Raw genomic sequence first — 122,194 nt, forward strand, 5'->3', positions numbered from 1 at the left:
CCCGTACATCACACCAGAAGCAATTCACTTCCCATTAATCCTAGCGAGTCTGACTGCTCAGCATCTGAGCAGTGTGGGTTTGAAAAGAATCTCAGGAACCAAGTAGTCCAGTTGTTCCTACCTGGAAGAGGGCATATTAGAACCATTCATGGAGTTTTTCCAGATACCCCGATTCACGCCCCAACATCCCACCAAATTATGTCCCTTGGGGGTGCAGTAGAGCAGCGCTTCGCAAACTTTACACCTGGGGGTCCTGTTAACATGCAGATTCCCATTCAGTAGGTTTGAGGTGGGGCCAGAGATTCTGCATTTTTAACAAGCTCCCAGATAATGCTGATGCTGGCAATCCTCGGACACTCTGAGAAGCAGAGTATTAAAGTATTGTCCTATGCAATGGGAGTTGTGTGGTTGAAATATAATCCCTCCTCACCCCATCCATGATTCAGAACCACTGATCTAGTCCAACGCCTTCATTCGTTACTGGAGACGCTGAGGCCCTTGCAGGTGAAGTGACCTGCCTGAAGAGGCCTGCGGCGCTATGTTATAGCAGGAAAAAGGAGCAGGATGAGATGCTGGTCTGCACAGTTCCAGGTAATGCTCTTTTCCCTCCAGCCCAGCTTCTAGGTCAACCTTCTGTTCAAGTGGCAGTCCCTTTTCTGAAAGTGACACCCATTTCCCTGGAAATAGCACCCTCTTGGGAACCAACTATGTTTATCTGGAGGCAATCAGAAGATGTCTCAGGACTTTGCAGTGGTTAAGAATCCACCTGCCAATTCAGGGGACACAGTTCGATCCCTGGTCCGGGAAGACTCCACATGCCTCCGGGCAACTAAGTGGGTGTGCCACAACTACTGAGCCCACCTGAACTCTAGAGCCGCACCACGCATAAGAGGAACCACCACAATGAGAAGACCAGGCACCCCAACTAGAGAGCAGCCCCCTCTCGCGGCAACTAGAGAAAGCCCACGCACAGAAACGAAGATCCAGAACAACAAAATATAAATAAATAATCTTTTTAAAAAGAAAATGTCTCAGATTTCAGGTGTCCCAGCAGCCTTATCTTGTAGGTTTTCCCCAGCCGTCACTCCCACAGCTGCCCACCACCTTCATTCCCATCCCAGGAATGACAACAGGCTGGGATGCTGTGGCCAGATCTCTGAGCAGCAGCCCTGATTGGTTGGCAGGGTGGACGTGGGCAAAGTATATAACCTGCAGTGTCTCCTCTCTCCACATTCCAGAGGGCTCCATAAAGCAAATGGGAGTGAGATCCATTCACTTAAATGCTGGTTATGGAGATGATTTATACAGGAAAATGACCTGTCAAGCAGAATATTTGAGATCAGAGTCCACCTCCATATGGATATATGCCCCCTTGGCCAAGATTTCTCCTTTGCTGTTTTGGTTACAAATCTTTGGACTAGAAATTTCCAAATTTTCTTTCAAAGCTAACTTCCAATGAGTTTGAGCACTGTGGGGGCAGAATTGGCCTTTGGGGACTCAGAATGGATTTTGTGTATATGAGTTAGTTGCTCAGCTGTGTCTGACTCGTTGTGGCCCCGTGGACTGCAGCCCCCCAGGCTTCTCTGTCCACGGAATTCTCCAGGCAAGAACATTGGTCACTGTCAGGACAGGGAGCAGAATTCTCCAGGCAAGAATATTCCCTTCTGCAGGGGATCTTCCCCACCCAGGGACTGAACCCGAGTCTCCCGCATTATTGGCAGATTCTTTACCATTTGAGCCACCAGGTATATATGCCTTAAAAATTTTTTAAGGAATTCACTTCAATTATTCCCAGGCCTCCTGGCCTGTGACCATTCCTGTCGATCTTTCTTTCTTTTTGATCTTATTTCTGAGGGGTTGGGGAGGGGGAGGTGGGAGATGGGGAGGAGCCGGGGGAACAGGGTATGACGGGGATGCGGAGGAGGGTGCACCAGCCAGGAATTGTGCCTTTGGAATTCAAATTAGGTGACAAGTAGCTGAGGTTCTTCCTTAATCTCCAGATGCCCTAGCTGTCCACATTCTCTAACGAATCAGCCAAGTTTTCCTTTCTTCCCTTTTCACGTAGGCTCCTTTCCACCTCCGGCTCCCTGTCCCGACAGTGACCCCACTGGAGAAACTAGCGGATTCGTCGCAGCCTTTATCGGGCCTAAAAGCTGCACCCGGGTAGGGCAGGCAGCAAGCAGGACTCCGAAGGCCGCTTCGCTCCAAAAAGTGGTGCTGGCGCGCACTCTGCTGGAAAACGGAAGAACTGCAGGCGCTCGATTTCGACTCCGCCCCCGAGGCCAAAGTCTTCCAGGTCACTTCCAGGAGCCTCCGCCCCTGGGACAGACCTTACCTGAAGCGGAGGCTGTAGGACTCCGGACTAAGCTGGGGATTTGCACGGAGAGAGGGTGAGGAGCATAAAGTGTTGGGGGAGCGAGAAACGGGCCGACAGAAGAGGGGCTTGGGACTCTTGGAGAGAGGTTGGGTAGCGAGGGAGCCGCTCCTGCGACTGCCCTGAAGTGTCACGTTCCCGAGTAGAGCAGGGCCCTCGGAGCGTGCGGTCTGCGCCCGTCTGCCGATTCCCAAACCTGGAGCCCGTGGAGAGAGTGGGCGTTTCCTTCGCTCACGCCGAGCAACGAGCACGCGTGCGGTGCTGTGCGTGGCAAACCCGTCGCAGTGTCTTCCTGTAGTGTCTGCACGTGTTGGGAGGGGTGCTCCCTAGGACCGCTCCCCGGTCAGGATGGTGGAGAGGTGGCTTGAGAGGGACACACGCATCCCCATCTCTCCCCAGATGGCATCGTGGAGCCCTGACACCCCATGTTCCTGCGACTGCTTTGTCTCGGTGCCCCCGGCCTCGGCTCTCCCAGCCGTGATCTTTGCCAAGAACTCTGACCGGCCCCGGGATGAGGTGCAGGAGGTGGTGTTTGTACCGGCAGGCACGCACGCCCCTGGGAGCCGCCTCCAGGTGGGTTAGGCCTTCCAGAGTGCTGGGAGGTGTGGCAGTAATAGGTATTCTTCTAAAACCTTCCTCCTCTGTTCCCCCGACCTGAGAAGCTACCAGATGTGGTGAAAAGAACATGAGCTTTGAGTCTACTGACTGGGACCTAACCTGTTATTTAGCCGCTGTTGACCTCAGTTTTCTCATCTGTATAATAGGGATAATAAGACCTTCCTCAAAGGGTTGTGTTGGGTGATGGGTTCAGTGCCACCACTTTAGAGGTACCTTCCCCCTTTCTAAGTGGACCTCCCTTTTCTCCTCCCTCATCTCCAGTGCACCTACATTGAGGTGGAACAGGTGTCCAAGACCCATGCTGTGATCCTGAGCCGCCCTTCTTGGCTGTGGGGGGCTGAGATGGGTGCCAACGAGCATGGTGTCTGCATTGGCAATGAGGCAGTGTGGACCAAGGAGCCAGTCGGGGAAGGGGAAGCCCTGCTGGGAATGGACTTACTCAGGTGCGGACCTGCCCTCCTTCATCCCCCCTTGATACACCAGAAATCTGGGGCTGAATACTGACCCAGGCCACCCTCCCTGCCCCCAAGCACCTCCCCTTTTTCTGCCCACTTTGTCGTCCTCCCCAGGTAGGCTGCCCCCTCCCCTCCCCTCTCCTGGCCCCATCTCCACAGTCTGGTGAGGAGCTCCCAAATGTAGCCAGCTCTGGGTGTCTCCTGGCCCAGAAATAGGGCAATGGTTTAACTTTTTTTTCAATAGAAGGAAATTTTTTTTGAGTGAAATCTCATGAAGAATTTTGGTTTGTAAAACCAGTTAATGATAACAGATAAACCGATCACACAAATAAACGAGAGCCGGCAGCTGGAGCAGCTGCTCTGATAGAGATTGGAGGGCACAGGGCATGTCTTCCTCCAGGAATGTGCTTCAGTCCATTTCATGAACCCCTCAGAGCACAGCTTGAAAACCACAAGCCTATAGATGGTGGCGATTTTCTCTGTGACTTGGGCTCATCACCAAACCTCTCTGGGACTCTTCTGTCCACTGAAGCTCTGCCATCAGCACTGATACCCCATCTCCCTTCTGTCCCCTGGACTCTTTGTGCCAGGCTGGCTTTGGAACGGGGCAGCTCTGCCCGGGAGGCCTTGCACGTGATCACAGGCTTGCTGGAGCGCTACGGGCAGGGGGGCAGCTGCCGGGAGGACCCCACGCCATTCTGCTACCACAACACTTTCCTGCTGGCCGACCGGACTGAGGCCTGGGTGCTGGAGACGGCGGGGAGGCTGTGGGCTGCACGGAGGATCCAGGGTGAGGGGCCTGGCGCTGGGGCCTGCCTCCCAGAAGCGTTCTCCTTTTGGGGTGGGAATGGTGGTGGGGGCAAGGAAGGCCCGATCCAGGTGCAAATGTCTCGGATGGTGGGGACGTCCAGGGACACGGGAGATGAGCCCTCTCGAGTACCTCACCTCACCCTTCACTTGCTTGAGTCCTTTTGTGCTTCAGCCTGCATCTTCCTCTGGGGAGCCTTCCTGGACTTCCTGGTGGCCAGGCTTCTCCCTTATACACAAGCCGGGGTCCCTTCATGATGATGCTCCCTGCAGTTGCCGGCTCTCGTTTATTCGTGTGATCGGTTTAACTGTCCCCTCCACGAGGGTTGTCTTGTTCTCTTCACCACTGTGTTCTCAGCACCTAGCTGAGTGCCTGGCACAGGACAGGGGCTCAACAATATATGAGCGACCCCTCATCTCCTCTGTAGAGGGGGTCCACAACATCTCCAACCAGCTGAGCATCGGCTCGGACATCTCGGCAGAACACCCTGAGCTCCGGCCCCACGCCCAGGTCCAGGGCTGGTGGGACGGGCAGGGCACCTTTGACTTTGCCCAGGTCTTCTCCCTGAGCCAGCAGCCTGTGCGCATGGAGGCTGCCAAGGCCCGCTTCCGGGCCGGGCAGGAGCTGCTGCAGCAACAACAAGGTCAGTGAGTAGACAGCGTGGGGCCCAGCTCTCTTCCCTCCCACAGCCTCGGGGGCTTACTCTGAGGCCGGAGGGCCCCCTTCTGCCCTCGGGGCCCTCACTGTGTCCTCCTTGGCAGGGGGTATCACAGCAGAGGTGATGATGGGCATCCTCAGGGACAAGGAGAGCGGCATCTGTATGGACTCTGGGGGCTTCCGCACCACGGCCAGCATGGTGTCTGTGCTGCCCCGGGACACCACCCAGCCCTGCGTGCACTTCCTCACTGCCACACCAGACCCATCCCGGTGAGAGGGTGGGGAAGCTGGGGGGGAACGCCCCAGGCAGGGGAGACGGAAGGGTACCAGAGCCCTTATCCTTCCATCCTTGTCCCACTAGGTCTGTGTTCAAACCTTTCATCTTTGGGGTGGGGGCAGCCCAGCCCCCCCAGGTGCTGTCTCCCACTTTTGGAGCACAGGACCCTGTTCGGACCCTGCCTCGATTCCAGACTCAGGTGGATCGCCGGCACCCCCTCTACCGTGGACACCAGGTGGCCCTGGGACTGATGGAGAGTGAGCAGGTAACCCCGGGGAAGAGGGGCTACCCTGGGGGATGACGCACTTCCCCCACCCCAAATGGGACTCTGGAAATATGAGGGGAACTGGGAGCGAAGGAGACTCTAGAGCTAAGGAGAGGAGTCTCTCCCTTCAAAGTCAATCCTGGAGAATGTTGGGTGTATATCGTTTCTCCTGCTTATGTGAGATGGCAGCCATCTGCCCCTACTCCGTAATCCAGAGGGAAGCCTGTCCCGGGGATTCATCGCCCCCTTTCCCGGGCAGACTCGGGGGCAGCAGCTTCGGCAGAAGCAGCGGGACCTGGAGCAGGAAGGCCTGGTGGCTGTGCGGCGGCTGCTGACCAGGGAGTGTGCTCCACCCGCCCAGGAGCTGGGCGGCCTCTTCCAGGCCTTTGTGGAGAAGGAGACCCAGGCATATTCCTGAGCCTGACCCCTCCTGACTTGGCCTGGGGTGCAGGGGGCTGCAGTGGGCACAGGACCCCTGGGGTAGAGGCTAGAGAAATCCCCTCACCTCATCCCCCACCCCAGCCTTGTTCTGAGTGGCCAGGTTGGCCTTTGCTCTAATAAATGTGTTTTATTTTCTTGTTCAGTGTCCAGCTCCAGTGGGGGTGGGAGGGCCAAGAGAGGACAAAGGGCAGCCCTGCAGTGGCTGCAGGGCCTCTGGGAGCCTTGCTGGGCAGCACATTCTTCTGTCTTAGGTGGTGGAGGAACCTGGAAAGAGAAGGGGCCCCCAACATGTGGGTGTGGGAACATGGAGGGGCATGGCTGGTACAGCAGGTGGCTGCTCATGGGGAGAATTACAACACGTTTTTGGTTCTTGGCTTGAACCTTGGAAGGGCAGTCCCTGGTGGGGGGCCGGTGGTATGTGATGTGTCTACTGTGAGATGGCATCTCCACCAGGCAGTGCCCACCTCCTGCCAGCTCAGAAGCCAGGTGGGGGCCCTGAGGTGGGGCACCAGTCCCTTGGGCAGTTCCTGAAAGATCCTGTTCTTTAGAATCAGGCTCTGTATTCCTGCTATTGTTTCTGGGTGCTTTTTACTGACAGCTTCCCCTGAGATGCCCCAAGTGATGCAGAAGACACACGCAGGGCCTAGAGATGCTTTATTGGGGACAGGCTCCTGCCACAGGCCAGGGCTCTCAGGCCGAGGGGAGGCCCACTCCTTGTTCCTCCGTGTGCCTGGGGCTTCGCTGATAGCAGTAGGCTGCATTTCACTTCTTGATTTTTTTGGTCACAGTTTTGGTTGTGCTGGGGGCCCCAGCCAGAGAGGCCTTGGGGGCTGTGGCCGCTCTGGCCCCCTTCATTGCCTGCATAGTGCTTTGCTGGCCCCTGGGAGCCAGAGGGCACAGTCTCTTGGTGGTAGAGGAGGCCTCTGGCAAGGAAGCGGGCTCCGGGGTTGTCTCTTTCTCTTGTGTGGGGGTGACGGAAGGGCTGCTGTGCCCAGCCATGGGCGCCCCCGGCAGCGGGGGCAGGTCTGTGAGGGTGGGCTGAGTCTCCACCCTCAGCTGGTGCTCCAGCAGGGCTGTCTGCTGCCTGAGCTCCCGGTGCCTGCTCATTCCCTGCTCCAGCTCCTTGAGGAAGCCTGTGAGGGGTGGGATGGTGGGTGGTGGATAGAGCCCCGGGCTTGGCAGAAGCAAACTCTCCCCTACCATCCCTAGAGGGGAGGAGACAAGGCAGGTTGGGAAGGACTATTCTGGCCCTGGGACCACCTCCCCAGACACCGCCTGTCTTAGCTTCTCCCGGACCCCACAGGGCAGCTGCACACTTTGGAAAGCAGGGTCACCTCGTTCTGAGCAGAATGGGCCTCTGAGCTCTGGGAACTCCTCATCCTCATCACTCAAGGCTGTATCCTCCTCGTCCGAGGTCCAGCGCTCTGCCACAGGCTGCCCGTCCAGGTCTAGGAGCAGTGGCAGGGCTTCTGTCAACAGCTTCCTGCGGGGCGGAAACAGCAGAGGTTACCCAGGAGGGCACCCTGGGTGTGGAGCTGGGAGGATGTGCAGACACAAGCCGCAGCAACCACACCGGGAGAGGTGGTGTTCTTGAGCTAGAAGATGGGCCTGTGGTCAGGTCAACATGGGAACCTTTAGTTCCTCCTCACCTGTAGCCATCCTGGTTGGTGCAGCTGTTTCCAGTCAGGTTGAGGATGAGAAGGCTCTCGGGGAATTCATCTGCACACAGCAAAGAGCGGGGGATGAGGTTCGCACCCCCACCTTCCAGTCCAAAGCCACTGCCCCTTTGCACAGCCCTCCAAGCCCCCTGGAGGATGTGCTGCTGACGTAAGCACAGGGAGGAGGGCAGAGAGGAGGGAGGGCATCCCAGGACCTATTCCATGAGCCAGGGCAAGGGCGTTCCTACCCAGCTTCAGCGTTTCTATCAGGTTCTCAGAAAGGTCCAGAAACTGGAGGTGGGGGAGGTCACGGAGGTTTTCCACTTGCCTAATTTGGTTTCCTGCCAAAGACAGGAAGCTGTAGGGGAAGGGAGGGGGAAAGACAACTGAATCACAGAACAGCTGGAGGAAGGGATGGGAGCCCCAGGTGCCCGGGCCCCCCTGGCTCAGCAGCTGGACGAGTGGGGACACAGGCCCTCCTGGGCTCAGGGAAGCAGAGCTAGGCTTGTGGGGTCCTTGGCTGACCAGCAGCTGGGCTTGCGGACATCTGAGCCAGTTTTCTGGAGTATTACCAGGTTTCCTCCCCTTCATTCTAGCTCTTCTCCCCTCCCCCAACCCTGCCAGAGCCCTGGCACCATGTACCGTAAGGAGGGGACGCAGGCCAGGTTCTCAATTCTCTGAATCTTGTTCTGCAGGAAGAGACCAAGGTGGGGAAACCAAGCTAAGGTCAGTTGAGTGGGGTCCCTTTAAAGGGACAAAGCCCTAAGACCATGTCTACTCTTGAGGCTGGAGACCTGGCCCTTTGGGAATGATCACCCCACTCCTTGAACAAGTCATGAGTGCCTTGGGATGATTTGCTTTCTCCAAGTCGATGGCTGAGGACATAAACTTGGGGCTGGCTAAACTTGATTTAAGTACCCTGATCACCCCACAACCTGGACATCAGAGAAAGGAAACCAAGGGGGGCCAGGAAACGGAAAGGCCTTGGTCGTGGACTGCACACGCACAGGGGAGAGCAAACCTGTGCTACTGTGACCTGGCCAGTGTCCGTGGGGGAAACTGGGAGGGATCTGGGCATATTCAACCTGGGGGAGCCCAGAGATTAACCGCCCCCACTCCCACCCCCACCAAAAAGCCTTTGAGCTTCTGAAGGATGCAGAGGAATCTTATGCTTCTCTCTTCCTGTCCTTCAAAACAGGAAATGGACTTGAGCTGTATAACATGAGACATTTAGGACAGACACCATCTAGGACTTCTAGAACAAGCAAAGTGTCTGATAGAAAAACAGTGATTTAAGAGCAAGGTCAGGATCTCTTTTGGGTGCATTGGTCTTTCAATTCAACAGAATTCCTGATTCATCTGGAAACCGTTTCAATGAAGGTCTGCCTGCCTCAACACCAGTAAATGGACAAGATGACCTGGTTGGCGTCTTTCAGATTAAACAAACATGACTCACAGGGGCTGGAGTCCCCTCCCCAGGGAGAAGGAAGGGCAGGAGGCAGGACATTACCCCTTGCAGATAGAGGCTGTGAAGATTCTGGAGGCCCTCTAAGTTCCTGATAGTGGTAATTCCCTCCCGGTCCAGGCGAACAGTCTGCAGTTCAGCAAGCGTGTGGAACCTGGGCAAACGGGTGCTGTGACAGAGTGCCACTTCTGTGGTCTCTTAGCAGGAAGATGGAGGGGAGGGTGTTTTAAGGAGGGATGGATGGCTCAGTGACTCTGATCAGATGTCAGGGACACCTGCTTGACTCATGAGGTGGGGTCTAGATTGGGAACCTGGGTTGACTTGGAGACCTCAGTATCTATCAGTAGCACTGGGAGGGATAAGGGTGAGAGGGGAGTGAGAATCCTTGGACTGGGAAACTGGGTGATGGCAGCTATGGTTCCTGCAGATGTGGGGGCAGACTTCCTCCAGCCAGCTTGGGTTGGGGAGGCAGGGGCTGGGGCAGAGAGGAGATGCTTCCTTACATCCCTTCTGAGTGGTCCATGGAAGGAAAATCACTTGTTCCACCCATCCATTCATTAATCCTGCAACATTTACTGAATGCCCATTAGAGACAAATGAGAGAGTCCCTGCCCATCACTACTAGGGAAGCTGGCCAAACATCTATGACAAGTGGATGACAGAAGCACGTGCAGAGGACTAAGGGAGTAGACTATACATTGAATCCAGAGGGATTCAGGGAATGGTTCCTGGGGGAGATGACACATTAGTAGGAGTTAGACTGGAAGGAGAGGGGGGATGAGAAGGCATTTCAAGCAGAAGGAATAGTATGTGTGATTCCAGCCTTTCTTCAACTACAATGTGCCCATGAACCCCTTAGGGAGTCTTGTTAAACTGCATATTTTGATTCAGTAAGTGGGCCTGAGATTCTTCATTTCTAACAAGCTCCTAGGTGATGCAGATGCTGCCCACCCACCCCAGCACCACTCTGAGTAGTAAGTGCTAAGCTGTGGGAACATGGGGTCTTAGAGGAATCACACTTACGGAGAGTGGCAAAAAATAAGGTTGAAAAGGCACCAGGCTAAAGTGTTTGGATTTTATTCTGGAGGTGCTAGGAAGTTAAGGAAGGTCCTGTCAGGGAGTGTCTGATCAGATTTGTTATTTAAAAGGATCATTTTGGCAACAGTATGGGGTGCCTGGACTGGAGGCAGACAGACTAATTAGGAGTTTGTTGAGAAGTGATGACTTTAGACCCTTATTTAAAGCAACTGAGTGGGCATGGTGAAAAAGAGAATGATTTTTAAGGAGGAAGAATCAGTTGGACATTGCCACTGACTGAATGTGTAGAGTAAGTAAAGAGAGGGACAAAGTAAGTTGACCAATCAGTAGAGCTCAGGGGACTGGTCATTCTCTGTGTTTCAACGTTCCAGCACCCCTTTCCTCTCCGGTGCACTTACATCTTCTCTGACAGATCCTCATCTTCAGGGAAGGCCAAGTTCCGCCTAGTGATGAGGGCTTCAGTAATGCACACGCCACTGATTTCCTCTGGACTCTGGGCAAGTTTAGCTGTGAAAAGATGAGTCCAGTTGTTACATTTCCTTGTTCTTGGGGGCCTGACTCTACTGTTAACCAACTGTTCTACCCATCCCACCTCCCTACTCACCTCCAGGCATGATCTAAAAGTTGCTGGCTTGCGGAGCGATTGGAACGAAGAGAAGTAGAGCAGCTTGGACAGCCCCTGGGAATGGAAGAACCCAGGATGGTATGAGGAGAGAGAAGCTCAGAGAACTGGGGGATAAAGGAATGGAGTTGGTTCAGAGCTAACTGTTGGAGTGGGGCAGAAGACGAAAGTAAATCGAGGTGGAGGATCTGGAGTTTGAGGGGTGTATAGGGGCTTTCCAGGCCGCCTACAGGGGGATTGTAGGTAGATAACGGTGCGGACGGATGGAAAGAGCGGCTCGAGGTGTCGTTGCTAGGAGACCGGACGCCTGATGACGCACCGGGGAGGGCGGGCTCTCAGGTGCCGGGTTCGGCGCAGGAGGATCGCTGCTCCAGCTGGCGGCTCCTCCCTCCGCTTCCGGTCCTGGGACTACCCACAATCCTTAGCTCTTTCCGTCGCGGTCGTCTCCCGGTCCTTTTTCCGGTGGCGATGGCTGCGGCCGTGGCTGGGATATTGCGAGGGGGTCTCCTACCCCAGGCGGGTAAGGAGGGGCCCACGTCTTCGCGGCGCGTTCTGGCCGATGCTCTCTATTCGTCTCCCTCCTCTGCTGCTGGTCATTTCCCCAAAGTTCTGATCCCAGACAGCTCTCGATGACTGTAGATACTAGTTTAATGAGTGATTTTTGAGTACCTTATATAGACCAGGCACAGTGATAAGTACTTTACATGTATTACTTCGCTTAAACCTTAAAGCATCCTATGAAGATCTCTGGCCTGATCTAATTTCCTGTGATTCCAGATTCTAGTAATAACAGCAACACAGCAGAAGCCTCGGGGACAACCACAGTACTTATTCTCTATCCCCTAGTCCCCCTGCCTTGTTTAGAGTTTAAACCCATTACCCAGTTTTTTCTGCCTCCAGAAATTAAGATCTCAGGCCTTCTGTAGCCACCCTCTGCAAAGGTCTCCCCTGTTAAGTCTATCTGTCACCCTGTTTATTGACCCCTTCGCCTCTTCACACACTGTACTTTTGCATTTGTTTGTCTTCTCTATTAGACTTTAAACTCCATCAAGGCAGAACCGTATTCATTCAGCATAGCCAGCAGGTGGCATGGTGCTTGACATTAGTAAGCATGCTGTAGATATTTGTTTAATGAATGATTTTGAGTACCTTATATAGACCAGGCGCAGTGATAAGTACATGTATTTCATTTAAACCATAAAGCATCCTATGAAGAAGGCATTCTCTTCCCCTCTTTACAGGTGAAGAAACTCCTTGAATGGTCAAGGTCACAGCCAGTAAGTGGCAGAAGAAAGATTGGAAATTGGCTCCATGTGTGTCAATTCTATCTCACTAAAACTGCAAAAATTTGGTTCCATCTGATACAGAGCTTGTGCTCTCAACAGTTAGGATTTGTGGCCACTAGCAAGAAAACCTCTCACTTCAGCAAAATCTCCATGCTCTCTGATTATTAGAGCCACCTTCTGACTGAAACTTTCCCTGAGATCCCATCCTAGGCTTGGGGAGGGCTGAAAATGGGAAGCTGTAACCTGAGTCCTTTTGTTGAGAATGAAGGGGTTTCTTTGGCCTTGGTATCTCGAGTGTCTCCCTTGTCTTCTGAGGGGTGCTCTGCAGCAATGCCTGTAAAAAAGGAAAGTAGAGAGGAGAAAAACTTGTTTGGGGGGAGATGTGAGAACAGTATAACTTTTCCCTCCTGCTTCAAATCCTGGGGGAAGGAGTAGTGCTTAGAGCAGTGATTCTCAAACTTCAGCCCTCATCAGTATCACCTGGAGGGCTTGTTAACACACTGTTCGCTGGGCTCCTCTTCAGAACTACTGACTCCTCATCAGTATCACCTGGAGGGCTTGTTAGCACACTGTTCGCTGGGCTCTTCTTCAGAACTACTGACTCAGGAGATCTAGGACAGGGCCTGAGAAGTTGTATTTCTTACAAGTTCTGGGCGATGCTGATGTTGGGTTGGGAGTTGGTGGTAGTGCATACTTTGAGAGCCACTGGCTTAAAGTTGGCAAATTGTGGCAGGGCTGGTCTTTTCTCCATAGTTAGTTGTATTAGAAACAGGCTGCATCTGTTTGTTTACATGGTGACTGGCTGCTTCCATGATACAGTGGCAGAGATGGCTCTCAAACATAACATTTTTGTTTGGTCACTTAAGAAAAATTTGTTCAACTCTTTCCTTTTAAAAATGTGTTCGAAATACTTTCTCCTTTGCTCCTGTTTTTCCTCATCTCTGTGCATAAAGAAGAGCTGGAGAAGTGGGTTCCTCCAGGATGAAGCACCTGAGCTAAGGTCACCCATTAAAGAAAAGAAAAGGTTTGCGGATTCAGGCTTTCCAGCAGACAGTTCCTTGTTCCACTCAATGCCAAGGCTAGCTTTGTGAGCTCCGTGCATAGAGAGTGGATTCTTTGTCTCTGGAGCAGACTAAGGTTCTTTGTCTCTGGGATAGACTAAGGCTTCCAAGAGGCTACATCTCACCACGTGGCCCTTTTTTTCTCCCAGGCCGGCTGCCCACCCACCAGTTTATCCGCTATGGCTCCAAGGCTGTTACTCGCCACCGTCGTGTGATGCACTTTGAGCGGCAGAAGCTGATGGCTGTGACTGAGTATATTGCCCCCAAACCTGTTGTCAACCCAAGATGCCTGCCACCCCCTCCCAGCCCCCCGCAGGAGGTGAGGAGGCTGGGCATGTCGCCTGGTGGTGGGATGGTGGATTAAAGTGATCTTGTCTCTGTGGCCATAATGAAGTAGCACTCCACGACATTGTCATCTACATTGTTACTTCCCCACTTTGATCCCAGAGTTCAGATCCTTTAAAATGAAATCTGCCCTTGATTCTCTGTTGGCCTCTTGGACTCCGTGGATTGGACAGGTGTGGGTTTCCTTCACTCTTGTCTCCAAAAATGTGTGCTTGAAACTCTCCACATAGGTGAGGGGAAGAGAGAACATCCCACTGATCTTGAAGCTCCCAGGTTTTCTTAGAGGAACAATACAAAGTTTTTGGTCCTTGAAAGAGGGCAGAAAGATCAGTGGAGTATTGTTAACTTGATGGTGGTTTTCAACTCCCCAAGTTCTCAACTTTGAGAAACACTGTCTTGAGAAAATGAAGTCTTGTTCTGTGAAAATACCTCAATTTTGAATCAACACTGTAAAAGAGTAATCTTGTATTTAAATTGATAAAAGAATTCAACATGAGTACAGTCTCAGAGGGCTAATTAAGTAATTTTGACAATATTATTATCAAAATAACATGAGCTGGGTCAGACTGTTGTCCATTTCAAAGGGACTGAGTGTTCTCAGGTGTTAAAAACACTGCTCTAGGCACATGGAACTCTGTTCAATGTTATGTGCCAGCCTGGATGGAAGAGGGGTTTGGGGAAGAGTGGCCACATATATATGTACAGGTGAGTCTCTTGGCTTTTCATCTGAAACTACCTCAGCAGTGTTAATCAGCTGCACTCCAATACAACATAAAAAGTTTAATGTTTGAGGGGAAGAATGCTGTTCCAGGGGATTTCCTGGCAGTCCAGTGGTTAGAACTCTGCTCTTTAACTGCCAAAGGCTTGAGTTCAGTCCTTGGTCGGGGCACTAAGATCCCACAAGCCGCATGGCGCCATAAAAAGATGATAGTATAAAATTTTAAAATAATAAAAATGCTGCTCTGAAGCCTGTAGTTATCAGATGGAAATGAAAGGGTGGAGTGAGAGAACATGTTTCTGAGAGTCAGGGGCCCGGTTCTCCTTCCTGTGCCCTAATCTTCACTTGGGCATCACTGGGAGCTCTGGCACCCATCCCTGAGGGAGTAAGGAGTACTAGAAGGGGCAGCTTATGTCCCCTTGGTCCTCCCTTCTTGACCTCAGGAGACAGGCCTCATCCGGCTCCTCCGTCGGGAGATAGCCGCAGTTTTCCGAGACAACCGAATGATAGCTGTCTGCCAGAACGTGGCTATGAGCGCGGAGGACAAGCTTCTAATGCGGCACCAGCTGCGGAAGCACAAGATCCTGATGAAGGTCTTCCCCAACCAGGTAGGGAGTGGACCCTCATTCCCCGCCTTGTTCCCCACCCGCTCCACCCCCATGTCAGACCGAAGCATCTCTCCCAAGAAGTGGCATTCCCAGCTCCCTTCCATGGCAGCTCTCTAGTCCGGGCCCTGAACTGTGTTAGGGCTTGAGGAGACCTTCATTAGCTTGAGCCCACAGCCTGGTGTGGCCTGTGACCAAGGTGGGTGACTCTTCCTCCTACTCAACCCCAGTAAGCCCTTCTCTCCTGCCGGTCCAGATCCTAAAGCCCTTCCTGGAGGATTCCAAATACCAAAACTTGCTGCCCCTTTTCGTGGGGCACAACTTGCTGCTGGTCAGTGAAGAACCCAAGGTCAAGGAGATGGTGCGAATCTTGAAGAGTGTGCCTTTCCTGCCGCTGCTGGGTGAGCAGCCAGTTGGGGGTGGGGCTGAAGTGGAGTGGGTGCTCCAGCAGCCTGGTGTCACCTTCAAGGCTCGTGTGGGTAAAAGTGTGGCCATGCTTGGAGGGGACCCCTCCTCACAATGGGGCCTGCCTGTGTCACTCTGGGGAGGGGAAGTTCAGACACCTTGAGTCTAGTTAGGGGTGTTTTGTTGTTTATAGTTACTAAGTCGTGTCTGACTATTTTGCGACCTTAAGGAGTATAGCCCACCAGGCTCCTCTGTCTATGGGAATTCCCAGGCAAGAATACTGGAGTGGGTTGCCATTTCCTCCTCCGGGGGATCTTCCAGACCCAGGGGCTGAACCCAGGTCTCCTGCATTAGTAGGTGGATTCTTTACCACTGAGCCACCAGGGAAGTCCAGTAAGGGGGTAGTGGGTGTTGAAACCCACACAGATGAATATGCTTAAACAGGCCAAGGGAAGGGTGCTGAGGGACAGGATTCCTCTGACACTGAGAAACCCTGGAGGTGCTTCTTCTGGAGAATTCTGATTTCACAGTTATCTGTTGGTGGGGCAGGAATCTGTGTATATAATACAGATAATACAAATTCCGCCCCCGCCCTCGCCTCCATCAACATGCACTCCATGGTTCTTCAAGGAAGTTTAGGAGGAAACACTGATGTTGTGGGGGTTACATAATACACGGAAGGGTTTTCCAGGAAGAGTTAGGAAGGAGAGGAGGGGACTGATCTGAAACACTGGGAGTGGGATGGGACACAGGGAGGGACTGGACCTGGGGGAAGGCTGGGAGGTAGAAAAGGGTGGTGAGAGCAAATCCCTAGGGTGGAACCGTTGTCTTTAAAGAGGAAACTCCTGTGTGGGAGCCTCGCTGATCCTGTGTTCCTCTAGGTGGCTGCATTGATGACACCATCCTCAGCAGGCAGGGCTTCATCAACTACTCCAAGCTCCCTAGCCTGGCCCTGGCACAGGGGGAGCTGGTAGGAGGGCTCACCCTCCTCACAGCCCGGACCCACTCCCTGCTGCAGCACCACCCGCTCCAGCTGACTGCCCTCCTGGATCAGTATGCCAGACAGCAGCACGAGGGGGACCCCGTCGTGCCAGCCAGCGCGCAGCCGGATCCTCCCAACCCTGTTCAGGACTCGTAGCCAGCCTCCTGTACCCAGCCTGCCCATAAATACATTCTGCCCTGTTGGCTGTTGGAGACATGGGGAACTTAGGGTGGGGAGTGGTGGTGTTACCTGGCGTTTACTGACAATGATCTCTTCCAGTACATGGCCACCCAGAGATGTAGGGGAATTTCATTTCACAACAGAGGCTTGTAATCACTATCTTTGTTTCTAGTTTTCCTAACTTGGGACCTGATAGGAGCTATCTCTGTCCGTTTTCCAGGTCCAAGGCGGAGAAGCCCTGCCTTCTGTTTTCACTGTGCCTTGCTGCACACGCCTCCCAGCCTAGCCCCTTGTGGCTCCTACGTGCCAGAATAGCTCAGCTGAGTAGGTAATTGTGCTGAGAATGGCATCTGTTGAGAGCCTGCTGTGCCAGGCCCACTGCTAACCACTTTACATGTGCTAGTTCCTTGATTTCTCACGTAATTATCCCGATTTCACAGACAGGAAGACTGTGGGGAAAAGAAGTCAAATGGCCTGTGAAAGGCCATGCTGTTAGTAAGAGGCAGCACAAGGACTGAACCAGGTGCTTTTCAGCTGTGAGGATGCTCCCCTGGTTTTCTACACTGGAGCTTTCTCATTAGGGCCCCAAGAGTGCTTTGAGTGTTCATTCTGTGCCCTCGGGGTGTGTCGTGTCATGGGAAAGTTGGGAGCACTGCTTTATGATAAAGTGAAATACATTTTTCTTAACTGTGCTTTGCTGTTTATAAGCTTATCCTCCCTGTAGACATATTCCCAAGGTCATCTCTGACTCACCTCCCTTCCTAGAACATCTCCCTCGTCCCGTGTCCAAGCCTGCCACTTGCCTGTACCTGCTCCCTCAAATGACACTGCTTACACGCTTGTCTTTTTGAAGGCAGCCGCCCGCTTTACCAAGTAGCTGACGTGTCTCAGGTGGTTCAAAACAAAAGAGCTGATGGGGAGGAAACCAGGATTCTGTTTCAATGATGGGGTCTGAAGGCTCTTAGTAGGAGTCCTCATCCAGGTCTCAGGGAACTGAGAGTTTCTCATGGAGGATGTTTAACTTGGAGCCCGCCCTTGTCCTTGATGGGAGCGCGTTCCGGGTGGACACGGGCGATGCACGGAGGTGGCCGTGGCTCATTTCTGGGACTTGGAGCAGTGCCTCAGCTTCCTCGGTCCTGGGCAGACGCTGCTGTGGCAGTGGCGATCTGCGGCAGCTTTTCCTTCCCTGGTCCAGGACCAGCTTCCCACCGTGCCCAGCTCTGCCCTTCGCCCAGGGATGCTCAATCAACATAAAGTGAATTAAAAGGCCCTTGAGGCTCCTGGGTGCTAGAGCTAGTCTGGCCAGTGCTGCCCAGTGCTCTCCCTGGCTCCAGAGCCCTGCCAGGTGCCAACAGTGCCCTCCTGGGGTGGCAGGAACGGTGCCGAGGTTCTGAATGGAACACACAGTACGCATCTTCTGAGAGATGTAAGACCCTGAAGGGTAAGCCGAGACCCAGGCGGAGACAGCTGGATGGGAAAGCGGCCCACGTCACATTGGAAATCAAAGAACCTCAGACTGCACCCTTCACCCGCTGGCGGTGCCTGAGGCCACACGGTTCAAAACCCACTTCTTTCTAGAAAGGGGCTGTACTGCACTTAGCTGTCAGTCCAGTTCACATCCATTTGAATAAATTCCAGACTTTTCAGCAAGAGCAAGTTTTTAATTAGAATTGAGCAGCTGCACACTACTCTAGCAGAAGGGCAAAGGTGCTCAGAGAGGGAGGCTGAGCTAGCCCTTCACCAGCCAGCCTGTTACTGCCCTGGACCTGCTCCTGATCCAGGTAGGCCGGGGGTGGGTGGGGGTGTCCTACCACCTAGGTGCTTCCAGCCCCCGTATGTCCTGACCTGGCGGCGCATCACCCCAGTGACAGCCTCACTGTGGCCCTCTTAACCTTGACTGCCCTGCTGACTGTGCCCTTGGCACCATCGACTGTGTCCTCTCGGGGCATCCCTCCCTTCCTGTCAACCTGATAGCTCTGCTGGCTCCAAATCTAGCCACCTATTTTCAGTTGTAAAATGAGAAGCGGGGGTTAACAAGGAAACGGCCTTGGGTACTAACGGGTCAAGGCCATGCTGATATGAGTAAATTCTTTACCACCGCTGGCTTGAGGCCAGCAACTCCCCGGTACTCTGTGATCTATCTGGAACTGAGCCCAAAGGGGACTCTGTCCTCACTCCCAAGCCTGGGCACTGGGGAGTCGGCTCAGCCCTGAGTCCTCCCAGGAGCAGGGGGGCAGAGCTGAGCGGCTGCCTGGAGCTCGGCAGGAGGAGGGGCCGAGGAGGGGGAGGTGAGGAGATCCGGCTAGAGGGGAGGCTCCGACGTCTCCTTCCTTCCTGGTTCCTGCTGCAGCTGCCGCCACTGCTCAGCTCTGAGAGCAGGGAGCGGGTGGCTCGGAGACCGTGACTCAGGTGAAGCGGTGCTCGGGCCAAGGAGCACTGGCGTCCATGGACCCTGGGGTAAGGAGGCTGCTCTGGCATCAGCTGACATTCCCTGAGAGGGCTTCCTCCCACCTGAAGCTGGTGGGTCACTGCTCTGGAGATGAGGGCGGGAATGGAGCTGGAAAGAGGGCAGCCACCTGGCTCACCTCGACCTGCGCCCTCTAACAGAGTCTGCCCCTCCACGCACAAGGAGTGAGGGGCCAGGATCCCATGGGGCCAGGAAGAGGGTACAGAGATGTCCCAGTACTGGAAGAGTTTGGTAACTTCCAATGGCTAGATGCAGGAGTTTCCCCCAGATCAGCCTCTCGTAGCGTAGCATGGACCCCTCTGCCCTGACCTTCCCACCACCCGCACCCCCCACATCCCTGTCCCTCCTGACCTCAGCTCCTCAGGTGCTTGCTAGCTCCATCGGAAGATGTGAGCTGTTTCCCCAGCCTCAGGCTAACCTTGCCCCTCCAGTCCCCTCCCCCATCTCTCACACATGGAGTCTCATGCGTTATTGATCTCCCCGTGGAGTCAGGATGGCCAAGACTGGTGCCCAGGGCGCCTGTGGGCACGGCTGAGGGACCAGTGTGGACCTCAGCATGCGTCTCCATCAGCCTGTCCCCAGCTCTCTCCAGGTGGATGGTGTTTCTCAGGAGCCCCAAGGACTGGGATGGAAAAAAGGAGGTTGTGGGGGGGCGGGGCGCGCGGTGGACCGAGGGTTCGAAGTGGGCATCCTAAAAGGATGATTGATGGGGGGCCCAGGGGAAAATGGGAGCTGTCTCAGGGCTCAGTCTCTCCAGGCAGAACAATGGGAGCCCGTGAAGTAGAAGATATGGAGGTCAGTTGGTCAGGCAGCTGGGGAGCTCTGTGTGGAGCTGGGGTCAAGGGTTGGGGGGTGCTCTGTAAAAGGTTGACGGCAGGGGCACCTGCACTTCTGTGGTGGTGGTGGTGGGGTCGGGATCCCGAGGAAGAGGGGCTGGGGTGAGATCTCGCCTGCCCAGTCCCTGAATTCCTTTGCCCTATTTTGGAGGCTCTTCCTTCACTGCCCGGCTCACCTCTGATTACCCCCAGGGAATCCTCCAGAGAAAGCACCCAGTGTGTCCAAGAGCCAGAGAATGTGTGTGCCTAAGGTGGGGCGGGGCGGACTTTTCGAGGTTTTCTCTTGGCACCGGCCTGCCTGCTGCGCACTCTGCCTCTCTGGGTAGTGGCCGCAGCCGGAGGGTGTGGGCAGGGAGACCTGCCCAGAGTGGGGATGGGCTCGGGATGGGCTTGGCAGGTAAGCGGAAGATGTGCTGGGGCTCTCAAGACTCAGAGGGAGCAGGAGGGGGTGGAGGTGGGGAAGGTGACAGCCAAGTCTGTGCTAACAGCATTTCTCTCTGCTTCCAGGGCCCCCTCAGGACAAGGTGACGTCCCTCCCCTTTTGCTCTCCGTCCTCAGCAGGGAGTGGCCACTCCCTTCCCCATGGACTTCCAAGAGTGGGACCCTCCCTCCCTGGCCGAGAGCACTCAGTCTGCAAAGCCCAGCGGTGCCCAGCAGGTCTGAGGGTGGGAAGCGGGTGGGGGCGGAGGCCGGGGGGCTGGCCCTCAGGGGCCAGACAGATGTGGTGGCCTCACCGCTCCCCGCCCCCTCGTCCTTTGTCCTGGACTGCAGGCCAGCGAGCTGTGGGAGGTGGTGGAGGAGCCTCGGGGCCGGCTGGGGGCAGAGGGTATCATGCCCGAGAGGCAGGAAGGCCACCTGCTCAAGAAGAGGAAGTGGCCTCTGAAGGGCTGGCACAAGGTAGGGTGGCAGGGCAGAGGGAGGGGCCAGATGCAGGGGCCGGAAGGGATGTGGGGCCGCTGGGCAGCACAGGCTGTCTGTGTGTGAGGAGAGACTTCCGTGTGGTTGCTCTCCCCACACCCTTTCCTCTCCGTGCCCCCCACCCCGGTCCTGTTCCCTCTGGACATCCTCACAGAGATACTTCGTGCTCGAGGATGGGATTCTTCACTACGCGACAACTCGGCAAGATGTGAGTTGGGGCCTCGGCTGTGGGTGTGAGAGGAGGGGGCCCTGGGCAGGCAGGGGGCTTCTGGAATCCCCTAGAGCAAGGCCCAAATCCCAGGTGTGCCGTTTTCTGGGTGTGGGGTCTTGGGCAGGTTACTTCCCTGGGTCTCAACTCCTCACCCCTAAGGTGGAGAGAGGGTGATCACCCACTTGTAGAGTCTTTGTTGGGTGAGGGCTCTTGGGACAGTGCCAGGCTCAGATTAGTGCCCAAGACCGAGGGGCTTTATCATCCTTGTCCTCGTACCATGCTCAGGCAAGAACGAGAAACTAAAGGCCTAGACACCTGGGCTCTGCAGGAGGTTCATCGTCCTCAGCCCTGCCTGCAGACTCCCGAGGGTGGGAAGTGTTCCTCGCCCTGTGACTCCCTAGAGCTCTGGTTGTGACGTGATGTAGCAGGCTGGCCAGTGCAGGGGAGGACGACTAACATGTCCTGTTGACACTGTCACTTGAGCCTGAGGGTGAACCTGCTGCCTGACCTTCGAACCTAGCATGACCTCAAGGGGATGGTGGCCTTGAGTTGGCCCGGTGGCCTCAACTCACGTCCCTTTCCCTCTTTGGTCTCTCCATCCCAGATCACCAAGGGGAAGCTCCATGGCTCCATTGATGTCCGACTGTCGGTCATGTCCATCAACAAAAAGGCCCAGCGCATTGACCTTGACACTGAAGACAACATCTACCACCTCAAGGTGACGTCCGTGGGAGGCAGGGGGTGGCTTGCCCCCTGGCAGAGGCACTGGGTCACGCAGGAGAGAGGGGCAGGGGCCGAGGGGCCGTCTGAGTTTGACCAGAGGGGAGTTCCCACCATGTACAAGAGCCAACGGCAAACTGGCCCTGTTGGTTCTTATGTGATCAGGCACAGAGAGGGGCCTTTGCACCATCTGTGTGCTGTAGGGAGAGATCCTGCCTGCCTGGGGACCAGAACCCCAACTTCTTGCCCCTAGAAAGCAATCCTTCCCTTCATGCGTCCCTCTCGTTCTCCATCACCTCTGCAGATCAAGTCCCAGGACCTGTTCCAGAGCTGGGTGGCCCAGCTGCGTGCCCACCGCTCAGCCCAGCACCTGGATGTGCCCCGAAGCTTGCTGCCCAGCACCGCCCACTGGAAGGTAAGATGGGCCCCAGGGCAGGACCCGCTCACGTGAGGATTGAGATTCAAAGAGGAGCTGCCTTCTTGACCTTTGACTCGCCCCACAGGTTACCGGTGCCCAGCCTGCGGTATCGGGTAGTGCCTCGGCTCTGCCAGGGGTTGGACCTCGGGAGAAGGTGTCTTCCTGGCTGAGGGACAGTGATGGGCTGGACCGCTGCTCTCACGGTGAGGGACCCCTGGCCTGCATGGGGAGGGCCCATGCTCTTGTGTCTCGGTGGCATCAGCAGTCACAAGGAGGAGAAAGTGTGACCTCTTTTCCTGCTCTGGGAGCTCCCGTCTAGTGGGGGCGACAGCCTCTGCCTCTAGGCTGATCAGGTCTCCTGGGCCCTACCCCCAGAGCCTCAGGCTCACAGAGATGGTGGGGCTCTTGCTCTAAGCACATAGAGCTGGACACAGGGCTGGGACTCCTGACAAAGAAGATCCTGGGTGCCAACACAGGGAGGGGGCCTGAGGAGGAGTGCCAGGGAAGGGGTGTGTTCTGGCATCAGGTTCCTAGAGCTGAGGGCTGTGATGTTGGCCTGGGAGAGGGAAATGCAGACGGAGTCGGGAGAGCGAGGGTGAGGGCCGCCTGGCCTGTGTGGAGGCAGCGGAGGCGAAGTGTGGTCTGGGGACAGAGTGCAGACTGGGGTGCGGGTGCTCCCTGGAGGCCAAACCAGAGAGTGGTAGCCTGGAGCGGCCGTGGGCTCGTGAGTGGGAGAGGGAGGCAGTGTTGGGACTCCCCAGGCTGCTGGTGAAGTCTTTGGAGGAGGGAGGGAAGCTGGCCAGTATTGGGAGAGGGCCTTCCTCATCCATCCTTCCCACAGAACTCTCGGAGTGTCAGGGCAAGCTCCAGGAACTACACAGACTCCTCCAGAGCCTGGAGTCCCTGCACCGGATTCCCTCGGCCCCTGTCATCCCCACGCACCAGGTGAGGTCCAGACGGAGACAGGGGCCCGCCCCGGGCTCTCTCCCCTCTTGCCGCATTCATCTCCATCACCTCCCCAGACAGGTCCCCTGGCCCCCTTACATGCTGCCACTTACTGGAGAGCCACCGTCTCCCAGCTGCCCCTCCCCACTGTGTCCAGACTGCCTCCGGGCTGTCTCTCTGCCCCTTTGGAGCGACCCCTTCCCCCTGTGCCCAGGCAGCTGCCAGGCTGTCGGTCTTCTGCTTCCTCCTCCTTGGCCGTCCACCTCTCTCTTGGCTTCGGGGGTCTTCTCCACCCTGAGACCGAAACTCACCCACCTCAACTTGCCAGGCCTCGGTGACGACGGAGAGACCCAAGAAGGGGAAGCGGACCAGCCGCATGTGGTGCACACAGAGCTTTGCCAAGGACGACACCATCGGGCGGGTGAGGTGGTCCCTGAGACGCTGGGTGGGAGGCACTGAAGGAGGCTGGGCCCTTCCACCCTTCCCCTTCACCCACAGGTGGGTCGTCTCCATGGCTCAGTTCCTAACCTGTCTCGCTACCTGGAGTCCCGAGACCCCTCGGGCCCCCGAGGGCTGCCGCCCCCAGACTATGCCCACCTGCAGCGCAGCTTCTGGGCCCTGGCCCAGAAGGGTGAGTGTGAGCTGGAGCAGGTTGGGGGAGGGGGAGAGAGAGGAAGGGAGTCTGATGGCCGGCCCTGCCCCCACAGTGCACAGCTCGCTCAGCAGCGTCCTGGCCGCCCTCACTGCTGAACGGGACCGACTGAGGGACCTGTACCCGAGTTTGGAGCCATCCAGGCTGGGGGTGAGCCTGGGGATGGGGTGGTCAGTGGGAGGAGCGGCCTGAAGATGGCAGGCCTGGGCAGGCCTAGGGGTGGTCGCAGGGCTGGACCAGGAAGGGGGTTGGTTGAGGCAGGCCCTGCCTGACAGACCTTCAGTGTGTGTGGGGGGGGCTTCCCCTATCCCCATCCTGTACTGGCTCCCTCACTCTCTCCCCGCAGGTCTCTGAGACTTCAGCCGGCCCGAGGCGCCTCCACTCGTTGTCCATCTCCTCCGACACCACTGCAGACTCCTTCAGCTCCCTCAATCCCGAGGAGGTGGGAGCTGGGTGGACGGTGGGGCCCTCCTTTCTCAGCAGGAGTGAAGGCAGGGTTCGCTTTCAGACCTGAAACTCCAGCCCCTTTTGCAGAACACAGGCAGCAGCCGTATCCAGATCATTTCTTAATAATGTGTAGAGCGCTTTTAAGTCAGGACCTCGTGAGGAAGTCGATTCTTACCCTCAAGTTCACAGATAAGGAAACTGAGCCTTAATGGATCTAATGATGGGCCCAGGCTCCTGTACTATATGGGTTTGAATTTGGCTGTACTGCATGCCAGCCTCGTGACCCTGAGTCTTTTAATGTACAGAGTGGGGGTTATAATGGCACCTACCTTGCAGAGTGAGTGTCGGGACTGAGTTGACACATGCCAAGGGCGTAGAGCTGGGCTCAGAGCCAGTGCCGGGAAGTGCAGGCAGTTATTGTGGAACCTGTGTCTCTTTACTCCCAGGCCGGGATCTTTCCCCAGGCCTCGTACCCCATGATGCTCACTCCCCTCCACATCTCCTCCTGCTCTGCACGACTCAGACAGTAAAAGTCCCCAGTTACACTTCCTCTCGAGGGAACTGTCAGGCCAGGGGAGCTTGGCCTGACTCTCCTGGCTGGGCCTCAGGCTGACACCAGTCTTGCTCCCAACAGCAAGAAGCTCTGTACATGAAGGGGCGAGAGCTGACCCCCCAGCTGTCCCAGAGCAGCGTCCTATCCCTTGCTGACTCCCACACAGAGTTCTTTGATGCCTGTGAGGTTCTCCTCTCTGCCAGCTCTTCTGAGAATGAGGTGAGGGAAGGGAGAAGTTGCCTGTGAGAGGGGAGGGACCCTGGGAATAGAGGGCTGGGGTTCCGGGAGACTAGAGTCAGTAGATCCCCAAGTCCTTTCTAATCAGCTCAGCCGCTCTCTCTGGGAACATGGCCAGACCTGCTGGGTTTGTGTGGCCCTGCTTGGAAATCTCTGCTAAGGACCCCTCTTCCAGTTTGATGTGCTCTATCTTCATGGGTTCTCCTGAAACTGCTGCCTCAGCTGTACCCCCAGTCATCTTTCTGTGACCCCATTTCAGCCTCTGCACTCCCTTGACCCTTACCTTCCCAACCCTGGACCCCAGGAATCCCTTACTTCCCTCCCTTCATGTCCACCAGGTCCCTGAGATGGGGGCCCTCTCCCTCCCAAGGTGGCAGGGCACACCATGACACCAGGCCTCCTGGGGCAGTGTCTTAGGGTTCAGACCCCCCAAATATGTTCTCTTCCCCTTCCCACCAAAGGGCTAGCTGGGCAGATTCTCGCCAGGCCCTGGGTACTGCCCAGCTGCCCGGGGAGGCCTAGTCTGCCCGGCCTGTCATCTGTCCCGGCCCAGGGCTCGGAGGAGGAGGAATCGTGCACCAGTGAAGTCACCACCAGCCTGTCCGAGGAGGTGCTGGATCTCCGGGGAGCCGAGCGCTGTCAGAAAGGTACCCACCTGGCGAGCAGGAGGGAGGGCTGGAGGTGGGCCCGGAAAAGGAGCGTGCCGGGCCCAGGCCCCTTGGGAAGTTGTCCCTTGTAGGACTGGTGGGCTGATGGCTTTGGACGTTGACTCCAGGGTGACTCTGGAAGTGAGGAAGGCTCAGCTATGATCTGGGTTCCAGCGGTGGCTCTGCAGGGTGGGGCTGGCTCAGCTTGGGGCCGGCCTCCACACTGGGCTTCTGAGGAGGCTCACGTGGGCCTCCGTGAGGCGGAAGAGCCCACTTTGCCACCTTTTATTATAGCAGCCTGGCTTTGTAGTGTCATTTTACTCCCAGGCGCCTGTTTGCTTGTCTGTACGACGGGCTGGATAACCTGCATCCTGACCTTGGTTTCTGTGTTTATGAAAGGGAGTGGAAGCCAAGGATGGGACTCAGGAAGGGGTTCTGGGGTTCAGGGTTTCCGTTTCCAACAGTGGGAAGCGTCCTCTGGTTCTTAGCCCTGTGCCCACCTAAATCCCCGGGAGCTCCTCAAGAGTTAGCCCCCTGCCACCTGCCCCGGCTCCTTGTAGTGAGTCGAGCCTGAAGCCTGGGAGTGAGCACACCTCGGGGCGCTGCAGGAGCTTAGGAGGGGCCCCGAAGTGGTGTGCAGCAAAGGAGAGGGACAGGCGAGTTGTGTTCCAGGAGCAGCCGTGGGGCCGCCCCGCCGCCGATGCCTGCCAGCTGCCAGCGGGCCCGGCACTGACGTGAGCTTGTGGAACATCCTGCGGAACAACATTGGCAAGGACCTGTCCAAGGTGTCGATGCCAGTGCAGCTCAACGAGCCGCTCAACACCCTGCAGCGGCTCTGCGAGGAGCTGGAGTACAGCAGCCTCCTAGACCGGGCCAGCCGCACCGCCGACCCCTGCGAGCGCATGGTACGCCGGCCCCGGCGGCTGCCACCTCCCACGATGCGTCTCCCAGCCCCATCCTCGCCCGGGTGAGGTGGCCGTGGGGTAGCATCTCCGTTGATCCCCTGGTGCTCCGCCCCCTTTAGGTGTACATTGCAGCCTTCGCGGTGTCTGCCTACTCCTCCACGTACCACCGGGCGGGCTGCAAGCCCTTCAACCCTGTCCTGGGGGAGACCTATGAGTGTGAGCGCCCTGACCGAGGCTTCCGCTTCATCAGTGAGCAGGTGCAGGCCAGGAAGAAGCGGGCTGGCGGGGGAGCCGTGTGGATGAGGCCAGGGAGGATCCAGGCTTCAGGGGGCCAGGGCAGGGGTGAGAACACCCTGCAGATGGGCAGTCAGGAAAGGAGGTCCCCACTCCTTGAAATACCTGCATCGTGTTCTGGGTCAAGGAAGCTCATAGAAGGTTATTCTTGAGCTCAGTCTTGAAGGGTGGATTGGAGGTGGCCAAGTGTGCAAGGAGGTGGGAGACCAGGCTGTTCCAGGCAGTGTAAAGGGATGGATGGAGCACCTTTGGAAAGAGTTAGAGACCAGGCTGGAAGACAAGGCAGGACCAAACCTTGAGAAGCCCTGTGGGTGAATATAAGGAACAGTTCATTGGTTGGCTTTTAAATCCTGAAGGTCACGGGAAGTCATGGGAGGGTTTTAAGCAGTAGAGCGACATTCTTAGAATTGCACTTTGTAGGGAACACTCAGGCAGTGGTGGGCGCCAGGGGATGGGGAGAGGCAAGGAGAGCCCTGGAGGGGAGTGAGCGAGAAGGGAGAAAGTTGGGGCTTGTGGGAAAGGAGAGGATGGTGGAATTTGGGTGGTGGCCAAGGATGACAGGGACAAGAGACCTGGAACTAGCTGGTCTTCTGGTTCACAGGGGAACTGGGGGTGGAAGTGAGGGGTGTTGGGGGCCTGGGGTCAGGAGCAAGACCCCACGGTCCTCAGGAGCAGCCTCCAGATAACTTCTTTGCTCCTCAAGGTCTCCCATCACCCCCCCATCTCAGCGTGCCATGCAGAATCTGAGAACTTCATCTTCTGGCAAGGTGCAAGTTGGAGCCGGGAGTGAAGGGCAGATGGGGAGGGGCTGGAACACCCTCTGGTCTTACCTCCTGCTGTTGCTTTTCCTTCCCCAACCCAACTCTAGACATGAAGTGGAAGAACAAGTTCTGGGGCAAATCCCTGGAGATTGTGCCTGTTGGGACAGTCAACGTGAGCCTGCCCAGGTGAGTGTTCCTAAGTGCTGGGCAGCCGGGCCCAGCCCACAGGCCATGCTCCGGGCTGGGATGGGGAGGTATCCTGAAGCTGCTCGGGCGGGGGGCAGTGTCTGGACACTCTACAGCCATGTTTACAGCAGTTGTCAGTAAAGAAAGGGGAAAGTCTTAGAGCTGGAAGGGCTCATCAAGGCCATCTGACCAAGAGGCTTTCACAATTTTTGACCATGACTCACAGTAAGGAATGCATCTGAGACTTGAAGCCAGGGTACTATAACACACACACACACACACACACACACACATACACACAGAAATCTAAAGTAGTTTTAGGACGAGTCACAAACTGTATTTGAAGCACCCGCACCTAGCTCATCTTACAGATGGGGAACTGTAACCAGAGGCCAGTACAAGGGGTGCAGGAGACCCTGGGCTTCAGGGTCAACAGTCCTGGGTGGGAGTCTTAGTTCTGCCACTTAACAGTTATGCAGTAGCAAAAATACTTGAGTCTGCTCGTCTATAAAATAAGAGTAATAAGCAATAGCCAGCAGAAGTGGATGGTAAACAGGCTGTTGTATATGATCAGCCCACCGTGGTCCCCGGCATCCAAGAGTAGGGACACTGTCTATGTTTTCACTCCCATGACTTAGGCATTTAGGAGCTTTCTCAGCAAATGGAGATGTGTTAGTTGAGTACTCTCTGGGAAGGCTGCTCTACTTAATAAATATGTCATCCTTCATGGAAGGGCCACGAGCTGGAACCAGGACGCCGGGGTTCCTTCCCCAGACCCACGTGACCTGCTCAGATGAGAGAGACACTCCCCGGGTCAGGGTAGCACTTGTTCCCCAGGGCCAGCCAGCTGCCCCTCACCCACCCTGCTCTCTCTCTCTCAGGTTTGGGGACCACTTTGAGTGGAATAAGGTGACGTCCTGCATTCACAACATCCTCAGTGGCCAGCGCTGGATCGAGCACTACGGGGAGGTGCTCATCCGAAACACGCAGGACAGCTCCTGCCACTGCAAGCTCACCTTCTGCAAGGTGGGCAGCCCCCTGCCCCCACTCCCTGCCCCAGCAGCCCCTCCACTAGGAGGGGAGGGGACCGCTTCCTAAGCCCCCTGCCCCACCCCCACGCCAGGCCAAGTACTGGAGCTCCAACGTCCACGAGGTACAGGGGGCTGTGTTCAGCCGGAGTGGCCGTGTCCTCCACCGACTCTTTGGAAAGTGGCATGAGGGGCTGTACCGTGGACCCCCACCGGGCGGTCAGTGCATCTGGAAGCCCAGTAAGTGGGGTGCTCGGGGCGGGCTGGGCAGGGGTGAGGGCAGCTGCGCACAGTCCACCTGCCCCAGCCCCCTGCCTTCCCCCTAGACTCAATGCCCCCAAACTATGAGCGAAACTTCGGCTTCACTCAGTTTGCCTTGGAGCTGAATGAGCTGACTGCAGAGCTGAAACGGTCCCTGCCTTCCACGGATACGCGGCTCCGGCCAGACCAGAGGTCAGTGCCAGGTGGGAGCCACTCTGGAAGCACCGGGCTTCTCCCAGGGACTGTATCCTTCCTTCTTGGTGTTGCCTCAGGGAGATGGGACCTGTCTGAGGGCAGAACTGGGCAGGGACAGAAGCCTTGGATTGATTTGGGGGCCCCTGAGGGTGGGGCGGTTCCACTGACGGCAGTCTGGGTGCCCAGGTACCTGGAGGAGGGGAACATACAGGCGGCCGAGGCCCAGAAGAGAAGGATCGAGCAGCTTCAGCGAGACAGGCGCAAAGTGATGGAGGAGAACAACATTGTCCACCAGGCGCGCTTCTTCAGGTGCCCCCGTGCCCCCTCGACCACCACCCCTTGCTGCTCCGCCTTTCTCTGAACTCAGGGCCGCCCCCTCCCCACTAGTCCCTTGCTGCTTTGAGTGGGGCCCATGGTGTGAGGCAACGTCTCGGGACCGGCCTCAGTGCTGGACGCTCACCCCTCCCCTTCCCCGGCCCCTTCCTCCCAGGCGGCAGACGGACAGCAGCGGGAAGGAGTGGTGGGTGACTAACAACACGTACTGGCGGCTGCGGGCCGAGCCGGGCTACGGGAACCTGGACGGGGCCGTGCTCTGGTAGCCCAGGCCCCGGGGGCAGGAGGCCTCGGTTCCTCCCTCCTGCCCCCACGGACACATGGACGGGGCCAGGCTCTCCCACTCGCTGCCCTGGAGACTGAAGGGGCAGCCCTGGCTCTGGCCCTCTCCCCTCTGCCGGCCAGAGGGGCTTCATCTCAGCCCATCTCCCACCCCTTGTTTGGGGTGGGAAGCAGGATTCCCCAGTCTTGTTGCCCCCAGACAACCGGCATGTAAGACCCTCCTTGCTCTGCCATCCGCCTTCCTTCCCTCCTGGGGTTCCTGGGGGAGTCTCCAGGCCCTCAAGATCTTCCCCATTTCAGTGCCTTCCTAGGACACAGGGGACCCCTTGATGCTCCCCAGGCTTCCTCAGCCCAGGACTCTGGCCCCTGCTGTGAGGCTGTGTGGTTGGAGTGAGTGAAGGAGAGGGGATGGCCTTTTCTCCCACCCCTGTCCCTCCCATGCCCCATCTCTAGCATCTTCTCTCCATGCCCTGGCCCAGGGGGGCTCCCTTTGCTTGGCCCTGGCAGTCTCTCCCATCCTCCCGGATCCCCTTATCCCAAACCACAAAAAGCCTGCAGCCGCCAGCTCCTTCGTCCCTGGTCCTCAAGTGGCTTCCTTCAGTCTCAGCTCAGCGGATCCCCCCAGAGCAGGCAGGGCAGGAAGGGTACCTGGCCTCTGACCCACCAGGAGTGAGCGAGCACGTGTGCGTGTCTGTGTAGAAGTGTGTGTGTCTGTGTGCCTGTGTACTGCTTGCGGGCGAGCAGGATTCCTCATGTAGGCCGGACGTCCTGCTCCCGTTGCTGCTCATCTTACCAGTCTGCCTCTGATAAAGGTGAATTGCTATGACATTCCAAGCTCCAATAAAGACTGTCTCAAACTCTGGCCTGTGACCATTCCTTTAAAAACACGTGTGCTCAAGCTCAGGCTTTTCTCGAGGCTCAGCTGGTAAAAAACCTGCCTGCTAATGCAGGATGCACAAGAGACTCAGGTTCAATCCCTCGGTTGGGAAGATCCTCTGGAGAAGGAAATGGCAACCCACTCCAGTATTCTTGCCTGGAGAATTCCATGGACGGAGGAGCCTGGAGCTATAGTCCATGGGGTCACAAAGAGTCGGACACGACTGAGCGATTTCACTTTCAGAGCCTCCAGTCACTTCCATTTTAATGCTGGCTTTCGGGCGGATATTTTAAAAGAGAAATTTCAAATACATCCATTGCTTCTGAGTTTCTCAGGGAAAACCCAGACTCTTCAACCAGGCAGAAACCTGTGTGGTCCCTGTCCCCCACCCCCAGCATCCTTGGTCAGGTCTGTGCTCACCCTCTCACTCCCTTGGTGACTTTTCAAGGAAAGGAGTGGGGAGGGGAGGGACGGGAGAACAGGGCAAGCTGCATTTCTCCACACCACCCCCCACCACCTCCCAGGTCCAAACCCTAGCCCTGTTACTCCAGAGTTGTTCTGACCTTGACCAAGTGCTTCACCTTTCTGTTCAGAGACTCTGTTCCCTCATTTGGCTTCCTTTATGTCTTAGAGGAGAACGTATGTCCAGGCTCCTGATTTCATTAGTGGTCTCCTAGCCCCTCAGCCCACCCCACTGTCCCCACAGGCTCTGCTCTGGTGTAAGGGGTGTCCCAAGAGGAGGTCATGCTTTCCCAGGAGAACAGCAAGAACAGAGGGGTCCCCTGAGCTAAAACAGCCCCTCCAGGGCTAGTCCCTTTCTTCTTCCCGCGCCTCCAGCCCCACCCCCACCCCGCCCACCGCCACCCCTGGGAGGGGTGTGGTCCACATTTCCACAGTTTATTTACAGAAGGTGCTAAAAGGAACAGGTTTGTCCTGACACCATGCACCAGAAATAACCTCAATCCATTCCAGAAAAAGCCGAAGCCTGCACACATTCAGGATCTTTTTAAAACAAGATGTGCTGTCTTCCTCCCCACCCTTCCTACCCAGAGTCACACACAGCCTGACCGACCAGCCTATGTTCAACTCCCACGTGTTTTAAGAACTAGGGTTTCAAACAGACCAAATTTCAAAGGTATTTTTCTAATGGAGACAGGAGACTAGGTGCAACTCCTCTGCCCACAGGAACCAGGTCATCTGTGGCTTTTGCCATGGAGACCAGTATCCTCTCTCCTCCCCAGTGCCAGCTCAACGGTGGGAGGGAAGGTACTCAGGCTGGTTTTGCTCCTGCTGTGGCATTCCAGCTGGAGGACCCATGTCTCTCAGAAGCCCTCCCCACCCAGCCAGGGTCTGGTACTCGGCTGCTGATGGGGGCGCTTGGGCCGGGCTGAGGGGAGCCCAGATTTCTGACTGCAGGCTGCGCTCAGTGGACAGTGTGAAGGGGAGGAAGTGACTGTGGGTACAGAGGGTGGTGGCCACCTCCCGGGCACCAGGAAGACAGGCCTGGAGGGTGCTCGAGTCTGCTCTGAGGAAGGCAGGCCAGGCCCCCTTCTCAAGCCCTCTCCATCCAGTCTGAGGATGGAGGCACAGGAGGACTGCTCCCTGTGGGCCTCAGGGCAGCCCAGCCCAGACCCCGGGCCTTGTTCAGAGGATGTGGCAGTCCCAGGCAGAGGGGAGGATGTGGGCTCAACGGCCCATATTTTGACTCAGCTTGGGAAAGAGGCAAGGTGGGACACACCAGTTTGTAAAGCCAGGGGCCTGTTTCCCCGGATGAGCAAAGATCAGAGCTTGCACAGCAGAAGAAAACCAGAGCCCAAGGATGGTGGCAGAGGGTGAGGGAGGCAGGCAAGAACCATTGGTCTTCAGCTCACCTGCCGTGGACCCTCCAACCCCAAATCGCTCCACCTAGAGAGATTAAAGTTATCTTTTAAAACTGAACGACTGAAGAAGCCACCCACGCGCCCACCCGGAAGAGTGAATAAGACATGTCCAGTGGAAAGTGTGTTTCGGACCAGAGGACTGATGTGAATTGATTCGCACCCATTCTCTATTTGTTGAAGTTGGTAGCATTTAAGTACAAACTCATGTCCCCAGCATTTTGTTTGTTTTTTTTAGTTGACATTTTGCAGTTTTTTTAATGTGAAACTTTAACTGCTGTCAAAACTTGAGTTGAAATCAAGTTATCAATTATCTTGGTTTTTATAGATATAGATGAAATTTGTTACTAAAAGTTGCAAATCAGTGGTTTAATCTTAAAAAAAAAAAAACCGTAACGACTGAGTTGCTGTTGGGGATACCCAGGTAGCAAGGGGCAAAAAAAGGCCAGAAACACTTAAAACTTGCCGCCTCCCCCATTCCCTGGATCTTCTGAATAAAGGGGGGTTTGGCGTGTGTGTGTGTGTGTGTGTGTATGTGTGTGTTTGTAGTGAACCGCAGAGGGGAGGGAGTGCTGAACCAGGGTTAGGCCGGGAGCCTGTGTCAAAGGTAAACATAATCGAACTTTAAAGTGGTGAAAACAGATTTTCCTCACTGACTACCGACAGGAGGGGAAAGAGCTGAGCCCCATTCTGATCTGTGCAGAGGACCCTGGGCGGTTAAGGGTAGCATGAAGGAGTGGGGAAGGGCAGTGGGGTCTCAAGCAGCTTCGGAGAAGAGAAAACTACAGTGTTAGGAGTGTCAGTGTGATGAGGCCAGGGTGCCCATGAGTGGCAATTATCTCAGGATTCTGTCCTCTGAGAGAGACCAGGAGACATGGCCTCTATCTTTCCTGATGAGTGACTTCAAGAAGTGGCATTCAGGTTTTTGTGAAAAACACTCTTGTTGGAGGAGGAAAGACAAAGGAAGGAATCACAATGACAAGCCCTGTTTAGTAAATACTCTAAGAAAGGGAGGTCAGGGGCTGGGTCAGGGTTGGGTCAGTGAATTCTGCTGGCAGCATTGAGCTTTCCCAGGCAGGCATCCTGAGGGGGACTGGGGTCAGCCTAGGGACGAAGGGCTGGGTTTGATCATCTCCTAGTGCAGGTGTTCGGGTGGAGTCGTTATGTGCTGATCTGTAGCTCTCAGGGGGCACTTCACATTCCCTTCTGGAGAACAGAGTGCGGATCTGATCCCCTCAAGCTGGAGGCACCCCCTCCTTGCTCCCCGACACCATGCGGCCCACGTGGCCATGAGAGGGGCTTTCCCACCCGCTCCACGGCTGGGAGAAGGAGCGCCACGTCGGGCGGTGGTGGGGATGCCCTCAGGGTCTGACCAACGCCCACTCAGGATGCGAAGGTCCTGGTGCCTGACTCTAAGTCCGCTGGTTTCAGTCTGTCCCCAAAAGGGTACACAGCTCTCCTGTCCTCGGTGCTCTCATTCTAGTCTCGTTCTCCACAAGCATCTTAAAGATCCTGGGTCACATTTCCTGGGATCCTTTTTAGGGAACGTTCAGGGGGCCCCATGTGGCTGGTCATTAGTTTAATGATACCCCCTTCCTGGAAAGGACCTGCTGATCAACTGACTTTCCCCTTCAGAGGCCCTCCGGTTCCAGCATGGGCAGAGGAGGAGATGGGGCTTAGCGCTCTCCCCTCTGGGGCTGACTCTGTGCCCCTTAGGTGGTCAGGGAGGGCAGAGGGACTTTACAGGGATCCTCACAGGCTGGCCTGAGCTGAGGCTTGCTTACCTCTTCCTCACTCAGACTCTTCACTTGGCCAATTGACCTAAAAGTTCAGGGACTGATCCACCCTGCTTCTTGCCATCCTCCCCTCACCTGCTCCCTCAGAGCCCATGTAGAGAGGGGTTATTGAGCACTCTCAAGATCCCCATTACAACAGGGTCAGCTTGGCATGGGGCTCTGGGCAGGGTGCCCCTGGGGGCTGAGAGAATCTTGGTGGTGAAATTTGGAGTTAATGAGACTATCCATGCCTCATGAACATATGCCATCATGTAGTACAAAATCCAGGTTGCTGGAAGATGCTTTTGGGACCTAACGTATTTGGAAGGATGCTTTCCTATGGATAAATCTAGATTGTTGGCACTATGCCCCATGATGCCAGGATGCTGGGCCTTGCTGGTTCCTAATAGGAGAGGCCTCTCAGGGTGATGGGTGGGTTGGACTATGGCAGAGGCCGTAGGTGGAAGAAGAAATTGGAAGGATCTGGACAGGAGCCAGAAGGAGAGAGAATGCAAAGAGCTGGCCTCAGAATCCCTGTATCCAGGATGGAGGCAGTGAGATTCTTCAAGCATCCTCTAGAGGGCGTCTGGGTGTCTTGAAAGGACCGATTCAGGCACATCCTGAGTAGCTGGCTGCACCCAGGATGCACGCAGGGTGCTTGAGATTCTTCAAGCATCCTCTAGAGGGCGCCTGGGTGTCTTGAAAGGACCGATCGATTCAGGCACATCCTGAGTAGCTGGCTGCCCCCACTGTTGGCTCAGAGCATCAGACCCCTACGATTTTCAGCAGCTGGTGCCCAGCTCACAGCACAGACACTATTTATCAGCAGTGCCCACAACCCCTGTCCACCTTCACTGTTTTTTCTTTTTTAATATTTATTTGGCTGCGCTGGGTCTTAGTTATTGCATGCGAACTCTTAGTTGTGGCATATGGGATGTAGTTCCCTGACCAGGGATCAAACCCCTGCATTAGGAGCACAGTCTTAGCCACTGGACCACCAGGGAAGTCCCCACCTTTATTTTTCAGAAAACACTCACTGGGCCAGGAAACCCCCTTTCCTGGGAAACCCAAGTGTCCCCAGCCACACCCAGAAACTGCCCTGCAGGTCTGGGGGCATGTGGCCAAACCCCGTCTGCTGGTGCCGCCTCACAGTCAGACAACTGCCCCAGGGGCTGTTTTAAGACACCCCCCACCCCACGCAGAGCCCTCATAAGAGAATTTGCTCCTAAGTTTCCACTAAGTTTCTATTAACACCTTTCCTGCTTCTGTAGCCCTTAGATCCATCTCTCACTGGGGCAGGAAACTCTGAATTAGTCTTGTCCCCTAACTTTGAACTTCCAAAGAGAAAGGCAGGTAGAAGGCAGACTAGGAAGAGGGCCACCATTCAGTCCAGACAAGAGGTGCCCCTGCCAGCGCCCTCAGCTTTGAAAGGTCTGGTCCTGGCTTTCCTCTGACAGTGCCCCTCCCATGCGGAAAGGGATCTGTAAGGTGGACGGAGTTCCTGACCAACTGGCTTCTAAACCACAGTGCAGGGATCTTTCCCAGGCGCACCGTGTCCAGGGTCAACTGCCTGCCAGCATGAGCAGTTCCAACCCATGACAGAAATGGGGTCTGCCACTGGCCTAGTGCCAGGTCTCCCCTCGCTGGTGACGAACTTGGAGGAGTCTGGAAATTCTAAATTGGAACCTGACCTTTCAGGTCATAATGAAGTTACATTTCGTCAAGTTTGGACAATAGAACATATTTTATTTGTTAGCTTGGTTTATAGTATTTAATACATGAGGGGCTTCCCACGTGGTGCTAGTGGTAAAGAACGCACCGGCCAATGCAGGAGATGCGGGTTCGATCCCTGGGTTGGGAAGATCCCCTGGAGGAGGGCATGGCAACACACTCCAGTATTCTTGCCTGGAGAATCCCATGGACAGAGGACCCCTGGTGGGCTACAGCCCATAGGGTCACAGAGTCAGACATGACTGAAGCGACTTAGTACACACGCATATAGGCCCGCGTTTGTACTCCCGTCCTGGGCCTGGGAAGACTCTCTGTGTTGTGCTTCTCAAGGCTGTATGCATCGTGTGTGTCGGGGGGCGGTGTGGGGTGTCAAGGGGTGTCATTGTGCCTCCTGGGAAGGATGAGATTGGGGATGAGCAGGAAGCTAGGCCAGTGCCAGTTAACAGAGAAGTCTTGGCTGCTGTGGGAAGTCCTCTGGCCTAGGACCCTGGAAGGAGCTCGAGAAGTGGGAGGTGGGGACTCTTCCCCACCTCTACCAGCAGTACTAGCAAGAGAGGCCCAGAGCAGCCTCTCTCCTCCAAGCTAGGTCATCAGAAACCAGCACACTCCCCTTCCACCACCTTCAAGGCATAGAGGGCAGGTGAGAACCCTGGACTTAGAACCAGGAGGTCTAAGTTCTGGCTCTGGCTCTACCATTTCTGCCCTTCTCCAATTCTCTTTCTGTAGAGTGGGTATCGGAGATTCCCTGGTGGCTCAGTCGGTAAAGCATCTGCCCACAATGCAGGAAACCTGGGTTTGACCCCTGGCTTGGGAAGATCCCCTGGAGAAGGAAATGGCAACCCACTCCAATATCCTTGCCTGGGAAATCCCATGGACAGAGGAGCCTGGCAAGCTACAGTCAATGGGGCCTCAAGAGTCAGACAGGACTTAACAACTAAACCACCACCAGGGTGGGTATAATGATAATGGGCCAGTTTATCTCCTTTTCAAAAGAGATTGTGGGAACCAGCGTTCTTTAAGCAGTGGGACTCGGGACAAGGGTGGCTTCGGGTGACCTTGACCAGAGTCACCACTAGCTCTGCTGCCTTCCAAGGCAGCACGAGACCTCCTGAGAGAGAAGGAAGCAGAGGTCAAGTGTGGGCACGCAGACACCAGTTGATGCCTTAAGTTTCCCAATACTTTTGCCAAGAAAAGAAGGATACAAAGCATCTTCCCCCAAAGATGTGAGGTTCAAGCATTGGTGGAGGGCAAAGGGCAACACCCCCCACTTTGTGGGCCCCTCACCATCAGTCCCTGAGACAGAACACAGCACCCCTGTGTCTGTTAGCCTGACCCCCTCGCCCATTAAGGAGCCTCAGGCTGTGAGGAGCCCCTGACCCACCTACATCAAACACTCCAGCTAAAGTGGTCAGAAAGTCCTGAAAGGGCAACACGTCCTAGGCTGATGAAGATGAAGGTTAAGGGGGCAGAAATGGGCACCTGCCCCAGGCATCACCTTCACTTTAACCTTCATCTTCACCTGTGGCACCGATACAGGGTGGCCGGGGTGGGAGGTGGACCCGGCCTGTGTGGACACCCAGATTCGCAGTAGCCCTGGGGGCCAGAGCCGTGCAGCCCGGGTGCATTTGGCCCCGTGGCCGCGGGGTGGAGCCCGAGGACCGCAGACGCCCGATCTAGGGCGCCAGCCAGGCGGGAGGGAGCGGCGCGCCGAGTCCTCAGTCGCCTCTGCGTTTCCCCCGGGGCTGCGGGGCTCCCGGTGTGGGGGAGATCCGGGGACCGCAGAAAGGCGGGAGTCTCCGCGCTCTTCCTCCGCGCAGACGATCGCGGGTCCCCTGGTCCAACAGGTTCACCGTGCGCTGCGGGACACGGGACCGCGCCTCCGTCTGCAGCGCTCCGGCTGCAGAGAGGGCAAGGGACCTAGGGACCCAGTTCTGGACAGTCTCCCCGACAGCCTGGACCACTCATCCTCTCCATCTCATAGGTATGAAATGTGTCCCTTGGATGACCATCTGGAAAAGGAAGTCCTGACCGAGGGGAGGACAGAAAAGGAGCTGCGTGGGCTGGAAGAGCCCGCAAGGGGTGAGGACAAGAGGCATGCAGGCGGAGATGCCTGAAGGCAGGATAATTTAGAGACCCCTGTCAGAAGAGGAGGTAGTGACCAAGTTCCCCTTCTAGACTGTTGGGTTTTCCTTGGTTTTTTTGTTGGTTGGTTGGTTTTTTACCCCTATCCGCCCGTTAAAAATCACGCATGTTCATCCTTGGACAGTTAGAAAATACAAAAAAGATATGTCTCCCAAAGCAAAGGAAACAAATCAAAAATAAACAAATGGGACCTAATTAAACCTAAAAGCTTTTGCATAGCAAAGGAACCCATCCGCAAAAGGAAAGACAAATGACTGAATGGAAGAAAATATTTATAAATGAAATGACTGATAAGGAGTTAATATTCAAAATATATAAAACAGCTCATACAGCTCAATTTCAAAACCAAATAAACAGATTTTAAAATAGGTAGAAAAAGATTAAAAAATTGGCAGAAGATGTGAATAGACATTTTTTTCTGAAGAAGACATACAGATGACCAATATACACATGAAAAGATGCTCAGCATGACAACTCAGCAGGGAAATGCAGATCAAAACCACAGTGAGATGTCACTTCACACCTGTCAGAAAGGCTATCACCAAAAAGACCACAAATAAATGTCGGTGAGCATGTTTCCACAGTGGCTGCACCAATTTACACTCTCACAAACAGTGTTCAAGGTTTCCCTCTTCTCCCCAACACTTGCAGTTTTATGATAGCCATTTTAATGGGTGTGAGGTTAGCAAATAGTAATATTTTTGAAGGGGGTTAATTTTGCACACCGTGATTTCACAGGATTTTGAAGAGGTCAGGTTTTGCCTGAAATATGATGTAAACATTACATGGAAGGAAAATGTTTTCAGACACTAGAAAATCATATTGTCAACATCAAAAGGAAAATACTTTCTTGCGTATTTTTACGTATGATAAAAATATCAGGTGGAGGAGAGGTGGAAGCCTTAAGCATCTTATCTCTAAGCCTAGACTCAGTACAAATGCTTTGGCTCCCAACTTGGGCAAAATCCAGAACCAGAAGAGTCAATGGGTTCCTCATTCAGAACACTGATGATTTAGGATAATGTTGCAAAAACCCGAGGGGTGAAACGAGGAGGGAAAAAAAAAATTTTTTTTTCAGGAGAAGGGGAGGCAGCAGAGCACTTGAGATGACTCTGATCTGTCCAGGGTGCTGACAACTCACAAGCCATGCTACCGAACAGGTTGGAAAGATTTGATGCTAATTATGAAATTAGCTCCAGTGGCTTTATGGCTCCCAGTCTCAAGAAGGGTCCAAACTCCTCCCTCACCCTGGTGAAAATAAAGTTGAAGACATAATGTCTTAGACAAAATAGACTAGAATCCCAAGGAACTTCTAAAGGAGAAAGCTCAAAAAGAAGTACAACTACATAATACTTTGTTTAAGAATATATGAACATTGGATTAAAAGTTTTTAAGCAAAAAAGTAAAGTCACAACTCAGGATAATGGTAAACTCTGGGGGAGACTCAGGCATATGGGCAGGGAAGGACACAGATAGATGCAAAGTTATTGGTATTGTTTTGGTTCTTAATTGAGTGTTTGATTCATAGGCATTTATTTTAATATTATACTTTAAGTCCAAGGCATATGCCACATGCATTTTTTTTACATGAACCAAAAATGCAATATAAAAGATATGAAGATTAAGAATATTCCTTAAAAGAATCTTGAAAAACAATTAAGCCTAGGGATGTATTTACCTGGTACTGAAATAAGTGAAAGCTTTTATTTTTTCATCTCTAACACTGTTTTTTACTATCAAAAACATTTCAATTGCTAATTTTACACTTTTATATTGAAAGTGTCATTATATAAAATTATCATAGACTAGAATAGAACTATTTCTTTGTCATTCTCATTTTATGAAACTTTTTGATCCAAATTGCTCCCTTGGTATCATTGTACTTAATTTCACTACTGGGACTGTTTGAGCACTTCTATCCGAGCTACTTGAGGAGAAGCAATGTTTGTATCATGTATGATGTTGCCCCTGGAAATGTTATCCCAAGATACCCACTCACCATTCGTGATCTTTACAATATAACCATGTATTGTATAAATGTTTAATTTTTATTACAAAAGCATTATAAAACAATATAGAAGGAACATACAATGAACCCCCATATTCTCATCCTTCAGAACTAGCAATTATCAAACTTTTCCCACACTTGTGTAATCTATTCTTCCTATTATTGTTTTAAACTCCAGACATCACATCTTTTCAATTCTATAAATTTCAGTCTGTATCTTTAATGTATGGATTGTTGTTTAGTCGCTAAGTCATATCCGACTCTTTGCAACCCCATGGACTGTAGCCCTCCAGATTCCTCTGTCCATGGGATTTCCCAACAAGAATATTGAAGCGGGTTGCCATTTTCTTCTCCAGGAGATCTTTCCAATCCAGGGATCAAACCCGAGTATCCTACATTGGCAAGCAGATTCTTTACCACTGAGCCACCAGGGAAGCCCTTAATGTATGGATGTTTTCTTCAAAACCCCAGTGCCATTATCATGCCTTAAAAAAATAATACTTCTTTGGTGTCATGTAACATCTAGTCCATTTTCAAATTTTCCAAGGGTTCCAAAATTTTTTTTACAGTTGGGTCGTTTGAATCTAGATTCAGTAAGGTCCACACACTGTACTTGATGATGTCTCTTATTATCTTTCCATCTAGAGTAGTACACCCTGTCCTCACCCTTCTACTATTAATACTATGTTGTTGAAGAAAACAGGCCAGTTATTCCAGATTTCTCTGTGCCTTTGGGATGGCATTTAACTTTTCCCTTATCCTCTGTGTTTTCTGTGAACACAAAGTTAGGTCTAAAGGCTTGATTCAATTCAGGTTCAACTTTTACTCTTGGGTAAGAACATTTCCGAGGTGGTGCTACGTCCTGCACATCGCATATCCCCAGAAGGCTCATAATGTCAGGTTGTTCCATTCTTTGTGGTGCCAATATTGACCTGTGGCTTCAGGAGGTAACAGCTTGAAGCCTTCACTGTAAAGCGGCTCATCAGCCTTTCATAGGAAAAGTGCTTTATGTGTCTTATGGGGACATGTCATGTGAACGACTTAGTACCACCTTTGAAATGTTCTTATCCAGGAGAAAAGTTGAACTTGAATCGAATCAAGCCTTTAGACCTAACTTTAAGTTCACAGAAAACAGAGGATAAAGGAAAAGTTAAATGCCATTTCAAAAGCACAGAGAAATCTGGAATATGGGATATTCTACAAGGTAACTGGCCTGGTTTCTTCAACAATAATATTTTAATAGCAGAAGGGTAAGGACAGGGTGGATGGACTACTCTAGATGGAAAGAAACTTCATCAAATTAACCCGATCCTCTTAATATATGGCTTCCCTGGTGGCTCAGACAGTAAAGAATCTGCCTACAATGCAGGACACCTGGCTTCGATCCCTGGATGGGGAAGATCCCCTCGAGAAGGGAATGGCAACCCATTCCAGTATTTTGCCTGGAGAATTCCATAGACAGAGGAGCCTGGCAACCTGCAGATCATAGGGTTCGCAAAGAGTCGAACACAGCTGAGTGACTAACACTTAATATATAGAAAAAATGCAGAAAGGAGAAAATAATCACTCATGTTCCTGCCTTTGAAGGCAGTGATAAATGCTACTTTTTTAGATAATTTCTTTCCATGTTATGCATTCATTTTTCCTTGCTGTGGTCATATTAATGTACATTTTTATAATACCACTAAAGAATTTACGACTCTTTGTGACCCCATGGACTGAAGCCTACTGGGCTCCTCTGTCCATGGGATTTTCCAGGCAAGAGTACTGGAGTGGGTTGCCATTTCCTTCTCCAGAGGATCTTCCCAACCCAGGGCTCGAACCCGGGTTTCCCGCAGTGTAGGCAGACACTTTACCGTCTGAGCCACAAGGGAAGCCCTAAAGAATTTACAGGTGTTATTAAAACTTGATACACATCAATTTAGTTGCAGCAATGGACTAATTGTTTGACCGTTACTAAAACTTCTGAGCCTGTGTAGCATAGGGCTGGCAGTCACTGGGAAAGAGGCTTGATGTCCTCCTAGGCGGGTGGGCTGGGCAGTGACATGTAGAGCTCTGCTATGTCGGGGAGCAGACTCCAGGGCCCTCACTCGGGTTTAGAAGCTTCCCTGTCTGCTTTCACCCACTCAGAGAGAAGTGCCTCTGATTTTGGCATTCTAATTTTAAAGTCATATCTCATATAGTAAAAGCACAAATAAGAAGTGGATATTTGTTACAGATTTGGTTTTGATGGCAAAAACCTTACTATCCCACATGGGCCCAAATGGATTAATCGAGGAAAATAGAAATTGAAAGGCTGCTTTTCATATGTGTATGAAATGGCTTTCAGTAAAGACAACAGATTGTACACGTGCGCATGATGTTTCTCTCTGCCAAATCACCACTAAATAAATCAAATTGAATCATTTGGGCAATATTTATTAATAATTGAAGTATAGTCATACAGTAAAATTCACCCTTTTAGAAGTACAGTTTCATTAAAAAATTTTTTCTATGCATTTTTACTTCCTTTATGCATTTTCAACAAATGCATATTGTTACCCGCACACTGAGTTTCTCTTGTGCCCTTGCGTCGTCAGCTGCTTCCCCTACCCTATTCCGGGCAACCTCAGATCTGTTTCCTGTCATATAGTTTTGCCTGTTCCAACACGTCATATAAACAGAATGATAGTATAATATATATAGCCTTTTGAATTGGCTTCTTCCACTTACCATAATGCATCTGAGATTCATGTGGTTGGGTGTATCAATAGTTCATTTCTTTCTATCGCTGAGTAGTTTTCCATTGTATGGATGTATCATAGTTTATCCATTCACCAGGTGAAGGATATTTGGATTATTTCCAGTTCTTGGCAATTATGAATAAAGTCACTATAAATGTCCCTGTACAGATTTTTGTGTAAACTTAAGTTTTCTCTTCCCTTGGATAGATATGAAGGGGTAGAACTGCTGAGTCATATCTTTAACTTTATTAGAGACTGCAAACTGTTTCCCCAAGTGGCTGTACCATTTTGCATCCCCACTCAGAATGGACGAGATCACTACTTGCTCCACATTCTCAACACCACTTGGATTATTAGGAATTTTAAATTTTGTTTTTAATTTGTTTGTTTTTAGCTATTTTATTTATTTTTGGCCTAGCTGCATGGCTCATAAGGATTTCAGTTTGCCAACCAGGGATTGAACCTGGGTCACAGCAGTGAACGTGCTGAGTCCTAACCACCAGACCTCCAGGGATTTCCCATTTTTGAGCTATTTTAATAGATGTGTAGTGTTATCTCATTGTGGTTTTAATTTGCATTTCTCTAAAGAGTAGTGATCTTAGCATCTTTCATGTGCTTGTCATTAATATATTTCCTTTATTGAAGCATCTCGTTGAATCTTTTGCCCCTTTATCACTGGGCTGTTTTTTTATTATTGCATTCTAAGAGCTCTTTATATATTTAGGGTCAAGTCCTTCATCAGATATTTATCTTGCAGATATTTTCTCTAAGTCTGTAGCTTGTTTTCTTATTCTCTTAATGGTATTATTTGAAGAGCATAAGTTCTTAATTTTATCTATTTTATTTATTTATATATTGACTTTTGACTGTGCTGGGTCTTCCTTGCTTTTTTCTCAGGCTTTCTCTAGTTAAGGGAAGTGGGGGCTGCTCTTTATTGCGGTGCATGGGCTTCTTATTGTGGTGACTTCTCCTGTGTGAAGCATGGGCTCTGGGTGCACGGGCTTCAGTGGTTGCAGCATGCAGGCCTGGGAGTCGCAGCTGGTGGGCCCTAGAGCACTGGCTTAGCTGTGGTGCAGTGCACAGGCTTAGCTGCTCTATGGCACGTGGAATGTTCCCGGACCAGAGATCAAACCTGTGTCCCCTGCAGTGCCAGGCAAATTCTTATCTACTGCGTCACCAGAGAAGTCCAATTTTATCAGTTTTTTTCTTTCTTTTTTTTTTGCTTTTGGTATAGTATTTAGCAGATTTTTGCCTAACTTAATGTTAAAAAATAATTATTCCTACATTTTCTAGAAGTTTTACAGTTTTCTATTGAGGTCTGTGATCTATATTGAGCTATTAAAGTAAATTCTGTTTTAGAGTGATTAAAAATAAGGAAAAATAACCCTATTGTTACTTTAGTTTTTACCATTTTTACCACTCTCCATTTCTTTAGTGGAGCAAAACTTCAGTCTGCTTATCACATTCATGGGTTATTTTTAACAGCTATTTATAGACATTAAAAGAAAAACACAGCAATTGAGATAGGAGACAGTATCAACAAAATTTTGGCAACGGGAAGAAATGGTGAGTGGTAATGACCATACAGCTAGCAGTGGGAAAAGCCCAGTAAGGAATCTGATTTCTATATAATTTCCCAAAGGCTCTGGCATAGAAGGTACCAGACACTTTTGGAAGTGGGGCAGAAGGTGAGATTCAAAAAAGGAAAAGGAAGATTGTTTAAAACCCTGTTTAAGAAACATCTGCATCCTCTGATTTTCTTCATACTCAACACAGCTGAACAACTTCCCCTTCCAATTCCCAAAAGAAAAATGGAGTTTTATTGTGTGGAGAGATTAAAATAAATAGTTTCTGCCCTGTGAGGTCCCAAGATGTAGCTGAGAATGGAATTACTATTCAGGAAACAAGAGGATAAGTGATATGATAAATTTTGAGACCCTGTCCCTGGACCTCTTCTTCTACTCAGCACCCAGACACTGGCCTCAAGGTTTAAACTTTATAGGCAAGGGGTCCAAGGGACCTTCTTAGAGAATCTGACGAGCTTATGAGGAAAGATTCAAAAGGTCCAGCCAGATAACTACATGAGCCCACAGTAGATGAAGCTCAGCTACTCCACTAACTCAGCTGCTCCAATAAGTTCTTTGTGTCCTATTCTCATACATAAGCAGACAAAAGGGTCACTTGCTCTTGGAAAAGTCTGGTGACAAAGCTTTCCCAGGTGTGAATTTCGACCAGAAGAGGTCGAAATGAACCCAGGCCCAGAGGTGCCATGAACCCAGGCCCATGGCAGTGAAAGTGAGGAGTCCTAACCACTGGACCATCAGGGAATTCCCAGAAGAGATTTCTTCAAAGAAGATAAAGTTGGTTAAAAAATCAGGGCTTCCGGGTGGCTCAGTAAAGAATCCACCTGCCAGTGCAGGAGACACGTGTCCGATCTCTCATCTGGAAAGATCCCACATGTCTCGGAACAACTAAGCCTGTGTGTCAGAACTACTGGGCCTGAGTGCCCTAGAGCCTGTTCTCCTCATCAAGAGAAGCCTCCACAATGAGAGCCCACCCACTGTAACTAGAGAATAGCCCCCGCTCACCAAACTAGAGAAAAGTCCATGTAGCAAAAAATATAAACTGACTAAAAAATCTAAAACAGATTCACATGAAACCACATGATCTCAAAATTTCCAAATACCAGGAAAAGATCCTCCAAGTTTCCTGAGAAAGAAAAAAATTTTTTACCATATGAAATGTAAACCAAAAAAGCTTTAAACCCCAAAGATAACACCGGAAGCCAGAAGAAAATGAACCATTACTTCTCTGAGGGTAAGTTAATTCTTAGAATTTTGTACCCACAAAAACTACCAATTTAACATGAATTGAAACCAAGAATTCAAGATGTACAAATTCTGAAAATACAAGCCATGTCCTCCTTCTCAGGAAGTTACTAAAGGATATATTCTACCAAAATGAGAGTGGAAGTCAAGAAAGGGAAAATGGGCATCAGGAACTCAACCCAAGGGAGAAGCAGAAGAATGACTTCGGAGAGTGGCCAGCCCAGACGAGCAGAAGGAAATATTCTGCTCAGGAAAGATTCTTCCATAAGATCAAATTACCCGATACAACTGAAAATACTGAGAAACAATTCAGACAACTGGCAAAAGGTTTGGGGTTGAAGTAGTGATATATTTCTAGAAAATTAAGCAAACAAAAACAATGACTGACTTTGGAGGGCAAAAAAAGTTGCTCAGAAAAGGAAAAGTACTCACAGGACTTCTGTGAGTTTCCGCTGTAAATAGGGCTTTACATGGTCCCGGTGATGTGAACATGGACGACTGATCTAGTCAATCAGGTTTCAGCCACATTATGATATAATTATGTGGAGAAGTGAGGATGTATGAGTAGGGTTGGAGGTGAGGAAGGTAAATCCTTATTTTCCATCCTGGGAAGTAAATAGATAATGTATCAAAATTGAAAAACAAATTAGTAGCTATATGAATATGTTATTTTGAGTTAAGAGAGTTAAGGGAGTTGCCTCCAAGGAAAAAAGAATAGGGAATGTGAGAGGCTAAAGCTTTTCGTAACAAATCTTCCAGAACAATTTAGTTCCTTAAACTACTGTATGATAAAAAGATAGAAAAGCTAGATTATAAAATTAAATGATGAATAAGATTTGTTTGTTGACCAGGAAACACTTCTATTATTTACTCTTGAATAAGATAAGCAAATTTCAGAGTAATGTAAATAATATGATCCATTTTTTTAATGAAAAGAAAAAAATCATCAATGTGTATATATATTTAATTGTTTATATAAGCATAAAATGGCTCAGACGGTAAAGAATCTGCCTGCAATGTAGGAGACCTGGGTTCGATTCTTGGGTCTGGAGGATCCCCTGGAGAAGGGAATGGCTACCCACTCCAGTATTCTTGCCTGGAGAATTCCATGGACAGAGGAGCCTGGTGGGCTACAATCTATGAGGTCCCAGAGAGTAGACTGAAAGTTAGACTGAGTGAACTAACACTTTCATTTTCACATGAGCATAAAGAATGGTGTGTAGGAATACACATTAAACTCTAAACAGTAGTTATGTCAGAGGGATGGAATAGGGTGGGGAGAGAGAGAAATGATATCATGGTCTTTATACCTTTTGCATTGTTTGAATTGTTATTATGAACATAAATTATTTTGTAATAAAACAAGAATGGCCTCTTCTTTGCAACACGACAATGTGATTCTAAATGCTGTTGATTTTCTAGATGTCTGAAAGAATAAACATGAGACCATTTAAGAAAAAAATTTTGAGAAATAGATGTTAAAATTAAGTAATTTTCGTCAGATATTAAAATACTTTCTAAATTAATTAGGTCAAATGTGTTTTTTACTAATCATCAAATGGATTATGAAAAATAACACAGAGCAGAGGAGACAGGAGCACATGTAAGAATTTAGCCTGTACTAAAGGCAGCATCATAAGTCAATGGGAAAGAAAGAAGAGTTTGACAAACAATACTACAATAGTTTATAAAGCATTTTGGTCAAAAATAAAGTCAGATTTTTACCAAACACAATACACTAAGATAAACTGCAAATATGTTGTCAATACAACAAATAAAATTAACATATTTAGGTTTATATATCTGTCTTTAAAGCGATTTAGACAAAGATTTGCTTTTTTTTGTTACAGAAGCGATGCTTTCTTGATGTAGAATATATTGAAACACTACAGGCATACAAAATAAAATGTATAAGTGACTCTTCCTCCTATCCCCACTTTTCAAGGTCATCAGTCTTATCATTTTGTAGTAAACGTGTTCAAGGTTTATTTTTTAAATTTTTGTTGAGATAATCATAGGTTCATTTTACAGTTAAAAGAAATAATGGAGAGATCTGATATTTGGTCCAGTCTCCCCCACTGGTAACATTTTACAAAACTGTACTGTTATAGTATTACAACCAAGATGTTAATATTGATACCATCCATGCAATTTTTTCAGAATCCTTTAGTTTTACTTGTTCTCATCGTGTGTGTGTGTGTGTGTGTGTTTAGTTCTGTACCATTTTACAACCTGTGCAGGATTGTGTATTCAACAGTACAGTCAAGATGCTGAAGAGTCCCAATATTGCAATGATCCTCTCCTGCCACCCTTTTATAACCACATCTCGCTCCCTCCATCCCTTCTCCCCACCATCCCTAACCCCCTGGCAAACAACAATCTGACTGCCATTTCCAAATGTTTGTCATTTTAAAATATTTTATAATTGGAATAATACAATATACAACCACTTGAGAAGAGCTCTTTTTTTTTTTTTAATTCACTGGAGATTCATCCAAGTTGTCCATGGCAATAGTTCATTCCTCTTATTGCTGAGTAGTTTTCTATGGTATGTATGTATCACAATTGTTTAACCATTTATCTGTTGAAGTACATCTGAGCTGATTCCAATATTTGGCTTTAGTCAGTCAGTCAGTTCAGTCACTCAGTCATGTCTGACTCTTTGGGACCCCATGAACTGCAGCATGCCAGGCTTCCCTGTCCATCATCAACTCCTGGAGCTTGCTCAAATTCATGTACCTTGAGTCGGTGATGCCATCCAACCATCTCGTCCTCTGTTGTCCCCTTCTCCTCCTGCCTTCAGTCTTTCCCAGCATCAGGGTCTTTTCCAACAAGTCAGTTCTTCGCATCAGGTAGCCAAAGTATTGGGGCTTCAGCTTCAGCATCAGTCCTTCTAATGAATATTCAGGACTGATTTCCTTTAGAACTGACAAGTTTGATCTCCTTGCAGTCCAAGGGACTCTCAGGAGTCTTCTCCAATACCACAGTTCACAAGCGACCCTATGGACTGCAGCCCAACAGGCTCCTCTGTCCATGGGATCTTCCTGGCAAGAACACTGGAGTGGGTTGCCATGCCCTCCTCCAGCATTTGGCTTATATTCATTTATTTGTATTATAAACAAAGCTGCTATGAACAGTCATGTACATCCCTGTGTTTGTGTAAACATGTTTTTTTTTCCACGGGGATAATTGCCCAGGAGTGCAATTGTTGAGTCCTATGTCAGTTGCATCATCCAGATGTTTTTACACATGCAAACTACATATATGTATGTATTGTGTGTGTGTGTATGTATTTTAAAACAGCAATCATTCTATAAATATCCTTCTATAACTTTTGTTTCTTTTTGAACCTAATAGTATATTTCGGGTATCTTTCCATTTGCACACGAGGAGGACTACATCATCCTTCTTAACAGATACACAATACTTACCTGGGCTAAACAAGACCCCCAGAAGCATCCTGTTCCAAGAGCCCAACCAGTACTGCTGCCAACCCCCACAGTGAGATAGCCTGAGGTGTGCTTCTCAGCTTGCTATTTCTTTCCCTTTTTGTTCATCAACAATTAATTAGACTTAAGGACACTAATTTCTTTGTCTCCTGCCCTTTATTTACCCCACATCTTCCTCTTTTTTGGATTCATTGCCTTTTCTTGGGTGCATCCTCAAACCATTCTTTTAGAGAGTATGTAAGCTTCCCAAGTGACTCAGTGGTAGAGAATCTGCCTGCCAGTGCAGAAGCGGCAGGAGATTCAGGTTCGATCCCTGGTTCGGGAATATCCCCTGGAGGAGGAAATGGCAACCCACTCCAGTATTCTTGCCTGGGAAATCCCACAGACAGAGGAGCCTGGCGGGCTACAGTCCATGGGGTCGCAAAAGAGTCGGGCACGACTGAGCAACTGAGCACTTCATGAGTGTTAAACTTTATTAAGGTTTGCATACCCGAGAACTTCTTTACTTTGCCTCCTCATTTGAAAGTTATTTTGGGTGCATTTAGTATTTCAAGTTTAAAATCTTTTCCCTTAGAACTTTTAGGCTATTTCTCTCTCATCTTCCAGCTTTGTGCTGTGTTCATGACGCAAGTCATTCTGATTCATGATCTATCTACTTAGTCTTTAAAATTTACTTATTAAAAATTTACATATAGTAAAAATCACCCTTTTTGGTATATACGTCTGAGTTTTAACAAATGTATAAGTCATTAATCACTACAGCAGTGAGACATGCAAGATTCATCACTTCAAAAAGTCCCTGGGTTGCCCATCTGAGGCCAACTCTCCTCCCACCTCTGTCAACCCCTGCTCAGTTCTCCGTCACCTATTGCAGTATGCTGGGTATCTGCTTAGCTTTCCCCACTCTTTTGGTTTTAGAATATTCTCAACATCACTGGACTCTAAATGCCAACACAACGTGTATGTGGGTTGATCTTTTAATTCTTCCTCCACTAGACTTGGTGGACTATCTCAAATTGAAGATGTATAAGAAATGCTATTGTATTTCTTTATGGTTCCTCCCACCCTTGACCTTCTTCTTATAGAACTTCTATTAGATGGATGTGGAAATTCTACAAATACCTTAAGCTTCTCACTTACTCTTTCCATCACTTTCATCCTCCTTTGCACTGTATTGTGGGAGATTCTCCAGTTCAATATTTCAGTTAACTAATCAGCTGTTTCCAACTGTTATTCAACCATTTTTTGAAGTTTTTTCCCCCCTGGCAATCAAATATTTAATTTCTAGGATATTTGGCTGAATGTCTGTGTTTGTGTGTGTGTGTGAGATATCTTGCCTTTGATTTTCCGTCATTCACTGCAGTACGACAAACTACTCCAGATTTCAGTGTCTTGAAACAACTATTTGCTCGTGATTCTGTCCTCTTGACAGGGCTATATGGGTGGTTCTTCTATTGGTCTGGCCAGTGGTCCGTACAGCTGCACTAAGCCCGGATGACCAGATCTCACTTGCTGTATGCAATTTAAGTGACTTTTGTTCAGTCTCTTGACTTGATCTCTCCAGCAAGGTAGCTGGACTTCTTAAATGGTGGCTCAGGGCTGCCAAGAACACTAACAGGGAACATGCCAGACCTTCTTAAGGTTAAACCCAGAACTGGCACACTTCTGTCATAGTGCGCTGATTAGAGCAGGTTCCTGGCCAGCCCAGAGCCAATGTGAGAGGGGTCTACCATGGACAGGCTCAGCAGGAGGTGTGGCTCTTTAGAGACTGAGCAAGTGACAGGTTGCCAGCCATCTCTCTGGAGATACTAATTGTACCTCTTCACATGCCTCATTTTTCTCAGTTAACTCTCAGGATATTAGACACAGTGTGCTAATATAACAGAGGGATGAGCTGGGAGTTTGTCTTCTGGATGTGAGGACGCCTCGATCCTGCTTTCCAGTCACTGGGCCCACACTTGTTTTACCGTTTCGGCATCACTCATGCCTGCTGCTCAGCAGTAGTGACTAAAGGGACGCGGTGCTGCCCACTCTTCCAGATGCAGCATTTAATCACTCTGGTTCCAGCTCCAGAGCCATTCCTTATGTAAAGCGTGAAGGTATTAGTCACTCAGTCGTCTTCTTTGTGCCCTATGGACTGGAGCCCACCAAACTCCTCTGTCCATGAAATTCTCCAGACAAGAATATTGGAGTGGGTTGCCATTTCTTTCTCCATCTTCCCCACCCAGGGATCCAACCTGGGTCTCTCACATTGCAGGCAGATTCTTTACCGTCTGAGCCACCAGGGATGTCATGATTTTCTTCCTCTGGAAGACTGATCTGGATTGATCTCCATGTTGAAGAAACTCTTCAGCATTTCCAGTTTGCTCATACTATTTCCCTCTCCCATCTTTTCTGTCCTTTTGTGGGATTTGGGGTGAACTGGGGTGCAGAGGTGTGCTTAATCTACCATGCCAATGCAAAGTCATTGCAAGGATTTGCCATAATTCAGGTAACCATGTTTGGGCAAAGCCAGGATACCAGGTAGCCCTGGGATAACCCATTGCTCAGCCCTGGATATCTGGCCCCTCTTTCTCCCATTCTCCTCTGGGAACTGACAGAGGAGTCAAAGAGGATGGTGGTACTGAATAAACTATTAACTTCAGGCGTCAGGCCGGTGGTAAGTGGGGCTTTGGGAGTCACCAGACTAGTCATCAGCCTGGCCTGTCTTAGGCTGTGCTGCCTGCCACACGTTGGGCTCAAGGTCCCATTCCTTTTGGTGGTCAGGCGGGGGCCCCAAATCCTGGCTCCTGTCGAGTGCACTCCACAGACAAAATACAATATCCTCTGTATTTCTAATCTTTTATATATCTGATCTCCTCAAAATATTACGGAGCCTCAGGCTGTGAGGAGCTCCTGACCCGCCCACCTCAAACAGAGGAGAGACACTCCCAACTAAAGAGTGCCAGAAAATCTGGGGAGGGCAGCGAGTCCCAGGCTGGCCAGGACGAGGGTTAAGGGGGCGGAAATGGGCACCTGCCCCGGGCATCACCTTCACTTTCACCTTCATCTTCACCTGCGGCACCGACACGGGGTGTCCGGCGTGGGAGGTGACCGCGGGCGCGTGTGGACACGCAGCTTCGCGTGTGTGTGGAGACCCGGGGCAGAGCGGCGCTGCAGTGCCCAGTGTCCGCGGGGCGGAGCCCGAAGACCGCAGACGTCCGAGCGCCGGCCCGGGCCGGGCGGGAGGGAGCGTTCGCGCGTCGAGTCCTCGGCCGCTTCTGCTTTTCCCCTGGGGCTGCAGGACTCCGGACGCGAGGGAGACACTGGGTCCCAGGGGGCGGCCGGAGTCTCGGCGCTCTCCCTCGGCATAGACCAAACGATCGCGGATGCCCTGGCCCAACACGCTCGCCAGGCGCTGCGGGACCGGGGACCGCGCCCCCGCCTGCGGCGCTCCCCGCTGCAGAGAGGGCAGGCCGGGGGACGCAGTCCTGGGACCTTCTACCCTCAGAGTTAGTGACCAAGGGGATGCGGAGGCTGCAGGATGACGAAAAGGCACCTCAGGTCCCGTGAAAAGGACTGAGGGTCAAGAGCTGATTGGGTTAGAGGCATGGAGAAAAGGTGTGATGGGGACAGGGGGAACAAACCAACGCGCACATGGTTAGAAGGAGGGGTTAGAAGGTCTATGAACCTTTTCTAGGCTTAAACGCTCTTTGCATTCATTTAATTAAATCATTTGCAGATAAAAGTGATGCAAATCTATTTGAGAAAATTTACAACAAAATTAAGAAAATTATAAATTGTATTTAAATTTGTATCCTGCTTTTAAAATGTAAGGGCATATATCAAGGGCATTTCCCCATACCAAGTAATTTATAAAAGTGGGATTTTTGAAGTTGTATCATATTTTATTGAAAAACTAGATGACAACTTATTTAGCCAGTTCTTTATTGATGGAAGATGAGGTTGTTAGTTTCTAAATATTCTCTAAATCATGCTGCAGCCAACATCCTTACACAGGAATCTGTGCCAACAGAGGCTTATTATTTTAGGATGATTGAGTGAAATATTATGAATACTTTTTCTCAAATTTATTTTAACTCTTAAAGAAGTACTTATAAAATATGTAAGCAATCCTAAAGGATACAAAAGAAGACACTGAAGATCTGCTCTCACTCTAACTCCCCAGACATGACATTGTTCACATTTTAAAAAAAGTATTTATTTATTTGGCTACAGGAGGTCTTAGTTGCAGCATGTGGAGGATCCACTTTCCTGACCAGGGATGGAACCCAGTCCCCCTACATTAGGAGCAGGGAGTCAGCCACTGGACCACCAAGGGAGTCTCAGTTCACATTTTTGTAGTAAAGGTTCAAGATTTTTCCATATGCATTGAAAGGTAAACATATGTAAGGTATATATTTGTATAGTAGGGGCACAGCAGATCACATAACCAAAACATCGTTGAAAAAAATTTAAAGAAAATAAATTATTGTAAGAAAAAAATACATTCATTCATTGTAAAAGCAAGAACAATCAAACAAATTAGGGAAAAGGAACATAATTGTTATGATAATGATGAACACCCCTCAAATCCTTGACTAAAGTCTAACTTCAGGTACATAAGATGGAACTGCTAAGTACTTAATTAGGAACAGTGAGCTGAGATGTGCAGTCATCTGCTTATTTAGCTGCCCATGACTGAGTGGGGGCCTGTCCTGGGGAGGATGTCCACTCCTCCCTCAGATCACAAGAGCAGGAGGGAGCCCGTGTCGTTGGACTTATTACTGTCAGTGTGCAGAGTGAAAAACTCACATCTCTACAAGTACCATCATGCTATGCTGTGCGTAGTTGCTTAGTCGTGTCCCCATGGCCTGTAACCCGCCAGGTTCCTCTATCCATGGGATTCTACAGGCAAGAACACTGGAGTGGGTTGCCATTTCCTCCTCCAGGGGATCTTCCCAACCAGGGATTGAACCCAGGTCTTACTGAAGCTCTCTCCTGAGCCAGGCCAGGCTGGGGCACCTGGAATGTGGTGGATAATAATCCTCGGTGGAGGCTTCCTAAAGGAGTTCTGCCTTGAAGGGCAGGTTAGAGCTTACACAGAGTAGGAGGCCCCAGGGGCTGAAAGTGCTGAGACCTTGCAAGGCCTGTGCTCAACCTTTCCAAAGGCCTGAGGGAGGCTGCTCTCCTGAATGCCACGGGGGAGGGGGAGGATGGGCATTCCTTACACACTCAGCCATACCCAAAGCATGGCAGAAGCCCAGATTTGCCAGTCTGAAAGGGGCCCACCATTCAGGGCCCCAAAACACAGAGGTTTGGGTGACCCTGGCTGACCCACGGGTGTCTGCTCTCATCCCCAGTCCTTGCCACAGACCCTGGAGGATGGTTCAGGCTTGGGTAGCCTAGGGGTCCCCTTCACTGGTGCAGCTTTCCCAGGGGGCCCTCCTAACACGCTCTCTCACTTGAACTATTGAGTCATCTTAAGTGACCTGTGATCTTACTTTGCCCACACTCACCAAGCCCTGTGGTTTCTCTGTTTGCTGGTCAGTTCCTGGAAATTTCCTCAGCTCTGAGGGTTGATGTAGACAGAAGAGTGTCTTACTGCCTGAGGAGGTTGGAGGAAGCCTTTGGGCTCTCAGACTCCTAGGGGAGGGTGTGAGGAGAGCAGTTCAGCCTGACAGAGCGGCTGGGTCAGTGGTGGCCATGTCTGGGCAGGACCCTTCAGCTTGCTTGGCCTGCAAGTTTTTGCTCCAGGCTCCACCAAAGAGTCCAGTCTTTCCCCAGGCCCTCAGGGCCCCTGTCCTCCTGGAATCTCAGATGGTAATGGCACTGGGATGATGGCTTCCGTCTGCACCAGCCTGCTCTGGGGTCTCCCCTCCAGCACCTCAGCTTTAGGGGTCTGAGGGCCTGTCCTCCAAACCCTCATAGGGAATCACCAGGCTTTTACCATGTGACCACAAAGCAGGCCTGGGGACAGAGGGAGCAGGGACAGGCACTCATCTTCCCGGGTTCTACTTTCTTTCCTAACGTTATTTGATTAGTTGTCATATTACAATAAATGTGCCTTTTCCTCGAAATGGTTTATTATATTTTCAAAAGAGGGTGAGAAAATTGTGTGAGCTGCTGGTCCCCCACACTATACAATGTACACCTTTAATTCACAGGACCCAGGTGCCTTTTCGTCATCCTGCAACCTCCGCATCCGCTTGGTAACTCCGAGAGGCCTGCCCTCTCTGCAGGGGGAGCGCCGCCGGCGGAGGCGCGGTCCCGGGTTCCGCAGCGCCCGCTGAGCACGTTGGGCCGGGGGACCCGCGATCCTGTGCGCGGAGGGAGGGCGCGGAGACTCCGGCCGCCCTCGCGGACTCGCGGTCTCCTGCGCGCCCAGAGCCCCGCAGCCCCCGGGAAGCGCCGAGGCGACCGCGGACTCGGAGCTCCGCTCCCTCCTGCCCTGCCAGGGCCATGCGTTCTCCGTCTCCCGTCCTCGGGCTCCGCCCCGCGGCCATGGCCCCAGCTACACCCGAGCGGCCAAGCTGAGCAGCGCAGCCCTGCCACCATTGCTCCTGAGAAGCTGGGTGTCCACAGGCGTCGGGGCCTCCTCCCACCCCGGCCACCCCGGGTCTATGCCACAGGTGAAGAAGAAAGTGAAAGTGAAGGTGATGCCTGGGGCAGGTGCCCATTTCTGCTCCCTTAACCTTCATCTTTATCAGACTAGGATGCGCTGCCCTTCCAGGACTTTCTGGCCCCTTTAAGCCTGGAGTGTCTGACGCAGGTGCGTCAGGGGCTCCTCACAGCCTGAGGCTCCTTAATTGGAGAGGGGATCAGGCTAACAGACACAGGGATGCTGTGTTCCCTCTCGGACTGATGGTGAGGACCCCATTTTTGAGAGAGACCTCAGGTCACCACTTGCTCTGTTTCAGCTGTTAGGGAATTTTAGGAAGTGGTTTTTGTTCCCACCTGCAGTTGTCAGGATCCCTGTTCCTTCCAGCCTTCGAAGATCTAAATACGTCTTCTTCAGGAGCCAGTCTGCCACACCATCGCCTGAGCTGCATGGCATACTTATCCCCACGTTACAGATGAGGAAACGGAGACCGAGAAAGGCGACAGCAGTCGATGACGGTGTCAGGCATAGAACCCAGTTTTCCTGTAAAGCCAGTGTCATTTCCTCTGCCCCTGGCTTCCTTTGTTGTGAAGCAGGGAGGGGCTGGAAGTGATTTTACCCTGACTGGGCACCCGAAGGCTGCATCCCCTCAGAGTTGGCTGCAGGAAAGGTGACCCTGGACCTGAACTGTGCAGAGGAAGAGAGGTGGAGAGGGTGAGTCTGTGGGACTTCCGTTCCCTACAACCCACCTTTTCTACCCTTTACCACAGGGATGCAGGAGCAATGGCGTCCCATTGGGTCCCGACTTCTCTGCTGAATCAGACCCTGGGCCTAAGCTCCCCATCCCAACCCTCACCATCTCAGCCAGCGCCAGGCCAAGGAAAGTCTCTGGTCTCACCACCTCACAATCCCTCCACTTATGCTATCCCTGGAAGACCAGGGACTGCGAGGAGCAGAGCTGGACTCACGTGACCCAGCCCAGACTCCTGCCAGGCTCAGTTAGCTGGGGGAGGTGGTGGGGTGGGTGAGGGGTCTGTGATGGCATAAGGCTACGAACAATTTTGAGGGCCTGGTGGGTGAACTTAGTGGAGGGATCTGACTTCCCGGGAGGGTGGGGTGGGGATGAGACAAGCCATGAATCCAGGCACCTGACACTCCCTTTCCCAAATATACAGACCTCAGGGTAGCAGGTTCAGGGACAGCGCTAAAGGTGGAGGATATCTGGGTCTCTGAGGAGTAAGAGGTGCTGAGTATTGAGATGCACACAGCCTGAGTTTGGAGATGATTCTGTATGAGTCCTTTATCACCACTGGGCTGAACCTTCCTTCCCTACGGCCTGTGAAGGCAGTAAGTCCCAGTCAGGTTCTCCATATGGAGTGGGCTCTTTCAGGAAATTGGGTGCCCTCTTGTGGATACTTGAGGAAATTCACTAGACCTTTTCCATTCTCCAAATATCGAGTAGTTTCATGACCATTTCCACCCTCTAGCCTATGCACTCACAGACCATTTGGGGGATGGGGGGGCGGTCTCTCTATTAAGGACAAAAAGGGTTCTAGGGTCCTATGTTTGGATTTCAAGACATGAAACCCTAATATAGTCTAAACAAGTGTTTACATAGCGCTTACTATATGCTTTACAAATATCAACTCATACATCCCTCCTCACAGCTTACTCATGAAGTAAGTACTACTTCTTCTTTTACAGATGAAGAAATTGCGGCACAGAGAAGTTAAGTAACTTGCCTAAAGTCACACAGCAACGCTGAATTCCAAAGTCCACCATGCTGTCTCTCATCGTTTGGGAAGCCTCACCCAGTGACACAGGCATAGCCAGTGGATGTGTGTGCTGCAAAGTAAAGAATGTCCCCAGGCTCCTTCTCTGATTCCCCCAAAGCTCACCTGACACCTCTCACAGATCGTGTCCTGCTCTGTGAGTGGAGTGCCAGGAGATTCCCAAGAACCTTCCTTCTCTGACCTTGTTGGTTCTGGGAGGAGGCAGGCTACTCAAAGTTCTGCAAAACTCAGGGAGAGTCAGAGTTCTCCAGGGCAACATGGTCCTGAACCAGAAGCCAGTGTAGACACAGGCCAGTCAGATGGCATTCACACTGCCTTCCCACTCCCTACCCTTTTGGCATGGAGAGGGTCCCAGGGAGAGATCAAAAGACCCAGCGCTCTTCTGAAACCTGGAGGTGTATGGGGTCAGAGGAACTCCCTCTCTGTCACTGAACAGAGAAGGAAATGAACCTTCTTCCTAAGAGCTCCACTCACTTACCACGTGTTACTTGACAATGTGCTGTGGGTGATGGGAGATGGGGGCATGGAGGTGGATAAAGAGCAGCTCACTCCCCTTTAGGAACTCTGTCTAGTACAGGAAGGATGGGTGAGTAAACGACAGCTGCAGTTCAGTGTGACAGGTGGACAGTGGAGGCGACTGCTGCAGAAAAGAGGGCTGGACTCTGCTTGGGGGAGGGGCAGGAAGGCTTTGAAGGAGGTGCCACTTGAGACTGGTCTTGGAGGGTGCATTGGGATTCACAGGGAGGGCAGCATTCCAGGCTGAGGCTCAGAGGCTCAGGCAAAGATGCAGCAGTTGAAAGCGGCAGAGCAAGTGTAGGACTGTGAGCATTTGTCTGGCACAGAGCCTGTCTCAGAGGAAGACAGGAGACTGGCCGGGCAGCTGGGGTCAGATCACTCGCCAGGCTGAGGAGTTTAGAATTGGCATCAGAAGTGCAGGCAAGGGGTGGTATCGACCTTGCCAAGGAGCATAGATGAGGAGGCAACTCGCCATGCTCAGAGAGAGCCCGTGGGCGAGAGAGGCACTGGTCCACTGGTTTATTAAAGTTTTCATTAAACTTTTATGAAGTTCTTTATTAGTCAGAACTCTTTTGGCTCAAGTGGTAGAGACCCACTCAAACCACCTTAAACAAAAGGGAGATTTGTTGGTTCACATGACTGGGGATGGCACTGCGAGAGCCTAAAGAAGAGAAGGAAGCGATCAGAGCCCCATCCTGCCTGCCTGTGGTTCGTCTCCATCTCTGCTTGGCTCTGCTCAGCAGAGACCCCTTCTCATGGAGGGAAGGTGGCCACCCAGAGCCCCATGTCTGTGTTATCTCAGGCAGCACTCCCAACGTGGAGAGGACCTCCTTCCTGTGTCTGTATGTCAATCCCAAGGGAGGGTCTCATTGGTCCTGCTCAGTCAGTAACACCCATTGGTCTAATCACTGTTGCTGAGACTGTAATTAACCTGGGCTGGGTCACATGTTCACCTCTCTAGAAGAAGCACCCCCCACTCACAGCTCCTCAGGACCACATGGAGTAAAGGAGGAGGTTTCCTGAAAAAAAGGGGGTTCTGTTATCAGGAGGAGATAATCACCCCCCCCCAAAAAATAAGTCATTTCCATTTTTGTCTGCCAAACACTCTAGCTGCTGGGAATTCAGAGATAAGGTCCTGTCTCTACCATCAGATAACTCCCATCCAGATAAGGGTTCGATGGTTGGAAATTATCACGATAATGAGGAGACGCAGGGACTCTCCAGAGACTTTGGGAATCCAAGAGAGGAGCACCCAACACAGACAGAAATAAACCAGAAAGCACATGCCTCCAAAAGTTGCCCCTCAACTGAATTAGGAAAGATGAACAAGAAATTAGCAAAGGGCAGAAAGGGAAGCGACAATGAAGAGTCTGGTGGCCCGTGAGCCGGTCAGGTGGAGAGACCAGGAGATGAGTGTGTTGTTTTGGATCTAGAGGTTGAGAAAAAGGCTTATGTTGTGGATATAAATTTGGAATTCATCCCAGTGGGTGGTAGCAAAAGCCACGGGAGGATGCTGTCACTCAGGGAGAGCGAGAGGAAAGCTGTGAACACCCACGCTGGCTGAGTGGGTGGACACAGAGGAAGCAAGAAGGAAAATGAGAAAAGGACAAGCAGGTCAGCGGCACGTGGTGAGAACATAGTTTGTGCTCTCAGGTCCCAAGGCCTCTGCAGATGTAATTCTCTCTCACTGGAAACTTTCTAGGGGAAAGAACAGATTACCTGCAAAGGAATGAAAACTAGATTGTTAACAGACATCTCATCAGCAAGCCCCCATGCAAGGAGAAGGTAGGGCAAAGCCTGCAGAGGGCAGGGGCATGACTAGACTGCTAGGTGTCCCCAGCGTCTGCTCCCCCACTCTCCCTTCATGATAGAACCTTGGGTGTTCAGCTGTACATAGAGTCACCCAGAATCAAGTTTATGTTTCCAGGCTCCCTTGATGCTGTTCGGCCATGTGAGTGAATTTCAGCCGTGCCTTCCTTCCTCCTTCTCACCTTCCTCTATCCATCCTGCTGCCTGGAAAGCCAATAAGAAGCCATTATCTTGGACCATGAGAACAACAACCACATCAAATGTGTGCCAGAAAACTGGGAGGAGCCTAGTCCCCTGCTGGCTTTTACATGAGAGAAAAAATAAACTTCAACTTGTTTGAAGCACTGCTATTTTAGGTCTCTTATTTACAGCACTAAACCTGATTCAGACTGATGTTGAGAGGAAATTACAGCCAGCATATCAATCAAGTGTGAGAATAAAGTGAAATCATTTTTGTACAGACAACAACTCAAAGAGAAGTCAGGAAATAGATGTTTAAATGTATTATTTAAAGCCCTAAAAATAAGTAATAGAAGAAGTAAATAAATAGCTGACTGGTAAGGATCAGGGAAAGACAGGAAACAGTGAAAGCAAACTAAATTCATCACCTTTCATTGCAGGGAGTCAGGAGATAATGTTTAAACTTGATGAATTAAATACAGAGATATTAGCATATTTTCTGGCACCATAGAAAGATAAAAGGAGAAATGATGGAAGATGATTACTTCTGGGGAATGGGCCTCAGAATTGATGAAGGAAGACTTTAAATTTTCAATTTTACTTTCTAGGTACAGTGTAGATGTGCACAGGAAAATTTCTGAAGGATAGAGACTTAACTCTTAATGATGTAAACCTCAGGGAGTAGGCACTCCCAAAGGAGGAGGGTCTGGGGACAGATTAAATTTCACTTTATAACTTACTGGGGACTTCCCTGGTGGCTCAGATGGAAAAGAATCTGCCTATAGTGCAGGAGACCTAGGTTAGATCCCTGAGTGGGGAAGATCTCCTGGAGAAGGAAATGGCTATCCACTCCAGTATTCTTGCTTGGAGAATCCCATGGACAGAGGAGCCTGGTGGGCTACAGTCCAAGGGGTTGCAAAGAGTCAAAAACACGACTGAGTGACTAACTTTAACTTTTCACTTTCTTTATAACTTACTATATTATCTGGTGTTATAAAAGTGAGCACTTATTATTTTTGTTAAAAAAAAAACTTTTAGTGTATATTTTTTAAAAGAATGGGGGGAATAACAGACAGCGGTCTTCAGTCTGGAAAATGCCACAGGCAGAAGGATGGGATCTGCGAGGTCTTATTTTCCTGCCAGTGAAATAGGGTTTATCTTAGCAAGTCTGATCACCCCTGATTTTGTCCACTGCCTGGATTATCTTGCCCACTGTCCTCCATGGCCAGACCCTGAGAGGAGTGTAAAGAGCATTCCCCTCTCTGGAGGTGTCTTGCTCAAGTGCTCCACTTCTTGCTGACATAGTTAGAGTTGCAATTATCCCAGGGTCAAGCAGTCAGAGGCCTCTGTTTGCCAGGCTTGGGATTTCTCTAGTGACATAACTCCCTGAAATCCGAGTTGGCTGTCTGCCAGTTCAGTTCCTAGGGATGCCATGTGCAAGTAACCAATGTCAGATACCCTGCCCAGTCATGAAACCTGTTTCTGAACCCACTTCTTGTGGCTTATCTCTTAGCAACAGGCTTGGGGTGCTCTGACTATCCATCTAGGCCTTAGGTCAAGATTCTTCCTTGGCATATGGTCATCTGGGGGTCACAGTCCAGTATCCTTTTTGTGACTGAGATCTTAAAACTCCTTTGAGGGAACTAGCTTTCCCCTTCTCATTCTCAGTCAAGAGATTTAATCAGGGGTTGTTTCCTACCTCTAAGTCTGGGGAGGTGCCACCAGTATGTCCCCATCTCTCTCACCAAAATGATTGCTCAGGGATGGGCAGTCCAGGCAGAACTAATCAGAGGACTCTTGCTGAAAATGCTGGGACATAGATGTGTTCTTTCTTGATGATATTAAACAAGGAAGCTTGTAGCCCCAGGAGCTGCTGTCAGCCATGAGAGCTGTTGGGACTATGAGGAGAGTCATCCAACGCTGAGGAAATAGAATAAAAAGATGAAGAAAAAAAATCAGGTTATGATTACAATGGATTGTTTCTTCTGAGTACTCAACTTTACCACTGAAAATAAAATTCTGCTTTCGCAGTTATAGGTAGCTCACAACTGTCTCTAAGTGATGTTAGATGATTGGACTTAGATCATTGGTTAGATCTGTATTAACAAATCTTAATTATACAACCTCCTCTGATGGTCCAGTTTAGAAGATAGATATTTGGTATCTTGTAGCACCATCTGAGGGCTTCTCTGGTGGCTCAGTAGTGAAGAATCCACCTGCAATGCAGGAGATGGGGGTTCGATCCCTGGGTTGGGAAGATCCCCTGGAGGTGGGGCATGGAAACCCACTCCAGTATTCTTGCCTGAAGAATTCCATGGACAGAGGAGCCTGGTGGGCTATAGTCCACAGGGCAACAAACAGCTGGACACGACTGAAGCAACTTAGCACTCACACAGCACCACATGAAGGCCATAAGTAGTCATCACATTCAGTATCTAATAAAAATATTATTTTTAATGAAATCTCCAATAATTCCAACAGCATTGGGCACATAGTCTGAGCCCTAAAATATAACAGGAGATGGTTAGACAAGCTGATCCACTTCCATAAAGATAATGAGATTAGAAAGAATGGTTTATTACTGCTTTCCACACCTCTTGGCCAGGTCCACATTTTTAATTCTGTGTCATACAACACCCCACTTCTTGTACCAGTTCTTCATGGTCAAGATTCTTTTAGTTGCATGTAAAGCAACCTCACTCAAAGTAATTTAATGAAGAGAGGGCTTTTTGGCTCGTGGGATGGGAAGGGCAGGGATATATCATAAACAGGGATGAAATACTGCTCTCTTTCTCAGTTGAGAAGTACTTTCTCTCCCTTTCCTATTCTGTTTCAGCTTCATTGTCTTCCAAGTAAGGGTGGCTTTCTCTAAGCAAGTTAGAGAACATTGGCCACCCATGGCATCCAGGATTGTACCTGACAACTGCATGATCAGAGAAGAAACAGACCTCCTTCCTGTCAAGGACAACCATAAAAAATACCAGGAAGGGGTTTGATTGGTTTGTCTTGGGTCGTGTGTACATCTGTCATCCAGGAGTGTAAGATGCTGTGATCAACTTGTACTGGATTATATATGCACTCCAGTGTCTGTTACCAGAAGAAATGGGGAAGGGGATGTTTAGTAGAGAAAAAGGAAAACACTGAAAAAATTCATAAAAAGATTGAGTAGAAAACAATGCTCCTACATGCACTCACATTTACCAGTTAGAACTTGCTAGTTAATAACATCTCATTTACAACTTTAAAAACACCTGAAACTGTAAGGATACATTTAATGAAAAGTGTTCAAGAAAACTATGGATCTTCAAAGCAGAACATAAAATACAGCAAGAGCAAAAATAGATTTTGATCTCAGATGCAACAAGTTAATATTCTAATGCAGTGTATACCATCTTCAATTAATCTATAATTTTATATAATCCCAATCAAAATCCCAGTGGGATTATTAAAAAGGGAATTGAAAGCACTGACTCTAAAGTTAATCAGGAAGAGAAAAGCACAAGTATAACCAAGACAACTCTTTAAAGAGAAAACTAATGAAGGAGGTGTTGCTATCAAATCAAAACTAATATAAAACTACAGTAATTAGACATGTCTTTTTGGGGGGATTCCCTGGTGGTCCAGTGGTTAAGATCTGCCTGTCAATGCAGGGGACACGGGTGCTCCGCAACAAAAGAAGCCAACACAACGAGAAGCCTGAGTATCACAACCAGCGTATAGCCCCTGCTGACGGCAACTAGAGAAAGCCTGCGCTGCAACAAAGAGCCCCATGTGCCCCAACGAAGACCAGCACAGCCAAAAAAAAAAAGTGTATTCTTGGGGATGGTTCAGTTTCCAAGTAAATGCAGTAGACATATTTCCCCCTCTTCCTACTGCTAAGTGCAACTGAAAACCCTGGATCTTTTACATAAAACAATGTAAAAAAACTCTGAAAGGTGGAGAGAAGAAGGTGGACTGTCATAGGGACCTTGTGACCTGAAAAATAACACAGAGGTGAGTTCTGTGGGTTTCCTTTTTGCTCCATATATCCCAGACTGGGTCTTGAGCCAGCAATCTGGAAACACCAACAGGCCACAAAAAAATAAGCAAACCCTGTGAAAACCTACTCTCTCTAGCTAAAGGATCAGGAAAAGGGCAGCTTAGCAATACAGACAAAATTTGAACAATAACCACTTTACTGCAGCCAAACACTACCAAAATATCCCCCCAAATGAACAACAGCAGAAACTGACCTAATCTCCATACACGCCAGCAAAGAGCAAGTGAGGAGTCAAGACCCAGGCCTGCCAGACTGTAAGGAGGCAACTGACTCTTCTTCCCCCCACCTACTGAAGTCAAGGAAAGGCTGAATAAGGGGTCAGGACTTTCATCGCCACTGAAGGCGGTCTCCTACTCCTCAGCGTCAGTGGAGACGATGTGAAGAATCTGGACTTCCACTTCCACCTGGCAATTAGGAGGGCGTGTCAACACTTTTATTGCTGGAGCAGTGTCAGAGAATGTTAGCTAAAACAGGAGGTTTAAATAAGATCCAGAGTATCATAACATAATACTCAAAGTGTACAGATTTCAGGAAAAAGTCACTTACATCAAGATCGAGAAGTTCTCAAACTGAATGGAAAAAAGAAAATCATGCCGACATAGACAACAGGTATGTTAATGCTATGTGACCATGATTGTAAAGCCGCCAGGAGTTTTAAAAATGCTTCAATAAACATGCTTGAAACAAACAAATGAAATAAATAGGAAGCCTCATCAAAGAAATAGAGTTTCAGCAAAGAAATAGGAGACATGAAGAACCAATAAAATTGAGACATGTAATAGCGGAAATATTAAAACTTGGCTGATGCATTCAATAGCAAAATGGAAGGAATAAGAGGGGAAAACAAGTGAACTAGAAGATTGAAAAATAACTACAACAGAGAGAAAACAGACAAAATAAAACTGAATAGAGTCTCAAGGACTGGAGGGACTATAATAAAAGATCTCTAACACTCCTGTCATCAGAGTCTCAAAGAAAGGAGAAAGAAGGTAGGATTTTAAAAGTACGCAAAGAAATGACAGCTGAAAACGTCTCAGATTTGGCAAAATATATAAACCTACAGATTCAAGAAGCTGAATGAACTCCAAATAGGAAAACTCAAAGAAATCAGCATCAAGGTACTTCACAGTCAAACTTCTGAAAACTAGACAAAAACAACGTCTTTAAACCAGTGAGAGAGAAATGACATCTTTCCTATAAGGGAAAATCAACTTGAATGGCAGTGGGTTTCTCATCATGAACCATGAGTCCAGAAAGAAGGGGCATGTTTTCCAAGTGCTGAAAGAAAAGCAGTGTCAGCCCAGAATCCTATATTTAGCAAAAATGTCCTTCAGGAATGAGGAGGAAATCAAGACACTCTCTGATGAAGAAGAACTAACAGAATTTGCTACCAGCAGACTTACCCTTAAAAAAAAAAAAAAAAGACTGAAGAAAATTCTCTAAATATAAATGAAACTATAAAAAAAAAAAAGGAATTTTGGAGCATCAGAAAATAAAGAAGAACATGAAAAACAAAAATATAAGTAAGTTTGGGCTACCCTGATGGCTTGGTGGTAAAGAATCAGCCTGCCATTGAAGAAAACACAGGTTTGATCCTGATCTTGGAAAAGTCCACGTGCCTCAGGGCACCTAAGCCCGGGGGCCACAGCTACTGAACCTGTGCTCTAGAGCCTGGGAGCCGCAGCTACTGGGAACTACAGAAGCCCGTGCACCCTAGAGCCTGGCCTCTGCAACAAGGAGCCGCCACAACGAGGAGTCCACACACCGCAACCAGAGAGCTGCCCCCGCTTGCCGGAACTAGAGAAAACCCGGCGCAGCAGCAAAGACACAGTACAGCCAAAATATAAATGGATAAATAATTTAAAAATATGTGAGTACATTCAGCAAAATTTCCTTCTTCTCTTGGGTTTTCTAAATTATGTTTGATGCTTGAAGCAAAAATTATAACACTGTCTAATGTACTAAATGTACATGGAGGAGATATTTAAGACAATTATACTAAATACGGGGAAGGTAAAGGGACATAAAGGGTGGCAAGTTTTCTGTTTTTCATTCTAACTGGCAAAATGACAGCACTAGCGGATTGTGACTAGATATACGTAACATATAGTGCAATAACTAGCAACTACCAAAATATACAAAGAGATATGTTCAAAAATGGTACAGACGAATCAAAATGAAATTCTAAAATATGTTCAAGTAACCTACAGGAAGGCAAGAGAAAGAAAGCAAAGAAATGAAATACAGAGAAAACAATCCTAAAACCAAAACAAACAAGTAGAACAATGGCAGACGTAATCCATAACGTATCAGTTATTACATTAAATGTGAATGATATAAATCTGTGGTCCCCAACCTTTTTGGCACCAGGGACCAGTGTTGTGGAAAACAACCACTCACTTCCTACTGTGAGACCCAGTTCCTAAGGGGCCACAGACCAGCGGCCTGGGGGTTAGAACCCCTGGTATAAATACACCAAGTAGAAGACAGTGTGGCAGAGTGAATGAAAAAATATGGGCTAACTAGACTGACTGTTGAACAACGTGGGGGATTGGTTTCAGGACGTGCTATCAATACCAAAGTTCATGACTGTTCAAGTCCCATAGTAAGCCCTCCATATCTGCAGTTCCACATCCATTGATTCAATTAATTATAAGGATTTATTGAAAAAAAAATCCACAAGTAAGTGGACCCACACAGTTCAAGCCTGCATTGTTCAAGTGTCAACTGCATATGCTGTCTATAAGAAACTCACCAAATATAACGCTGTTGACAGACTGAAAATAAAAGGATGAAGAAAGATACATCATGAAAACATCAAAAGAAAGCAGGCGTGGCTACAGTAACATCAAAGCAAAGAAAACTACCAAGCAGAGATAAAAGGGTCAGTCTATCACAAAACATAGCTACTGGAAATGTGTATGCACCAAAGAACAGAGCTGAATCAAAAAAACAAAGAATGAATCAAACACTGAACGGAAAAACATTAATTTGAAAAGATACATGCATCTCTATGTTCATTGCAGCATTATTTACAATAACCACGATGCGGAAGCAACCTAACTGCCTATCAATAGCTGAATGGATAGTGAAGATATGGTATACATGTACAATGGAGTATTACCTAGGCATAAAAAAATGAAATCTTGTCATTTGTGCCAATTTGGATGGGTCTAAAGAGGTATTATTCTAAGTGAAATAAGCAGACAGAGAAAGGCAAACACCGTATGATTTCACTTATATGTGGAATCTAGAAAACAAAACAAATGAACACACAGAACAAAACAGAAACAGAGTCATGGCTACGGAGAACAAACAGATGGCTGCCAGAGTGGAGGTGGGTAGGGGAAGGAGAGAGATAGGTGAGGGAGATTAAGAGGTACAAACTTCTAGTTGCAAAATAAATGAGTCATGGGTATGAAGTGCACAATGTGGCCAATAGAGTTAATAACTATGTAATATCTGTGGACGGTGACAGATGGGAACTAGACTTACTGTGGTGATCATTTTGAAATGTATAGAAATTGCAAATCACTGTGTTGTATACCAGGAACTAACTCAGTGTTGTAGGTCAATTATACTTCAAAGACAATCAAGCTCGTACAAAAAGAGATGAGATTTGTGATTAGCAGAAGTGGGATGTGGGGGAGGGGGAAATTGGATGAATGGTTAAGAGTTACAAACTTTCAGTCATAAGACAAATAACGACTAGCTATGTAACTTGTGTCATGATAAATATAACCCATAGATGTATGCTATATATGAAAGTTGCTAAGAATGTAAAATCCTAAGAGTTCTCATCACAAAGGAAAACTGTTTTTTCCTACTTCTTTAATTTGATATTTATATGAGGTGACAGATACTTCATTAAACTTATTGTGGTAATCATTTCATGATGTATGTTAAGTCAGATCATGATGCTGCGCAGCTTAAACTTATACAGTGCTTTATGTCGATTACATCTCAATAAACCTGGAAGAAAAGTGGATGAAGGAAATAAAATTATATAACTGAAAGAAGAAATAGACAAGTCCACAATTAAACTGGCTACTTCAACGTCACTCTCTCTACAACTGATAGAACAACTAGAGAGAAAATCGAGTATACAGAACTTAAGTATACCATCTACCAACAGGATCTAATTGACATTTATAGAACACTCTACTCAACAACAGCAGGATACATATTCTTTTCAAGTGCCCACAAAACATATACTAAGAGAGACCACATCCTGGGTCATAAAACAAAGTCAATTTTTTTTTAAGAATTGAAATCAAGTAGAATATGTTCTAAACCACAGTGAAATCAAACCAGAAATCAATAACAGAAAGAAAACAAGAAAATCTCCAAACACTTGGAAACTAAATAACATATGTCTAAATAATCCATGCATCAAAGAGGAAGTCTCAAAGGAAGTTTTTAAAATGCACTGAACTAAATGAAAGTTAAAAGACATATCAAAATTCATGAGATAGAGCAGTGCTTGAGAGAGAAATTTATAGAAAAGAAGACATGGTCTAAACGATCTAAATACACCAATTACACAACAGAGATTGGCAGACGGAGTGAAAAAATATGATCTATCTATTTGCTCATCCTCAAGAGATTAATTTTAGATACAAAGACAATGAAGAGGTTGAGGTGAAAGGATGAAAAAGATAAGTCCATGCAAACAGTAACCAGAAGAGAGCTGTAGTGTCTATACTACTGTCAGACAAAGTAGAATTTAAAATTTTGTTAAAAGTTACAAGAGACATAGAAGGAAATTATATACTGATAAAACATTTGATAACATTTACAAACATATGTCCAACTCTTTGTGATCCCATGGACTGTGTAGCCCAGTGGGCTCCTCTGTACATGGGGATTTTCCAGGCAAGAACACTGGAGTAGGTTGCCATGCCCTCCTCCAGGTACAACTGCATATGAATCTACAATTATCTCAAAGTAAAATGTCATTTAAAGTGTGTTATTGAATCATTTCAGTCACAGTCATGTCCAACTCTTTGCAACCCCATGGACTGCACTATGCCAAGCTTTCCTGTCCACCACCAACTCCCAGAGGTTACTCAAACTCATGTCCGTTGAGTCGGTGATGCCATCCAACCATCTCATCCTCTGTCGACCCCTTCTCCACTTACCTTCAATCATTCCCAACATCAGGGTCTTTTCAAATGAGTCAGTTCTTTGCATCAGGTCACCAAAGTACTGGAGTTTCAGCTTCAGCATCAGTCCTTCCAATGATTCAGGACTGATTTCCTCTAGGATGGACTGGTTGGATCTCCTTGCAGTCCAAGGAACTCTCAAGAGTGTTCTCCAGCACAACAGTTCAAAAGCATCAATTCTTTGGTGCTCAGCTTTCTTTATAGTCCAACTCTCACATCCATACATCCATCCGTACTGGAAAAATCAAAGCTTTGACTAGATGGATCTTTGTTGGCAAAGTAATGTCTCTGCTTTTTAATATGCTGTCTGGGTTGGTCATAACCTTTCTTCCAAGGAGCAAACGTCTTTAATTTCATGGTTGCAGACACCATCTGCAGTGATTTTGGAGCCCCCCAAAATAAAGTCTGTCACTGTTTCCATTATTTCTGTATCTATTTGCTGTGAAGTGATGGGAACTGCAGTGCTGTGGTTCATGGGGTCGCAAAGAGTCGGACATGACTGAGCAACTGAACTGAACTGAACTGAACTGATGGGACCAGATGCCGTGATCTTAGTTTCCTGAATGTTGAATTTTAAGCCAACTTTTTCACACTCCTCTCTCACTTTCAAGAGGCTCTTTAGTTCTTCACTTTCTGCCATAAGTGTGATGTCATCTGCATATCTGAGGTTATTAATAGTAATGGGCAAATAGATGAATTTTTAAAAAGAAAATATCCAGAAAGATACCCATGCATACCTTTCAGTGTGATATATGATAAGGACAGCATTGCAAATAAATGATGAACTAAAGGACTAGTCAACAAATGGTTCTATGATAATGAATGTTATCTTTTATGCACGTATTTCCCCTGATAACTTAGTGGGGGATGTATTGATTAGGACAGGTTAAGCTGCTGTAACAGAGATCTCGAACTTTAGCAGTTCAAAGAAAACAACGTATTTCTTTTCCTTTGGAGACCTCTAATTTTAGGGTGAGTAGGTGGCCCACCTCTGGGCATGATTAGAGGGCACATCCCAATCTGTGGAAAAGTCTTAAAGAGATGGGAGTACCAGACCATCTTATCTGCCAGCTGCAAAACCTGTATTCAGGTCAAGAAGCAACAGAACCAGACATGGAACAACGGACTGGTTCAAAATTGGGAAAGGAGTACATCAATGCTGTTTATTGACACCTTGCCTATTTAACTTATATGCAGAGTACCTCATGTGAAATGCTGGGCTGGATGAAGCACAAGCTGGAATCAAGACTGCTGGGAGAAATATTAATAACCTCAGATATGCAGATGATACCTCCTCTATGGCAGAAAGTGAAAAGGAATTAAAGAGCCTCTTGATGAAGGTGAAAGAAGAGAGTGAAAAAGCTGGCTTAAAACAACATTGAAAAAACTAAGATCATGGCATTTGGTCCTATCACTTCTTGGAAAATAGATGGGGAAACAATGGAAACAGTGACAGACTTTATTTTCTTGGGCTCTAAAATCACTGTGGATGGTGACTGCAGCCATGAAATTAAAAGACGCTTACTCCTTGGAAGAAAAGCCATGACAAACCTTGACAGCGTATTAAGAAGCAGAGACATTATTTTGGTGACAAAGGTCCATATAGTCAAAGCTATGGTTTTCCCAGTAGTCATATATAGATGTGGGATCTGGACAATAAAAAAAGCTGAGTGCTGAATAATTGATGCCTTCGAACTGTGGTGCTGGAGAAGACTCTTGAGAATCCCTTGGACAGCAAGGAGATCAAACCAGTCAATCATAAAGGAAATCAGTCCTGAATATTCATTGGAAGGACTGATGCTGAAGCTGAAGCTCCAATACTTTGGCCACCTGATGTGAAGAACCAACTCATTGGAAAAGACCCTGATGCTAGGAAAGATGGAGGGCAGGAGGAGAAGGGGACAACAGAGGATGAGATGGTTGGATGGCATTACTAACTCAGTGGACATGAGTTTGAGCAAACTCTGGGAGATGGTGAAGGACAGGGAAGCCTGGTGTGCTGCAGTCCATGGAGTCACAAAGACTGGGACATGACTGAGAGACTGAACAGCAACAATTGTTGAAGATATGACCCCAGACTCTGCCTAAATTTCATTTACAAAGTTGGTCAAAAAGTTGGTCAAAACGTTCTAGCTGGACAAGCAGACTGCGTTCTAATGTGATAGACTCTCTCTCTCTCTCCATATATGTAACTGTGTTATATATTATACTATATTCTACTGTATTATATACAAATATATATTTGCATGAAATGAAGGAGAAAGAAGAACAAGTTAAATGATACCATGAAAATCCAGATCCAGAAGGTGGGATACTGATCTGGCTTCTTAGAGAGTCAATAGTATGAAAGAAAAAGTGGGGGGACTCTTCCATATTAAAACATTTTTAAGAGGAATCAATCAAATGAAAGATGTTGACTCTGGGAGCAGTGCAGGCAAATCAATCATGAAATACATTTGGGGGACAAAGACTTAGTATGGGAACTTATTAAGAATTATTGTTTATTTTGTCGGTGTGATAATGGCATTCTGGTTATGTAAGAGAGTGTTCTTGTTTTTAAGAGATGCCAATTGAAATATTTGGAGGTGAAATATCCTAATGTTCATAATTTTAAACACATATGAAAAGGAAAGATGGAAAAAATATGGGAAAATATCAATAATGGTGGAATCTGAAGCATTTGTTGTATGTTTGAATTTTTCATAGTATAACATTTTTAAAGAATAAAGCTGTTACAGAATATAGCATCCAAGAAAACTCCTTGGCCCTGGTGATATTCAAGGGCCACCTTGGAGAGTGCCCTTGATCCCTGCCAACCTGCTGTCAGTCCCACAGGCTTGATTCCCATCCAGATGAATCTCACAGTCTTCCTTTTTAAAGGGTAACCTGCTGTTCCTCCAGAGTCACAGCATCCATCCGAAATGTACGCCCACTGCTTTCTCACTGACCTGCAGCGCTAGGTTTCTCTGGCTGGTATTGAACAAGAGAAGCAGGCAGACCTTGGGTATGACTCTACTTTTCAGCCTATGGTTGGGGTCCTCATCACCAAGCGAAAAGTTTTCATTGCTGGCTCTCACCTTTAACTCTATGATCAGGAATTGGCTACTAGCTAAGCTTCACAAGCTTTTGCTGCTCATAATGGAACCTGTACCTCAATACTTCACGAGTCCTAGGAAAGGGGCTGTCAACCTTCTGAGGAATCAGCAAATCATTTCCACAGGGGTAAATGAGGATGTGGTCTCTATCCCCTCATTCTAACCCACCCCCACACTTTTTCATCTTGCTTCCTAATCCTCTTGATATCACTTTGGGATGAACTGGATACACAACCTCCCACTATGGGAACAGAATGTGAAACATCTTTTTCATCCTCTTACTCACAATGATACAATTTGCATATTATGACTAGGGAGGGATGTCTTAATCAATGTTCTCTTAGTCCCAGAATCCTGCTCCACACGAAAAGAAAATTGTTGTTAGCACACGGATGTGGCTCAGAGGACAAAGAAAGGAAGTTCGAGGGGACCTTGCAAGGAACGGGAACAAGGAAATTCTTTCTCACTCACCCTTGCTCTTGCTCTCACTCCCTCTCTCATCCTTTATTTCTGTATCTCTTTGCACATCTTCTTTCGCTCCTGTCTCTACCAACTGCATTCTTTGTATTTTCATATAATTGGCTGCGTTGTTGCATTGCAGTCTACACAATCTAAATCAAGCTGTACTCCAAAGTAACTAGTAATTCTCAACTCCAGTTCCTTGATACATCAATTCCTCTTCCAACCAGCTATGATGGGAAGGCAGGATCACGCTATATAAACATGGCCTTCAGGGTCTTATCCCTCGAGGGAAGGGGTTGTGGTTAGAGTCTGCATAAAGGAGGAGTATAATCTAAAGACACATATCTAACCTTTATTGTTCAACTACTCATTTAACTTATTTGTAGCTAATAATCCTAATTAGTCAGTTGCCTCACTCAATTATCTTGCCATTTCAAGGTCCAAAAGAAAATTCCAGGGAACTATCAGCATCGTCAATTAAGTAAAAGAAATCTGGTAGGAGAGACTTTTTATCCAAGGATAAGAGGAAGATAGATAACACAAAATTAAAAAGGGAAACAAATCTAATATCAGAATTTAAACTCTCAGTGAAGGCTCTAAGGAGCACGACTGAACTGTGGGAAAACTGAATCAGTGTAGTATATGATCATACTGGTTTGTGTGTTTGGATGTGATTCAACCACATATCTGTGCCACAATTTCTCTTTCATCACAGAAGGATACTTGTCATACAAGAATATGAGCACAGGCAGTTATACTTTTTTAGATATTTCTTGATGCATTTCCTGTGTCCCCTTTCCCCACTTGGAGAAACCATTGGTAATCTACATATAAGTAACTCAAACAGGCTGAGCTTTGCTAAGTCTGAGAAAAGGCTAGACTAGTGTTTAGTGTAGTTTCACATCTTCAGCCCGGCAGTTAGTTTTATATCCAGCTATTTAGAAGTGTTGCCATTATCAACTCTCATAAAATAACATATAAAGACGTAGCCATAACCATACACATTCACAAAGGCATTCATGTAAATTATAAGTACAGGTTCACATAGTCACAGACATGGTTTTTCCAGAGTTATGTATGGATGTGAGAATTAGATCATAAAGAAGGCTAAGCCCTGATGAACTGATGCTTTCGAGTTGTGGTTCTGGATAAGACTCTTGAGAGTCTCTTAAACTGCAAGGAGGTCAAAGCAGTCAATCCTAAAGGAAATCTACCCTGAATATTCATTGGAAGGACTGATGCTGAAGCTCCAATACTTTGGCCAACTGATGCGAAGAACTGACTCATTGGAGAAGACCTGAGGCTGGGAAAAATTGAGGGCAGGAGGAGAAGGGGACGACACAGGATGAGATGATTGGATGGCATCACTGACTCAGCCGACATGAATTTGAGCAAACTCCAGGAGATAGTGAAAGACAGGGAAGCCTGGCATGCTGCAGTCCATGAGGTCACAAAGAGTTGGATATAACTGAGTGACTGAACAACAACAACTGAGATAAACTTGGAAATCTCAGAGTACAGAACATAAAGTTTAAAAGATGAAAATAAAGTCACAGGGAGAGAAACAGAGAGTAGAGATCAAGTCAAAGAATGACAGATGTTCCTGAAAAGCAAATACTTGCTGGATGAGAGGTAGTCAGAGACAAAATTAAATAAAACTTTCCTGATAAGGGGGATAAAAGGCCAGCTTACAAAGAGTGAAAGGTTTATAAGTTTCTATTCATACTCAATGAAGAGTATTTAGTTTAAAAACTGTATATTAGCTTTGGCCCCCAGTGTGACAATGCTCCCTTAGAATGAATACTTAAAACAGAAATAACAATAACAACCTTAAATATGGAGCAGGTTGCTAACTGTCCTCTTCAGAAGCTAAAAGAGAGGAAAAAATTAAATCTGAGGAAAATAAAAGGATGTATTAATGATTAAAACAAAAGTTAGTGAACTAAAGCATAAAAAAAAGCAACAAAAATTCAGTAGAATCAAAGTTTCTTTGAGCAGATTAATACCAATTATAAACCTCTAGCCATGGGGAAAAAAAAACCCAACAATGTCAGGCATGACAGAGGGACCTCATTTCATAGCCTATTTAAAAAAATTTTTTTAGAATTAAAAACATATTTCTTGCTACTCTCTCCATTCATCTCACAATCAATTTAAAATAAATCTTTAAAATTTTTAAGCAAAATATTTTTAAAAATTTTAAAAATATTTTTCCTTTGTCAATTTTGTGATTTTCATCATTCCCTTACTCCACATCCAGCCACCTTGGGACATAAGCTCATCACCCTAGGACATGAACCCACCCACCAGTGGGCTGGCACCGACTCCAGGACCCCTGAGATACACAGCCAGCTGCACCAGGACACAGCCCTGTGAGCCAGCATGCCTGGAGCCACTGCACACGGCAGGGCCAGCCAGCCAGCCCTGCTGAGGGCTGCCTGCCAACTTGCCCACAGTAGTCAGTCCCACCGCAACAGAAAGGACTGCACAGAACACAGAAGCAGTACTACACCTTTGGTGACCAGAGGGGAGTGTGCCGCTCAGCCCCATAGGATGCCTTCTATAGGGCTCACTTCTCCAAATCCAGGAAATGTAGTCAACTTATCTAATACATAGAAATAAACAGACTTAGGCAAAATGAGGAGACAGAGGAATATGTTCCAAATGAATAAGACAAAACCTGAGACAGAACTAAGTGAAGTGGAGACAGGTGATCTACCCAATAAAGAGTTTAAGATGGGACTTACCTGGTGGTCCAGTGGTTAAGACCCTACATTCCCAATGCAGGGGGCCTGGGTTCAATCCCTGATCAGGGAACTAGATCCCGCATGCTGTAACTAAGAATTCACCTGCTGCAACGAAAGATCCTGCATGCTGCAACTAAAGTTCTCACACGGTGCAATGGAGATTGAAGATACCACGTGCTACAGCTAAGACCCAGTGCAATCAAATAAGTAAATAATTTTTAAATTAAAAAAAAAAAGAGTTCAAGGTAATGATTGTAAGGATGCTCAACAAATTCAGGAAAAGAATGGATGAATGGGTGAACACAGTGAGAATTTTAACAAAGACTTGAAAAATACAAGGAGAAACCAAACAGAGCTGAAGACTACAGTAACATATAAAAAATTTCACTAGAAGAAACTGACAGTAGGTTAGGTGATACAGAGGAACAGATCAGGATACTGGAAGAGACCAGTGGAAATCACTCAAATTGAACAGAAAAAATGAAAATAAGAATTTTTTTAAAATGAAAATAGTCTAAGAGACAAATGGTATAACATCAAATGTACTGACATTTACATTAGAGGGGTCCCAGTTGGAGAAAAAAAGAGAAAACGAGGCAGAACACTTATTTGAAGAAATAAGAGCTGAAAACTTCTCTAACCTAGAAAAGGAAACAAACATCTTGGTCCAGAAAGCACAGAGAGTTCCAAATAAGATGAACCCAAAGAGATTTAGATCAAGACATTAAAATTAAAATGGCAAAGATTACAGTTAAAGAGAGAATCTTAAAACCATCAAAAGAAAAGCAATTAGTTATAATACATACAAGAGAATTACCGTAAGACTATCATCTGACTTTTCAGCAGAAACTTTGCAGGCTGGAGGGAGTGGCATGACATATTTCAAAGTACTAAAAGGAAAAAACTTAAACCAAGAATACTCTACATGACAAGGCTATCATCCAGATTTGAAGAGTCTAACAGACAATCAGAAACTTAAAAAGTTTAGCAGTACTAAACTGGCTTTATAAGAAATGTTAAGAAAACTTCTCTAAGTGGAAGGGAAAAGACCATAATGAAAAATATGAAAATAATGGAAGGAAAAATCTCATAGGTAAGGGCAAGCATACAGTAAAGGTAGTAGATCAACCACTTACTAAAGGACAAAAGTAGTCTAAAATCACCTATATCCACAGTAAGTAGTTAAGGGATATACAAAACAAAATGATATTTTAAAATGACATCAAAAACATTAAATGTGGTGGGGGAGGTAAAAATGCAGGGTTTTAGCATGTGATTAAAATTTTTTTTTAATTTTTTAAATTATGAAAGTATAATAACACATTTAAGGAAATTTGGAAACTACAGAACAAAATTATACATAGTTCCACTATATATTACAATTATCTTCTAAGTAGATAAATTAAAATTTTTAGTTGGAGTTTCAGTAACAAGCTTAGAATGAGTTTGAACTGAAGAGATCATCAACTTAAAATAATCATATATATAAAGATATGAATATTTTAAGTTGATGATGAGATGCAGCAGGGAGCCAACTCTTTGCAACCCCATGGACTGTAGCCTACCAGGCTCCTCTGTCCATGGGATTTTCCAGGCAATAGTGCTGGAGTGGATTGCCATTTCCTTCTCCAGGGGATCTTCCCGACCCAGGGATCGAACCCCGGTCTTCTGCATTGTAGACATATGCTTTACCATCTGAGCCACCAGGGAAGTCCAATATATAAAGATATGAATATATAATATATCCTAAGCCCCAAAACAAGTCTCAATATATTTAAGAAGATTTAAATCATATCATGCCAAGCATCTTTCCCACTCACAATGGCTTGAGACTAGAAATCAACCAAAGAAAAAAACTGCAAAGAAAAAGCACAAACATGGAGGCTACACAATACACTACTAAATAACCAATGGGTCACTGAAGAAATCAAAGAGGAGTTTTAAAAATACCTGCAGACAAATAAAAATGGAAACACAACAATCCAAAATCTATGGCACATGGTAAAAGCACTTCTAAGAGGGATGTTTATAATGATACAAGCCTACCTTAGATAAGAAATAAACTTTAAAAAAAAACGACTTTACTTTATGCCTAAAGGAACTAGAAAAATAAGAACAAACAAAACCCAAAGTTAGTAAAAGGAAAGAAATAAGATCAAAGCAGAAATACATGAAATAGAGACAAAAAAAATGGTAGAAAAGATCAATGAAATAACAGCAGTTTCTTTGAAAAGATAAACAAACTGACAAGCATTTACCTAGACTCATCAAGGAAAAAAAGAGAGCGGCCCCAAATAGATAAAATCAGAAATGAAAGAGAAGTTTCATTTCAACACCACAGAAATACAAAGGATTGTAAGAGATCACTACAAACAATTATATGCCTATAAAATGAACAATCTAGAAGTAATGGATAAATTCCTAAAATAATAATCTCCCAAGACTGAGTTAAGAAGAAATAGAAAATACAAACAGACCAATTACCAGGTATGAAATAAAACATATTGAATCATTGAATAAAACATTGAATCAGTAATAAAACAACACCCAAAAAACAAAAATCCAAGACCAGACAGTTAATAAGTGAATTCTACAAAACATTTAAAGAAGAGTTAACATTTATCTTTCTCTTAGAAAAATTTGAAGAGGAAAGAATGCTTCCAGACTCACTCTATAAGGCCAGCATCACCCTGATACCATAACCAGACAAAGATACCACACACACAGGGACAAAAAAATTTACAGGCCAATATCATGTAAAAGTCCTCAACAAAATATTAACAACCTAAATTCAATGATACATTAAAAGGATCATACACCATAGTTAAATGAGATTATACACTTGGCCATGGTATATGATGCAGAAGTGGTTCAGTATATGCAAACCAATCAGTATGATACACCACACTAACAAATTAAAGAATACAAACTATATGACCATCTCCATAGATTAAGGAAAAGCTCTTGACAATATTCAACATCCATTTATGATTAAAACTCTCAACAAAGTGGGTTCAGAGGAAACACACCTTAACATAAAAAAAGGCCATGTATGACAAATCTACAGCCAACATCAAACCTAAAGGTCAAAAGCTGAAAGCATTTTCTTTAAGATCAGGAATAAGACAAAGATGTCCACTTTTATTCAATATAGTATTAAAAGTCATAGCCTTAGCAATCAGACAATATAAAGTAATAAAAGGAATGCAAATTGTCACTGTTTGCACATGACATGATATCAAATAGAGAAAATCTTAAAGACCCCACCAAAAAAAAACTATTAGAACTAATAAATGATTTCACTAAGGTTGCAGGATACAAGATTAATACACACAAATCTACTGTATTTTTATATATTAACAATGCACTATTAGCAAAATAAAGAAAACAACTCCACTAATAACTGCAATAAAAAGAATAAAATACCTAGGAGTAAATCTAACTTAGGAAGTAAAAGACGGCTTCCCAAGTGGCTCAATGGGTAAAGAATCTGCTTGCAATGCAGGAGACGCAGCTTCAATCCCTGGGTTGGGAAGATCCCTTGGAAGAGGAAATGGCAGCCCACTCCAGTATTCTTGTCAGGGAAATCCCATGGACAAAGGAGCCTGCTGGGCTACAGCTCATTGGGTCAAAAAGAGTCAAACATGACTGAAGTGACTCAGCACGAGCAGGAAGTAAAAAACTTGTACTCAGACACGGATGAAAGAAACTGTACTAATAGAGAAATTATACAATGTACTAAGACACTGATGAAAGAAGTTGAAGACTATACAAACAAGTGGAAAGATAAACCATGTTTATGAGCTGGAAGAATTAATATTGCTAAAATGCCACTCCCCAAGGAAATCTTAGATTCAATGCAAGTCCTATCAAAATACCAATGACGTTTTTCACAGAATTAGAATAAATAATTCTAAAATTTGTATGGAAATACAAAAGACACTATTGAGAAAGAAAAACAAAGTTAGAGGTATCATGCTGTTTGATTTCAAACTATATTACAAAACTACACTAATCAAAAAAGTATGGTACTGGCACAACACACACACACATAGATCAAGGGAATAGATTTGAGAGTCCAGAAATAAACCTGCAATTATATGGCCAATTAATATATGACAAAGGAGACAAGACTATACAATGGGGAAAAGACAACCTCCTGAATAAACGGTGTTGGGAAAACTGAACATGCAAAAGAATCAAACTGGACTAATTTTTCATACCATATACAAAAACAAACTCAAAATAGGTTAAAGACTTAAATATAAAACCTAAAAACCATAAAACTCGTAGAAGAAAACATAGGCAGGGGACATACACATACCAATGGTTGATTCATGCTGATGTATGGCAGAAACTGATACAATATCATAAAACAATTATCCTTCAATTAAAAACAAATAAATTAAAAAATATATATATCCAAAAAGCTTCCCCTCCACAAAAAGGAACAAGAGAACTTTTGGGGATGATGGATGTGTTCTTTATCTTGATTGTGGTAATGGTTTCATGGATATATATGTATGTCAAAACTTTACAAACTATATAATTTAAATATGTGCCATTTATTTTACTTCAATTATATTCAATAAAGCTGTTAAGAAAAAGAAAATATAGACAGTATGCTTTTTGACATCTATCTTGGAAATGCCTTTTTGGATATGTTTTCTCAGGCAAGAGAAACAAAAGCAAAAATAAACAAATGGTACTACACCAAACTAAAAAGCTTTTGCACAGAAAGGAAAGTATCAACAAAACAAAAAGGAAGTCTACTGAATGGGCAAAGATATTTACAAATGATATATCTGATGATACTCAAAATATGGAAAGAACTCATACAACTCAACAGCAATAAAACAGCCAATTTTAAATTTGGCAGAGATTTGAATAGACATTTTTCCAAAGAAGGCATACAAACAACCAACAGATATAAAAAGATCACTAATCATCAGAGAAATGCAAATCAAAACCACAGTGAGATACTATCTCACACATGTCAGAGTGGCTTTCATCAAAAAGACAATAAATAACAAGTGCTGGTGAGGATGTGGAGAAAAAAGAACTTGTGCACTGTTGGTGACATTGTTAATTGGTGCAGTCACTATGGAAAACAGTAGGGAGGCTCTTTTAAAAACTTTAAAAAATTGAACTTCCATAGGATTCAGCAATTTCATTTTTAGATATTTACCCAAAGAAAGCAACAACACTTATTTGAAAAGATACATGCATGCCAACTTTCATTGGAACACTATTTACAATAACCAAGATATGGAAGCAATCTAAGTGCCCATCAATAAATGAATGAATAAAGATGTGGTATATTTATGCAATGGAATATTATCTGACCATTAAAAATGAAATCTTGACATTTCTGACAACACGTATGGATCTAGAGGGTATTACGCTAAGTGAACAGTATGACAACTGAGAACTTACAGATGAACAACCTGGATTTAGAAAAGGCAGAGGAACCAGAAATCAAATTGCCAACATCTGGTGAATCACAGAAAAAGCAGGAATTTTTCAGAAGAACACCTACTCCTGCTTCATTGATTACACTAAATCCTTTGACTGTGTGGATCACAACAAACTGTGGAACATTCTTAAAGAGATGGGAATACCAGACCACCTTACCTGCATCTTGAGAAACCTGTATGCAGGACAAGAAGCAACAGTTAGAACCAGACAGTTCTAACTAGAACAATGGACTGTTCCAAATTGGGAAAGGAGTACGTCAAGGCTATATACTGTCACCCTGCTTATTTAACTTTTCTACAGAGTACATCAAAGTACAATCACAGAAAACTAACCAAACTGATCACATGGATCACAGCCCTGTCTAACTCAATGAAACTATGAACCATGCTGTGTAGGGCCACCCAAGATGGATGGGTCACGGTGGAGAGTTCTGACAAAACCTGGGCTACTGGAGAAGGGAATGGCAAACCACTTCAGTATTCTTGCCTTGAGAAGCCCATGAACAATATGAAAAAGCAAAAAGATATGACGCTGAAAGATGAACTCCCCAGGTTGGTAGATGCCCAATATGCAACTGGAAAAAAGCTCCAGATTTAACGAAGAGTCTGAGCCAAAGTGAAAATAACACCCAGTTGTGGATGTGACTAGTAAAGCCTGATGCTGTAAAGAACAATATTGCATACAAACCTGGAATGTTAGGTCCATTCAGTTCAGCTCAGTCACTCAGTCGTGTCTGACTCTTTGTGACCCCATGAACCACAGCACGCCAGGCCTCCATGTCCATTACAAGCTCTCGGAGTTTACCTAAACTCATGTCCATTGAGTCAGTGATGCCATCCAACCATCTCATCCTCTGTCATCTCCTTCTCCTCCTGCCCTCAATCTTTCCCAGCACCAGGGTCTTTTCAAATGAGTCAGCTCTTCGCATCAGGTGGCCAAAGCACTGGAGTTTCAGCTTCAACATCAGTCCTTCCAATGAACACCCAGGACTGATCTCCTTTAGGATGGACTGGTTGGATCTCCTTGCTGTCCAAGGGACTCTCAAGAGTCTTCTCCAACACCACAGTTCAAAAGCATCAATTGTTCTGCACTCAGCTTTCTTTATAGTCCAACTCTCACATCCATACATGTCCACTGGAAAAACCATAGCCTTGACTAGACGGACCTTAGTGGTGGTGTTAGGTTCATGAATCAAGGTAAATTGGAAGTGGTCAGACAGGAAATGGCAAGAGTGAGCATCGACATTTTAGGAATCAGTGAACTAAAATGGACCAGAATGGGTGAATTTAATTCAGATGACCATTATATCTACTACTGTGGGCAAGAATCCCTTAGAAGAAAGGGAGTAACCCTCATAGTTAACAAGAGAGTCTGAAATGTAGTACTTGGGCACAGTCTCCAAAATGACTCAATGATCTCTGTTTCCAAGGCAAACCACTTAATATCACAGTAATCCAAGTCTATGCCCCAACCACTAATGCCAAAGAAGCTGAAGTTGAACAGTTCTATGAAGACCTACAAGACCTTCTAGAACTAACACCAAAAAAAGATGTCCTTTTCATCATAGGGGACTGGAATGCAAAAGTAGGAAGTTAAGTGATACTGGAGTAACAGGCAAGTTTGGTCTTAGAGTACAAAATGAAGCAGAGCAAAGGCTAACAGTTTTGCCAAGAGTACACACTGGTCATAGCAAACACCCTCTTCCAACAACACAAGAGACAACTCTACACATGGATATCACCAGATGGTCAATACTGAAATCAGATTGATTATATTATTTGCAGCCAAAAATGGAAAAGCTCTATACAATCAGCAAAAACAAGACCAGTAGCTGACTGTGGCTCAGATATTGCAAAATTCAGACTTAAACTGAAGAAAGTAGGGAAAACCATTGGACCATTCAGGTATGACCTAAATCAAATCCCTTATGATTATACAGTGGAAGTGACAAATAGATTCATGGGATTAGATCTGATGGACAGAGTATCTGAAGAACTATGTACAGGAGGCAGTGATCAAGACCATTGCCAAAAAAAAATGCAAAAAGGCAAAATGGTTGTCTGAGGAGGCCTTACAAATAGCTGAGAAAAGGAGAGAAGCTAAAGGTAAAGGAGAAAAGGAAAGATACACCCATCTGAATTCAGAGTTCCAAAGAATAGCAAGGAGAGATAAGAAAGTCTTCCTCAGTGATCAATGCAAAGAAATAGAGAAAAACAATAGAATGGAAAAAGACTAGAGATCTCTTCAAGAAAATTAGAGATGTCAAGGGGACATTTCATGCAAAGATGGATACAATAAAGGACAGAAATAGTATGGACCTAACAGAAGTAGAAGATATTAAGAAGAGGTGGCAATAATATACAGAAGAACTATACAAAAAAAATTGGAATGACCCAGATAACCACGACGATGTGATCACTCACCTACAGCCAGACACCCTGGACTGTGAAGTCAAGTGGGCCTTGACTTCACAAGGAAGCATCACTACGAACAAAGCTAGTGGAGGTGATGGAATTCCAGTTGAGCTATTTCAAATCCTAAAAGATGATGCTGATAAAGTGCTGCACTCAACATGCCAGCGAATTTGGAAAACTCAGCAGTGGCCACAGGACTGGAAAAGGTCAGTTTTCATTCCAGTCCCAAAGAAACGCAATGCCAAAGAATGCTCAAACTACTGCACAGTTGCACTCATCTCATACATTAGCAAAGTAATGTTCAAAATTCCCCAAGCTAGGCTTCAACAGCATGTGAACCAAGAACTTCCAGATGTTCAGGCTGGATTTAGAAAAGGCAGAGGAACCAGAGATCAAATTGCCAACATCCGTTGGATCATAGAAAAAGCAAGAGAGTTCAGAAAAACATCTATTTCTGCTCTATTGATTACACCAAAGCCTTTGACTGTGTGGACCACAACAAACTGTGGAAAATTCTTTTTTCTTCTTTTTTTTGCTATATGAATTTTTAAAAATTTAATTATTTTAATTGGAGGCTAATTACTTTAGAATATTGTAGTGGTTTTTGCCATACATTGACATGAATCAGCCATGGGTGTACATGTGTTCACCATCCTGAGCCCCCCTCCCATCTCCCTCACCATCTCATCCCTCAGGGTCATCCCAGTGCACCAGCCCTGAGCACCCTGTCTCATGCATCGAACCTGGACTGGTGATCTGTTTCACATATGATAATATACATGTTTCAATGCTATTCTGGAAAATTCTTTAGGTGATGGAAATACCAGACCAACTTACCTGCCTCCTGAGAACTCTGTATGCTGATCAAGAAGCAACAGTTAGAACTGGACATGGAACAACGACGGACTGGTTCCAAATGGGGAAAGGAGTAGGTCAAGACTGTCTATTGTCACCCTGCTTATTTAACTTATATGCAGAGTGCAGCATGAGAAACGCTGGGCTGGAATAAGCACAAGCTGGAATCAGGATTTCTGGGAGAAATATCAATAACCTTAGATATGCATAGGACACCACCCTTATGGCAGAAAATGAAGAGGAACAAATGAGCCTCTTATGAAAATGAAAGAGGAGTGTGGAAAAGCTGGCTTAATACTCAACATTCAAAAAATGAAGATCATGGCATCTGGTCCCATCACCTCACGGCAAATAGATAGGGAAACAACGGAAACATTGCAAACTTTCTTTTCTTGGGCTCCAAAATCACTGCAGATGGTGACTGCAACCATGAAATTAAAAAACTCTTGCTCCTTTGAAGAAAAGCTATGACCAAACTAGACAGCATGTTATAAAACAGACATTATTTTGCTGACAAAGGTCCATCTAGTCCAAGCTATGGTTTTTCCAGTAGTCACATATGGATATGAGAGTTGGGCCATAAAGAAAGCTGAGCACTGAAGAATTGATGCTTTTGAACTGTGGTGTTAGAGAAGACCCTTGAGTGTTCCTTGGACTGCAAGGAGATCAAACCAGTCAATCATAAAGGAAATCAGTCCTGAATATTCATTGGAAGGACTGATGCTGAAGCTGAAACTCAAATAGTTTGGCCACCTGATGGGAAGAACCTACTCATTGGAAAAGACCCTGATGCTGGGAAAGATTGAAGGTGAGAGGAGAAGGGGACAACAGAGGATGAGATTGTTGGATGGCATCATCGACTCAGGAAGCATGAGTTTGAACAAGCTCCAGGAGATAGTGAAGGACAGGGAAGCCTGGCATGCTGAAGTCCATGGGTTAGCAAAGAGTCGGACATGACCAAGCAACTGAGCAACAACAGCAGCAATGCTAAGTGAAATTAGACAGAGAAAGACAATGTTACATTATCTCACTTATATGTGGAAACTAAAAGCAAAATAAACAAAATAAAACAAAGCAAAAACAGATTCAGATGCAGAGAAAAAAACAGATGGTTGCCAGAAGGGAGAGGGTAGAGAGTGGAGAAAATAGATGAAGGAGATTAAAAGGCAGAAATCTCCAATTACATATCAGACAAATCATGGAAATATACAGCACAGAAATATGGTCAATAATATTGTAATAACTTTAGGGGCAGATGGTTACTAGACTTATTGTGGCCATCATTTCATAATATATGTAAATGTCAAATTGTTCTGTAGTACATCTGAAACTAACATAATATTGTACATCAACTATATTTAAATTAAATTTTTGTATTGATTACCAAAATGATAATAGAAGAATTTTCCTAATGTGTGAAACCACAGAAGCAACAGAGGTAAAGGAAGCAGACAATAAATTTCAGCAAATTTTGGGAATACAGAAAATAGAGGAATCCAAGTTCAGTCGCTCAGTCATGTCCGACTCTTTGTGACACCATGGACTGCAGCATGCCAGGCCTCCCTGCCCATCACCAACTCCCAGAGTTTACCCAAACTCATGTCCATTGAGTCGGTGATGCCATCCAGCCATGTCGTCCTGTCGTCGTCTTCTCCTCCTGCCTTCAATCTTTCCCAACATCAAGGTCTTTTCCAGTGAGTCAGTTCTTCACATCAGGTGGCCAAAGTATTGGAGCTTCAGCTTCAGCATCAGTCCTTCCAACGAATATTTGGGACTGATTTCCTTTACGATTGACGGGTTTGATCTCCTTGCAGTCCAGTATCTGATTAAGCAAGATGGAGCAACAAACTGAAATGTAGCCACACCTGAAATGCCTTCAAACAAAATCAACAAGGGTGAACTGATTTACCAACCAATAACCCTTAAGAAGGGCTTCCCTGGTGGCTCAGACGGTAAAGAATCCACCTGCAATGTGGGAGACCTGGGTTCGATCCCTGGGTTGGGAAGATCCCCTGGAGGAGGGCATGGCAACCCACTCCAGTATTCTTGCCTGGAGAATCCCATGGAGAGAAGGAGCCTGGCGGGCTACAGTCCATGGCGTTGCAAGAGTCAGACATGACTTAGCTACTAAACATGAACACACAAGCACTTTCATGTAAGCTTCAGTGCCTGCTTCTTTCTAAAATTATTATCTTTATAGTGCTTTGTTCTCAAACACAGTCAAGGATTACTAAATATTTGAGCAAAGCCTCCCATATGAAAAAGAGAGTCTAAAATAAATAAGCAGAAAAAGAGTTTTGAAAAAAAAAAAAAGATACATTGCAAGAGGCAAGGGGAAAAACTCCATCTTCCATAGCGATGTAAAAAGATATTTTACCCATAAGAGAAATATAGGGTGCTATAAAAACATTTGGAAGACAAGAGAGAGTTTGTAGAATTCAAAACAAGATAAGAGAAAATTTAAAGTCAATAACAGAATCAGAAGATAAAGACTAGAAACTCACTTGAAATACTAATAGAAAGAAAAACGATCAAAGTTAGGAAATAAAATTAGAGAATCACCTTGGATATCTACCATATGATTAAGACATTGAGAAACGAAAAAAGAATGGATAAAAGGGAAATTTTCTAAGAATGAAGAACAGAGTCTCTGAATTGGTAAGTCTCATTGAATGCCCCAGAATAAAAGACCAAAAAAAGGCTTCCAACCAACACATATAATCTAGAATGTTCAAAACCCTGGGGATAAAGAGAGGATCCAAAAACCCAACACAAAGGATCATGAATTGAAATGGCATCAGACTTCTTCAGAGCAATACTGAAAACTGAAAGAAAATGGAAACATGCCTTGGCAATTTCGAGAGAAAATTATTCCCAACCGAGGCTTTTATATCCAGCCAAGCCACCAACCAGACATGCAAGTGAAATAAAGATGTTTTCAGACATGTTGAACTTGTTAGTTTTACCTCCTGTGCATCATAAAACTCCTTCAGAATAAAAAATGCCCTTCAGTAAAATAACAAAATAAACAATGAAATGGAAAGACGCGATCCAGGAAACAGGAGATCCAACACCAGAGAGACAAGAAAGGAGTTCTCAGACTGATGGTGAAGGAAAGATTCCAAGAGAACAACTAGGCACCACATGTTACTTTCCCACCCTGAGAAGAAATAGTTCCCCTTCCTCTTGTACAAGGTCTGGTCTTAACCAATAGAATGCAGTGTAAGTGACGCCGTCCCAGTCTCAGGCTTGGCTCTTAGTGGTCTGGAAGCTTCTGTCTCACTCTTTTGGAGCCCTTAGCCAAGAAATAGAACTTTATTGCTGGAAAGAAAAGTCCAGCTGCTACTTGGTGTTCCACATCTGTTGAGTGAGAGGCAACACCTGTGTAAGAAAGTTTCCCCAAGTTAGTCTGATCAGATTTGCATGGTTTAAAAGTCAAACATGACCTTACAAAGGCCATCAAGCGTGCAAGAAGGCAAACACACTATGAGTGAGGACCTGAGGAAACAACATATTTAGTCACTATCCCTACCACCACCCCCACCAAGACAGCAGATGTTGAAAATTTCAAATATAGAATACAGAATGACTGTGTACAGAATGTTTACAGAAACAAAAAAGGCAATTATAAGGAAATTATAAAACAGAAAATCATCAGGATTGTACAGATTGGAAAAAATAGAACCTATAAAAATGCAAAGTATAACTTTGAAGTAAAGCAATGGAGATATAAAATACTTATGAAAAGTCTTTTGTAAACTGTGGGGGAAAAAAGCCCTCAATGGATGGGCTAATCAATCAGCATGTTTGATATAGTTGAAAGTAGACTTTAACTTAAAAATATATCCCAGTAATTTATCCAGAATTCAGCAAAGAAAGGCGAGGGAAAAATATAATAAGACAGTGGTGTGGCATGAATAATAATAGAATAAAAATGTCTGACATCTATCTCATTGAAGTCCCAAAGGGTGAAATTAAAGAGAATGGAATGAAGCAATATTTAAGGGGATAATGAAATAATATAAATCAACTATATTTCAACTAGAAAATTATAGTTGACTGAGAACTTTCAGAACTGATGAAAACCATGAGCACACAGATCCAGGAAGCACAAAATATCCTAAATATGAGCAAGAGAAATGAATTTATAACTTGTAACATTATAGTGAATATTTTGGACATCAAACATAAATAGAAGATCTAGAAAGCAGAAAGAAAAAGATGACCTATGAAAGAATAGCAATTAGAATAGCATCCGATTTCACAAACAGCTACAGAAGCTAGAAAACGGTGGAATAACTTGTATTAAATGATAAGAAGAAAATTACTAAGCATTTAAAATCATCTTCTCAGCAAACCTCATTTATTAGTGCAGGTAAAACCAAGCATTTTTATAAGAAACAAGCACATGTGGATTTTACAAAGAGACTCTCTCTAAAAGAACATATAAAGGAGTTAGCTCAAGAAGTAGGAAAATAATCCCAGAAAAAGGTAGAAATGCTAAAAGGAAAAATGAGCAAGATGAATAGTAACATAAAAGTAAGCCCAAACAAGTACTGTCTCAGTAAAATAATACAGGAGTCTAATCTGTGGGGAATGAAAACTACACAATGAAATGTTCAAAACCAGTAAGTTGGGGGCCAAAAGCAATAGTGAATTAGAGGGGTAAGAGCAGAGCTGGAGTGATCTAAACATGAGTTTGAGCAAACTCCGGGAAATAGTTAAGGACAGGGAAGCTTGGTGTGCTGCAGTTTGTGGGGTGGCAAAGAGTCGGGCTTGCCTGGTAGCTCAGTTGGTAAAGATTCTGCCTGCATTGCAGAAAACCCTGGTTTGATTCCTGGGTTGGGGAGATCCCCTGGAGAAGACAGGCTACCCACCCCAGTATTGTTAGAGCTTTCTTGGTGGCTCAGACAGTAAAGAATCTGTCCGCAATGCAGGAGACCTGGGTTCAATCCCTGGGTTGGGAAGATTCCATGGTGAAGGGAGTGCGCTTGCCTGGAGAATTCCATGGAAAGAGGAGGCTTGCAGGCTACAGTCCATTGGGTCACAAAGAGTCAAACACGACTGAGCGACTTTCACAAAGAGTCAGACATGACTTAGACTGAACAACAGTGATCTAAAATTGTTTTATTGACCAGAATGGAGGGCAGAATATCATTCAACATTAAGTTGTTAGATTAAACGTGTATCTAAAATGTCTAGAGATACCACTAAAATGAGAGAACTAGGTAACAGAAATAGCAAACCAGCATTAAGGGGAAAAGTGAAGTACATAGGGGGAAATCATTCTCCCGAAGGCAAGGAACCAGCACTTGTAATTCTGGCCAGTACAATAGGATAAGAAGAAAACATTAGAAGGATAATGATTCAAAAGGAGGGAAAGGAGAATAACATTCTCATTATTTGAAATAACCAGGTTGCCCATAGAGAAAGTAATGAATTTACAGAAAACCACTAAAAAATCATGAGCTTAGCAAGATGGCTGGATCTTATCATCAGCATACAAAAATTAATTATAATTCTACACACCAGTAACAATTAGGAAATATATATTTTTAAAAGATGCTTTTTACAGAGAAAAAAACTTAATACCTAAGACTAAATCTAATAAAAGATATTCAAATCTATACTTAGAAATTATAAAGCTTTACTGAGAGATAGATCTTAATGATGTAAATGATGTATTAGATAGATCTAAATAAACAAAGAGGGACTTTTCTGGCAGTCCACTGGCTAAGACCTTGCACTTCCACTGGAGAAGGCAAGGGTTTGATCCCTGGTTGAGGAACTAAGATCCCACTTGTTCTGTAGCATGGCCAAAAAATTTTTAAATAAATAAATGAAGGAAGAAATATTCCATGTTCTTGCATAAAAAGATAATATAAAGATATATACATATACATATTATAAAGTTCAAAACAACAAAAAGCTAAATAACATAATAATTAGATATATAAAGTGTTAATTTTAAAAAGCAAGAAAAGGATGAACATAAAATTCAAGGTTGCTGCTAGCTGCTTAGTCACTTCAGTTGTGTCCAACACTGTGCAACCCTATGGACTGTAGTCCTCCAGGCTCCTCTGTCCATGGAATTCTCCAGGCAAGAGTACTAGAATGGGTTTCCATGCCCTCCTCCATGGGACCTTCCCAACCCAAGGATCGAACCCTGGTCTCCTGCCTTGCAGGCAGATTCTTTACCACTGAGCCACCAGGGAAGCCCAAAATTCAAGGTTCTGGTTATCTATAAGGAAAAGACAGGAGATAGGATGGGGTAATATATAGCTAGCTATGATGTTATTAGTGTTTTAGTCCTTAAGTTGTGTGGTAAGTTAATGTGATCATTATATTTATAAATAAATAGAAAATATTTTGAGTCCTAAAATTTGATTTTATAGGCTTCTCTGGTGGCTCAGTGGTAAAGAATCCACTTGTTAATGCAGGAGACATGGGTTGGATCCCTGATCCAGGAAGATCCCATATGCCTCAGAGCAACTAAGCCCGTGGGCCACAACCACTGAGCCTGTTCTCTAAAGCCTGGGAGCCACAACTACAGAAGCCCACAAGCCCTAGAGCCTGTGGTCTGCAACAAGAGAAGCTGCTACAATGAGAAGCCCTTGAACTGCAACTTCAGAGTCGCCCCCACTCACCCCAACTAGAGAAAAGCCCATGCAGCAATGAAGATCCAGCATAGCCAAAAATAAACAAACATTTAAAATAAAACTATAAAAAGATTATTTTTAAATTTGTTAGGTTGCTGCTTAAGAGAGACATAACTACAACAAAAATGAAACTAAAACATTATCAACTAAAAAAGAAAACTTACTAAAAAAAATAAATAAAAATTTAAAAAAAGAAAAAAAAAAAAAAAAACAAAACTTACTAGATGAAATCAAATAAAAACACAGCAAAAATTAGCAAATTAATAGAGGCTTCCCAGGTGGCGCTAGTGGTAAAGAACCCGCCTGTCAATGCAGGAGATGCGGGTTCCATCCCTGGGTTGGGAAGATCCCCTAGAGGAGGGCATGGCAATCTATTCCAGTATTTTTGCCTGGAGAATCCCATGGACAAAGAAGCCTGGTGGGCTATAGTTCATAGGGTCGCACAGAATTGGACACGACTGAAGCAACTTAGCACACGTGCATACATACATACATATATATATATATATACACACACACACACACACACACACACACACACACATACACACACACATCATGTGAAATGCTGGGCTGGATGAATCACAAGCTGGAATAAAGATTGCTAGGAGAAATAGCAACAACCTCAGATATACAGATGACATCACTCTAATGGCAGAAGGTGAAGATAAACTGAAGAGCCTCTTGATGAGGCTGAAAGAGGAGAATGAAAAAGCTGGTTATCATAGCATCTGATCCCATCACTTCATGCACATATAAGGGGAAAAAGTGGAAGCAGTGACAGATTTTGTTTTATTGAGCTTCAAAATCACTGCAGACAGTGACGGCAGCCATGAAATTTAAAGATTTCCTTGGAAGGAAAGCTTTGACATACCTAGAGTATATTCAAAGATATCACTTTGCTGACAAAGGTCCGTATAGTCAAAGCTATGGTTTTTCCAGGAGTCACATACAGATGTGAAAGTTGGACCAAAGAGAAAGCTGAGCACCAAAGAATTGATGCTTTTGAACTGTGGTGCTGGAAAAGACTCTTGAGAGTCCCTTGGACTGCAAGGAAATCAAATCAGTCAACCTTAGGAAATCAGTCCTGAATATTCACTGGAAGGACTGATGCTGAAGCTGAAGCTCCAATACTTTGGTCACCTGATGCAAAGAGCTGACTCATTGGAAAAGACCTTGATGCTGGGAAAGACTGATGACAAAAGGAGAAGAGAGCTGCAGAGGATGAGATGGTTAGATAGCATCACTGACTCAATGGGCACGAATTTGAGGAAACTCTGGGAGATAGTGAAGGACAGGGAAGCCTGGTGTGCTGCAGGTCATGGGGTCACAAAGAGTCGAACATGACTTAGTGACTCAACAACAATATACATAGGGCTTCCCAGGTGGTACTGTGGTAAAGAATCTGCCTGCCAAGCAGGAGACGCAGGAGATGTGAGTTCGATCCCTGGCTCAGTAAGATCCCCTGCAGAAGGAAATGGCAACCTACTCCAGTATTCTTGTCTGGGAAACCCCATGGACAGAGGAGCCTGGTGGGCCACAGTCCTTGGGGTCGCAAGAAGTTGGACACTACTTAGGGCCTAACTCCCACCACCATATATATGTGTGATTGTGCATCCTCAGGCACGTTCAGCTCTCATATATTATGCATGGCATGTGGGGGTCTTAGCTCCCCAACCAGGGATCGAACCCAAGCCCCCTGCATTGGAAGTGTGGAGTCCTAACCACTGGATCACCAGGGTAGTCAGACTGATAAGGTAAAATGCATTACATTGACTAAAAACTCTGTGTATGTGAATTCATATATATTCAGTAAAATCAATAAATATATTTTGGAAAATATATAATATTTGGGAAGGTTCATCTAACAGTGAAGAAATACTAGTAATGAACTTTTGTGAGTCAAATAACAAAGCATCAAAACATCTGTAACCAGACTTCTAGAAGAAGACAGAAGACTATGACCTGATCACAACTCCTTTCACTTCATGTCTGACAAAGCAAACCAAAACCATTTAAAAAGAGTGAGGGAGAAAAGTCTTGTAACTACCCACCAGAGTTCCCAAGAAAAGAAATAAGCTCAGCTTAATATCATTAACTCCAAAGAGTGAGAGGCAAGGGGTAGGGCAAGTGGAGAATTAATCTGTATTCACAGAGTGCAGTATGGCTGACTTCCTCATGTCATTTTAAAAAGATGCACTTCCAAATCCAAAGAAGATGGAACCAAGTATATGACTGTCTCCTTATCTTTTCCTTCTTCTGACTGATGATGAAAATTACCTCTGGGCAGAAACCAGTAAAAGAGTCAATGTGAACTATGAAACAAGCAAAATTTTCCAGGCTCTAAACAGAACTGGAACAACACCCCAAAGCCTGTAACATTGTTCCCACATTAGAATTGGGTATACTCTGGACTGGGGTGAGGCAAATATAGTAACTCTGACCTTTTACTGTTTCCCATAAGCTCCTTTTTTAACCTTTGCATGCTCTTTCAGGAAATATTTCTCATCTTGAAGGAAGACTTATTTTGAGTTCAGCAATTGTCTTCACTCATTTGAGAGTTTGGGAGGTCTTGATGGTTTGCTTGGTGGGTTGTTATTATCATTATCATTAACTTCTGTTAATGAAAATTCAATAGTTTTCATTAAGAAAAAAAAGCATTTTCAGTATGATTCCAATATCATAAATATATTTCTGTCTATCCAATCCATCTATTGTTGGTGATAATTATTCATGGGTGGTAAGATTTAAGATAATTTATTGTTGTCTTCATACTTTTCCACAATGCTTTAATTCTTTAAAAGAAGCATGTATCATTTTACAACCACAACTCAGTACATGTGCAAGGAGAGAGAAAACCAGCTAGAGGATGATAATATTGACAATAACAATAGTTTACACCTTGAGGGCTTACTACTTTTCTGGCACTGTTCTAAACTCATTACATACACTGCTGTTGCTGCTGCTAAGTCGCATCAGTTGTGTCCAACTCTGTGCGACCCCATAGATGGAAGCCCACCAGGCTCCCCTGTCCCTGGGACTCTCCAGGCAAGAACACTGGAGTGGGTTGCCCTTTCCTTCTCCAATGCATGAAAGTGAAAAGTGAAAGTGAAGTTGCTCAGCCGTGTCCAACTTAGCGACCCCATGGACTGCAGCCCACCAGGCTCCTCTGTCCATGCCTTGAGGGCTTACTATTTTTCTGGCACTGTTCTAAACTCATTACATATACTAGGTTGTATAAAATGAAACTGCCAATATTTGGCTGTTCTTGACCTGCGAAAACAGCAATTTCATGTGGTCCTATTTACGTTTACTCCTCAATCTTTGAACAATCCCAAGATGAAGATGGAGATCCCAAGCTGCCAGAAATGCACGGAAAAATCAAGTGTCATCTTTTTCTGCAGAGCCCCCATCCTCTGGTCTTGCCCTCGCACCCTGCTCTACAGTCAGGGTATCCCAAGGTACCTTAAGAGGTGGCATCAGCTGTCAACCTGAGCACCAAGGCAGGACATGTAGAATTGCTCTAATTCAGTTTATCCCCTGAATGAAATCACCTCTAGTTTCTAGGAGGGTCTTCGGAATTTCAAGTTCTGTTCTAGAGCAGAGAGAACAGTTCGGATACAGCTGCAGTTCCCAGTAGAGTCCCCACCTGTGTCCCCCCATCCAGGTACCAAAGCAGAACACGCTTGACAGTTTTGCGTTTATTTCCAGAAAGTGATGAAGACAAAAGTACTATATCTGGACACCACTCTCTGTACAATAAATAGCCTCCCCTGTTCCCCAAAAAAGAAAAATGCATCCTTACATACAACCCCCTGTCCCCTTGGCAAGTCAGTGCTTCCTTTTTAAAATAAAAAAAATTATTTTATTTATTTATTTTTGGCTGTGCTGGGTCTTCAATGCTGTGCGGAGCTTTTCTCTACTTGCGGGGCTACTCTCTAGCTGTGGTATGTGGGTTTCTCGTTGAGGAGGCGTCTTTTGTTTCAGAGCACAGGCTCTAGGGCTCACTGGCTTCAGTAGTTGCGGCACATGGGCTCAGTATTTTCAGCTCCCGGGCTCCAGAACACAGGCTCAATAGTTGTGGTGCAGGGGCTTAGTTGCTCCATGGCATATGGGATCTTCCTGGATCAAGGATTAAACCCATGTCTTCTGCACTGTCAGGCAGATTCTTCACCACCGAGCCACTTGGGAAATCTCAAGACTTTGCTTCTTGAGTCATGCACAATCCCCACCCCCTTGCCAGCCCCTTCCCTGGGACTCCACTGAGGGTGGGGCTCAGGCCAGTTGTTCAAAGTCACTCGGGTCCTCTCCCTGACCCTGGCTAGCTGACTTACAAAATCCACATGTCTTTATTTCCATATCAGGGATTAACACACACACAAATGGAAATGCTGACAGTTACTCTACAGAGTGAGAGATCTGAGTCTCCAGCCGGGCCATCCCACTTAACCCTGATATCCCCACCCCCAACCCCAACCCGCAGAAGAGAGGAAGCTCTTTTGTGTCCCAGACCTTCCGTGGTCCATTTTATGTTCTCCAGCTGGGAACCCACAGCCAGAAGCAGCACCAGGTATATGACTGTAGTTGGGGCAGAGGAAGGGGCAGAGGACAGTCCTCGCAGGTTTCCCTGTGGGCCAGGAGACAGCAGGTGAACCTCAGAATCCTTCTTGGCCCCCCTCTTCCTCAACCAACTACAAAAGGCTGGGGACAGAAAAGGCTGGGGACGGCTCAGTCCTGAGTTTGTGGTGTGGTTGGTGTCACCAACCTAACGACGTTCTTCCTGTTCCTTTCACGTCATCTGCTCAATTGGGAAAATAGTTATAAAACTGGGCTTCAGTGTCCTTATCGAAAGGAGAAGGGGCCCCTGCAGGGGAGGAGCTGTCACCACTGGAAGGATAGGGGGACACACGCCTCCTCTTAGAGTCTCCTTCGCCCAGTCCCGAGTTGCTGGACTCTGGCCGGAGTGGGGTGATATCAGTCCACAGGGAGGGGGAGCCCTGCTCCTCTGGCCCCCGCCCCTCTGAGGCTCCAGGGCCAGGTTCCATGGGCAGAGTTCGCATGGAGCGGAACCAGTTGGCTGGGCCCACCTTGGGAGGGTACTGGGGGGCCACAGGCCAGCCCGCTCCAGGTGCCAGGACTTCCTGGCTTCGGTAGTAGGACATGGTGGGCCCGGGCGCGGAGGGCAGGAATGCAGGCTTCATGCTGACAGCTCGAAACTCGGCCTCATAGCTGTGGTCCCGGGGGGCTCCCAGCCAGTAAGTCTGGGGAACCACATCCTTGGCCTGGCCAGGAAGGTCGGGGTAGAAACGGCTGGAGATGGGATACTGGTTGGGGAGGAGAGGAGAATAATGGTCTCCCCCAAGCAGTTGACAGTTGGGTCCAGGCGGGGAGGGGACGCTGGTGTCAACGGATGCATACATGCTTTAAAAAAAAAACAGGGGGCAAAAGACAGGGGGTCATGAGTAGAACTGGTCAGTTAGGAGCCTGCCTGCTGCACGACCCTCCCCATACCTCCTTCCTGACCTGCCCGCTGCCTTTTGCACCCACCGCACACTTCCCCACCGCAGAGGCAGAGAGGGGACTGAGCACTTGTCTGGAGTCCCAGTCCCAGACAGACAAGGAAGGCCTCTGTCAACACGAGTTGAACCCAGGGGCACTTACGACTCAAAGTTCTCCCGGAATCCTTTGGCAAAAGGGTTATTATCAATTTTCAGCTGAGTAATCTAGAGAGAAGGGAAACAGAGTCATCTGAGTGCTGAGTCTGAGGCTGAGGAACTTCCAAATTCACTCCCAAGAAGTCAAGGGGCCCTGTTCTCCCCTTCTTCCCACCCAACCCACTCAGGCTCAGCCTACCCTCGCCCAGGCAGCCCTCACCTCGGCATTCTGGTAGGCGGTCACGGCGATGAACTGGGTTTCTTGGAAAGTGAAGACGTGCGTGTTGCAGGCCGCCTCCGGCTCTCCATCGTTGACTTCGACAATGTGCAGCCGGGGCTGGTATTTATGGAGGGACTGAAGCACGATCATCTGAGGGGGGTGAGACGGCTGTGAGCGTGGGAGGAGGGAGTGCAAAGGAACCCTCCCCTCCCCCACCCCACCTATGGTCCACCCTATGGCCAAGCCACAAAGGGCCCTGAAGTCATTGTGACCATTCTTCTGCCCTGCCAACATGTAACTTTTCCCAAGTCTCCAACCTCCGTCCTGAACCTCCTCAGGGCACCAGTGCTATTCTCTTGCCTCCTTTCCTATCTCCAGATGTCCACTGTGACCAAAGTATTAGCACAAACAGGGCTTCTCAGGGAATAAGAGCACCTTTAATAGGCTTGCTCAACTCAAAGAAACTCTGCACCCGCTCCCTAAGACCACCAGTACTGACTCTGTACCCAATACTAGCAAGCACAGCCGGGATTTGGTGAAGAAACCCCCAGGCTGGGTTGGCCCACGTTGGCCTGAATGTGACCCCTGTCTGCCTTGAGATTCAGCTTCCTCTCAAAGTGGGTGGAAAAGAACCAGAGTCAGAGAGGGAGAGAAGTCACTCTCATAGAACAGAATCAGCCTGCAGGACCCACTGTGGCCTCAGGGACAGGGAAAGGTGGGGGGCTTTCCCGAGGGGAGGCGTCCCACCTGGGTCGCATTGTTGGAAGCCCCCTTGTTGTTCGTGAGCTTTAGTTTCCCGAATGACACCTCCTGGCGCATCCAGTGGGCTCCGGTGTTGGGGGAATCTGGATGGACATACTGGCGGTTCCCTGTGGACAGTTAATCTTTTTGGCATGCAGCCCCTGGGACCAGGTGGGGCTTCCTTTGCCTGTTCCGAGAGGCACGGCAAGAAGGAAGGAGGGGGAGGACAGCGGGGGCAGGATGGGGGAGGTGTGGGCAGAGGACCGAGCTGAAGACAGGATAGAGCAAAGTAGAAGAGATGACAGAATGAAAGTGAGAAGTGGGAGGGGAAGGGATGGGGTTGGGTGGAGTGGATGGGGTGGGGTGGAACTAGAGAACTAAATCCTAGGAGTCAGAGGCAGGGGGTTGGGGGTTCCTCTTGGCTCCACCAGGGGGCGCACAGTCTTAGAGAAAAATCATGCCCCCGGTTCCCAAGGAGGCACGTACCTGGCATGCTGCCCTCGGCCTTTCCACATTGCACCCACTTGCCACTCTGATAACGCCAGTGGTGCTGGTCCACCAAGACCACGTCCACATACATCCGGTAATGGCTGTTGGGCTCCAGGCCAGCCACAGTAAATGACAGGAATGGGAACATCCGCCTGGGGAGAACAGAGAGACCCACCAATATCATCAGTCCCCAGTCCCCCAGACGGCCGTTCCCTATGCAAAGGAGGTCCATCAGCGGTGTGCTGGAGCCGGCTCCCGTCCTCACCAGAGCCAGCTGGGGAAGTCCAGGAAGTCTGCCAGCCAGGTGTTAGACAGCAACAATTAAATCAGGACTTCCCTGGTGGTCCAGTGGTTAAGAATCCACCTGCCAATGCAGGGGACGTGGTTCGATCCCTGGTCGGGGAAGATTCCACATGCCGTAGGGCAATTAAGCCCATGAGCCACAACTATTAAGTCCTTCGAGCTCTAGAGCCTGAGCTCCACAACAAGGGAAGTCATTGCAATGAGAAGCTGCTTACCGAAATTAGAGAAGCAGTCCCCGCTGGTGGCAACTAGAGAAAGCCCGTGCAGCAATGAAGACCCAGCACAACCAAAAATAAATATCAATAAAAATTAAATCATATAAACTGCCATGAAGTATATTACAAGTCAAGGTAATAAATACTCAAAAAAATCACTTCTCAATATTTTTTACTACACTCTACTATTATCTCTGCTCTTGAGATTGTTTATCGGTATAGTGGAGATATACTAGGTAATATTTGCCACCTCACGTCTCTTCCCAACTCCAAGTTCAGTGATAACATGTGGGCAGCTTGCAAGCAGCCATTATAGGGGTATTTACCATGGAAATCAGCAAACACTAGGAAGCAGGGCTTTTAAAATTTTTTTTCTTTTTTTTTATATGAAACTTTTAGTATTTTATTCATTTTCATAGTTTTACAGTATTAGTAAAACTAATGACCATTATAAATAAGTATAAAATGGAAGTTGATGAAAAAATAACCCCAAGTCTTCCTTGACTCCCACCGTCCCACCAAAAAACTAGCTAGTATATGGCAAATATCCTTTTCACATATTATCTTTAGGCATATATTCACTTTGTAGTGGTGGATGGTTTAGTCACTAAGTCGTGTCTGACTCTTGTGATCCCATGGACTGTAGCCTGCCAGGCTCCTCTGTCCATGGTGTTTTCCAGGCAAGATTACTGGAGTGGGTTGCCATTTCCTTCTTCATAAAATTTTTTTTCTTTTTGAGTGTCAGTTGCTAACATTAGCTGCACACCCGTCTCTAGCCTTAGTTTGCTCCCTGGAGGGGAGCAAAGCCACAAGCCAGCCCCAGCACAGGCTGTTCCTAGTAGGTCTTCATCTCTGAGTTCCCCGAACCCTGGTCTGGCCTCAGACTGTCATCCATCCTCTCGCTGCGGCTCTCACGGTGCTAACACACACCTAGCCCCAGAGCGGACACCCGCAGGCTTTCCCTACCCCGTCCTCCTGGGCCTGACGTCTGCAGTGCCACCTACTCCAGGCCTGGGTCTTCAGAGAAGTAGCTGAAGTCCTAGCCTGAGCTTTCTATCCACCTGGATGAGGGACTCTATTGAGCACAGTTCTCGTGATCAAAGTCCTGGTTCCCAGGAAAAGTGGAGGAAGTTGGATTTGGGATGCTGTGCTATTGTGCTGAGTAACAGATTCAGAGGACTAAGCACTGCCGTACACAACCATCTCCATCACCTCCACCATCACCACCCCATCACCAACATCACTACAACCAGCACCTCCAGCATCACCATCACCATTACTACCACCACTACGATCATTACCTCCACTATCACTCCCCCATCCCCAACACCACATCAGTACAACCAGCACCTCCACCACCACCACCATCATTACAACCAATACCTCCACTATCAACATCACCATTACTACAACCAACACCTCCACCATCACCAGCATCACTATAAGGAACACCTCAATGATCACAACTCCCATCACCACCATCACTACAACCAGCACCTCTACCATCACCACCGCCTCTCCGGCTTAGCCTGTCTCTTCTAACTCAAGGAGGAAGAGCAGACTTTTTAAGATGGCAGAGTCAAACCCTCATCAGAATTGCTTTTCATTCCCACACACACTTCTCTCCTCCTCCTACAAGAAGCCCTGCAGGGTGGGAAGAAAGGCACTGGTCCATGAGTCAGGAAACCTGGGGGATTGAGTTCCAGGGGCCAAAGAACACTTTCAGGTGGATCCCAGTCTACAGTCCATGGGATCGCAAAGAACTGGACACAACTGAGCATGCACGTTCATGCGCGTGCACACACACACACACACACACACACACACACAGTCCCCAGAGGGTCCTAGAGCAACATCTCTAATAACCTTGGAAAGATCTCCCGGGAGAGTACTGTCACATTCCTGCCTTCCCCAGACTCTCCTGGGCTGAGAAAAAAGAGATTTACTGGCCCTATGGCCTTGGATAAGTTAATTCCTAAACCAAACCTCACTTTCTTCACCTATAAATGGAGATAACAATTCCTGTCCATTTTTCCTCTCAGAGCCGTTAAGAAGTTTGAAAGATGTGCGACTCAGCTCACTGTCTCCCCTTTCCCACCCTCATCCCACCTTCTCCCAGGCCCAGAGTGATCAAAACACTCTGGCCTGGCTGAAGAACCCCAAGCAAGAGTCCAGAGTTCCGGTTTGAGGCCTTGGGTCCCAGGAGCTTAGCGTGCCAGTCAACTGGAGAAATCAAAGTTAGGGATGAGGCTTTGAGCAATCGAGAGTGAGAGAATATTTTCAACCCATCGCTACCACTAACTCATTTTGCAACAGTGGTCAGGTCATTCATGCCTCCTATATTGTACCCAGTTCCTATCCAGACATGTAGTAATAAAGAGAGAGAAGGGAACTTATTCATTGTGCCTCTACTTATGCAGCAGCCAGTTCACTGAAAAAGTCCTTTGAGGTACAACATGTTTTTTTTTCCAATTTTATATCTGAAGAAAATGAGGCTCAGAGAAGTTTGGTGATGGCTTCTTGGTGGAAGCACAGAGCTGGAGTCTCCCGATGGCGGGCACATGCTATAGTCTCCACCGTCTCCTCCTGCTTCTTACTAGTAGAGGGAAAAGCAGGAGACACAAGAAGACTGGGGCAGGGTAGGGGAGAGGGAGAGGAGAAGGGAGGTCTCAACTTCACCCTAAAAATCTAGACTCACCACCAGCTGGGATTCCAAAATAGCCCTTGATTTACATGACGCTTTGCTGGGAAGGAAAAGGGAGTCTGGTGCCAATCTGAGGCCCTAGAAAAGACAGCTCACCACTCCTTAAGGACCATCCACCTTGAAATGATTCGCCGAGTCATTGTACCCCTTCCCCATCCTGAACACTTCCGACAATGCTCCAATTCGCAGTTATTAGGCACAAATGTAAAGGAGATGGTTTTTATCAGTCTGGGCTTCCCTGGTGGCTCAGACGGTAAAGAATCTGCCTGCAATGCAAGACAGTTGGGTTTGATTCCCCGCTCGAGAAGATCCCCTGGAGAAGGAAACGGCAACCCACTCCAGTATTCTTGCCTGGAAAATCCCATAAACAGAGGAGCCTGGTGGGCTACAGTTCACGGGGTTGCAAAGAGTTGGACATGACTGAATGACTAACACTTTTATCAGGCATGTTCCCAAAATGTTTCAAAATTGATAATACCTAATTGCTATTGAACCTGCAGGATAATCGGTCCTTTCCTCCACTATCTGTGGGGGTGTAAATTGAAACCACTTTTGAGGAGGGTTTTTTTTTTTTTTTTTTGCCATGCTCCACGGGGAGTGGGGATTTTCCCCAACCAGGGATCAAACCCCCATGATCCCTGCAGTGGAAGTTTGGAGTCTTAACTACTGGACTGCCAGGGAAGTCTGAGGAGCATCTTCCGGCAATGTATTTAGGGATCCAAATGCAAAACGCACCTGAGCATCAAGGGAGGGCCTCCTCCCACTAACCTCGGATCCATTGAACAGAAATCAGACGGCCACCAGCAAACAGGGGAAGAGAAAAAGCAAAACCATTTTCACCTATCCCACGAGAAATGAAGCCCATCGGCCCAAATTAAAGCAGGCTTAAAGCTAAAAATACTTTTTAAAGATATAAAAAGTTCTTGGAGTTGGAATGTAGAGAAGAGAACACCAAAGGGCTGAGGCCTGCGATCAAGGATAATGCGGGACTGAAATTGTTTTACCAAGCCCTAACCTCGCACATACATACACAAATACAAATAGAGCTGCTTAACAATGGAGTTATCTTAATTATAATAATCAACTAATCACACCCAGAAAAGTGGGGATTGCCGGCAATTACTGCACACCCACACACCCACACACAGAGACAGCCGCCTAGCTCTTCCTCTGCTGAGAATGTCTACCATTGACTATCAGACAGGCTGCCTCCCAGAAACAACACGAGGCCGGGCAACATGAGTGCGCTTATCAGACCACAAACTCACAAACTTGAACTCCAAACCCTCCAGTCGGCCAGTCCATCTTCCTATTGTCCATTTCCCCTCCCAGTCCCATCTGAGCCGCCTGGATCAGTCTCTGGACCCCAGAACCACCCCCAGCCCTCTCCCCATCCCATTCCTGCCGTGGAGGAGCGCATGACTGTGTGTCCAGTCCACACTGCGGGGTGGGTCTAGGGTGGGTAGGAGAGGAAGAATCTGGGAGGGAGGGAGTGAGTCAGCCCCAAGGCGAAAGGCTACAGGGCTGTGGGTGGGCCTGCTGGAAGGATTTTTCAAAAAGGAAGAAAGTCGTGGGTGATGTGGTGGTGACTGACAGATCACTGGAAACCATGGAGGGACAAGCCAGTCTGCCAGGGCAGGAGGACAGAAAGGGAGCTGTTTTCTGAGCCCGTCTTACTTTTCAGAAGCCAGTAGCAGAAGGAAATGGCCGCCGACTTCCCAGATCACTGGAGCCTAAGTTCACAGACCCAGGTGCCGAACTGGGGGCCGCGTGTCCTCGGTCTCCTCCACCCCACCCTGGGGCTCCTGAGGCCCGATCCAAGAGGAGGCCTCAAGGGAAATGGTGAGAGGCCACTGTCCCCTTCCAACAGCTCCAACCCACAAAGTGTCCGAAGCAGTCCGTCAGGACGGATTGAAAGCGTGAGGATTGCAAAACTGGAGCGCGCGCAAGCATACAAAACAATCAGGGAAATTTTATGATATTTAAGAATTTCTTTTCAGGTTTGCTAATGGTATTGCGTTTCTTTTTAAAAACCCATTTTTAGAGGTGCACAGATAACTACTTAAGGATGAAGTAATACAGTGTCTAGGATTTACTTACTAATTACGCTATCACTAACATAGTTTCAGACCAGAGGTATGGACGTTAACAGAGAAAGGAAAAGCAGAAACAGGATTGGACTAGTATCCACAGCTAGGTAATGGGTAGGTGGAGATCTGTTACATGTTTCTCTTCAGTTTTGTATATATTGGAATTTTTCATAATAAAGGAAATTAAGTGTGTGGGTTTAAATAAAAGAGAGACAACAAGGGACTTCCCTGGTGATTCAGTAGGTAAGACTCCAAGCTGCCTAGGCAGGGGGCTCAGGTTCAATCCCTAGTTAGGGGACTAATATCCCACACACTGCACACGAGTGCAGGACAGCCAAAAGATAAAAAATTAAAATTAAAAAAAATGAAAGAGAGACAACACAATTGTCAAGGAGGATTATTCAGCAGGAATGTAAAGCAAAGAGGAGGTTGTAGATGTAAAGGAGACAACCAGTACAGCAATATGGACTGTACCGTACCCTAAGACCCACAGCCAGTCCTGCACCCCCAGATCCCTGAAGTTCTGCTGAAGCTCTGTCCACCCCAGCCCTCAAGACTGGAGGGGCAGGGGCCTGGCCACAAGTCTGTGGGGAGACCCCAGCAGGCCCCGGGGAGGGAAGCTTCCTGACCACTCAACGGAGTGGAGGCTTGAGTTTGGGTCTGCCGTGTGACCAAGCGAAACCCATCAGCCCCCCGCGCCTCAGCGCCCTCAGCTGCAGACGGGGAGGCTGCTTGGCCTACCTAGCGCAGTGAAATAATGGAAGTGAAAGCACGATGAATGCATCGAGGCCTTCGGACAGTGTTGGTGGCTGTTTTTACTCCTGGTCTTGGGGGAGCAGAGAAAGAAACACAGGCACATACCATCTGGGAGCTGGTGCCAGTTCTGCCAGCAATGGATGTGCTATGTGACCTCAGAAAAGTCTCTTTTACTGTCTCTAGCTCCATTTCCCTGTATGTCCAGGAAGAAGACAGAACAGGATCTTCTGGGTTCCCTCCAATTTAGACATGACAGCCTAGAAGCCTGGGCTGTGCCTAGGTGTACCCAGAAGGAGGCTAGGGTTGGGGGAGCAGAGAGGAATTATCAAATGGCCTAGAAGATGAAGGCCAGGCCATAAAAGAAAATGCCGTCTTTCCTGGGTTCATCCCTGAGAAAGAACAGTTCAGCAACTTGAAGCCCATTGTGATTGGTGGACAGGTCCCTCAATCCCAAGCCATCCCACAGAAATCATTCATCAGGATGGAAAAATGTTCCAGCAATGCCCAGATATTCAGTCTACCCTGAGGGATCTAGTTCTATGGCTCAGGCTGCCCTGAGCCCAGTGCATACAGGGTAGGGTTTGGGGCCGAGGGTGCTGCTTGAATGAATGTCAACCCTCTGGCCCAGCATGGCCTCTCCCCTCTCCCTTCCCGAGCCCCGCACTTCCTATCTGCTCTTCAACACCTCTCGGGTCCACTGATGACACAGTCACTCCACACAGAGGCCCTCAGTAGTTCTCTAGCCACACAAACCCCCCTTGGGAAGGGTGGCTGCACACTCTCACCCACCAGACACAGTCAGGGCCCACTCAGAGTGGAGTTTGCTACACAAATAACACACAAGCTGCAAGTTTCTCTTTCTTTCCCCACGTAGGAGACTCTCTCCGGAAGCAGCACCCTTGGCCCCAAAACTCTACCCTGCACGCACTGGGCTCAGGGGAGCCTGAGCCACAGAACCAGGGGTTCCCCAGGGTGGACTGAATGTCTGAATCAGGGTAGGGCAGGCTTTCGGGGACAGGCCTTGAAGGGTCCAGAGAGTGGGACCGGCTGCCAGCTGGGACCCTTGAGGTAGCTTCACCTGCTCAGGCCCATTGACATCTGTGTCCTCAGGCAGGGACCGTGTGGGGAAGGAATCTGTGTCCTCTCCCACTCTACCATCTCCCTCCCCCCACCACACGCACACACCAGACACATGATCTCAAAGTAACTACCGGAAAGGAAACTTGGCGACTACGTCTCCATGTCACCAAATCCCAGTTTTACACGTCTCCCTCCTCCGGAGCTGACCTGTAGACAACAGCAGCAAGGGCGCTGGGAGAGGTGGGCACAGAGAGCCCCTGAGATGAGGGCTGGTTTGTTGCCCGCTCCACTGCAAGACTCTGCCGTCCCCTCGGTTTCCCAGCACGTAGGGGCGAAGAGGTGCCCTGCTCTGTCAGACCCACAGCTCACACTCCCCCTGCGCCCTGGGTGTCCCCCACTCAGGCAGAGAGCGGCACACTAGTGCCTGGGGAAACCATAGGCACCCTCGCCCTAAACCAGGACCATGGCTCCCTGTGTCTCTCTCCTTCATCACTCATGGGTTTTGGTTTGCGCCTGTCGGTGCAATGTCTTGAGAGTAAACAACCCCCAGACTGTCCCCACCTCAACTCCCTCCTTCCCCTCAAGGCCTGAGCCAAAGCTGTGAGGGACACGGAGACACTAGCAAAGTCTCGACAGAAAAAAAAGAAGCGCGTCTCGGTCAGGGCAGGCAGGACGAAGGGGCTCCCATCGCTCGGCGCTCCGGCGCGCGCCTCACTCACCGTCCCTGCTTGGTGATGATCATCTCCGTCTGGTGCTGATTAAACTTGGACCACAACAGGTGGTTGTTGAGCGCAACTCTCAGCTTCCCGGACACCTCCAGCCCCGGCGGCAGTATATAGTCCTCGCGCGGCCCCGGGTAGAGTGTGGCGCGCGGGTCCGGAGCCGAGTAGGCGTCCCCGGGCTGGTAGCCCTCGGCGCCCGGCGTCGGCGGGAAGGGCTCGCTCGCCCCGGGGAAGCCGGCGGCCTGGGGCCGGGGCGGGTAGGAGTAGGCTCCGAGGTAGCGGCCTGGCGGGGCGGGCACCAGGGCGCCCCCGGCGTAGGGCGCCCCCAGGCTGGCACCCCCGCGACGGTCGGTCGCGTCCTGCGCGCCCGGCTCCGGGTAGTAGTAGCGGTTCTGCGGGTCGGCGCCTGGCGCCCGGCCCTCGTCGCTCGCCGGCATCGGCTCGGTGCCCGTTAGCATGTCTCCGCAGCCTAGCTCCACGATGCCCATCCGGGGCGGGCTGGCACCTTCCCGCGGGCCGTCGAGGACCGGCCCCTCTCCGCGCGGGGGCGGGCGCGGGGGTCGGCTGGGCAGAAGTGGGCGGGGGGCGGGGCGGGGGCCCTGGGGCTGGGGGAGGGGCGGGGCCCCACCGGAGCCCGGGCTCGGACGCCTGGGTCCTGCGCCCGCGTTTGGCGGGCGCGCGGCAGCTCCCGGGCTCCCTCTCCAGCGGGCCGCTGTCACTAGCGTCGCGGCGCCTTTGCTGTGGCTTTATGAAGCTCTCTCGGTCACCCCCCCCACCCCCCCGCCACTTCGGCCCCGCCCCGCCTCACCCCGCCCCTCCTGGCTAATAACTTGGCAAATTCTACACGGTTGGTGAGGACTGTAGGGCCCCCACCGTGCAGAGCAGCGAGTCTCCGATGCGCCTTGTAGTTCACGCTCAAAGACTTTATGCTTTATGGGAGAGTCAACCCCTCCACGTGAAACGCCAGACTATTTCTCTCCTCTGGACCCTCGTGGAAATTCCACCCGTCCTTGAAGCTTCAACTCAAAGGCTCCCTCCTACGGGAAGCCTTCGGTGATGACCCAGATGGGCTTACTCGCAGGCTCCGAGCTGCTTCGCCCATGGCCATGTGACAGATGTTCACTGATACTCGCTATGTGCCCAGGCTCCGTGCTGAGTGGCTTTGTGTGAAGTGTTGCGCTCTTCCTCTTTGCCAGAGGCCCAAGGGGGCTGTGTCCCATGAATCTGCTCCTTCAGCCCTAGGGCAGACATGGGATCTGGTGGGCAGCAAGAAGAGTTCCATCAAGCGAACTGCACAGCAGCAGCTGAGGGTTTGCGTGTGGGTGTGTCAGCCATGAGCACTGGAAGCAGCAGTGGACTGCCAGTGCTCAGAGTCGCAGGACTGGCTCTGACCACCACTCAGGTAAATGTGATCTGGGCAAGTCACTGCCTTTGCCTGAAAGTCAGCCTCAAGTCCCCTAGGCTAGAGAAAACAAACTGATGCATTTTTCAGAGGGCCTGTGAGCCTTACATGAGAGGGGACACCTGGGCGGCACTTTACAGTCTATTATTATACCTGGATGGAAAAGCAGCTTTGAACAGACCCAGAGCCGGCTGACAGGAAGGAAACCCACCACATGTTCTGAAGGGCTGCCTTGGTGGTAGGACTCTGGGGGCTTGTCTTTCTCTGTTTTCCTTTTCTGTTGACTAATGTAGTTATATTCCTTTTATGATGATTGTTTTTCCCCAGATTGAAAATATCTTCATTGGGAGTTTTCCTGTGAATAAAGATAAAACACACTCATATAGAAAATTTAAGCAGTACAAAGAAGTAAAAATAGGACTGTATATATCACTCCAAATTCCATCCCCCAGAGGCAAATAGGATTACAATTTTGCTGAACACCCCAGACATCATTCCTTGCACACCCCCTCTTGGTTTGTCTTATGCACACACACACACACACACCATACATACACATATACACACTTTGTAATGTTTTTTCACTCAACAAGGTGTAATGGAATTTTTCACATGTCAACATATAAAGATTTACATTTGTAAGAGTGTTTTGAAAAATACCCTAACATTTTCATCATGTTAAAGGTTAACCTCTTCTCTCTCCCCTTCCACCTGAGCCCTCCTCAGTTCTCCCGTGGGAGCTGGCCCCATCTCTGCATCCCTGTCCCAACTCAACAGGGCTTCACCCTCAGGGGCCCATGGGGACTCTCTGCTCCCAACTAGAGCTGAACCAAGAGGCAGGTTGGCAGGTGAAGGCAAAGCTGGGGACCCCAGGAGGCGGGCATGACCCAGGGAGTGGGGAGGAAAGAGCCTGAGCACATCCTCTGAGCACGGAGGCCAGCACACCGCAGCACCAGAACCCGGGACCGGCCTCCTCCTGGCCCATTACCCACCTTCTCCATCCTTATGGAAGGGGGAAGTTTCTGCCTGCTGTTCCATGTGGGCTGCATTGCTTGAAAGACAGGGTGATCTTGAGACCCTTGGCTACTTTTGGGGAAACATGAAAGATTTTAGTAAGTCTTCCTTGAATGACTGGTCTCCCCAGGAGACATGAGGCTGTGGAATGCTGATACCTCTTCTGGGAGACATTCTTGCTAAGTGCTTGGCTGTGGAGGGTCAAGTGGGGCCCTGTTCCTCCCTGTCTCTCCCCCTCCTCCTCTCCATGCTCATCCTCGGGTGAAGTGATCCATCCCCCTACCCCTGAACAGAAGAACCTAAGCCCCTGCCCAGCTTTGGGGGCAGGAGGGATTATGAATCTCAGAATCAGGTGGACCTGGGGACATGTTCCTGGAGGAAAAGGGTGGCAGGAGGCAGTCTTTGTGTAACCTGATGAACTGTTAGAGGGTCTTACAACCCGGTTCATCAACCCCAGGTTCCTCACTCACTCCCTCCAATTCCTTCCACCCAAAAAAGAAAGTGCCTGTGAAAAGTGGGGGCTGAGTAGCCCTGGTGTCACCACTGCCAGTCCCGCCTCTCTGCCAGCTTGGGTGAGAAGAAGAACCCTGGCAGTGACACCTCCTCCTCCCCTCGCCACCTCATCCTCTTCCCAGGCCCGAGGACTGGAGAGGTGGGGGAGGTGGAGTAGGATACAGGGCCCCTTGGGATCCGCTCACTTCCACTGCTGCTCATCCCAGCCCCTCTCTCATGAATCTACCCACTGATCATCCAGAAGGCTGGTCTGGGTAGGGCAGGAGCAAAGGACAGGGTATGTCTCCAGGATGGGAGAGACACTGTCTCCAACAAACATCAAACGTCACAAGACAGGCTGGATGGGAAATGTGGGAAAATGAACAACTTACCAAACTCTCACACCCCACTTGTGGCAGAACCAGGGCTAGAACCCCCATCTCTTGATTCCTGATCCAGTGCTCTTCCCACAAGAGTGTTGCCTTACCATTTTGAGGGAGAACAATCGTAATAAATGAACAGTCATATGATCACATCAGAAAAGGTTTGGAAAACAGAAAAGTAAATTGCCCCATATCTCACCAACCTGGACAGTGGTTTTCTTCACCCTGTTCTGCCTGTATACAAGGCTTCTTTTCAAGCCATTTCCTGTCAAGACTCAAAAAGGAGCTTGGCTCCTCTGATGCCACATAGCACCTGCCATGACTATGCATCACAGGTGGTGCCTGGACGCTTTACAATGTGAATTCCTCAGACCTACCTCTGCAGATTCTGATTCCCGGGTCTGTGGCTGGTTCTCCAGTATCTGTCCAGGTGATGCTGGGCCCCCCCGGAGTCCATGCATCCCACTCTCAGGCCCACTCCCGTTTTGCCATTCTACCTCCAAATCACATCCCAACCTGAGAAAGCCTGTGCCCTGACCCTGCTTGTTGTGTGCCCCTCGGCACCTGGAAGACTGTGTGATGGTTGAGGATGGCCGCTACAGGCATTGAGCACATTTTCTTATCGAAGTGCCAGGACCAGGCAATTCCTAACCTCAGAATCTGACCATCACCTGTGTCCTCTCCTTACAAGGTGTGGATACTTAGCACTCCCAGGACCTGGAAGGCTCTTGAATGGGCTCATGCTGCATGGTGCCAGGGTAGGGTGCTGAACGGCCCACGGGGCAGTCACAGGGGGTGGCTGTTGGTAGAGACCTAGCATATTAGGACACTAGGATTTCTGCCTCCACCCTGCTGGGCGTAACCTGAGAGGCTGTGAGAGGGTAGATGAGTGAAGCAGGGAGGGCAGCATGCTGAAGAAGAGGCAGGACAGGAACAGGGGAGAGCACAGTGAGAGGGGGCTGGGCTGGGTTTCTGAGAGAGGCAGAGATGGAGCAGGACAGGGACCACAAAGTCTGAAACCCAGAGCATGACTCCATGAGAAAGTCTCAGGCCAGGAGAGGGAGATCTGAAAAGAAGACAGGCCCAGGAGAGAGACTTGTGGCAACGGAAATGGTGTTAACTGACTTAGAGCCCCGATTCCAACTGGCTGTGTGGTCTGTTCAAGGATCTTCACCTCCCTGGCTTCCTCGTCAGTAAATGGAGCTAAAAGACTTTCTGTCAGGATGACCAGGTCTCAAGTGAGGTGTGAGGCAGCGTGAAGGCCATGGGGTTCTGCCCCGAGGCCAGAGCAGAGCAGAGGCACCAGCTGTGCTAAAGTGCCTCCTCCCCTCCTCCTCCAAACTGCCCGCAGTTCCCTTCCCTCCCCTGGCATCCACTGCTTCCCCACAAAAGGCCTTTCAAATCCAGACCTCAGTCTCCACTAGGGCCATGGGCCCAAAGAGAACCTCTCTGTAAGATCCCATCCCAGGAAGGACAGTCTTCCCCTCCGGACACCCATACACCATTCCCTGGAAACCAGGACAGGCCAGACCCCAGGGACTCAGGGTCACAGAGATAAATTAGGCTCAGTCTCTGCCTCCAAAGAACTCCTAGCGAGGTGACCTTGGGATCGGAGTTCTCGAGCCCCTCAGTGCATTTGCTCTTCAGATGCAGGCTTGAAGCATTCCAGCCCGTGCACATACGATGAACAGCACCCATGTGTGAGCAAGCACATGCACACACACAAACACACAGCAACACTAGACACATCCCTGCAGCCTCACCCCCTTCTCGTGTTCCACACGCAGCCTCCCTGAGCTCCTTGGGCATCTGCTCTGCTCACCCGCACCTGTTCTGAACCTCCTCCCGCTCTGGGCCCAGACTGCCAGTCCTTCAGATAGCATGGCCGGAACCATCAGATTAACAGCCAGGGAGGGCAGAAGGGGAGTAACAAGCACCTGTAGAAGCCCTTCCCCATGACAGCTGCGGGAGTTCCGAGTCCCCAGCACCCAGCACCAAGTGATCAGTGTGGGCTCAACACTGATCAAGGTCAAGGGCTCTGGGTTCTAACTTCCAGGCTGGTTCCCCTTCCCCACCCCCTACACCCTGCAAGGCTGGGAAGCCTTACCCTCTAGCTCCAGGCCACACCGGGTTCTCCTGTATTTCAGGCCTCCCCTGGGGGCATCCTATCTTGGATCAGCTCTTCTGTCTCTAACTGCTGTCACCCGGGGCCCCAGCTCTTCACACTAGACCCACACCCTCACACACACACACCCACAGAGCACCCCACCTCCACTGCATTCCCAGGCTAGGGTTCCTGCCCCCTCTTGAAGGGACCTCAAGATGTTGGGTGCTTGAGCAACATCTTGGGGCATACCAGGCTATGAGTGGGCAGTCCTGAGCTTCAGGGAGGCCCTGGGGAGAGAGTGTGTCCCTCCCCTTCCTGGGGAATCTCAGCAGACAGGCCCTTAATCTCAGGCAGGAAGCAGAGTCCGGTTACCAGGAGTTGGGGTTGGGGGGGGATACCCAGGGCTTTGGTTAAAGGGAGCTGGTGTTGGGGGGGGGTGCAGACAAGAAAGAGCCAAGTAGTGGGATGCGGGCCAGGGGTTAACCCCTCCACAGCCAGGCTCCTCTCTGCTCCCCATCTTGTGCCTTTGGAGACCGTACAATACCTTGGCACTGTCAGGCCTCTGCCAGGCCAGGCCTCTGGAAGGCCACTCCCCAGGGCCTCTGGCCACAGGACAGCCAAACAGCCCCTGCCTGGCCCCTCGCTCTCCAAGGCCCTCGCCTGGCTTCCTGTGAGCCGTATGTATCCCTGTTTGCCCCGTGACCCTATTGGTCTCTCAGGGCCTCTGAGTCTCTGAGTTTCTTCTCTGCTATATCTATCTGATTCTGGGTCTCTTGGGTCTCTTGGGCCTGCCTGGCTGGCCCTGTTTTCTTCACACCCACCCCTAGCTCTGGGATCTGTAAAGTCTTGGGGTGCTTGTCCTGAGAATAGTTTCCTTGTCACTCTCGTGGTGTCCGTCCATCTGCTTACTCCAGGGCTGAATTTGCAAACACCTCTGTGTCTCCACGTCTCTGTCAGTGCCTTGAGGTCTCTCTAGGTCTCAGTGTGCCTGCTGCACGTCAGTCTGTCTGTCTGGGACTGGGCCCCCATCTGCGAGTCTGCTCTGGGCCTGTCTCTGGCCCGAGGCCCTTTGGCTTGTCCATCTGGTTAACACTGTGGGGGTGGGGACTAGATGAGGCAGACTTAGGGGCTGGACCTGGGATGGACCAGAGAGGAAGGGAAAAGGGGGGCACAGGTGGTAGTAGGGGGAGGAGGTGAGGGGACAAACCCCATTCTTGAACGTTGCCTGAAGCCAGGCTGGAGCCTGCCGAAAAACCAGGCTGGAGCTCTTCCCGGCCAGTGGACAAGGGAGAGAGAGACTTGGCAGGGACCCTTCTGGTGTGGGACGAGGGTAGAGATGCACAGAAACTGAGACAGATGTTAGGTGAGGAAGACTCAGAAAGAAATGGAAAGGCAGAAGGGTTCTGACCACAGCTCCCCCACTAACTCCCGATGACCTCGGGCTAGGTGCTTTCCCTACTGTGCCTCACTTTTCTGCTCTGTAAAATGAAACAGTCAGTAGAGCCCATCCTGTCGAACCAGGGGGAGGCAGAAGACTTCCCTAAACCCAGGGCAAGAGACTTGTTGCCCTTGTCTGTTCCCTGAGGGGTCTCCCAAGGTCCCTTCCAATACCAACATCCTCTGTGTCTGTCCCTCCGCTCCAGCAGGACAGAGAGGAGAATGTGGGTGAGATAGCAGGAAGGACTTCCTGCTGCACAGCGGGAGGGTGAGGATTCTCCTCCCAGCGGTCCTGGGGCCCCTCTGTTGGGGCTGAGGGTGGAGGGACAGGGAGGGGTTGGGGGCTCAGCAGCTGGGTAATTAGCCCTGGCTCTCAGGCCCTGGGGGAGGGGCTGGCTGGACTGAGAAACCAACGCAAAGTGACAGGGGCAGTTTTGACACGCGGTGGAGCTGACGGGCCCAGGGGGCCAAGGCTTTGGTTTGTTGGGCGGGGGATCCCATCAGATGATTAAAAAATAGGTCAGAGGGAAGAAGGCGCAGCCGGCATTGGGTCCGTAGTGAGAATGCCATGCATCTTCCCCAGGGCTGCAGGCCAAAAAGGGGGGGGGGGGCGGCGCTGAGGACTGTTTGCAGGGGTGGGAGTGCTGGGAGTGGGGACAAGGAGGCTGCAGGCCCAGCAATGGTCCTCTGTCTCCCTCATGCCTGTCTCACGGGGACACTCTGAAGTCCTACCTGCCGTCTGCCTTCTGGCCTTCCTGCTGCACGTGGTCTTCGTCCTCAAAGGCAGGAAGATAGAGCTCTTCCTCTGTTTGGCCCTACCACACGCACTATATATATATACACATCCTATTCCAGAAACACTAAGACCACTGCCCACTTTGGAAGTCCTCCTTACCCTCTGCCTGTCCTTACCCTCTGCTCTGTCCCTCTCTGCAAAAGCAGCTTGCTGACTTATCCCTCATTTCTTGCCCATCTGAACAAATTCATTTACCACTGTGCTCTTTGTTCTTGCCAACTCTGCATCCTGCTTGGGGTCCACTTTGGCCCTCTAGCCTATTCTCATGGCTTTCTTTTCTCTCCTTTCCTCCTTCTCAACTCCATGAAACCTAACAGTGGCTTGGGAATGGCATAAGGAGGGAGCAGGGAGGAGTGAGGTAGGAGACCCAGGAACCCGGGACAGGTTCATCTTCCATCATTTCACTGGCAAAGGCTGAGTGACCAAGTCTGGACTGTATAATACAAAGCCCTGAGACACCTTGGAGCACTCCCTCTGTTTAAGCAGTTTAGAGTCACCTCCTACCTCATCCACTTAAGGCTGAGAAGTTGTCTGCCCACAGCCCTTTATACTGCAGCTCAGTCTCATTTCCCTTTCTGAGGTCCCCCAACTTGGAGATCTTGGAAAGATTAGCACCCGCAACTTGGGAGGAGAGCTGAGGCCTTGGCCCTCTGTGCTGTGCTCCATTCTCCTAAATCCCAGGCACAGGCAGAAATCCAGCAGCCAGCCAGCGGAAGTCCGGGGAGAGGAACAGAGCAGGCAGGAGCAGAGTCATCTCCAGCTGAGTGGACACCTGGGTCCCAGCCACTGCAATGGAGGGCACCCAAGGCCATGTTGGCACGGAAATGGATTGGCTACGTCTGACCTTGAGTTTAACCCCACTTACGATACCAGACGCAGATCTGCTCTGACACAGTAGTCTGAGATTCCCCCGGGAGCCTGTTGGCTGCTGCCCACCCTCCTCAGTTACCCAGCAAGTGTCACAAGGCATCCTGCTAACATCTTTCTACCAGAGCCATGGGCAGCTGGAAGCCCCTGGACCCTCATCTCCAAACACAGGGGTCGTGAAGCTGGTGTGACTGCTTTTAGCCTGCCCACCTCATGCCTGCCTCCATTTCTTTCCAACCACTGGCACCAGAACCTGACATGTTCTCTGGGTTGGGGAGTGATGGCTATGGCTAGGCAAGTTCTCAGCAACTGGACCAATGGCTGGGGATTGAGATACTGGGCCCATGGTCTTTGCATTTCACACACACACACATACATACACACACACGTGCACACTGACCCCGAATCACCACCCAAGGCTCAGGGCCCCAGGAATGAACTGTGTACCAGGGTCCTCGGGCTCCCGCTCTTGTGGACATAACTGCTTTTGAGTCCAGTTTGTGCTTTGTCTCGTCTGTTTATGCCCAGCAAGTTGGAAATTGGAAAAACCCAAGTTCTTCCTGATGATCCCACTGCTGCTTGGGGGCACAGAGAGTGAAAAAAGAGAACACGCTCAGGCAATTCACACTCTTGATTTCATTAAGCTCCACAACACCGCAGGTCAGTGGGGCAGGGATCACTGTACCCATTTTGCAGACAGGAAAACAGAGGCATAGAGAGGTTAAGTACCTTGTGGGTGACCCCACACTGAACCCTTATGCTTGCACAGTGCCCTTCCCATGACCTCACCTGTAAAGAGGATACTATCGTTCTTCATTTTACAGATGAGGAAACTGATGCTCAGAGGGTGATTTGATTTCCCTAGGCTCTCAGCTATTTTTATCCCCTATCCTTCTCTGCTCACAAGGATCCTACTCAAACAACTCTGGCTCAGAGTCCTTCCCTCCCTCTGGAGAAAGGCAAGACCTTAGGGCCACCCCAGGTCACCCCCAGTGTGTGTTTCTCTGTCTTTGGGAAATCATTTCTAGTGTCCTATCTGATGACCTGCAGAACTGAGCTCCATCACTCAGCAAAGCCCATCCCACTTATGGGGCAAGGACTGAGAGCAGGACTGAGGAACTAAAGGGCCAGGGACTGGCTCAGCCACACAGCCCAGGCCAGGCTGGGCATGGCAGCAGTAGAGGAAATCAGGTCCAGATGGAAGAAGCCAGAAGTTCTGATTTCCAGGCGCAGGTTTCTAGAGGCGGGAGCAGGGACCTTCCTCACTTTTCTGAACTCCCAGCCCCTGAACACCGGGCCCACTGCCACACATCCAAGCCGTTTGGTGATTCTGTCTGAGTGGGGAGGAGGCCTGGGCAGCTCTTAGAGATGGGAGGAGGGCGCCACTGCCTGCCAGGCAGTGCTGCCTCCCACTCTCTGCCCACTCCGAGGTTCATCACACCTCAGCTCTGCCCTTCTGCTAATAGAATCTGTGCTCACTTTTCATCTTGCTTCTTACCTGGAGACGTGAGAAGCAAGGCCAGTGGCATGTGCCCCCATGAGTGGGGCACAGAGCTGGCTGGAGCTGACAGTTGCTCCACCCCTCTCCATGCCTCCTGGATGGCCTGGGATTCTGGGAACCCCTTTAAGCTGCTGCTGTAGCTTCAGTAGCTCTGGGACAGCAAGTGGGGCTTAAGAGCTCCTATTCTTGGCTAGGAGGGAGGAGGGGGCTTCCTCTGACAGCTCATGTGGGGAAATCGTGGGCCTCAGACTCTTCTCCAGATCTAGACCCCCTGAAACGCCCCACCCTTCCTTAACAAACCCAGGGAAGCCTTCCAAAAAGATCAACCGAGACAGTCCTTTCCTCCCCTACACTGTAAGTTCTTCCTCGAGTCTAACTGTGATCCCTTGCAGAGGGGTGGAAGGGGGCAGAGATGAATCGCAGTTTCTTATAAACCTGGTGGCTTCTTGTTCCCCGACGACAATATAGCAGACGAGATCTGTGGTTCTGGCTCTGAGTCAGGCCCCATCACCCGGGCGTCCCCTGTGCCACCTCGCTCCGCCCCGCCCCAGACTGGAAAATCAGGCTCATGCCTCTGCCCGAGTCAGTGCTTCCCCTGCTTCCCCTCACGATCTCGCTTTCCCCTAAAGGGAGGTATTTCCTCGAAGCTGGGAAAAGTCAAGGGGGCAGAGACCTCGCCAGTTACCGGGAGGCAGGAGGCGGACGGTGGGCATGGGGCATGGGGCGGGGGTGGGGCTACCCTGCCTTCCTGTCCCTCCCCTCCCCTCCCCTCATTCAGCCCAGCTCCTCCGTCCTGCTCTTCTAGCTAGTCGGATGTGTGTGTGAGTGCAAGAGCATGGTATGTGTGTGTATGCACACTTAATGCACTTGTACAGCTGGTATTGGGGGTGGGCTCCTTAATCCCCAAGGGTGAGCGTGGGGTGAAGGAGGGGAGATGTCATGCCACTGGTGTGTCTGTGAGTGACACAGGGTTTTTCCACATGTATGTTATTCACATGTTCCTTGTCCACCATGTACTTTCCAGACCTCCCAGAATCACAAGTCTGGTCCATATGGACCCCACTCCTTGCAGCCTGGGTATTAACCATATTCCCTCCCTCTCCTTAAGTGAGAAGCCTGCCCTCCTTGAGCTTCCCCAAAGGATGAGGTATTCAGGGATTCAGTGAGGAGGTAGGCCCCTCCCTTCGCAGAAAAACGGATCCTTCTTGGTCCCACCAGGGATCCCCAGTCCTTAGCTGGTCCCGACAGGTGACAGCTAGGTCCTGCAGACCTTCAACCTTTCCACCTAGTCAGAGGCTCAAAGAGACACGAAGCTCATGAACCCGGATGAGGGCAGGATGAGTTTGGAGAAATTGAATCCCGGGGAGGGGGCAGTTAGAAAAGTCTGAGTCGGCAATCTAGGACTCACGTGCGTCCACCCGCAGGCCGGGGGCGGGGCGGGGAGAACGAGGGAGTGAAACAGGAAGAGAGATGGAGAGACAGAGAATGAAAGCCGGAGAGAGAAACTGAGACAGTGGACAGTCAGAAAGAGATCGAAGGGCCGAACTGGGGCGGGGGGCGGGGCACTGGGAGCAGAACTGCGGCGGGGACCGTGGGCGCTTCGGCAGCAGGGGTCAAGGAAAGGGTTGCCTTTTCTTTTTCACGGGCATCACAGATGCACAAGCGGTCAGCGCGGAAAGAATGCAAGTCTTTCTTGTCAAGAAGGGGAAATCGAGGCTTAGTGATAGAGTCACTTAAACCTGCTTTCCAGATCGAGTTCTTTTTTTTTTTTTTTTCCGAAGCCCAAATGGGTTTCTGGAGGATACTCAGGCTCAGCCGGCATTTCCCACATTCTTTGTGGTGAGGCTGGGGGTGGGTGGCAAGGGGGGAGGGGTGGCAAGGGGGAAGGAGACTGGAGATTAGTCTTGACACGGATTTGCATGGCAAGCACACTTCTTCCTCTGAGATGTTACAGATCAATAAAAATAGCAAAACTTTCGAAAGGATGCTTTTACACCACTTTACAAAACACAACATTGAGAGGAGGGAATGCAACCTCCTCCTTTGGTGCAGGAAGGAGGAGGTCAGCAAAGGGGCCAAGAGTGTCAACATCCAAAAGAAAGACAGCAACTCTGTTACCCACACACCTCCAGCCCACACACAGGATGACCTGGATTGTCTCTTCCTGACTCTGAGAAGGATGGAGAGTTAGGCCCTGTCAAACTCCAGACCATCAAACTCCAGATGGCACTGACTAGGGGCTAGGCATTCCCATTTCAGCCCGGCTTCTCCCATCTGCAGCACCCTGCCTGAAAGACCACCAGCAGAACTTGGCGCAGAGAGTGGAGGGGACTATCTGCAGGTCACACAGCCACCTGAGGGAGGTGGGAGAACGCCAACTGAGGACTCTGGTCCCAGCCCCAGCACCCAGGCCCTGCCCATGGGACCCACTGTGGCCAGTCATACCTGCAGCAGCATCTTGGCTCTTGGCTCCCTTGAGAATAGGAACTGGAATCCCAGGCTGGTTGAAGGGAGACTTGCTGGGGACCTAGTGGCCTCACCCTCAGCCCCTGTCTTCTCTCAGCTGCTGCGTGAGGCAGCCCAGGGATAACAGCTCCCTCCACCCGGTGATCACCCGAGACCTCGGGCCCACAGTCACGCTGGATACAGTGACTACAGCCATGCCACCTGGGAGCTCAGCTTCCAGCAAAAACCTCCAAAAGAAACCACTTTTCCAAGTTTGCCTCTGAAAATCTTGGGGGCTCATAGAAGGGGCTTACAACCCCCTTAGTCATCCTAGGAAGCCAAGCTGAATAGCAGTGACTGATATTCACCCAACCACAAGCCAATTTTGTGGTTTCAATTGTTTTCAGAAGGAGCAGCAGTGCAGTGGCAGGAGGCCTGGGTGGAGGAGTGGGCTGCCTGCTGGACCCCAGCCCCTGTCTGGGGCACTGATGGGGCAGAGTGGGGGCACTCTACTCTGCCTTGGCACAACTCAGTCCAAGCCCAGGAAGGCACAGAACTGCCCCCACCTCACAGATTCACAGGGCAAGGGTTCATAACAACCAGGAACACTGCCCTCCCCCATCTTCTCCACGTCCCCCCAGCAACTTGACTGGTCAGGCTGGCTGCTTCCTGGATCCAAGGTGAACCCTTTTTTTTCTTTCCTTTTTGTTTCATTTTGTTTTTCTTTCCTTTCCTTTTCCTTCCTTCTCTCTTCTTTCTTCTTTCCTTCCTTCCTTTTTCCCTTCCCTTCCTTCTTCCCTCCCTCTCTCTTCTGTCTCCCTCCCCTTTTCCTCTAATATGTGTGTGTGAGGCAGGAATAGTTCAGGAGCCATAGCAAAGTGAACAGAGGCTGCTGGAAGGTTCCCGCAAATGAATATGGCCTGCCAAGCTGCAGATCCAAACCTATGGATGCCCAGACCCAGCCTGCACCTCCTTGGGCTGTGGCACTCACTGCTTCCCCTCATCCAACCTCAAACCACATCTGATCACTTCCTTCATGAGCTGGGAAAAGATCTGGATTAGCAATAAGGGAGTAGATTTTAGAGGAATCTCAGCAATATAGAATGCCAAAATGTCAGAGCCAAGAGGGAAATTAAAACCATCCGGTTCAGTCCCTTCCTTTTTTTTTCCTAATTGGGGAGCAAAAGCTCTGAGAAGTGATGCAACATTTCCAGAGCTTGAGTCGAACGAGAGGTCCTTCCTCACTGTCAGAACAGGCTCTGGGCACCTCCAGCCACTGCCCCACAGGGTGCAAACTTTCTCCCTTCTCAGCTTTTAATATGATCAACTCCTGGTCCTGATGACCAGGGAGAAGAATCAGGCAACGAGGGGTTGGCCAGAAGCAAGGGGACAGATGCAGATCAGAAGCAGCTGGGCACAGAGATTTCGCGCTTCCCTGAGAACATGCAGCATTTCCTTGCCCTCTTCCTCCAGGAAGCCTGCCTGAATTACCTTTGGTGGGTGGGGGGACCATCACCCTCCACACTTGGGACAGGAAGTGAGGTCTGCACAGGAGCTAGGGAAGGGGAGGCCCCCCAACGGGGAAAGAAGCTGCCCTAATGAGTCACTGCTGCCCAGGTGCAGCACTCCTGGGGGCTGCCCATCTGTAGCTAAGATTTATCATGTGATTTCTACAAAGGATTGTGGAGTGGTGGGCTGGAGCTGGCTGCACCAGCTCGCAGGAGGTGATTGTGTGGGTCTCTCCCCAGTGCTCAGCGCCATCCCAGTGGCAGCTCAAGCTGGAGGGCTGCTTGTTGAACATGCACCGGCACACCACTGGGCATTGGGGTCAACTGCAAAGCCCAGAGCATGCGCATGTGTTAGTGGACACTGTTCCCGGGGTCCGCATGGGTCATGTGCGAATGCATGGCAGTGCATGTCCATGTCCCCGTGGCACCTGGGATATATTGTGTGGCACTGTGGTCCTGTGAGACTCTGTGTGCATGCGTGTTGGGAGAAGCATGACTGCAGATGGGTGTCACTGGGAGCCTCGTAAGTGAGGAAGGGTGTGTGTGTGTGTGCAGTTGGGTCTTTGGAATAGGGTGTATCTGGGGCTATGTGTGACAGGGTGAGCCTGGAGGACCAGCATGGGGAAGAGACCCATGTGCGCCGACTGTAGGGGACTAGCCGCGCCTGAGATCAGAGACACGCAAATCCCTGAGCTCAGAGACCCCCTGTGCCAAGTCCTGCTCAGGCCCCACTCTGTCCTCAGGCTTAACCACCTGCCATGCCCAGAGGGAGTGGAATGCCAGGGGAGGCAGGGGGCTCTCTGATCCCCCAGGTGAGCTCTCTGCGTGTGCTGGGCACACCATAAAGGCCAGCACCAGGGGGCACTCTCCCCTTCCCTGCCCCTCACCCATGCTTCTGGGTGACCTATCTCCACACCATCTCCTCCTCCCCCACCTCCCATCCACAGATTGCTTTTGCTGTCGGGGGTGAGGGTAAGAGAGTTCAGCTCCTGCGACACTCACAAGGTCATGGGCCCCAGGAAGGGGGAAGGACCTGATGATCATTCAGTTGGCCCCATCCATCTACTCATTGTGGGCTGAAAGCCTGGACTGGGCATCCCTCTGGAGCAGGGGGCCCCGGACAGAATAATAACACAGGCTCCTGCATCCCCGTGCCCCTCTTCTGACCGCCCCCAGCTCCTCTGCCCCAGGGAGTTTGGCTGCACAATCCCATCTCCCCCACCCCGGCCAAGAAGTCCTGCAGGCCTCCTACCCCAGGCACAGGGGAAGCAGCCTGTTCACCATGGCTGCTTTCCTCTCCTCTCGTTCCCTCCCTGGTCTGCAAAGGCCAGAAGAAGAAGAGCATGTTGCTCGGACAGTGGGAGAGGGACCAAGATGAGAGACGGCTTTCACACCTGTGATCTTCTCACTCCAGTCCCTCACCTTGTCTGGTGTGGGGCCATATGTCTTCTGATGCCTGAACCCACGCTCATCCCTCCTCTCTGGGGCCTTCAGTCCCCGCCCTGGAAGTGGGTCATTCCTCTCTTCTATCTGCCTCCGGCCTGCACTACCTCGATGCCGGCCCGAACTCCCAGCCTCCGAGGGATAGAGGGATTCACCGTGGAAAACACTCAGGGCACTGGTTCCCTCGGTTCCTCTAGGAAATGTGTCTTCATAGGAAGTTCTTCCTAAAGTCTAACTTAACGGTCCTTCTGCTGCGGCCGTGCCCAGCATCTTCCCATCTTGGGCAATCTTGCTCCTTTAGCTGAAGCTGTGCTCTCAGGCAGTAAAAAAGTCAAGGCTCCAAAAACGAAAACAAAAGTCTCCCCTTGTCCCCAGAGCTCTCTACACGCCCTGCTGACACAGAAACCCGCAGGGCATTGGAGCCTTCATCCCAAAATGAGTCAGGGCCCCTCAGAGAGGTTGATCTGGGGCACAGGAATTTCCCTTCATGCCAAGCAAGGCTCTACTTGACACCGACCCCTGTCCAGCCTCCTTGGTTCAAAGGGGCAAGATAGGGGCTTCCACCCAGAGGGGCTGGGCCTCTTGTGGGTGAACCCAGCTGGCCCTGGAAGGGGCCTCTGCCCTGGTCTCTTTTAACACCAGATTCACTCCCTGTTTGCTGCTAGAAGGGGATCTGTGCCGAGCTCCTAAGTACAGAGCTGGAGGCGAGAAGTGTGCAGGCCCCCTGAGCAGTCTGCAGTGCCTGCCCCACCCCGGGCCCCACTGTACCTGCCATGTTTTCATTCCAAGGCAGGAATGGAAATAGAAGCATCTCCCTAGGTCTGAGGACCCAGGGGACCCTCAGGCAGGTGCCAAGAAGCCAGCTGCAAATCTTCAAGCTCATTCTTTCTCCTCCTGTGCTCAAAGGAGCAAGATTTCCCAGTGGGGAGGGAAGTGCTGGGTGGGGGTGGGAGCCGGGAAGGGGTTCCAAGGCCAGTGAAGACGGCTGGCCCTGGCCGGGAGAGGGGAGAGTGCAGGCAGCGGGTGGTTCCGCTGACCCCTGTGGAAGCTGGCATACTCCCCCTCCT

The 122,194-nt window shown here is 48.6% G+C and overlaps 5 protein-coding genes and 1 long non-coding RNA gene across 15 annotated transcripts; 4 read left to right on the forward strand and 2 right to left on the reverse strand.

Moving 5' to 3' along the window:
- The first annotated feature begins 2,266 nt into the window (after window positions 1-2,266).
- Window positions 2,267-6,032, forward strand: SCRN2 (secernin 2). Its single transcript, XM_061391606.1, has 8 exons — window positions 2,267-2,390; window positions 2,774-2,947; window positions 3,254-3,435; window positions 4,038-4,237; window positions 4,683-4,898; window positions 5,017-5,182; window positions 5,274-5,454; window positions 5,714-6,032. The coding sequence occupies exons 2-8, from the start codon at window positions 2,774-2,776 to the stop codon at window positions 5,870-5,872; spliced, it is 1,278 nt and encodes a 425-aa protein (XP_061247590.1). The 5' UTR covers window positions 2,267-2,390; the 3' UTR covers window positions 5,873-6,032.
- A 500-nt stretch (window positions 6,033-6,532) lies between these two features.
- LRRC46 (leucine rich repeat containing 46) lies at window positions 6,533-11,085 on the reverse strand. 8 transcript variants are annotated; one of them, XM_061391609.1, is made up of 9 exons: window positions 10,998-11,085; window positions 10,661-10,735; window positions 10,455-10,563; window positions 9,064-9,187; window positions 8,196-8,242; window positions 7,802-7,911; window positions 7,545-7,614; window positions 7,230-7,378; window positions 6,533-7,100 (listed from the first exon to the last, which is right to left on the reverse strand). In XM_061391609.1, the coding sequence occupies exons 2-9, from the start codon at window positions 10,668-10,670 to the stop codon at window positions 6,658-6,660; spliced, it is 1,062 nt and encodes a 353-aa protein (XP_061247593.1). In that variant the 5' UTR covers window positions 10,671-10,735; window positions 10,998-11,085; the 3' UTR covers window positions 6,533-6,657. The 8 variants fall into 8 exon arrangements, with proteins under 8 accessions (XP_061247593.1, XP_061247599.1, XP_061247591.1 ...); XM_061391615.1 differs by having other exon boundaries at window positions 6,533-7,028; window positions 9,064-9,172; window positions 10,909-11,069; XM_061391607.1 differs by having other exon boundaries at window positions 10,909-11,059.
- A 5-nt stretch (window positions 11,086-11,090) lies between these two features.
- Window positions 11,091-16,952, forward strand: MRPL10 (mitochondrial ribosomal protein L10). Of its 2 annotated transcripts, none has more exons than XM_061391616.1 (5): window positions 11,091-11,198; window positions 13,175-13,344; window positions 14,532-14,696; window positions 14,950-15,094; window positions 15,980-16,952. In XM_061391616.1, exons 1-5 carry the CDS (start codon window positions 11,147-11,149, stop codon window positions 16,234-16,236), a joined length of 789 nt encoding a protein of 262 aa, XP_061247600.1. In that variant the 5' UTR covers window positions 11,091-11,146; the 3' UTR covers window positions 16,237-16,952. The 2 variants fall into 2 exon arrangements, with proteins under 2 accessions (XP_061247600.1, XP_061247601.1); XM_061391617.1 differs by lacking the exon at window positions 11,091-11,198 and adding an exon at window positions 12,918-12,988.
- A 93-nt stretch (window positions 16,953-17,045) lies between these two features.
- Window positions 17,046-30,418, forward strand: OSBPL7 (oxysterol binding protein like 7). Of its 2 annotated transcripts, XM_061391604.1 has the most exons (23): window positions 17,046-18,717; window positions 20,071-20,220; window positions 20,335-20,460; window positions 20,636-20,689; window positions 21,297-21,410; window positions 21,717-21,827; window positions 21,916-22,033; window positions 22,672-22,775; window positions 23,104-23,196; window positions 23,274-23,406; window positions 23,483-23,577; window positions 23,774-23,869; window positions 24,509-24,646; window positions 25,218-25,311; window positions 25,984-26,216; window positions 26,336-26,473; window positions 27,214-27,277; window positions 27,379-27,457; window positions 28,339-28,483; window positions 28,581-28,725; window positions 28,812-28,938; window positions 29,128-29,250; window positions 29,432-30,418. In XM_061391604.1, the coding sequence occupies exons 2-23, from the start codon at window positions 20,146-20,148 to the stop codon at window positions 29,538-29,540; spliced, it is 2,514 nt and encodes an 837-aa protein (XP_061247588.1). In that variant the 5' UTR covers window positions 17,046-18,717; window positions 20,071-20,145; the 3' UTR covers window positions 29,541-30,418. The 2 variants fall into 2 exon arrangements, 1 of the variants encoding a protein (XP_061247588.1); XR_009731371.1 differs by lacking the exon at window positions 29,432-30,418 and having other exon boundaries at window positions 28,856-28,938; window positions 29,128-29,216.
- A 24,731-nt stretch (window positions 30,419-55,149) lies between these two features.
- LOC133232302 (uncharacterized) lies at window positions 55,150-58,917 on the forward strand. Its single transcript, XR_009731363.1, has 2 exons — window positions 55,150-56,260; window positions 57,251-58,917. It is a non-coding gene; the product is annotated as an uncharacterized LOC133232302 (long non-coding RNA).
- A 35,527-nt stretch (window positions 58,918-94,444) lies between these two features.
- Window positions 94,445-106,532, reverse strand: TBX21 (T-box transcription factor 21). The gene is made up of 6 exons (XM_061391541.1): window positions 105,730-106,532; window positions 97,860-98,014; window positions 97,380-97,501; window positions 96,633-96,782; window positions 96,420-96,481; window positions 94,445-96,179 (listed from the first exon to the last, which is right to left on the reverse strand). The coding sequence occupies exons 1-6, from the start codon at window positions 106,218-106,220 to the stop codon at window positions 95,561-95,563; spliced, it is 1,599 nt and encodes a 532-aa protein (XP_061247525.1). The 5' UTR covers window positions 106,221-106,532; the 3' UTR covers window positions 94,445-95,560.
- Between the last annotated feature and the right edge of the window lie 15,662 nt (window positions 106,533-122,194).

The sequence above is a fragment of the Bos javanicus genome, chromosome 19, assembly GCF_032452875.1.
Source record: "Bos javanicus breed banteng chromosome 19, ARS-OSU_banteng_1.0, whole genome shotgun sequence".
NCBI classification, from domain to species: Eukaryota; Metazoa; Chordata; class Mammalia; order Artiodactyla; family Bovidae; genus Bos; species Bos javanicus.

Excerpts from the sequence above, each read along its gene's own strand:
- OSBPL7 (XM_061391604.1), top strand. The coding sequence starts at position 20,146 with ATGGACTTCCAAGAGTGGGACCCTCCCTCCCTGGCCGAGAGCACTCAG. Across the intron at positions 23,197-23,273 it reads AGGACGACACCATCGGGCGG|GTGGGTCGTCTCCATGGCTC; the intron begins GTGAGGTGGTCC and ends CTTCACCCACAG. Across the intron at positions 27,458-28,338 it reads GTCAACGTGAGCCTGCCCAG|GTTTGGGGACCACTTTGAGT; the intron begins GTGAGTGTTCCT and ends TCTCTCTCTCAG.
- SCRN2 (XM_061391606.1), top strand. The coding sequence starts at position 2,774 with ATGGCATCGTGGAGCCCTGACACCCCATGTTCCTGCGACTGCTTTGTC. Across the intron at positions 4,238-4,682 it reads GGCTGCACGGAGGATCCAGG|AGGGGGTCCACAACATCTCC; the intron begins GTGAGGGGCCTG and ends TCTCCTCTGTAG. Across the intron at positions 5,183-5,273 it reads GCCACACCAGACCCATCCCG|GTCTGTGTTCAAACCTTTCA; the intron begins GTGAGAGGGTGG and ends TTGTCCCACTAG.
- MRPL10 (XM_061391616.1), top strand. The coding sequence starts at position 11,147 with ATGGCTGCGGCCGTGGCTGGGATATTGCGAGGGGGTCTCCTACCCCAG. Across the intron at positions 13,345-14,531 it reads CTCCCAGCCCCCCGCAGGAG|GAGACAGGCCTCATCCGGCT; the intron begins GTGAGGAGGCTG and ends TCTTGACCTCAG. Across the intron at positions 15,095-15,979 it reads GCCTTTCCTGCCGCTGCTGG|GTGGCTGCATTGATGACACC; the intron begins GTGAGCAGCCAG and ends GTGTTCCTCTAG.
- TBX21 (XM_061391541.1), bottom strand. The coding sequence starts at position 106,220 with ATGGGCATCGTGGAGCTAGGCTGCGGAGACATGCTAACGGGCACCGAG. Across the intron at positions 97,502-97,859 it reads GGCCGAGGGCAGCATGCCAG|GGAACCGCCAGTATGTCCAT; the intron begins GTACGTGCCTCC and ends AACTGTCCACAG. Across the intron at positions 96,180-96,419 it reads TTCCGGGAGAACTTTGAGTC|CATGTATGCATCCGTTGACA; the intron begins GTAAGTGCCCCT and ends TTTTTTTTAAAG.
- LRRC46 (XM_061391609.1), bottom strand. Across the intron at positions 8,243-9,063 it reads ACAGCCTCTATCTGCAAGGG|AACAAGATTCAGAGAATTGA; the intron begins GTAATGTCCTGC and ends CTCTTCCTGCAG. Across the intron at positions 7,101-7,229 it reads CCCATTCTGCTCAGAACGAG|GGATGGTAGGGGAGAGTTTG; the intron begins GTGACCCTGCTT and ends CCTCCCCTCTAG.